Source organism: Mustela erminea, chromosome 3, assembly GCF_009829155.1.
Source record: "Mustela erminea isolate mMusErm1 chromosome 3, mMusErm1.Pri, whole genome shotgun sequence".
Classification (NCBI taxonomy): Eukaryota; Metazoa; Chordata; class Mammalia; order Carnivora; family Mustelidae; genus Mustela; species Mustela erminea.
The window spans coordinates 123,647,876-123,779,602 of NC_045616.1; the positions used below are offsets into that span (position 1 = coordinate 123,647,876).

The 131,727-nt window shown below is 46.2% G+C and overlaps 1 protein-coding gene and 1 non-coding gene across 3 annotated transcripts; one reads left to right on the plus strand and one right to left on the minus strand.

Moving 5' to 3' along the window:
- Positions 1-11,284: 11,284 nt before the first annotated feature.
- On the minus strand, positions 11,285-11,387 carry LOC116587417. The gene has a single exon (XR_004284431.1). It is a non-coding gene; the product is annotated as a U6 spliceosomal RNA (small nuclear RNA).
- Positions 11,388-13,615: 2,228 nt separating this feature from the next.
- SH3TC2 (SH3 domain and tetratricopeptide repeats 2) lies at positions 13,616-67,222 on the plus strand. 2 transcript variants are annotated; one of them, XM_032337381.1, is made up of 17 exons: positions 13,616-14,121; positions 24,081-24,179; positions 27,661-27,788; positions 30,888-30,993; positions 33,198-33,341; positions 34,441-34,642; positions 35,430-35,503; positions 37,910-38,105; positions 46,617-46,750; positions 49,212-49,253; positions 49,377-51,074; positions 51,181-51,361; positions 58,278-58,428; positions 61,365-61,487; positions 62,664-62,814; positions 64,502-64,698; positions 66,331-67,222. In XM_032337381.1, the coding sequence occupies exons 1-17, from the start codon at positions 13,767-13,769 to the stop codon at positions 66,520-66,522; spliced, it is 4,173 nt and encodes a 1,390-aa protein (XP_032193272.1). In that variant the 5' UTR covers positions 13,616-13,766; the 3' UTR covers positions 66,523-67,222. The 2 variants fall into 2 exon arrangements, with proteins under 2 accessions (XP_032193272.1, XP_032193273.1); XM_032337382.1 differs by having other exon boundaries at positions 27,661-27,770.
- The last annotated feature ends 64,505 nt before the right edge of the window (positions 67,223-131,727 follow it).

The window sequence follows — 131,727 nt, forward strand, 5'->3', positions numbered from 1 at the left end:
AAGAAAAAAAAAAGAGAGAAGGGTGCCTGGGGGGCTCAGATGGTTAAGCATCTGCTTCTGGCTTAGGTCATGATCCTGGCATCCTGGGATTGAGTCCCACATTGGACTCCTTGCTCAGTGGGGAGTCTGCTTCTCCCTCTGCCTCTCTGTCTCTGTCTCTCACGAATAAATAAATAAATAATCTTTAAAAAAGAGAAAATCATAAGGAAGAGAAAATGCATTTACAGTACTCTATTTATCAAAAATACACTTAAGTGTACCCATGCAGTTCAAACTTGTGTTATTCAAGGGTCAACCATACTCTGAGCTATTCTTTAACATTAAAAAAAAATTGGGTTTCTCATGAACCCTACACTGTGGAAGAGTAGTTTTTGTGATTGTGTCTGTTGTCTCTCTAGAGAATTAACATCCAGGGGCTAGTTTTTGCCCTTGACTGGCATACCTAGAGCCTTTAAGGTATATTCAGATCTCATACCTTCTCAAGGAGCAGGACTGGGTTTTGATTTTTTCACACAAGTCCTCAGGCAGATGACGAGCTCCTCTGGGGTGTCCTTGGAAGGTGGAAGGAAGTTTTCAAATCCCTTTTTGATGGAATAGCAACACTTCCAGACTTCAGGCTGTATGCAGGGAGCAACCTTCCAGCTCCACTGCTTGACCTAAGCCCAAAGTCATCTCTAGGAAGGAGGAAGGGGAATTAGAATTCCAGCCCTAGCTCCGACTCATCTGACTGAGAACCTGAGAACCCCCAGGGTTCCCATGGAATCTGCTCCCATTTATTCATAGGCCTTCAATTTCTATGCTTGTTTCTGGATCCTAAGGATTTCCCTTTCTTTCCTTAAAAGTAAGTATGTATTTAAAAAAAAAAAGTACTGACTTTCCTTAAAAGTATGTATTAAAATATTTATCTTTGTCACATTTTTATCCTTCCTTGACCTTTAGTAACTCAGATTATCTTCTGGTTTTCTTTCCTTCTTCTTTTATTTTCTTTTTCTCCAGTAGAACAATCTAGGTTATTTATTTAAGCCATCTCCTGCCATAAGCAATGGGATGGAAGCTCAGTGTATGGGTCATAACTTGATACAAGTGAGGAAGTGAGCTTAAGGTCCTGCATACTTTACTGGTCCGTGGGCAGAGTAATGGTCCAAACCAGTGCTGTGGTCCCCACTGGGTAGTAGTCTGGGTTCTCCTTATTCATCTCCTCATAGCCAGTCAGAAGTGGATTCTCATGAGGGTTAAGGATAGAGTCTGATTACCATCTCCCCAGGGAAAGAGCTTGGCTCTCCTATGGAGAAAGGGTAAGTGACGCACTGGGGTCTTTCCCGCTCTCCGTGATGTGACTTCAGAAAGACGTTCAGCACACTCACCCCCATGCTGGGGAGCGTCACAGTGTAGGTGAGGGCCTTCCCCTGTGAGCTGACTCCTCCTAGCCATGACTACCACGAGACACAGGAGCCCCAGCTGTGCCCTGGACCGACCTAGCAGCCCAGAAAGTTGGGACCCAGCTGCCGCTGCAGTTTTCTACTTCCATCTCCCAGTTTTCTTATCAGAGGTCTTCAAACAGTGTCATGTGAGCTGTGGGGCGAGCAGGATGAACTGCGGGGATTTCCTCACTCTGAACCCTGCCCTCTACCCTGCTTCCAACAGGGAAGCTCTTCTTGTGACCTACTCTATAGCAACCAAGCTGTGTGACCCTGGCAAGTATTTCATCCTTGTGTACCTCTGTTTCTTCATCTGTAAAAAAGGAACAATTACAGTGCTGACTTGCTGGACAGTTGTGGGAACAAATGAGATAGACACAAAGCACTCCATGCCTGGTTCAAAATAAGCATGCAGTAAGTGAACTTTGTTGTTACTTATTGAGCTCCAAGTTATATCTCTTCTAAAAAAAAATGATTCGGATCTAAAAGAAAAGTCTTTTCAGATAGATGGGGCTTTAAAAGCCAGATAGATATGTTCTAGACTGGGTCTTTCCTAAAAGAACTTCTAGTTCAAAAATTCTTTATTTCTATGCTAACTCTACCAGCAGGAAAGCTAATTTGAGCCCAGCTTGGCTAGCAAAGTTAGTTTTAGCCAAGCTTGGCTTGTGCCTAGCAGGGCGGGCATAAAGATCTCTATTGTTTATGATAATTTTCTTCCAGCCCCCTGACATTCCTTCAACCCCACTTCCCATCCCATAGTAATTCTTTCTTTCCTTAATGTTGCACAATGAACTTGTTGTAACAGCTGTACAAGCTTCCTTCTGACTTGAGTCAGCCTTGCTTCATGGTTTGTCAATGTTGTGTCACCCGTCCCTTGATTTTTTGCTGAAATTGCCGAAGGATAAAGAAATTGCATCTGATGGACCTTTTCTAACCTTTGCATATGTGGTAACCTTTTCTCTATTTCTTATGAAAGTGGGGGCCATGTAGTCTCAAAAAGATAGGGTTAGGGAAAGGGCTTTGTTCTGTTTTCTAAGAGAAAGTGCTAGTGGGAGGGACATTTTCACTCTGACTTCAACCTACTCGGCAAATGTTCCGATGAGCTAGTGACAGTGCTACTTACTTGTGAGCATAATTATATTATGAATCAATGAGATGATGAGTCAGGATTCAGCCATGAAGAGTGAGGGCTGATGGTCTTCTACCACCTCCCATTGTGAAGGGTAAGAAGTCACAGGTCTGAGGCCTTGCAGTGACTCCCCCTTTTCTCCCCACCCTCCTTGAGCCTTAATTCAGGTGCAAGAAATGCTAGCATTTTCAGTGATGATGTGAGATGTTCTCTTCAGGTTTTAGAAAATGACAGAAAATTGGAGAGTGGGCCTGCTTCTCTGTAGGTTGCCCATATTGATATAACATCTGCTACCAGCTGATTGTATGTTTCTAGATCTTCTGAAGGCCAAGCTCCTCAAGATCAACAGGATCTTTTTAACTGTAAGTAGGGTTGTTCTAGTCCTATCCATGAATTTGGAGAGATGGTCACAATTTAGTCGATAATGTGGATAATAGTTGTTTGGTATAATTGTTATAAAAAAAAACAGGGTTACATAGAGCATGTTGTTTTATACTTAGTGGAAGCCGGGTGAATAGGAAGCCAGGCCTGACCAACCTCTTAACTCTACTGAGGTTTGAGGATATAATGTGGTTGAGGGATCCCTCAGAAATGGAAGACTTGAATTACTTTAGCTCGGTTAGAGGGGTTGGTGACCACCTTAGTTTACCCTGGAGGGTCAGAAGGAAAATGTGGGCTCTTTTATCCCAGCCCTTTTGAGGGCCAAAATTTGACACTTACTTCAGAAGGCCAAAAACTGCCTCATTATCAAAATGAACCAATTTCATTAGTTAAAGGCAATGCTCTGTTTCCATTACTGTGAGTTAATTTATATATACAGTGTGAGGTAGGGATCCAGCTTCATTCTTTTGCAATTCTCCCAGCACCATTTGTTGAAAGACTATTTTTTTCCTCCATTGATTTGGTACCCTTGTGGAAAATCAGTTGATGTGGGCTCAATTCTATTAAAATGATCTATCCTTATATTAGTACTTTACTGTCTTGATTACCATTGCTCTACAGTAACTTTTGAGATCAAGAAGCATAAAATTGAGAACTTTGCCTTTTGTCTTCAAGACTGTTTTTGCCATTCTGAGTTCCTAAGTCTCTATATGAATTTTAGTGTCAGCTTGTCAATTTCCAGTGAAGAAGCTGCTGGGATTTTGATAGAGATTATGTTGAATCCATAGATTAATTTGGGGAGTCCTGCCATCTTAACAAAATTAAGTCTTCCAGATTCATGAACATAGATGTTTTTCCTTCACTGAGATCTTTAATTTCTTTCAATGATGTTTTGTAGCTTCCACAGTATAAGTTTTGTACTTGAGTTTTCTTCAAATGTAAAAGGTGGTAGCTGGACAAGTGGATGGAGAAATCAGGGGTTTCCCAAGCCTGTGATGTTATATCCTGGCATTTTCTGCACTTTACCTGTCCCCCTTCCACTTCTGTTGCTAATTAATTTGTTGCTTATTTGTTATCTTTCTCCTCCAATGAAATGTTAGCTCCATGAAAGAAGTTACCTTGTCTGTTGACTCTACCACTGGGCTACTCTCCCCACCCCAACCTAGATCCCAACCTAGTGCCTGCCCATAGCTTGTGCTTAATCAAACTCTTTTGAATGAAATCCTCAGGTCATCTTCAGGATTTCTTCCACTCTTCCTACTCCGGGTCTCTACAAATGTAGATTGTATTATTGTTTGCCAGATGAAAGATTAGGAATACTCAGTGGTGTCCCAGTCAAGAGCCCAGCTCTGGATTCAGTCCACTGAGTTCTGAATCCTGACTCTACCACTTGCCAACTATGCAACTTTTGGAAATCTACTTGGCTTCCTAGACCCTCAAGTTCTTCATCTTTAGATGGAGATAATGACAGGACCTGCCCCTCTGGATGGTTGTGTGTGTTAAATGAGTAAATCCTTTAAAATACTCATGTGGTAAAACTGTATGAAGTTGTCCATGTATGTTAACTTGCATTATCATTATTCACATACACCTACCCATGTGACAAGCCCATCATCTCTCTTTTCATGCAGGCCTGCTGGACCTTCCTACAGTTTGTTTCTGTCAGCCTTTCCCTGCCTGGGAATGTTCGGAGAGCTCTGTTGTCCTGTGGATTGCAGGGCGTGGTCCTTCTCGGCCAATTACAAGGATGCTAAATGAAGCTGGTCTTTGTCCCAGTTTTCCTCTCCTTGCGGAGAAGCACTCATGTAGGGACCTGGCTGAGGAGAGCAGGCCAGGCCTCCTTCTCAGTCTCCAACCCTTCTCTTGCAAATGCAATAAGCATTTCATCCTGCCTCTTCCTTTCACAGGCTTATGAGGATCTGAATGAAAGGGATTTCAAAGCAGCCTAACTTCATAGAGGAAGGCAACCTCTGGTCTTGAATTCTTTCCCTTTATTCCAGGATGAGATGAATTTCCCTCTCTTTGACCAAATGTTTCCCCCAGTTGTGTGGACTCAGTTTAAAGAAACACACGCCATGCTTCCCAGTGCTTCAAATTAACAAAATGGTTTCAGGGATCTTTCTAGTTTTCTCTTCACAGCCGCTATGGAAAACCCTTATGTCAGGAGTTCCTTTCCCATTTGACAGCTGATGAACCCCACCCTCAATCCACCACAAAGCCTCTCAGTCTCCCGCTGAGGCAGGCACAGCATCAGGCTTGGATGTGGGGCCCCTCACCTTGGTCTAGACTCTTTTTCACCTTGCTCAGCTGGATGCTGATAGATCAGGCTTTTAGGGGAGACCATTGAACTGTGGGCCATCTAAAAGCCCCGAATAATTGCTATTAAGAAAACAGTCTTTTCCTTGCATCATTATGAGGATGTGAAGAAAGGGGTTAATAGGAATAAAAATCTACCCCCATGAGGATGTTCACAACAATTGGACCAGGAAGGTGCAGGAGGAAGGCCTGGGGCTCTGCTGGAAAAATCATCAGAGGAGGAGTATCTTGGCTCTCTCTTCTCAGGGAATGGACTCGAGATCTGGGGAAGCAGAGGATCCCTTTGTTTAGAATTTTGTTTTGAACCTTGTTTAGATTCCAGGAAGCAAGGCTAACAACTCTCATCCAGAAATAGGAAAAATGTTAGCCATCCACATGGCTAATCCATTGGGGCTCACTTGTTCTGACTTTGTGCAGGGGAAAGAGGAGCCCTTTCTGGGACAGCTTTGTCCATGCCTATTGCTGGGGCTGCCCTCCTGAAGCCTCCCTTTCCCAGAGGAGTTCCCATCTTTCTAACTTGTGGCTCCAGCCACGAGTCAAGCGAAGCAGGCCAGGTCAGAATTGTCATTTTCAATGGGGGCTAAGTTCAGGCCAAGAGTCAAGCAGGAGCCCATTAAGATATATGATAATATATATGATGATCCTCTAGGGGAATAAACGTATTATATATATAAACCATGTGTATTGAATCCACGTATATATAATTTTACCTGCAGAGATGGGATCAGACATGTGTTGTCTAGAATGCAGAACCAGACTTCGGAAGGATACTGCAAATTGCCTGTGGTTGCCTTCGGGACCGGGCTTTGGTTAGGAGCCAAGTGGTTTGAAAGTGGACTCACCTTTTTATTCAATACGCAGTCTGAACTTTTGCACACATACATGACCGTGCCTGTGATGACACTGTTTTAAACAGAGTACCTGGCCTTCCCGCAGGACATCACTCCTTGCCACGCCCTGCATGGGCTCCTCTTCCTCCTCCACCGCTACAGACATGATCTCTGAATTTCCCCTTGGCAGCTCCCACCTTTTGGTTCACCCGCTCCCCCAAATCGTCCAAGCTGCTGGACGGTCTCCTTAGGACTTTGTGACTTGGTCTGTCTGATCTCCTATCTCTGTCTGTCCCCCTGGGCCTCCTCATTGAGCCTGACTCCAAGGTGGCCCGTTTCAGTCACCATCTCACCAGTGCCCCGGATTCCCTGACACCCTTGCTTTGCCAGCTCTGAACTATTGTGTGCTGTCCCTGCTCCATTTTGAGGCTCCTGGAAGAGAGACATAAAACCCCATGACTGGATGCCAGCGACCCACTCATTCTTTTCTGATAAGTTTCTTATTATGCTTACCCCGCTGTGGACCCCCTTGTTCTCCTTCTCCCTGGTTACATTGTGGCCTTCGCCCATGACCTGCTCCAAACACACACTTCACTCCTCCATACTCTTGACGCCTCACCACACGTCCCACTTCAGAGGAACCCTACCTCCAAGACAGGCTCTGCGCCCACCCTCAAGGCCGTCCCAATTTCCCTCCTTCTGGACTCTTCCACATCAGTGTTCTTCTCTCTGCATCTCTATTCCTCTCTAGTTCATACTGGTGTGACACAGAGCTCTATTCCGGGCTTTGCTTGATTTAATAGTCTCTTTCCCCCAGTGCCTGAGGAAACAGAAGGCATGCTTGGTGAAGTTTGTGGAGTCTGGAGCGCCACCTATCATGACTGGCCCACTCCTTCCCCTGTTGCTGGAAGCTTTCAAGGTCGACAGCTCTCAGCCGATCCCACTCTGGGGCTCACCTCGAACAGAAGAGCACCATCTCCAGTCCATGTTCCCCCGGGGGGCAGCTGCCCTCAATGACTGGCCATTACGAGGGTGTAGCTGGTTCAGTGACTGGTTGTTAATCAGGAGCCCTTGGCCCAGGATGACTCTGCAGGACCCACCGACCCCTGAGCTCCCTGTGGGAACCAGCTGGGGACTCTCTTGAGTCTTCTGTTATCCATACCGCCACCCCTAGGGATCCTATGAGCACAATTCCAGAAGCTTCCTACCTGCCAGTCTTCCCCTCAGGGTCTGCTTCTTGGGAATGGACCACAAGGCTTTTCAGGATTGGGGGAGTAATCTTGAACAGGGGTGGGAAAGATCACTATTCAGATTGATTTCATCTGCTTGGAACATAGAGGACAGGCTCAGAAAATTAAGAAAAAAGAACTAAGAGCTCTCTTAATTTTTTTTAGTTTGTTCATTCATTCGTTCTTCCTTCCTTCATATAAGAGCGCCTATTCTATGTCAGGCACTGTGTCGCAGCATGGTGGAAATAGGGCAGCAGAAATGTGAGGGGGAGATGATAAATGAACACCCGAACTTAGAACTATTAGTTCTTTTTTCAAGTAGATGCCTGGCCATATCTCTCACAACTTCTATTTGTACAACTGAGTTTTTTTTTTTTAAGCTACCAATCCAAAAGTTTACACTGATCCAAGGAGCTTAATTAATCTCATAGTTCCAAATGTCAGAAGTCTGAAGTGGGTCTCACTGGGCTAAAATCAATGTGTAGGCAGGGCTGTGTTTCTCTTGGAAGCTCTAGAGGAGAATCCATTCTGCACCTTTTCTGGCTTTTAGAGGCTTCCCACACTCCTTGCCTTGTGGCCCCACGTTCAGTCTAAAACCAACATTGTAGCAACATCTTCAGATTGCTTTCTCTGATTCTGACCTCCAGCTTCTAGTTTTCTTGTCCTGTCTTCTTCTGACTCTGACCTTCCCACTGTCCTTGCGGTCACATCTAGATGATCCAAACAATGTTCCTTTCTCAAGTTCCTTCACTTAATCCTATCATCAAAGTCCCTTGAGTCGGGTAAGGTAACATATTCACAGGGTCTGGGGGTACAGACATCTTTGGGGGGCATTATTCTGCCTGTCATGCCGGATAATTAATATCCATATTAAAGTTTGAGAAGCACTGGCCCATTGTATTTGAATGGTTTTCCTTTCCTACTTTCCCTGCATGTTCACATATTGTTGAAAACTTTTTAGATTAAGAGCATGTATGATAAACCTGCTTTTCTCATTTGCTTGACCTCTGTACATATGTGGTTCTGTGGAGGTTAAGACAATTCTGATCCTTATTGCTAGACAGATGTTGCTGGAGGGAGGGGTTGGGGGCTGGGATGCTGTGTATATGTGTCTGGTTATTTACTCCTGGCTGTCTTAAGTGGTGAAGCCTACTGTGTATACTTATGCTGGCTGAAATGTTTGAGAAAGCTATTTCTGTCAATTACTAGCAGTAAGATCTTGGAGAAGTCACATGACTGCTCTCACACAACTCTTTCATCACTTACAAAATGGCGGGTCATTAACATCAGTAACTCATGTTACTGATACAAGTGTGAGGATATAGTAAGATGGAAGATTGCATCAACAAGGAACTCTTGAATGATTATGTCTTTTTTTTTTTTTTTTTTTTTTGGTTATTTGTGGATGCTGAACCTTGACAATGAGAGGGACTCTCTCACCTCACATTCTTTCCTTTCTTTCTTTCTTTTTTTTTTTAATCTGTTTTTTAAAGATCTACTTATTTATCTGAGGGAGAGAGAGAACATAGTGGGGAGGGAAAGAGGGGGAGGGAGAGAGAGAATCTCAAGCAGACTCTATGTTGAGCATGGAGTCCAACTTGGGGCTCAGTCCCATGACCCTGAGATCATGACCTGAGCTGAAACCAAGAGTCCATGGCCCAAGTGACTGGGCCACCCAGTTGCCCCCTCACATTTTTTTCTTTGAGAGAGCCAGAGTCCCTGCATGTGGTCCCCCCTTATGGTTAAGGCTTTTAACTAACTTTGCCGTAGATCGGGGGTTCCTGGGTGGCTCAGTTGGCTAAGTGTCTGCCTTCAGCTCAGGTCATGATTCTAGGGTCCTGGCATCAAGTCCCACATCGGGTTCCTTGCTCAATGGGGAGCCTGCTTCTCCCTCTGCCTGCCACTCCCCCTCCTTGTGCATCCTTGCTCTCTCTCTCTCTGATAAATAAATAAATAAAAATTTTTAAAGGAAAAAAAAAAGTTTGGCTTAGATCAGAAGATTAAGAAAAGGAGAGCTAGATGGACATTAAGACCCCCTGAAGTCTACACCTGGGCCTGTCCTTCATCTGTGTAAAAGAAACCCCTGGGGCATTATTTGCTGAAATCTGGATGCACATTAGAATTACATGGAATGGGTCTAATCGGTGTTTCTGTTTCACTGGGCCGCGGTAAGATCTAGGAACCTGAATCTTGATAAATCTCTCCAAGTGGATAGAATGTGATCTCTATCTCCTGACTCCCGTAGGCTAATGTAAGCTTGGGATCCATTAGCAGAAGAACAATACATGAAACAAAGGAGGGGATAGTGCCTCAGAGCTGTGTACAGAACACACAGTTTTGCTGCACAGTAGGATGGAGATCTGGGGACCCCACTGCCAGAGGAACTTGAACAAAGTCATCACTGGAACAAGACCTGAATGGGTGGGGACACAAAATGACTTTACGTAAGGAAAGCCCAGGAGGGCAAATGGTTCACTTTCCCAAGGTCACCCAGTGAAATTTATCAATGAAAACACCTGCAAAAGAGACATATATTTCCTTTTGCTTGAAATTGATTTACTAAATCACAAAAACCCAATACCATAGTGATGAAAACAGTTGGGTATGCGGATTCATTTTTCTTTCCTAACTAAACGGCTTGCAGAACTTGTGTCTGTCAAAAACAATGGCCAGTCAAGAAGTAAGGAAAGAAATGCAGCTAGGGTGGCTAGGCTGGTTGCCTTTGCCTGAGGTAGTGAAAGGAATCTTCCTGATTATCTGAGGACAGGAAGACCTGGTTTTACTTGGATGCATTTCCTTGTAGGCTTTCTGATAGGAACTGAGATTTTGTCTCTGTTGTGGCTGATAGGTACATTCTACTCACCAATGATGTCCCTTCTTCCTCAGAGTCCAGACGCATGGACAACATTCCAAAGACTGATATAACAGTCATCTCACACACACACACACACACACACACACACACACACACACAAGATTTGCACAAGTGAAAAACCAACACCTATAAACACCTTTTAAATCCTTACAATTGTTTTGTGAGGCAGAACTTTTTTTGTGATCTCGCCCTGACTATCGTCATTGTTATTTGCAAAGGAGACTCCATACCAAACAGCATACAACTTGGAAATGGCAGAGCCAGGATTTGAACTTCAGTCTTCTGGCCACAAATTTAATGCCCAACTGACCTCTGAGTGGTAACAACACAGGAGTGTGGAGTTTCCTGGGGCTATCCTAAGAAACTGCTGGAAATTGGGGGGGCTTCAAACAACAGAAATATATTGTCTCATGTCTATTGGGGGCTGGATCCCAACTCAAGGTGTCTGCATGACTCTGCTCCCTTTGAAAGCATCAGGGAGAAGCCTCCCTTGCTTCTTCCTGACTTCTGGTGGTTTGCTGACAATCCCAGCACTCCTTGGCTTGTGGATGTGTAACTCTACTCCCCTCATTGTTTCTAGGGCTTCTGCTTCTGTGTCTGTGTCCTTAGAGAGCTTTCTTTTTATAAGGACACCAGTTATTTTGGATTAGGGGCCCTCCCCACTCCAGTATGACCCCAACTTAAATAATTATATCCTCAACAATCCTATTTTCAAATAAAGTCACATTCTGGGGGTTAAGTCCTCCACATATCATTTTTGGAGGGGACAGAATTCCACCCATGACATTGTCTTCCAGCTTTCCCCTTGAGTTATAGTTCTACAGTGCATATTTTATTATCACAACTAGATTGTGAACTTCCCAGGGAAGAAAATTCAATTTTATATCCAAAGAGTCCAGCTGGCTGCTCTTGGGCTGGATCTGGACTATAGGCATGTTTGTCTGCTCTGAAATATTGAGCTACACAGTGCTGTGGGAGATTTTCTGAATTAGTCTGTGAGCATTCATTTTTTAATTCTTATTGTTCTTACTGAAGTATAATTAACATACAGTAAAATATTAGTTTCCAGTGAAAAACATACTGATTCCACAGTTCTATACAATGCTCAAAATGGCGGATGCTTCATGAATGTGCATGTCTTCCTTGCATAGAAGCCATGTTGGTCTCTGTATTGTTCCAATTTTAGTGTATGTGCTGCTGAAGAGAGACTAGTCTATGACCATTAAAAAGTTTGGGAGCTTCACATGCAAATCTTGATGTTAGGTTTCTGTGACAAACCAGAATGTCTGGCTACTTATCAGAGGAACATGGCACCATAGTCTTCAGTGCCTGAAGCCTAGCAGGGGCTTCTTAGTTGGGGCAGTGACCTTCTTGTACCACAGATATATTTAAACCCGACTGATTCTGCTTCTCTGGAGAGTCTCAGTTTACACACTCTTCACTCAGAAATATGTCTAATATCTAAGCCCCTTTTATGACGTCCACTGCTGTCACTCTGGTGCAGGCCATCATTATCTCTCAACTGACCTAGCCTCCCAGGCACCTCCAACCTATTTTCCAAGAAGCAGCCAGGGTGACCCTTTAAAGCCATAAGTCTATTTATGATACAACTTCACTTAGTAACCTCCATTGTCTCCCATCCCACTCACAGGAGAAGCTGAAGTCCTTTGATGGCCTTCAAGGTCTTATGCAATCCGGCCGGCCTACGGTTGCTTTCTCCAACCACATCTCTATACCCTGCCCTGCTGCATAGCCTCCAACCACATATGCTTTTCCTTTCACTTGCCACCCATGGTCCAGCCTCAGGGTCTTGGAACTTGCTGCTCTCTCTGCAAGGAAAGCCCTTTGTGCAGGCTAATCCATCTGAGTTACCCATATGTAAGACAGCACTAGTTTCTTGCATCTCAAGAGAAGCAATGACTTTATCCAGAATGAACTTGCCACAAATGTGTGTCTCAGCCAACTGCCTCAGGGCGTCATCAGGGACAGATGGGCTTCTTTTCATTGGTCTTGGTCACATGCAATTTTGGCCTATGTTGCTGCACCTGTGTAAGAACGGTGTGTAGGCTACTCAAGGAGAAATGATGTGAGTATTGGTCATCATGTGCACATTAAACCATGCTTTCTCCTCATTGTCTGATTCTCATGTACCTCCCAAAATTTTGAGTGACTATTTTCTCAAGAAACACTTGCTCTTTTATCTTAAGTCTGAGAAAACATCCTAAAACACTGCTTTGTGAGGGAAAAGGCATGAGACATTATGGGAAGTAGATGTTTTAGGCAGATGTGCGCAGAGCAAACATCCTCCACATGATCCCCATGTGATCGGAGAGAACTTGTCCATCCTTCCCCCAACCCCCCTCCCCAGCCCACCTCTCCTGGGTCTTCCGTTGCGGTCGGAAAGCTCTGAGGGTTCACTTCAGATCATCTACTTGTTTTCATCATGGTCACAGAAAAAGCTTGTATGTCGGAAGAGTAAAGCTCCTGATCTATGGAATCAATGAAATGGGGCTCCAGCCCCAAATGTGACATCCTAGATAGTGGGGCTCTGGACAAGTTATATGCCTCTCTTTCTAAGTTTCCTCACTTAGGATAGAGCTGCTAGGGCCTTCATTATGGGGCTGTTACGGGATTTAAATGCAGTCGTGTATAGTGAGTGACTGGCCCGTGGCAAGCATTCAGTGCCCGGGAGTCAAGATGAGTCAGCACTGAAACTGAAGACGGACTCTGTCACCTGAGGCTGAGCTGCTGTGTGCGGTGGACACTCGTGACTGCTCCAGGGAGACTGACCCCTGGGCCATCCTTCACACCATCACCCCAGTGCTCCTCCCAGAATATAAACATGGCCAGGCCACCCCCCTCCTTAAAATGTGTGTGACACTGACCTCCAGTCCAGCCTGCACGGAGCCTGCACGCCAGCCCATAAGACCCTGCATCCTTTTGGCTGCCCCTCCTCCCTCCTTGGTTCACTCACCACCGATCTTTGCTCTAGGCATTAAGAAAATAAGTAATTAGTGACCCGTGAGCTCGGTCACTAAATCAGTCGTGTCTCTGCTCTCAGTCTTGTGGACATTCAGCCATATTTTCTCTACCTCCTTTGAAAGATGTCACGGGAGGTCTTCTGTACTGTGTCCGCTGTATTCTCTGGCTCAGCTCCTTGGCCACAATGGGAAAGAGGCTGGTCTGGGGTGGCCAGGTTTTTGTGCATACTCAGAGCCTTACCAGACGTGGTCCTCCATCTTCTCATCTGGAAAGGTGCTGGGCTCCATCGGGGCCATTTCCCAGATCCCTTCTGACCAAAACTTTGGGAGGAGGGGTGGGGCCCCACACACTCACCAGTGAGGAGTCGCTCCCGCTGCTGCTGGGGTTCACAGCCCCACCTTCACCCAGAGAGCCCAGGGAGGTGTGCCCAGAGAGACGCTGGGTGGGGTTGGCTTTCTCATTGGCAGGCGAGTCAGTGTGGGCCCAGTGAGTCCGGGGAGAATGAGAACAGCAGCCTGGATGTCTGGGATGGTCTCTGCCCTCCTCCCCGACCCTGGCCTCCCCCGCAGGAACCTAACTGTGTATCTCAGTCCTAGAATGTGAGGAATGTGCCAGAGCCTGATAGGCCTGAAGCGATCTGCAGAGAGGCAGGGAGGAGCACTGCTCCTCAGTCAGAGGCCCGAGAGTGTAAGGACTCTGGGTCCTGAGGGCTGGGCTGCCCCTCCCCTCCTCCTTGGGCCTCCTGCAGCAGCCGGATCTCAAAGGCTCCATTGTGCACTGAGCTGGATTTTGGTCCCTAGTGTGCCAGGAAGGAGGCGGGAGGAGGGACACTGTCGGGAGGCTGTCCCCTCCCAGTGCTCTTCTGGCTGGTGTTCCCAGGGGCTTTGGCCTGGGGAGAATGATACACACATGGGTGGCTGCTTCTGCATTCCCGGGGAGCCGAGTCTGTCCTGGGGCCCAGGTGAGTTTCCTGAGGGGGAGGGGTGGGTTGGGTTTGGCCTGTGGCTTCGCTTGTGGTGGTTGGTCCAGTGAAGACTCAGGGATCTGCTGGGTAAGGAAAGTGACTTTTCTAAAGACGGGGAGATGCCTCTGCTTTCTGACTCCGTCTCCTCCTTCCCTCATTCAGTATTTGTCATTCTGGCTTTGTAAAAACGGAGTAGACCCTGGGAAACTTCCACTTTTCCTGAAGAGAGACTTTGAGCTCACTCTGTGAGGAGCTGGTGCTGCTCTTGGCTGCCGCTCGCAGGGTGTGACTAACCCTTCCGTCTTTTCTTCCCAGGATTCCCTAGGTCAGGAAGGAACCTCGGGCAGGGAGGGCCTCTGGGGCCCATGGGTGGTCATAAATTTGGCCTCTGTCACTCAAACCTATTTTCATCAGGGTTGCTGCCACTAGAGAGAAACGGGCAATTTCCTACCTCCTACCTATTACAGTGTAATTTTTTTTTTTTTTTTTTTTTGTACGTCAACTTGAAGCCGTGGAGACCTGTCGCCTTAAGAAATTGTCAAGTCATCTGGGACTTGACATCAGGTGATCCGCCATTCCAGTTTACCTGGACCCAAAGACTTTCTCAGGGTGTAGTTACTGCTAAAACCAGAAGAGTTCCCAGCAACCGAGGTGGTTAGTCACCCTAATGGAAGCTCCTTGCTTCTTTTAGGAGCAGGACCAAGGTGGGGTCCTGCCATCTTGAGTAGGGAATTTATCAGGATGCGTGGCAGCTTTGCGGGAAGGTGGCAGTCAGGGAGGACTTCTTGGAAGATAGGAGAGCATCACGCCAAGGAATCATTGCTAACCCTTGTTAGGATTCCATGTCTTCCTAGAGTACCATGTGGTTCCTTGGTCAGGGAACCCAGGAGAACCCCTAGCCAAGGCAAACAGATTTGCAAATGATGCCCTTGGCACAAAAGGCACAACCTCTACCTATGAAAACATTTTGCTTCTCCAGATTTCTAAGATTTAGAAACTTTTAAGATCCTTTCGCTAAATCCTGTTGCCATTGTACCTCACAGGAGCAGATGCCTAATGGAGTGTGGGGGAACATGAGGGATCCCTGGTCTGCCAGCCAGGGACCTGAGTTCTAGATCTGACTCAGTCTACCCACATTTGGGCAGGCATCATCATGGTGAATCACCGGGTCTTTGAGGCCACAGTGTCTGGCTTGATCGTGGTTCTTAGACTTGACTTGAGCAATTTACTTACCCTCTCTGTTTTAGTTCCCCTATCTGTGGATTTGAGATATCATTATGCATTCTTCATAGAGTTGTGGTAGGGATTAAGTCTATGTGTGAAATACTTAAAATGACCTGACACACAGTGAATTAAGCACAAGAAATGTCAAGCGTATTTATACTTCTATGACCCTAGCACATCAAGCTCTCTCTTAAGCCTTTGTTTGCTCATCTATAAGAGGAGAGATTGTAGGCGTGGCCTGCAGAGATGCCCTCGGGAGCTCTGCTCCTGCTCCCTGAGCCCCAGGTGCGGATCTGCTTCTGTCTGACATCCTGTCCTCAGCCCAAGATTTCATGTACAAGAATTCCTGGGCTCAAAACCAACCAGCCAACCAACCAACACCAAAGAAAGCATCCTCAGAGTTCTTATGACATTATCATCCAGTGACTTCATGGTTTCACCTGGTTTGGGGCATCAATAGATGGTTGGCATCTCGAATCCACTATTTCTCTGAGTCAACTTGCCATTTCCTTTATCGAGGCTTCTCATGCCATGTCCCCAAACTGTTTTCTGCACTTGTCGGGGCCTTTCCCTAGGGAGGATGATAGGGGTGTTGTAGGTCTGAGGACCGTTGATATAAACACCTCCTGTTATGCTCCCCTATTTATCCTAGAGAAATGGAACAAAGTATGAGATATCCTGGAGTGACTCCATAGTTCTGTGACTTTGGGCAAATCTCTTACATTCTTCAAACCTCAGTTTTCCTGTCTGTAAACTGGATTGAATGGTACTATCTGTCACATGGAGTTTTGGGTGAGGATTACATCAGATAATTCATCTCATGGATTTGGTGAACAGTTTGGCTTCTGATTACCCCTCAGTACTTGTGGGCTGTTTTATTGTTCCCTAGTAAAGACTATTCCTACAACCCTTCTCCCTATTCTGGCTCCACTGTGCTCCTGTTTCCGGCTGCTTCTGCCACTACATTACATTACATTTAAGGGGGAGTCAACAGCAGTCCTGAACCAGCAGTCCTGAGAACCAGCAGTCCTCAGGGGAAGGGGGGCAGGAAAGGAGGAGGTCCTTGGTAACACTGAGCCCTGGACAGATGCCTAGCTGGTTTGCTGCGGTGTCACACGATGATGAATGTTGGCTCTGGCCACCCCAGGTGACCTGCATTCCCACACGTGGGCTCTGCCTGTGGCATCTGTTCCTGGTAATGCTTCTCATTGGCTCACATAAATCTCCCCAGTGCACATGGTGAGAGGTGCTGGTTCTGGTCAATTGCCATCATGTCTGTCTTTCTGGAACCTTGGAGAGTCTGGCTGCTGTTTAATAAAGTATAGTTGCTCATTGAGGATCGCAAAGTAAGTCATGTCAAAGTTCATTGACCCAAAAGCTTCTAGCACTGCCCCATAATCGTCAACACTTTCTTAAAGAAATTTGGCAGACTTACACTCCTAAACAGGGGATGTGAGAGAGAACATTTGCCTATATTGATCGCTGGTGTTTTTAACTTTCAACACTTTTGGTAAATGTGAATCATGAGTATAATAATAGGAAATTGAGGGAGAATGCTGGTAATTGTGAATGATGCCTCATATTTGAACTTTAGAAAGCTTGTGAGGCATTTTGAACTTACTGATAATAGAGAATTTCAGAACAATAAACCCACCATCTAACTCTAACACCTTTCTACATTACACCATATCCACTTCAGAATATTTTTATTTCATTCTCTTACTTAAAAAAAAAAAAAATCAGAGGTGCCTGGGTGGCTCAGTGGGTTAAGCCTCTGCCTTCTGCTCAGATCATGGTCTCAGGGTCCTGGGATCGAGCTCCGTATTGGGCTCTCTGCTCAGCAAGGAGCCTGCTTCTTCCCTTTCTCTCTGCCTTCCTCTCTGTCTACTTGTGCGCTCTCTCTCTCTCTCTCTCTCTCTGTCAAATAAATAAATAAATCTTAAAAAAAAAATCTTTGCAGGGGCAATGAGGGTCTTCTGGTAGTTCTCCCCAGTCTCAGTTCCCTCCCTTCCTTCCTAGCGTTAATCACTTTTATGAATTCAGTGATTTTGTTCTTCTAGTACATGTCCATGTGCCCATAATCACTGCAAATAATTTTTTTCTGAAGATTTTGATAGTGAAACAAAATGATACAGTCACGCATCTTGCTTTTTCCCCCCTCCCTCCACATGGTGATCGGAGAGACATCCATGTAGGGAGATGGAGCCATGGCTGTGACTAGCATCTGTCCTAACAAGGACAGTGTAGGTTTACATATTAAAACCTGCCGAGGGTGTGACCATCAGGACAAAGAAGGAAAAAAATATGCATGCAGGGAAACCCTTCTTCAAGTTTTCTTCTTAAAGTTGGGGTGGAAGGTGGGGGCTCACATCCAGCAAGTTGCTGAGAGTGAGATGTTTCCAGATTAGCGACTTCAGACTTCAGAGATCGGAGGTCGGGTTAACGTTGTGATGGCAGCACGGTCTGACCCCCGGGGATCTGGAGGGCCTCTGACTCTGACACAAACTTGCTATGTGACCTTGGTAGAATCACTACTCCTTTGTTTCTTTGCAGTAAAATGAGGAGTAGAATGAAATGATCTCTTAAATCCCTTTTATCTCTTCATTTTCTCTAAGTATTGCCTCTTCCTTATTTTTATCCCTCACCCTCGATATGTCAAGATGCTTTCTCTTTTCTATCTTTAAAATACCACGTCATTCATGATATCCCCTCCCCTCTCATTTGCCAAAATCGCAGCACACAGTCTCACACATACACTCCTGGATTGCCGTACAGATTTTAGCTGGCCTTCCTCCCTCTCGTCTTTCCTTCTCCAGTCCTTCTCGTGCCACCCCAGGTAGAATTTCCACTGTTATTATGGTATTCCCATGCTCAAGAATGCTTCATGCCTCCCTATTGCTGGCTGTATCTATTCTAAATTCCTCTGCTTGCTTTGAAATGCCGTCCCTCTCCTGACTCTGCCTTATTTATCAATTTTAGCCCTATGATCCCTGACCTCTCTGGTACGTACAGACTGGCTTCTGCTGTCTCTGTGTATGCAAAGTTCATTCCCCCTTATCTTGCTGATCTCTGTGCCAGTAATTTTGCTCCCTTCCCCATATAAATCTACCAAGAAAATGAAAGGGAAGCCACAGACTCAGGTATAATACATGAAAACCACACATCTGATACTTGTATCCAGAACACTAAAAACAAACAAACAAACAAAAACCACCCTGGGATACCTGGGTGTTTTAGTCAGTTAAGCAGCTGCCTTTGGCTCGGGTCATGATCCCAGGATCCTTGGATTGAGTCCCACATAGGGCTCCTCACTCAGTGGGGAGTCTCCTTCTCCCTCTGCCTGCTCGGCCTTCTGCTCTCTCTCTCTCTCTCTCCCTCTCTCTGGCAAATAAATAAGATCTAAAAAACCCACCCTTATAACTCAATAATGAGAAGGTAAATAACCTAATGCAATGGAGCAAAATGTTTGTAAAGACACTTTCATTCAGAAAAATGTATGTATGGTAAATAAGCACATGAAAGAAATGCTCAATATCATTAGTTATTAAGGAAATGTCAACTGAAACAGTGAGATAAAGCTACACACCCACAGAATGGCTGAAATTAAAAGTCCTGATACTTTCAGAGGTTGGTGGGGGATACGGAGTAACCAGAAACCAGAACTCTCTTACATTGCTGATGGGAATGCAAAACAGTATGTCTGTTTTGGAAAGGAGTTTGGCAGTTTTTAACTAAATGTCAATTTTTAAAACAATTTGTACCTTTTTCTCACCCATAATAATAATAAGAACAAAAATGAAACTAGCCTATACCAAAAGTAATTTGTTGATTCATAAATGAAAAGTCCAGGAGTTGTTGGCTTTAGGTATGGTCAGATCAAGATAGCCAAATTATATTATTAGAAAGTTAGCTTTCCTAAACTCCTAAAGTTTAACTGGGTTTGGCCTCAACCTCAGGCACACCTTCCCTGGGGGGTAGGCCCCACAGAGCTGGCATAGCCACAGCTCCAGGTGCAATGGAAAGAAATCTTTTCCTGCAGAGTGATACTGATGTGGGTCTGAGGACTAGTTCTCATCGGCTCCACTTTGGTTATGTGGCCATGGGATAACATAATGTGATCGGCTTATGCTTGAGTCCGGTGCCCACTTTTGGACATGAGAATGGAGTCAGCCCCGCTTGAACCCCATGGACTAGGTTTACGGGGCTCATCTGGCTAATGAGGAAGCTCAAGGTTGAGTCTGGGACTGTGTCATTGCCATCTTAGCTCTTAGTCACTTCTCCACCTGCCTCCAGTGTTAGAAAACAAATGTGCGTTTATTACAGAATATTTGGAAAGTAGACAGAAGTAGACAGATAATGAAAAATGACCCAGCACTAGCCTCTATGGACCTTTTGGTCTCTTTCCTTTCAGTCATTAAAAAAATCATACATCTTTTTAAACATACTGTATTCTATATGATAGCTTTTTGCCTTGATTTGTCTCTAGTCCCTTTTTAAGACCCAGCTAAGTCTTCATATTCTTTCATGTTGAAATACAGTCCATGTGCCAAAAAGCTCCGTAAACTATGAATCCCTGTGCAGCCATTAGCTGTTCTTCCTATTATGTGGCTCACCCAAATTTTCCAGATTCCTTCTTGTCTCTCAAGTTGCCGCCCTCTGGCTCATGGGTCCCCAGGCAGCTGGCACACAGGCTCTCTCTACTCTAGAGATTCTCACACTTTAAAGGACAAGAGAAATCCTCAAAATGCTCATTGAAAATGCGCATCTCCAGATCTACCCCTAGAAATTCGGAGGTGAAGTAGGTAGAGAAGAGCTCAAGGAATATTTCTAAAATTTTCTTCTATTAAAATTTACCGTTTATACAGAACTATCCTCAAAAATCACATGTGTACCACTCAGTGAATTTTCACAAGGTGAATATATCCATCTCTGCTGCTTCCTGGGGTTGCCGTTCATTTATTGTACTTAATGGTATAGACTGGCACTTACTTACCCATTCTCGTGTAGAGGGACATTTGGGCTGTTGCCAGATTCTGCGTATTATTCATATTGCTGCTGTGAATATTTTAGTAGATTTGTTTTGGTGAACGCATATACGTATTCTTTTGAGTATACGCCTAGGAATGGAATTTCTGGATCTTACCGCATGCATATATCCAACTTGAACTGATAAGTCAGTTTCTCCCAAGCAAAAAATCTTCAAGCCTTACTCTCACACTTGCTGTATATGGGATGGGAGTTTTATCTGTCTTTTTTATTTTAGCCGGTCTGTGTGGAGGTGTTCCATCGTAGTTTTAATTTTCATGTCCCTCATGAGTTTGAGAAAATTTTCATAAATTTATTGGCCGTTTGGATATTGCCTTTGGTAAGTTTATTTGTGTCTTTAGTCCATTTTTTTCAAAGGTCTTATTTATTTATTTGACAGAGAGAGAGATCACAAGTAGGCAGAGAGGCAGGTGGAGGTGGCGGAAGCAGGCTCCCCGCTGAGCAGAGAGCCTGATGCGTGGCTTCATGTGGGGCTCGATGCAGGGCTTGATGCAGGGCTTGATCCCAGGACCCTGAGATCATGACCTGAGCCAAGGCAGAGGCTTAACCCACTGAGCCACCCAGGTGCCCCACCTTTAGTCCATTTTTCTAGCGGGTTGCCCATCTCTTTCTGAAAGCTGCTTAGAATTCTTCATATAGTCTGGATTTGAGTTCTTTACATTCTATACATTCTGTTATATTTTCTTCGACTCCCCTCACTTACCTTTCACCCTATTATTTGCATCTTTTTATTAATAAAAGTTCTTCATTTTATTTATTATTTGTATGTTTTGTTTGTATTTGTATGTACATTTGCATGTATATTTTTTTATTATGTGTATTTGTATGTATTATTTATTTATTATTTGTATGTGTGTGTGGAGGGGGTGGGTAAAGCTTTCCCATCCAGTTTAGGAAAGAGCTGGTTACTTCAAGTCATGCAGATATTCTTCCTTCTTTTTCTTTTCCTTTTTTCTTTTTAAGATTGTATTTATTTATTTGTTAGCTAGAGAGCGTGCGCATGAGCAGGAGGAAGGGCAGAGGGAGAGGAAAAAGCAGGCTCCTTGCTGAGCAGGGAACCCGATGTGGGGCTCCATCCCAGGACCTTGAGATCATGATCACTTTAGCCCAAAGCAGATGCTTCACTGACTGAGCCATCCAGGCATCCCTCTTCTCTATTCTTCTACCAGTTGGCTTGGACAGACAACTCTTTAAAAACCAGCACCTAGGTAATTCTGATGCAGTCTATAAATTATGGCTTGTGAAACCTGCCATTTTCTGCTCTAAACCTCACACATCTTTTCAGAGCTTTCTGCCCTGCCCTCTCCCTCAAAGCAGGGTGCCATGAACGTCCTTCTTCAAGGTGGGCATACAGGGTGGGCATTCACCATCCTTAAGCCGTTGTTTCTCTCCATGCAGTCTTGCGATAGGGACGCTTTCTCAAAGCTCAAGGGGGCCAGATGGGAATGGGTAAATTTGACCGTGTGCAGACTGTGGTGGTCAGAGAAGAACGAATGACTGCAGAGGGACAGCAAATGCTTGGCTCCAGCCGACTGGGGCCACATGAGACCGAGGGTCCCAAACTACAGATCTTCCTGCTTTCAAAGCCAAGCCAAGCATCTGGGTTATGTAAAATATCCCAATTTTTGAGTGATGTTGAGCAATTCAAATTCAAGCTTTGAAAATTCACTGGGTGGGGAAAAGAAAGAAAGAATAACAAAAAAGAACAAAACAAAAGAAAAGAAAAATGTTTGTGATGGCCTCTGGCCCCTTGTCTATCTAACTTTTCAAATTGTCATAGAGTAAAGAAGCAGGCGGCCACTCCAAGTGTGATTCTGGGACCAGCAGTAGACAACCCCATCACCCCCCCAACTCCAGGAGCACATTAGACACACAGAACCTTAGGCTTTCAACCTATTGAGGCAGAATCTAAATTTTACCAATACTCTCAGGCCTTTCACACACACATGAAAGTTCGAGAAGCACCAGTCTAGATGTATCATTCCAAACACTGGCTCAAATTAGAATCATTTGGGGAACTTAGAAGAATTTCTATGGCTGGGCTGCACTATGGACCACGTCAATCAGCCTTCCTGGAGATGTGGCTCAGGCGCTGCTATTTTTAAAAAGCAATCTGAGTGATTCAAACAGGCAGTCAGAGTTGAGAACCACTAACTCAGATCCATCTGTCATTTGCGAGTGGGAAAAGTGAAACCTCAGAAAACGGATGGATGAAATGTCTTGCCCAAGGTCATTAACTAATGTATGGGAGAATCTGATTTGTGCTCAACCTCTTATCTCATGATTCCCAAGCCAGTGCCTTTTTGCTACAGTTACCTTTGGTTCCTGGGGGGCAGAAGTACAAAATGATCTAGTTCAATGATAGCTCATTATTCTCAGCTTTCCCGCTAAGCTGCTTTCAACACTGAACCCCTAACAAGACGAGAAGCTGTGAGCTGACAGGTCCTTCCTTCTGCCTATTCAAGCCCAAGTCCATTTCATTCTCCCTATACATCACCCCAAAAGTGCTAACTGCTCTCACTGTGAAGAAATGGAAGGTCCTCCACTTGGGTGTCAAAACGGGTGACACTTGGTGTCAAAAATCTCGCTGCATAGGCCTGGAGCAGGGAGCGGAGGCCCAGACTCCTGGCAGCCGTGTGAGGATCTGGGGTCAGCATTCATCAGCAGTGAGTGGATGGAGTGGGATGGCTGGTCCCTTATCCGTCTTGGGCTGCATCAGTAGAAGAACAGGTCCACAGTGCAACACGGGTAGGTCTGCTGGACTCCGATCCAGCACAATTTTACAATCAAAGAAACTGGGAGAAGTGAGGGGCTTGCAAACAGTGGTAGAGCCAAGATTCCTAATCCCTCTTTTGAGGCCCAGGCAGTTCTTATAGTATTCTGACCACCCCCACCCCCAACCCTGGTATAGTCCTTGAACAGTCTCATGGTCAAAGGAAAAGAGTAAATAAAAGTAATGTGTTACAGACTTGAGTTCTCTTGTATCTTGGGGATACCACGAGGGAGGCCCACATTTCATAGTGGTGCTTATGAAATTTCCCTTTATTCGTTTATATCCACTGCCTCATGCTTTACAGCTATACTCACTTCTCTTTTCAACTCTCTGCTGTCAAAAGTGCCTCCTCCCTAAGCCTCTTCCTTCTTCCCCTTTCTGCTCCAATTTGACAGCAGCAAAGACAGGAACATTTTGGAGATCTGAGGAGAGGCCCCATACAGGACTCCAGTGGGCAAACACTCTGGGGGCCATCAATACATTTCAAGTCCATTACAAGCATGTCCCGCCATCTCCTGCATGATGCCACCTTCCCTGGCTCTGCTCCAGCACTTCCATTATCCACCCATTACCTTAAACCTTGCTGCAGTCAAATCTTTAATGACCTTGTAGCTCCAGCATATATTGAGCATTTCAGTGTCCTCAGTCCTCAGCCGTGATACTCAGTCTGACCTGTGGGTAGGGATCTGTTTTATTTACCTTAAATAAAACAGGGATACTCAGGCTACTGAAGAATTGAGATGAGAGGCATGACTGTTGAGTACTGAGTAATTTTTAGGCAAGGGTGCTTGCAAGGAGAATTCTTCCAGGCCACCTGCCCTGGAGAAAAAATGGTCACTTGACAATGATTTGCAGTCCATGCTTATAACTTGCTTACACTCACACGAATGCTTTTTCATTTGCTCTCCTCCAGGTAAAGAAACTCCTTCCAAAGATCCAACCGTATCAAGTGAGTTTATAGCCTCATCTGAAGACAAGGAAAGATGTTGCCTGCCACAGAACATGAATCCAGGTATCTAAGCTTCTGATTTTTTTTTTTTTTTGTATTTTCTGTGTAGAATACCACAGTACCCTCCTTATCTCTCTCATTTGCAGGCTCCCTTCCTTTTATCCTTTCTAGGCACCAGCACCAAATGCATCTTTGTAGGCACGATCTTGACCATGGTATCCACTTGCTTTCAAACTTTCCAATGTTCTCCATTGCCTGCAAGATGAAAGCTTTTTGGGTGAACACTCAAAGACCTTCACAATCTGGGCCATATTAGGAGCTCCATACATATTTGCTCTACAAAAAAAGTATATCAGCAATTAAATTTTAAGGTGCCAGAGGGCAGTGTTTATTTTTTGGGATACTTCTATATTTATTCTACATGGTATCCTAAAGAGTTATTTATACATGGCTGGTTTTTCAGAAAATGTTTGGTAAATAAATACACAAAGGGTTGAGTAAATATTTGCAGGTCATGTTTGTAGTCTATATACAGTACCTTATACATAGCAGGTTCTCGATAATCCCTTGTTGAATAAATGCATAAATGAATAAAGGGTTGAATATGCGGGGTGAGAGGCGACCGGCAGAAGAGCCCCTGTATGAATCTTTCAGAAGCAGTACAAGATTTTGAAATTAATGTGAAGGAAATCTTATTCTCAAGACATGTCTTTCACAAGGTTCCGGGTTAGAGACCTCAGCAGAACTGGTGGGAAGTTGGCAGCAGAGGGCTCTATGACTGGGTTGAACTTTGTGCCAGAAGCATTTGGGATCAACCTGTGGAAAACCCAGCATCTGTCCTACAGTAACAGGGGCCATTTTGGGGGGCAAGTCGTGTGCCAAGTAGGTGCTAAATGACCGCCTCTCATTCTCACGTGCACATGTCTAAGAGGTGCCCCCAAATACCCCATGTCCAAGGTGCCAGAGTCTCAGAGAGAAAGGCAACCTTCCCATTGCCACAAACACGGCTAGTCTGTGATGAGACACGGGTTCAAGCCCCCGTCCTTGTTCATAGCCACCATGCTTCATTGTCCCTCCAAACACGTACTTCTCTCGGGCAGACAAACGATTGATTTGTGAAAAAGATTTACATTAAGAATGGTTCAAAGGACAGAGACCAGGTAAATAGATGGTGTGTACATGTCATACCAGGTTCCTTCCTTCCCCAGTTGCAAATTCAGTCAAACTGCTGGGCTGACCATGAGAAAAACCTTGCCCTTTCTTGTTCTTGTATCAATCTGCTTCTTTGCCTGTTAGCTTGGGCTGTCCTTGACAAAAGGTGACTTGCCACCTTTTGTTTCCAGAAAGCAGTACAGTCAGCATTTTGTCTTATCAGTGCATGAAGCCCAATGAACAAATGAGAGGCTGAACTTGTCTGTCTTCTAGCATTTTCCACTGTGATGCTGTTTCCCGGAAAGTCACTGAGTGAGACGGGGACATTCTACCCCAGCCTCCAACCTCTCCTTCATGCGGAAGAGTCATGGACAAAATCAATCAGATACATTAGCATGATTAAACCACCGGTATTCAGAAGGACTTAAAAAAAAAATGGCAAAGTGTATTTCATACTAACGCTGGAGTGAGCTTGATTTATTTCCCTGTCTGGTCATGCTGAGGGGACAACTGGATCCCACAGTGGGCCCAGACGGCAGGCTCTGAGTGGCAACTCTTACATGTCGAGATCTCAAAGGCAGTTTGCTTATTTAAATTCAGGTCTTTTGAGTGACATATCCGTGGATTCATATTCAGGGCAAGGAGATCCACTCTGAAGGCTGTCATTCACTGGGGACTATTGTGAGAGATTCTAGAAGGGAGTTTGGATCAGGCTTCGGAAGGACAGGAGAGATGGATTTGGTGAAAAGAAGTCACAGTCAGAGTCAGGGTTGATTACAGGTGTGACAAGATGAGGGCAGAGGGACAGTAATCCCTGCAGCGCTGGGGTGGGAGAGTTTGTGAGAGTCAACAGCTAACTCTTAATGTGTTAATTGAATATTTATTATGTAGGAGGCACTGAACAAAAAGCTTTATATGCATAATCTCCTTTGTAAGCCTCTTAAAAGCCCTGTGAAATAGATACTTGGCAAGTCATTTTGCTAATGGGAAAAGTCAAGTGTAGAGAGATAATTAACTGTTTAGCAGGGCACAGTGAGCGAGGGCAGAGCCAAGCCTTGAGCCCAGGTCTGTGTGACTCCACCTCCCTGGCTTCGCCTCCTCTGTAGAGGTCGGTGTGCTGATCCGTGAGGCTACCAGAGAGAGGGCTGGGTGGGACGGCTGAAGATGGAGGGCTTGGCTGAGGTTAGAACACAGGCCAGGGAGGAGCAGAGTGGAAGACTTCTGCCCGCAGTTTGCACCCATGCCAGGCCAGTTGCGGATGTCCTATTGGAGTTGGATGGCAGCCACAACATTTTTAGGACTTCTAGGTTAAAAATGGGCTTTTTAAACATAGGAGTCCAGGCTGCTTTGTGTTACCCAGGGCAGCATGAAAAGGACTGTCTTTAATCTCAGGGATCGGCAAAGTCCCTGGCAAGTTAAGGCTTGAAGAGAGACCTCCATTATCCAGTCCAATGACTTTTTGGTTCATTGTGTTTGATTATTAACAAGATTGCTACTTATTGTCTAAAGAAGACATGGCAAAGTGCAGTTATAAGATGAACCTCCTCAGGGTGGCCTTTTCCAACAGCACCGTCCGAGGCGCACCCCTGCCCCTTGCAACCACTGCATCACGCTGTTCACCTGATTACATTGCTTTCCTAGCACTTTTTTCTATCTGAATGTATTGTGTTCATAGAATCAGTTACTTGCAAAGAATACGAGCTCCATGAGAACAGGGACCATGTCAATTTTGTTTCCTGCTGTATCCCAGAACCTGAGACAGCTTTTGCTCATAGTATTGGTTGAATAAATGTGCATTTCAAAGAAATTAAACATAGACTTTAGTACATTAAGCAACTATCCTGGAAAACATTAATGGACTCATCATTAGAAACAGTTTAGAGAAAATGTATGGTGTATACATAATGCACAAAGTATAGACCATCTATTACATATCATAGATTTGACATATAAATGATTTCCACATATATAAATAAATTAGTATTTACAGTATTTATTAGTATTAGTATTTATAAATAAATTAGTATTTGTTCAAAACTTTCACAAATCATCCACAGGAAGGTGTATATGTCTAGCTCTTTTTGTTGGCACTGTCACCTTGGTGCCAGGCAGCCTAGAAATATACCTTGTTCAAAGCAGAAATAACAACAGCAACTCCTGGGATTCCAGAACATTCTCAGGCTTCAGCCTCTTCTTTCTTTCTTTTTTTGCCCTTGGAGGTCATTTTAAAGGAGGTGCTCAGGAGATCGTGAAGATTACTATAATCTCTAAATAATGAGGGCACCAATTTAAGATTTAGGTGTGGGAAACATTGGGGTTCATCTAATTCTTTTTTGCCTTTTGTTGCATTTCCAGCCTGCCCTGATTGGCATTCCTGTCTTTTCTCTTTAAGATCTGACGCTGTCCTTCAGTGTGAAGAGCCGCTCCCAGCGGTGTGTAAATGGCCTCCTGCAGGAAGCGGCCAGGAGGCGGCTCTGGGCGCTGGAGAATGAGGACCAGGAGGTGCGTGCCCTGTTTCAGGTGAGCTGGGGTGGCCCCATGAGGCGCTGACCCTGCCTTGTGTCCGTCTGCGGCAAGGCTCTCCAGCACCTAGGACAGCGCCGGGAACAGAGTAGGCTCTCAAGAAAACAGCTAAAGGAAGGAAAGAATGAATGAAATCTACACATTTGCTGCTCGGCAAGAATAGGCACTACTCAGAAGGGGGCAATCTCTGGGGCTGCAGAATCAGAGAAAAAACGGTTTAAAATCTGCCACTCATGGCTCTTTGACCTTCTATAAGTGACTCACCTGTCTAGGACGAAAATTGTTAGGATATTTACCTCATGAAGTATACCTCTTAAAAAATGTGATAAATTTGAATTTTGTTGTTTTTTTCATTGTGATAAAACAGACGTAATGTAAATTTTCAATGTTAATTATTTTATGTGTACATTTCAATGGCATCAATGCACTCACATTGTTAAGTACCCGTCACCACTATTCATTCCAGAACTTTTTCATCGTCCCAAACTGAAACTCTCTATCTACTAAATAGTAACCCCTTCCATCCCCTTTCCTCACCACGAGTAACCACTAAGTATACTTTTTTTCCCCTGAGGTACCAAAATTGCCAATCAAAAGTTAATAACTATATATTTTAGAATGAGAGGAGAAAAAGGCAATAAAGTAAATAAACCAGTCCTTCCTCTTTCATAGTGGGTAGCTAGTACCTTCAGTTGTTAAACCAAGGAAGAAGGATATGACCAAATTATTTACAGTTTAGGAGGAACTTTTTTTTTTTTTTAAATTTAAGAACTTATTCATTTATTTGACAGGGAGAGCACAAGCAGGAAGAGCAGCAGAAAGAGGGAGAGAGAGAATCAGACTTTCTGCTGAGTAAGGAGCCCAACACGGGGCTGGATCCCAGGACCCTGGGATCAAGACCTAAGCTGAAAGCAGACACTTAACTGACTGAGCCACCCAGGTGTCCCCTAGGAGGGACTTACAAAGAAAACCAAACTCAGAAATGGTTAAAAGTTGTTGCAACTAGAGATGGGAGAAAAAGAACATTACTTCATGTAATAAACTAATATGTTCTAGTTATTTTTATAGTCTCTGAACTAATTTGATACAAATTAAAAAGGGAAACATGTTCTATTAATCTGTCATGTAAAAAAAAAAAAAAAAAAAAGACTGGTTTGTTGGGAGGAGCCAGTGAGTCAGTATCTGGAGAGAGCTTGGCACTTTGCTTGGGTGGTGGCATGTTCTCCCTAAATAGCAGAGAAATTATAAATAGTAGGGTTTTTTTTTTTTTTTTTAAATTTCCAGAATTCAGAAAGTTGGAGGCATGAGCTGCTAACTGGCACCATAGTTCTTTTAAAAATTTGAGTCACTTTTGGTGTGGGCCAGGGCTGGGTTTGATTGAGTCAGGTGATCTGTTGGGCTGAAGGTTGATCTGGGCCAGCTTATGCAAAAGAGCAGAGACCTGGAGTCAGCTGGATCTAGGCTCCTGTCAGGGGCCACGACCTAAGCACAGGTGACCTGGGGCAACTGCTTAACCTGTCCGTGCCTGGGCTTCCTTGACTATAACACACGGATAATGCCATTTTCTATTAAATCTGAGATGCTGCTTGATTATAAAATGCAGCAATATTTTCTATACCTTGAAGAAGGGGAAATAAATACTGCCAATTAAGTATGATGTCACACTTTTTTATCTTTAATTTCAGAAATGATTAAGTGTGGTAAAAGTGCATCTTGAATGGATTAAGTAATGTAATTGTACTCTTTGCTGCAGTAGGGTTATTGTGAGTTAAATGAGGCATTGTTGGTAGAGGAGTGAAGTGCATAACAATGGATGAATCTCCGGGAAATGAGTATTTATCCAGAATCCCTTCCCTTATCAACAGGATCTGGGGGTTCCTGGGGCCTGGTACAGGTTCTCTTCCTTCCTCTCTTTCTATCCTCTTCTTCTTTCCAAAGGGTTCCCCCACAACAGTGTTCCAGGGGCTGATCTTTGATGGCAGGACCTGGCCTGAGGGAGGAAGGATGTTCTGACCATCACTCATGATAGTCAACTCTAGAAGCTTGGACAAGCAACAGAGAAAGATTTTAGGGGAAAACCAAGTCTGTACAGTAGGTCAGGTCTATTTTCTCAGGTACTTAAAAAAAAAAAAGGGAGGGGGAGCATGCAAATTGACACAGTACAGCCTTTCTAGAGGGCATTTTAGGATGGAAAACATGAATATCTACATTCCCAACTGCACATCTCAGAATTACTTGTGTCAAAACCTCAAAGATGTGTACAAACATTTAGCTATAGGATGTTTCTCACCGTACTGTTCAGGATGGTAAAAAAAAAGAAAAATCTCAATTGTCTCACCCTAAGGAAATGCTAATAACTTTGTTAATGTAATAATGGCATGAGTAACTGTTACAAATACTGTAAATTGATTAATGATGTGGGAGATGGTTCATTTCCAAAGATTACAAAACAATTTATGGAACGTGATTCTATTTATATAAATAGAATCATGCATAGGAAAAAGGATTCAAAGTTAATACACTGAAGTGTTAACCAAGATGAGCTCCCGGAGGAGGGACTGTGGATGATTTTTGTTTTTTTGTGTAATTCTCTTTTTCCGTTTGTCAACTCTATAAAAATTATCATTAGACATAGATTCACGGTCAAACTTGCTTCCAATGTGCCTTCTCTTATTTCTTCTTCACCTTCCCCCATCCTCCTATTTTTTTTTTTTTAAACATGAAAGGTAGAATTCTTTGCACATAGTTCTGAATCCTGGTTCCTTCTGTTGCTGCTATTGTTCTGTGTAGCTGGGTATTTTTGGAGGCTGCTTCAGAGCGCAAAGAATTTCCTCACTCTCTTTTACGGCTGCATAGTATCATAATATTCTATTGCATGGGTGAATCAGAATTCATTTTACCCAGTCTCCTATTGATGGACTTTTAGGTTATTTCCTTTTTTTCTTTTTCTATTTTGTGTGTGTGTGTGTGTGTGTGTGTGGTGTAAGAAAACTCCAGCGCTACAATCAAGAAATTTATACGAAGCATTTTGCACTTGTCTGAGTTTGTTAACAGGAGACGGTCATCCCAGGCTGATTCACTCTTCTCTTTACCCAGGACCTCTCAGCCAGGCTGGTGGGCATCCAGTCCCAGAGGGCTCAATTCCTCATCACCTTCAAGACCATGGAGGAAATCTGGAAGTTTTCCACCTACTTGAACTTAGGTATGACACGGAGCAGGCAGGTGGAAGAGAACCTACATCTTGGTTCCACCCATCAGGAGGGATTGACATTAGGGATTGACATTAGGTCTGGATCTGATAATTAAAAGAGGTAAAGCCCTGACACGGATGGTTAAATTCTGAAATATCACAAACTGCCTGGAACTAAATCTAAAGCAAATACTAACTATTACTCTCAAATGCTAGCAAATCTAGATTCTGTTAGATTTGCTAGCATTTGAGAGTAATGCTAGATACACTCAAATTACTCTCAAATTACTTTGTTTTCAGGGACAGACTACTTTCTTCAACAGTCAATCCATTGTTAAACTGTTCTTGGTGATCACTAAATTTGATGGATGAACTGAAAGGCAGATTGATGGTTAAAAAAAAAAAAAAAAAAAGGAACCAGTCTTGAGTCATATCAAAGTAGCTGCTCAAAATAGTAAAGTTGTGGATACTTTAGACTATGTTTTTGGACAAGAGTTAAAGAAAGGGATGGGCGAGTTATCTGCTAAAGGGGACTCAGATTGCAGGATTTTCTAGAAAATGACTACATGGAGTAGAGGGTCAAGATGGCTCTTGGCTAGAAGGTAGAACTTCTCTCATAGTCATATTGATTTCCTGCCCACCACACTGTGTGTCTCCTTCCGTGATCATTTAGAGACCTGTCTTTAATTCAAAGTGTGCTCCATGGACCAGCACTTTTGGCATTGCATGGAGTTTGTTAGAAAAGTAGAATCCCAGGCCCCACCCCAGACCTACTGAACCAGCATCTGTATTTTAATAAGATCCCCAGGAGATTTGTGTGCACAATGATAGAAAACACACAAGGCCCAATCACAACAGTCAGAAGGGAAAGAAACAGGTTTTTGCATCTTAAGAAAGAGGGTGTCTCAAAGGAAGCAAAATGTTAACACAAATAACTCGCATTCATAAGAATGCTTAAAATACTATCCGTAATTGCAATTTGCTTAGTATCTAGTTTGGTTTTAACAAGGGAGCACACGCTGGGCATGAATGATGGAAAGAATCACAGAAGGGATGATAAAGCCAATCCTGACTCCTTTGTGGGTCATGGACAACCCTCTAGCCACTGCATCGTTAGGGGTTCAGGAATTTTTTTTTTAATCAACATATAATGTATTATTTGTTTCAGGGATACAGATCTGTGACTCATCAGTCTTAAACAATTCACAGCACTTACCAAAGCACATACCCTCCCCAATGTCCATCATCTAAGCACCCCATCTCTCCCACCTTCCTCCTCTCCAGCAATCCTCGATTTGTTTCCTGAGATTAAGAATCTCTTATGGTTTGTCTCCCTTTCTGGTTTCATCTTGTTTCATTTTTCCCTCCCTTCCCCTATGATCCTCTGTCTTGTTTCTCAAATTCCTCATATCAGTGAGATCGTATGATAATTGTCTTTCTCTGACTCACTTATTTAACTTAGAATAATACACTCTAGTTCTATCCACATGGTTGCAAATGGCAAAATTTCATTTCATTTGATGGCTGCATAGTATTCCATTGTATATATATATACACACTACATCTTCTTTATCCTTTCATCTGCTGATGGACATTTGGGCTCTTTCCATAGTTGGCTATTGTGGACATTGCTGCTATAAACATTGGGGTGCATGTGTCCCTTTGGATCACTACATTTGTATCTTCAGGATAAATACCCAGTAGTGCAATTCCTGGGTCATAGGGTAGCTCTATTTTCAACTGTTTGAGGAACCTCCATACTGTTTTCCAGAGTGGCTGCACGAGCTTGCATTCCCACCAACAGTGTAGGAGGAAAGGTACAGAAATTTGAACCTCAGTCAGGAAAACGTTAAGGAGAGGGAACCAGGACCCCCCAGAGCTCAAACTAGAATCTCGAAATTCCTCTATGGATGTATTAGAAGAAGGTAATTAGGTTTGGTCATCTTATTATCCATTATGGAGACCCATAATGTGTTGAAAGGAGTAAATGTCATTTAAAAATGACTTGTGTTTCCCAACAGATGCTGAGAAGAATCAATTTACTCTAGAAATTTTCTAGCTACCTCTCTATGCTCTTCTAATTTCAGTTAAATGGGATCAGGTTGGGGATGAAGGTCTGGGAGGGACCTTCAGAAAGGAGCTTCCTCACCCTTTTCTGTGCTCAGCATGTGGCAGAAATCATGCTGTTCAGGAATCATGTTGACTTGACCTCTTAGGCTATGTGTCTGCATGTCTGGAACATCTCCTCTTTGACCATAAGTACTGGCTCAGCTGCAGATTGGTGGAAGATACAGAGATCCAAGTGTCAGTGGATGAGAAACATCTGGAAACAATATACCTGGGCCTCCTGATACAGGAAGGTGAGCATGGGGGACGGGTGGGGTGGGGTTTTATCTGGGTATTTATTATCAGAGCCCCTGAAATAATTAGGATACAAAAGGAGGCAAAAAAATGTTTCCAAGGTGAGAATATTCATAAATGGACCCACCTGTTACAATATTACCCCAAACATCTCTGTCTGTTGGACACTGATATTACATGAACAGGTGTGGGTGAGGCTCTCTGATTGTCTGATGTGAGACACCCTTGTGGAGTTTGGAGAAGATGCCCCATGCCAAGTTTCCACCTGGGCTGATTAGATCTCCAGAGATCGGGACCTAGGCTCTCGTATTTTCTAAAAGTTGCCCAGATAATTCTAACGTGCATCCAGGAGTAAGAATCTCTTTTTATAATAGAATATGATTGTGAAATAAAATTGTAAATCTTGCAAAACCTGCAAGATTTCCTGAGATGGAGGAAAACAGTGTTGGAGAACTTCTTGGAGCGTAGACCAATCTCTTTACAAGGAAGGATCCGACTGGGGCTAAAACCAACCAGCTAAGAACCCATGACATCGCAGGCACAATGAAAGAGTCAGATTTGCTTAGAATGTTTTGCATTCTAGATTCTAGATTTGCAGTGCAATCTAGATTTGCATCCTAGATTCTGTTTGTGATCATGTTGAACAGATCACAATCGAAGGAAAGAATGTCATACTGTGCTACTATAAAATCTGGTTAGAGAAACATCAACCAAATTTATTCTTTTTTTTTTTTTTTGGCCCTTAGACTAAGCTGAAGGTTATAGTTGTAACTAAGTTTCTGTTAATTTTTGTTTCTCCCTCCACCTTTTTTTTTTTGGTTCAAGGTAAAGTTCCAATTCAAACTTACTCTCACAAACCACTCTGAGCTTATGGTGTCTAATTTAAGAGAATTCCCTCCCAGTGGCTTTTTTGTCCCCCACACCCCTGGTCCAGTTTTTCTGGGATCACAAAGATTTCCTGTGGTGCTTCTCCCTTGGCTGTGTCCTTTACTTCTAGGAGGAAAGGTAGCTGGGTTTCTGGTTAGAAATGTTACATTGTGTGATAATCCCTTTTCACCTAGTGCTACTCCTTGGAGGGGCTTTTCTCATTATGTACAGGCCACTTCTTCTGCAGAGCCATGTGCTCCGTGGCTCCGCCCCCTGAGAAGGAAGGAGAGTATTTGACGCTGTGCAAGAAGGAGTTAATCTCCGTGAAGATCACTGACAGCGAATCCGAGTGGGAGGGCGTATCTTTGGTGACCGGTCAGCGTGGTCTGGTGCCCCTGTCAGCTCTGGAACCTCTGCCCCTGCCTTTCCACCAGTGAGTAACCAACTACATCTTGGGAGTGGGTCCCAGAGCAGACTGAGATCTACACAGTGCATGGGAGATAGGTTTGTAGACACAGGCATCTATGGTCCTACGGAGGGAACAAAATCTGGGTGGGTTTTTTTTTTTTCCTTTTGTCATTCCTTTATTTTTTTAATAGTCAAAATTTGTACAATTTGGTGAAATATGAGACAACTCAAAATTTCAGATGGACATTGTACCTACTGCCTGGTCTTCAAATGCATTGTTTCTCAGTATGGGGACTGGGGACCATTTGTATCAGAATCACTTGGGGATTGACTACAAGTTCAGCCTGCCTGGTCATCATCAGGCTCTTTTGGGATCAGATTCAGGAATTTGCCTTTTCTATAAGCTCCCCTTGAATCTAAGGGGATGTATTCCACACTTAAGTTTGAGAATCTGGACCTGAAGGCTTTGTAACCTCAAACTTCCAGAGGAGCCATACACATGATCCCAGGCTGTGGACCCTGTGCTTGGCCATGGCAGAGAATCTGACAGTGAGAATGGAAAGAGATCCTCTGTTAGTCATTTACCTGGCAAACTAATTTAGAGCCAGAAAACATCGTAGGCCTGCTGGACTCTCCTTTTCTCAACACCTGATACAAAGGAAGTTCTCAATAAATGTTTGTCATCGTTTTAATAGGAGTACTAACCATGATACTTATGATCATGGCCATTGTTGTTATGCTAATGAACTATTCTGCTCGCTGGTATCATTTTTTGAAATCCGTCTTTGCAAAACCCGTGTTTCCATTGGCAGATGGTTCCTAAAAAATTATCCGGGAAGCTGTGGCCTTTCCAGGAAGAGGGATTGGACAGGCTCCTATCAGATCGGTATGACTGAGTTGAAGACAGTATCGTCAGGAAGATAATACCGCCCGGCCTCCTAATTTTATCTGCAAGTTTGGAGTCATTTGGTGTGAATTCCTGCCTAGCTTGTGCTGCTGGCTGGACGTGGAGAAGCCAGTTGCTGCTTCTAACACAGGTTTCCTTGCCTGTGACATGAGAGGTCTCAATCCAGGGCTGCTGGTACAAAGGTTCACAGACAGACAGACATGCGTGGCAGACAGAACACACACATGCGTGAGAGCCTGGGTGGGAGATGTTAGCGAGTGGTGGGGACCGTGGGGATTTAATGATAGGTCAGATGAATAAGAAGCCCAGTGTGAGCCAAACGTGGCTGCAGGCTGCCTATTTTCGATCTCGGGTCAAAATGTTTTCAATTTCCTTAAAATATTGTGAAATTGGTCTTGAATTTTGGAAGAGTACGAATGCCTGGCCCGTGATGGATAGACTCAGTTAATATTTGTGGAATAAATAAATGGAAGAGATATATAAAGGTATGCATTATATAAACATGCATGTATTTTGGGTAATCTCCATGGCAATGTATATGTTTATGTGTACAGAGGCACATACATACATATGCATGTGCTTCTGTAAGGACATATGTATCTACGGAGATGAACTTCAATGTTCTCTAGTATCTGGTATCTAGTATCTAGTATCTAGTATCTAGTATCTAGTATCTAGTATCCTTTCATCTTCATCCTTAGAGCCCCTCCCACCACCAACCAGCCTAGCTCAAGTGCGATTTTGTAAGCTGTGAGCCCAAATAACACTTTTTAAAAAAAGAAATAGAGGGAGGGGCACTTGGGTGGCTCAGTCTGTTGGGTGTCTGACTCTTGGATTTCGGCTCAGGTCATGATCTCAGGGTCCCAAGATCGAGGCCTGTGTTGGGCTCCATGTTCAGCCAGGAGTTGCTTCAGATTCCTTCTCTCCCTCTCCCTCAGGCCCTTCCCCTGCTCATGCACTCTCTGTCTGTCTGTCTCTCTCTCTGTCTCTCTAAAATAAATAAATAAATCTTAAAAAAAAAAAAAGAAAAGAAATGGAGGGATTAATGGAACCCAGATAGGGCTAATCAGTTAACTCACCGTAAACAAGATTTTTGGCTATCTGCGGTAAGATAAGCATTCCTTGGAATTATGAATACAGGGCTGTGAAATTTGTTCTCGGTTCAAATTCTGGCTCCACACCTGAAAACCAGTGTGACCTCGGCCACGTGAGCTCTCACTATGCTACAAGTTTCTCATGAGTAAAACATTACCATAAAACTGGCTTTGAATGCTGTGAAAAATCGATTGAGTGACATCTGAAAATCACTCAGTACAGTTTTCTCACACTGCAAGTGTTCAATGCTATTTGCCCACAAAGTGTAGAAGTTTCTGCTCTTGAGGACACGATCCATAGAAGCTTGGTCAAAAATGTCAGGGGGGGAAACAAAGCCAGTAGCTATAGCAGAGAAGTTAAAGGAAACATGGAAAACAAGACCCATAAGAGCCATTATCTCCAGGAAAGCAACATTAGTGGAAAGAAGGGTTAACCGGCAGTTGGTTAACCCAGCTCCTTGGACAAATCACAGATCTTCTCTGTTCTTCCACCTTTTAACCTATAAGAAGGAGAGTGTGATGACAGCTCTACCTACTCTTTAGGACCTTGGAAAGATTTTAAAAAATGGGCTTACAAGTACTTTGTAGGCTGGACAGAACAGAGCTTGTAAATATGTCATTACTAGATCTTAGCTGGACAGCTCACCAAGTTGAGTCATGACCATAGTCAGAGGGCGAGTCTTCCAAATCCTTCTGGGGCCTGAGAAGTTTTCCGTTTACCAGTAATAGGAGGCTAACATTTACTGAAGGTTGGTTAGGTACCAGGCATGGTGCACTTAATCACTTTGACTTTTCCTAATATCTATGAGACGAGTATTCTTACTGTTCCCCTTTTACAGTTGGGGAGACTGAGGGTCATAGTTGCCAAAGGACTGGAAGGAAATGGAGAGATCTCACACTGTTTCTCCCTCTGGTCTGTGGATTTGCGCTAACCATGATAAAGTATTTACATGATAATGGCAAATCAGACACAGTAAGGCAATATAGTAAGCTTTCCAGGTCTCCAGGAGTGAACTTTATTCAGTTTTAGGTATTCTGAGGTGAGCTTTCCTCCATTGGTTAACACATCTTTTCTTTTGTAAAGTGTTGGTGAACGTGGATGGTGGTTCCTTTCTTTGAATGTCCCAGTTTGGCAAAATTAAAAGCCAGTTACCCTATGCCGATTTCTTCTTTTTTGTGGGAGGGGGTGATGAAACTGATTCTCAAAATTCTGAATTCTGGGATCCTTCATTTCCTATTACACCAGGAGCAGTTTCTGTCTTATTTGGTTGACGATGTTATTTCTCCACAGGCAGAGGAAAATGTAAGGCCTGGAAGGAATACGAGAGGGAAGAAAAGGATGAGCTGAATTTTCACCGGGGAGAAAGCATCGAGATCATCGGCTTTGTCATACCTGGGCTTCAGTGGTTCATTGGGAAGTCGACACGCTCAGGAGAAGTGGGCTTTGTTCCCACCAGGAACATAGATCCTGAGTCGTATTCCCCGATGTGAGTATGGCGGACGGGTCTTCTGGGATGCCCTGGGGTGGGGGCCGCCTTCCCCAGGGGCCCCGCCCCATGCTGAGCGGGGCTGCAGATGTGCTTCAGGGTTTCCCAGCAAGATGGGAGTCAGAGGAGCACGTCCTGACCGCCAAGGCTGCCGCAAGGGGTGCTGGGAAGGAGAGGATGAGTGATCCGGGAATGAGTCAGTTCAGTTCTAACCAGCAGATGGTCCCTGGGGCCGCCTTGTATGTGAGGAGAGAGGCACAACCCCAAGCCACAGGGCCTGCTGTTATCCCTGCAGGCGTGGTATCAGTACTTGTGTTCTGCCTCTCACCACAGCCAATCAAGGGGCTCCATTAAGGGAAGGGCACACACAGTGGCCTATAGATTACAGCTTAGTGAGAGGAGACACCCTCCCATGGAGGTCTGAGGAAAGCTTAATGTATGGCGACAGTGTGGGCAGGATGATAGAGGGCATCCTTTCCTCTTTTCTGCCTGGGGTCTGGAAGGGCTAGTTCTGAGGAGCAGACCCATCCATGGGACCAGTGAGGAGCAGATGGCCAGCTTGGGCCGCCCACCCCTCATGGAGGAGCAGAGCTCAGGAATATTGACGGTGTCTCTGGGGTGGGCTTCCTGCATGAGGATAGGAAATTAAGAAGAAACCTGTGCCGTGTAAGTACCAGACAGAACACAGACTTGGCTGCTAGCATGGAGACGCTGGGAAAATGTGGCCCCAGGATTGTCTAAGGCCTTGCACACCCAGATTAGAATGTCTTCCCTTGTACAAAAGAGCCACCGAAGAGAGTGGACCAAGGGCAGAAGCTCCCTCGAGGCCTTGTCCTTTGTAGAGGGAGGAGACAGGTCATTTTCCCTACACAGAAATGTGGGAACTCAAGTGACCTTAAGCAAGGAAGAGCGCTCACTGAGCCCCTAGAGGATTATGGAGTGAATGGGAGATTATAAGCAGGAAAAGGGTGTCAGGAGAACTTTCATGAAATAGACAATATTTGAGTTCAACTTTGTAGGATGCATTTCAACAGATGGAAATGGGGAAAAGTGGTTACAGGTGGGAAAGCGAGGGGCTGTGTGACGAATGACTGGTGTTGGTTGAGAGGCAGGTTACCAGGAGGCCATTGGTGTGACAAAGGTCGGTGGGGCCGAGACGAGATGTGGCAGACAGAGAATTCCTGTTCAGGGCCTGGCAGAGAATGAGGAGCCACTGAGTGGAACATTGGCTTTGAGTAAGGCGTGCAAGAGCAGGGGAGAACCTGGAGGTAGGAGACCAAGGAGAAGATGAAGGCTGGCACTTGGGAAGGGGCGGGGGAACGGGAAGGAAAGGGCATGGCTAAGGGCCAATCCATAGGAATCTAGAGATTCCAAGAGGTTCACAAATTTGGATGCTGGTGTTCTGTCCCCACAAGTTCTATCTCATTGCTGTGGGTGGGGCCTGGCAGCCAGGGTTATGGGAGCTCCCCAGGTGGGGCTAATGGGCAGCCAAGGTGGGAACCTCTGCTCAAAGTACCCCTTCATTTACCACAGGGGCAAGGAAGGATCGAAAGGGCTGAACCCAAGGCCTTGGGTCTGGAACTCCAGAATCCTGATGTGAAATCTAGGTTTCTTTTTTGGCCAGTTCTGCAGCTGAGGTCCTGGTAAGAGAGAGAAAGAATAAACACGAGATTTGGTGAGGAAGAACAATTTACAGAGCAGAGGAAGAAAGAATGTAGCCAAGGAGACAAAAGAACAAAGGAGCCTCATGAGTGGAAGGACGGGGGTTGGGAGGGCAGTTAACACTGTTGCAGACTGCAAGAGGTAGAACAGGGCTGCCTGCTGAAATGCCTTGGGGACTGGCCCCTGGAAGGTCACTGGTCATTGAGAGGTCAGTGGCCATTGGAGGGAACCTGGTCATCAGGGGGCAGAACAACTTAATAATCAGACTTCCAGAGCCAGACTGCCTGAAAGACATTCATGGCCATGTAAGCACATTGTGTGTCTCCATTGGCTTACCAGCTTGGTGACTTCGGACATGTTAATTGGTCTCTTTATACCTCAGGGTTCTCATCTGTAAAATGCTTATGATATTAGTATTTGCCCATAGGATTGTCAGGAGTTGACATGAGCTAACACATGTGAAGCACTTAGAATGGTGTCTGGCACAGTGTGTGTGTATGCAACCAATATGTTCTAACTCTTCCTATGGCCGTTCCTGCCTTGGGGGGGTCTTCTTTGAGAGGCAGTTTTTTTTTTTTTTTTTTTTAAAGATTTTATTTATTTGACAGACGGAGATCACAAGTAGGCAGAGAAGCAGGCAGAGAGAGAGGAGGAAGCAGGCTCCCTGCTGAGCAGAGAGCCTGATGTGGGCCTAGATCCCAGGACCCTGGGATCATGATCTGAGCCGAAGGTGGAGGCTTTAACCCACTGAGCCACCCAGGCGCCCGAGAGGCAGTTTTAATAAGCGTCAGATTTCATAAACTATATTCAGACTTCTGTACCTCCTACCTTGTCCCAACTTGCAATAATTTATACCACTAAATTAATTTGATTATCGTATTTTAAGAGGCTTAGTTGTAGGGGATCTACGCTCGCCATGAAGAACATTGTGCCCTGTACTGTAGCTGTGGTATGAAAACTTCTTATTTCGACAGTGTCTTCTGTTGGCTTCTCTACCTGGTCACCTGTGGCACCTGGTCACCAGAGACCACACATTTCCTAGGAAAGGGGAGGGTGAGCCGGGAGATGGGGAGAGGTGGAAGAAAGAAGCGAGAGGGAAGCTGGCTCATCGCCACCCCCCCACCCCATCCTCCCAGTACTCTTTAGATCACACACCTCCCCAAAACACAGCAGTTAAGAGAAAAAGCCTACGAACAACCTGGTTGCTGGCAGCGGCCAGGGTATGGAGTCCTGGGAATCATCCTGTGTGCTATGCAGGTGGTCTGGCCACTGGGTGTCGCTCTTAGTCTGTGTTCACTGGGTACAGGGTTTCTGAAGAAGGTCCAGCATTTGCTGGTCTCCATCCTCTTCCCACGGCTCCCTCCCTGTGCTAGTTAGTATATTATTCCTTAAAGTGTACCCATTCATTCACGCACTCACTCACTCACTCACTCACTCCCTCATCTGTTCATCCATCTATCCATCCACCCATCCATGCATCCGTCTGTATTTATTTAACCAAATAGAGTAAAATTTCTCAGAAGCTGTTCTGTGAGTCAGATTTAGTCTGTGCCTCTGACACATGGGAACGGGATCCTGTTTTTCCGTGGCAGCAAAGTTGTGGGTTTCCTTTTATTTACAGCCCGTATTTCAACACCAGCTACCTGGTTTCACAGGAGCAGCAGCTGGAAAACCAGTTGCTAAAAGGGGGCAGGCATTCTGTCTGACTAGACAGGATATTTGTTTTGGCCAGAGTGACTTTAGAGATTTAAGAGTTACTGATGGTGACAGTAGGCCACTCCTTTCCTTTCCTTTGGTTTTAGGCTTTTATTATTATTTTTTTAAGATTTTATTTATTTATCAGAGAGGGAGAGGGGGAGAGAGCAAGCACAGGCAGACAGAATGGCAGGCAGAGGCAGAGGGAGAAGCAGGCTCCCCGCTGAGCAAGGAGCCCGATGTGGGACTCGATCCCAGGACGCTGGGATCATGACCTGAGCCGAAGGCAGCTGCTTAACCAACTGAGCCACCCAGGCGTCCCTGGTTTTAGGCTTTTAAAAAGTATTTGGTGTGTGTGTGTGTGTGTGTGTGTATGTGTGTGTGTGTGTGTGTTGAGGGGAAAATGTCTTTAGATATAACTGAAGACCCCCTGTTACTCCTTCCTATTTTCATCCTGTGACCCTGCTTCTTACTCCAGGGAAGACTGGTTGAAGCTGATAAGTAACTTCCCAGTCATCATTCTGAGACATTTTAGAAATGGACATTTGTAAAAAAACCAAAACAAACAAACAAAAAACAAACCAAAACAACACACACACACACACACACACACACACACACACACACACACAAAGTATTGTGAATTTAAAAATATATATACATGTCTTTTTTTTTCCCTGTAACTGGCGCCTTTTTTTCGGTTACAGTAAATTTAAGACTTACTCACATTGTAGTAGATATGGTCCCTTTAAATAAAGTGTTATTTAAAGGAAATATATGTACTTAAATTTGTAAATTAAAAAATAAAGAAGATTTGAAAAATTAATGCACTCAATACCAGAAAAAAGAACACAGGAGATTAGCCTGTAATTTATAGTATTAAAAGTTTGAAAAATTCTATGTTTCTTATATCCCTTCTTTAATTCTTCCTGTTGTTTATCTCTGTCTTCTTAATGATTCCATTTCTTGTGGCATCTATTTTTGCTGATGAGAATTTTGCTGTTAGTCTCATAGCCATTTCTTAGCAGGTAGGCAGCTTTTCTCTCTCTCTCTGTCTCTCTCTTGTTTTGGAGGTGGGGGGTTTCTTACTGATGTTTTGTACTATGATACATCTAGATGTGATATATTCTGTTACATATTTATTGTAAGGTGTCTCCTGTGTATCGTTTAGTAGTTATTTCAGTGGAGATCTGTGAGTTGCCACTACTCTTGGTCTTTTGTGCTTGTTTGTCTTAAATATACTTAAAATATACTTGTGAATGATCATTCAGCTAAGTGTTGAATGACCTTTGAAGTGGAGGGGAAAATAACTATTAGTGTAAAATTTCAAATCTGTTTTGCCAGGGTTTTGTCTTTTTCATTAATCCTTAGAGAAAAACAATTTTTCTTGCGTTGACTGTCTATTGTTCCTTTGTTTTCTGTCTCACTAATTTCATATTTATCTTTATTATTTCCTTCTGCTTTGTTTTTATTTCATTGATTTATGCCTTTATCCTTTCTGTTTAACTCTTACACTGTGTAAATTGAACTGTCAAGTGGTAGATCACTGAATCCTGAAAGAAGGACCAGGAGAAATAGAAAACATGAAAAGAAAGGTTAAATCTAAAGGAATGGAGTCATGTTGAAATGATATTATTTTCATTTATTTTGCTTAGGATGTGGTGTACTTCTTCAGTCTGAAGACTCATGTCTTTCTTCAATTCTGGAAAATTCTCAGTCATTCTCCCTTTGAATATTTGCCTCTCTCTCATTCTTTTTAGTCTCTCTTCTGGAATTCCTAACAGAGGTATGTTGGACTTGCCATTCTAGCCTCAGTCTTGCTTTATCAGTTCTTTTGTATTGTTCATCTTTTTGTCCCTCTAGGTGCATTCTGGGTGATTTCCTCCAAACAGTCTTTAGTTTCACTAATTCTTTCCTCTGCTGGGATTAAACGCGCTGCTGACCTCACTCATGTAGTTCTAAGTGTCCATGCCTTTATCTTCATTTCTAGAATTTGTATTTTGCTATTTTCCATGTATACTTATTTCTGCTCACCAGGTTCTGTATTTTCCCTGTAGCTTCTAGCCAGTCTTTCATTTCATAATTTTAACCACGCATATTATAAATTAATCTTTAAATTGTTATTTCTAGTTTTCATAGTGTTGATTTAGTATTTGTGCACCCGCTGGCCTTCACTGTCAGTAGTTCCCTTTTTGTGTGTTTGTAGTTTTGGTTATGTGAACGAATTTTCAACATTTTACTTTTATTTTAATTTTTTAAAAAGATTTATTTATCTATTGAGAGAGAGAGAGAGAGAGCTCACGTTCAAGTGTGCATGCACATGGGGGGAGGGACGGGGAGAGAAACTCAAGCAGATTCCCCATGGGCGTGAGCCGGATGCAGGGCTCCATTCCATGATCCCTTTTTGTGTGTTTGTAGTTTTGGTTATGTGAACGAATTTTCAACATTTTACTTTTATTTTAATTTTTTAAAAAGATTTATTTATCTATTGAGAGAGAGAGAGAGAGAGCTCACGTTCAAGTGTGCATGCACATGGGGGGAAGGACGGGGGAGAGAAACTCAAGCAGATTCCCCATGGGCGTGAGCCGGATGCAGGGCTCCATTCCATGATCTGTGATGAGATCATGACCTGACCTGAAATCACAAGTAGGACACTTAACCGACTGAGCCACCCAAAAGTTGAAAAATTTTCAACTTTTTAAAAGATGGTCTTTGCAGGAAGACTGGACTGAAGAAAATACCCCAGTAGAGCAGTTTTGGCATTTGCTTTCCCTGGAAATTTAGGAACTCAGTGGTCCAGGGCTGGATTTTTAATGTCAAGTTCTTTGATTGTACTTACACTGTCCAGTATACAGTATAATCCAGAGCCCACACCTTCTCCTTCTCCCTCTTCTTCTTCTTCTTCTCCTCCTTTTTCTTCTTCTTCTTTTTTAAGATTTTATTTATTTATTTGACAAACAGAGATCACAAGTAGGCAGAGAGGCAGGCAGAGAGAGAGGAAGGAAAGCAGGCTCCCCGCTGAGCGGAGAGCCTGATGCGGGGCTTGATCCCAGGACCCATGGGGTCATGACCTGAGCTGAAGGCAGAGGCTTTAGCCCACTGAGCCACCCAGGCATCCCAGAGCCCATACTTTCTAATGGTGTAAGTCCAGGTGTTTGATTTTTTTCCTGGGGTCTCAGACAAACGGTAAGTGTGTCATTGGCCAGTGAGTTTTCCCATCTCCTCTTCATAGAAGCTGCAGTTCTTGCCGCGGTCAGGTAATAGTGAGCTCATAGCTATGTAAGGAGCTCAGTTCAGCTTCCCTGCTTTGCCTGGACCCAAAGTCCCATGTCCTGTCCCTGGGTAGCATTACAGGGTGAACCCCAGCTCTGAGGGTGTCCCAGCTGAGAACTCCTGGGAGCCTCTGGGCCATCTGCTGGTGTTTACAAACTTGACTTTGGTTTCATCTTTTGTTTCTGGCTTTCAGGCATTTCCCTTTCTTTTCTTTCAAGTTAAAGAACGTATGAAAATATTTATTCTTGTCACATTTTATCTACTATTTGTCTGTGTTTGTGGGTGAGAATAGCCCCCTGTGGAAAACCTGTATATTTCTAGAAGTCTTACTCTTCTAACCTCATTATATTCGGAACACCCTAATGTAATTTGTCAGGCTTCTTGGACTCTTTCTAAATACCTGGGACTCAGGACATGAGCAGATCAGCTGTGAGGCAATGGGCCACAGAGGCTGAAGATCACAGTTTCTGTCTCAGCTTGACTGCTTGCTTGTTGTGTCATTCTTAGCACGCTACTAAATGAAATAGCAAATTCAGGAATGCTTTGCAAATTTTAAGTGTTCTACAGAAATTCAAAATCATATAATGATTTTATATAATTATATAATGATGATTTGAAATCCTCTAATGATTTCTTTCGATCTCAGATGAGCTTAGCTGTAGATTTCAACCAGATGTTCTTCTGGGGATGGCTGCTCTCACGGTACTGGGAGAGTCTGGAGATCTGAGGACAAACGTAGGTGGCAGAACATGGCACTCCCATCCCTGCCACTCCCTTAATTCTGCTTGAACTAGAGAAGTTTGTTTGTTTGTTGTTTTGGGCTTTTTTTTTTTTTTTTTTTTTTTTTTTTTTTTTACCACTTCCTAGCTAAGCTACCAACTTTATTTTTCTGTGCCTCCGTTTTGACCTCTGTAAAAAGGAGTAAGAATAGTACCAGCCTCATCAGGCAATTGTGTAGATTAAATGAGACAAGGGTGTCTGATTCGTAATAGGCTCCCCTCACCCTTCTAAGGACTAGCTGTTGTTACCTCTTGGGCTTCCAAGTTATTTTTGTTTAAAAAAATGGTTTCTGAGGTTAATCCTCCACCCCTCCAACTTTATTTGGGCCTGAACGAGATCTTAGATCTTGTTCAGGTGGACATTCTGGATTGAACGTTTTCTGAGGCACTTCTAGTTTTCGTATTCTTTGATTCAATGACAAATGACAAGTAAGCAAATTAGTTTTAACAACGAGTTTATTCAATACAGTGAGTATAAAGATCTCTATTATTTGTAGTCATTTCTCCTATCCCTTGACCTTCCTTCTACCCACTTCCCATCTCCCCTCTGAATGTCACATAATGCTTTTGTTTTGTGCCATGGAATCAGAGGTCAACAGTTGTGAAAGGTTCTTCGGACTAGAGTCAAACTCTCTCCATTGCTTCTCTAGACTGTGTCACCTGTCCTAGTGTTTTCTTGAAATAACCCGACAAAGAAACATCTTTTAATGGCCTCTTTTCAATCCTTACCTTGGGGTAGCAAATTCGTATTTCTCTATTAGAAATGGACACCAGGGGGTCTCAAAGAAAGGGTATGGATCAAGAGAAGGGACTTTGTTTTTCTCAAGAGATAGAGTTTTAACAAGGAGCGGGTGTTTTCATCCCCTTTTTGATCTGTTCAGCAGCCAAATAGCTTGTTTCTTCTTGATGGGGTGCTCAGAGCTCTTCTTCCCGGGCAGCAGAGATAAATACATTATACAACAGAGAGATGAGGAGTTTGGCTGTCACTTTGGCAAGCGGGTCCATGGCTTCTCTGTCCTTCACTGTGTCCTGGGCTGGAGAGAGAATGGGTGTGTCTGGAGCCTTGCACTGATCTGTATCCATGTCTTTTGTCTCAACACAGGAACAAGAGCTCTGCCTTTTTCAGTGATGAGGAAAGATGTTCTCTGTGGGTCCTGGGAAGTGACAGAAAAGCTGAGTGTGCCAGCTTCCTCCACAAGCTTGCTCATACTGATATAACGTCCGTCTATCGGCTTAGTGAGTGTTTGCTCCTTGGACCCCTCTGAAAGCTCAGTCCAGTGCTAGCATGAGAGGCCAGCCCTACTGAGCCTTCTGTTCTAACCTTGGAGAAGAACACCTCCTGAGTTGTAGCTGAGGTCACCTCTTCTAGGGCTGAGGGAGGCCTCGGTCCCCAATGACAAAAGCAGGACCATAGAAGTTACAGCTTCTAAGAGGTGATTTCTCCTCCCATTTTACAGATTGGGAAACTGAGGCCCTGGTGAATTAGTGCCTTGCTCATTTTCTAGTCAAGACAATCCCTAGTCTACCACACTGCGCCCAACACAGACTGACGCTGGACTGGCGGGGTGTGTTGACTTTGTGGGGGCTGGGACCTCAGTGCCACCACTTCTCATCAGGGTCTGAATGATTGATTGAGCGAATGAATGCCACTCCCTTCCCTTACTTTGGGAGGGCCCACTGCACTGTGTTAGGAAGTGCATTCACCTTGTGACAGTGGCTGGAGGAAGGACTCGTGTTTCTATATCTCTTCAGCAATGGCGGTACTGTGTCCCCATGCCGTGGGGGCAGATTAGATGGGGCACAGTCCATGGGCACAGAAGAAAGAATCGGCAGAAGCAGCGTCAGGTCCGCTCCCTGTGGCAGAGGTGGGCGTCAGGGTCACCATGCACACGGGGCATTTGCGAGGAGCAGCTAGACACGAACTTTCTTGCCACAAATAGACCACACCAGCCACCAGGCTGAACCAAAAAGCTGAAGCTACAGGCACCTCCTGGGAGGGAGAGCTGGGTCTGAAAATCCAGGAGGAATTTGGGTGTGCCTCGGGCACGGGCAGGCCACAGGCTTGGATCTAAGGGGTCTACCAACTGCTGATCCAATGGTAGGGGCAGGTTCCAGGCAGCCCATTGCCTCCTATGTAAAGACCCGGAGCGCTGCTCTGATGGATGCAGGGCCGAGACTTAGGATGACGCAGGGGTCTCCCGGCACCATGGCAACCAGCAGAGGGGCGTCCTATTGGTAAACTCCAGCTTCGCTCTGCCCCGGGGAAGGCGTGCCCTTTATAATTCTTCCTCCCAGAGGGAGCATCTTTTGTAACTCATGCACATTGCGTCCTTGGTGGCCCTGGCTTGGAGTGAGATTGGCACGTGTTCTCCATGTCAACGAGGGCCAGGGCACAAAGCCAGCTCCCTAGCTCTGCCATGTTTGGCGGCGAGCCCTTCTACCTTTGCAGGCTACAGATCTCAAGTAGCTACAACGACTCTTAGAGCAGTAGGCCGAGGCTTGACCTGGTGCCGAGGCTTGACCTGGTGTCCGCAAAGCCCACCAGAGAGCCCAGAGTGAGGGCATAGGCGGCTGTTGCTTCTTGGTCGGGGAGAGGTAGAATCTCATTTCCAGTAGCCCCTGTCCTGGGAGCAGGCGCGGGGGCGGGGGCGGGGGAGGGAAGAATTGGGGGCGTGAATCTGGCCTTCCCCTCCACGGTTAGGCTTCACCTCCACAGTTACACTCAAGAGGGTTCTGTTCTTTGCTGCCAAACCCAAGGTGTCTTCTTGGTTCTCACCTAGCCTTCTGCTTCTGTGATGTTGGGTGGCTGTCGCAGAGCCACCTTGATCTCTGTGTCTTTTCTTTCCTCTCAGAGTGTGCCTTTGCTGCCTCCCACCTGCTGGGAAATGCTGGTGATTCTCCGACTCCTTCACAAACTCCCCTCCCCCAGCTGCTTTGCCTTCTTGCCCAAATGCTTCTTCTACGACTCGGACCCATTCCTCTGGACACGCTGGGGTTCCTAAATCTGTGTTTGCAAGTCTCAACCTTTTCCCTCTGGCTACAGATCGACTTCCTTCTCGGCCTAGAGCTCCTGTGAGTCCCTCAGACGCAGAATGTCTGAAACTCTGCTCCAGACTGTCCCTTTTTCCACCTCACCCCACGAAGTCACTTCAGGGGATGGAACTGGGACCCTTAGATGCCCCTTCACTCTCTTTTGTTCATTAGTCACTTTTGCTCACCTAGTCCTGTGTCGTATTGTGTCGTATTGGAGTCCCTGGCAGCTGAGAGGATGGATGAGGCGTGCATGGGGGCGGGAGGAAGGAGGCAGGTACACATGGCAATGGGAGGCGATGCCACAGGTTTTGTTCATGGCTCTGCTGTCCGCTAGCTGGGAGATTTGGGTCTTCGGAGTCCGTCATCCTCCTCATACCCCCACCTCCTGGAAAAGAGTTCGTGTTTCTAGCCTCTCTGTTTTTCTTTTCTGGCTCTGAGTCTTATTTCTCTCTCAGTTCCCAACTGTAAAATGAGCGGCTTAACCAAGAAGCTCCGCAGGTCCCTAGAGCTGTTAAACTGATGATGGAGAGAATTCTGCTCAGTTTCTCAGAGAAATTTAAACACAAAGTGTCCCCAGGAACCACGGGTCTGGGGTGCGTCGGCAGGCATGGGCATGGTGGCCCATTCTGACCTAACACCAGCTCTGTCTTGCATCTCTATCCAGGTGGGTTTGAATCCATCCAGAATCTTCCAAACGATCTAAGTGGTGAGTAGAGATCATGCTGAACCTGACCTCCCGTCCTTCAGAACAGCATCCTGTCCTCTTGCCAGGAGCTGGCCGCCACAGTTGCACGTGCTCATGTTGCTCAACTCTGCCTGTCCCTTACAGCGTCCCAGCCGGAAGGCTTCAAGGAGGCCAGGCCTGGAAGAGCCTGGGAGGAGCATCAGGCCGTGGGCTCCAGACAGTCCAGCAGCTCTGAGGACTCCAGCCTGGAGGAGGAGCTCCTCTCAGCTGCCTCGGACAGCTATCACTTGCCTGAGCCCGATGACCTCGATGACCCGGAACTGCTCGTAGACCTAAACACTGGTCAGGAAGAGGAGGAGGCAGAGAACTTCGCCCCCATGTTGGCTTTTCTGGATCACGAGGGTTATGCTGACCACTTCAAGAGCCTCTATGATTTCTCCTTCTCTTTCCTCACGTCTTCCTTCTACAGCTTCTCTGAGGAGGACGAACTTGTGGCCTACCTGGAGGCCTCAAGGAAGTGGGCCAAGCGGGGCCACAGGACCTGGGCCCACGCCCGGCTCTGCTTCCTCCTCGGCCGGCTGAGTGTCAGGAAGGTCAAGCTCTCTCAGGCCCGGGTGTACTTTGAGGAGGCTATGTACATCCTCGATGGGACGTTTGAAGACCTATCCCTGGTGGCTGCTCTGTACATCAATCTGGCTGCCATCTATCTGAGGCAGAGGCTGAGGCATAGAGGCTCGGCTCTGCTGGAAAAAGCAGGGGCCCTGTTGGCCTGCCTGCCTGACCGGGAGTCTAGTACCAAAAATGAGCTCGATGTGGTGGCCTACGTACTACGCCAGGGTATTGTGACAGGCAGCTGTCCCTTGGAGGCCAGGGCATGCTTCCTGGCCATCCGATTGCTCCTGAGCCTGGGCCGCCATGAGGAGGTCCTGCCCTTCGCTGAGCGCCTGCAGCTCCTTTCTGGACACCCTCCTGACTTGGAGGCTACAGCAACCGTCTTGAGTTTTCTGTACGATAAGAAGTATCTCCCGCACCTCACAGTGGCCTCTGTCCAGGAACGTGGCACCCAGAGCGGCCAAGGGATGTCCCTTCCAATTTGGCAGGTCTACCTGGTTCTCCAGAACACCACCAAGCTCCTTGGAGTTCCCTCTTCAAGCTGGGGTGAAATTTCTGCCCTGGCCTGCCCAGCACTCAGGCAGGCACTGGCTGCCTGTGAGGGGCAAGCCAGTTGGAGCACCCAGAGGGCCCTGTGTCTTATCCTGTCCAAAGTGTACCTCCAACATAGGTCTCCCGATGGGGCCATCCACTACCTGAGGCAGGCCTTGGTGCTAGGGCAGCTGCTGAGTGAGCAGGAAGCCTTCGAGTCTTCCCTCTGCCTGGCATGGGCGTATCTCTTAGCCAGCCAGGCAAAAAAGGCTTTGGACATCCTTGAGCCACTCCTATACTCCCAGAAGGAGACAGATAGTATCACCCAAAAGGGGGTGGTCCATAACCTCCTGGGACTTGCCCTTCAAGGTGAAGGCCGGGTGAACAGGGCAGCCAAGAGCTATCTCCGGGCCTTGAACAGAGCTCAGGAAATGGGGAATGTGCGTAACGAGGCGGTGACTTTGGCCAATCTTGGCCACCTGACCCTTAAGTCCTGGGCTGAGCAGCCAGCCAAGGACTATTTCCTGCAGGCCATCCGACTCTATTCTGAACTCCAGACCAGCATGGAGACAGACATGGAATTAGTACAGGTCCTTCTCTGGTTGGCCCAAGTTCTGGTGCATGGACGCCAGCTGGCCAGTGGCCGCCTTTGTTATGAAATGGCATTGCTGTTTGGCTTAAGGCATCGACACCTAAAGAGTGAGTATGTCCTGTGCTACTGGGAGCTTTAGAGAAAAGTGTGAGAGCACGCTTTGCCCTCATCCTATCTCAAGCGATCTCATTCATGTCCCCGCTTTATGTTCAGGTCAGCTTCAGGTCACCAAATCCCTCTGCCATTTCTACAGCTCTGTATGCCCAAACCCCAAGGCCTGCATCACCTACCACGAGCACTGGCTGACCCTGGCTCAGCAACTCAGGGACCGAGAGATGGAGGGAAGGCTGCTGGAGTCCCTCGGGCAGCTCTATCGGAACTTGAACACGGCCAGGTGAGTCGGGGCTTGGGGATGGGCCTAGACACAGCTCATCTTCCTTCAAGAGAAATAGCATTCTCTTCCTCTGGAAGTAAAGTTCGCAGGCTCATGGTGTGTTTATGGCATCAGGGAAAAGAGCGTGGGCCCTGCGGCCACTGCACGGTGTCCTCTCTCACTGATTAGCTGTGTGCCTCTGAGCAAGCTACTTCGTTTCGCCCTACCTCAGCTTCCTCATCAAAGACAATAATGGTGGCGTCTACACTTTAGTAGTCACGTGGGGAATAAATGAGTCAACTCCCATGGAACACTTGGGACAGGGCCCGATCCGTAGAGGCGGCTTGGTGACATTGGCTGGGTTACAGCTGCTTGGGTGTGTGCAGTATCATGTGACTCTGGCTGAGGGTCCCTAACTCAGAGAGGTGCCAGTTACACCCAGGCTGGCACCCTCAGGAGGCCTTGGTTACCTGAGGACAGGTGGGTATTAGAGGAACAGCCCAAAGTAAATCGATGCATGGGCAGGTGGGGACAGCTTCATTGTAACGAAGTTTGATTTGGAACCCTCCCTCTAAAGTGAAGCCAGAAATGACAGAACTGAGTTTATTTCCGCCATTTCGTGAAGAGACTTAGGTGAGCATGGCAGCCCTGTGGTTAAGTCACAGATTCAACTCCCAAAGGAGCACTATTTTAGCTTGGGTTGGGCAGAATTGCCTAACAGCTCCGTGAACGATCCTTTGTGACGGACTTTTCAGCCCTCTCTTCAAAAGGCTCCTTTGTGCAAAATATACCAAAACGTATCTGTTCCACTGGGCAGCTTCTTTCAACCTCTTGATCTTTAAATTATTCCCATGTGAAGTATCCCGCCATGTCCTGCTGCCTTTCTCTTCTCTCATCTCCTTGCTGGCTGGGATCTGCTTACCCCTCGTTCAGTTCTGCTTCCCAACAGGTCTTTAATTGATTCCATTACACTCTTCATGGTTTACAAGATGTCCGACTTCATTTGGCAACAGATTAGTATCGTGGCATTGTATTCATAATTATGAAGGACATCTAAAACAGAGCCGGGATCATTGCTACCAGAGAGGTGGTTGAGAAGAAGCTAATTGAATGACAAGTGTTGCTTTTCTAGGCAATGTGGCAACCTTGGGCCCCCGGACAACCAGACCGCTAATAATCAGATAACAAATTCTCTCTCTCTCTCTCTCTCTTTCTGTTCCCCTCACTCTGTCTCCCTCATCCTTTCCCTCTCTTGCAAGAATCAGGTGTCCTCCAGATCGCCAAGTGTCTCTGCCTTCTGCTCCGGGAAGGGAGTTGCAGATCCTTACAGCATGGGAGGGGACAGGATGTGTGGCCCCAGTGTGACACTGCTTTCATTCTAGGATACCTTTTGAATGTCCTTTTATGGGGAATGGGTTTTTGGCTATCCTCATTCCATTGTTCTGGAAGTTGATTCAAATGGGGATCTTTAACCCTAATCTTCTAGAAGTCTAATCTCTGAGGTTTTGCTTGTGTAATCGGGAGGACGTAAATCTCCCCTGCTCCTGCTTTACCCCCACGTGAGTGACCCGAAGCAGTAGATGGAGAAGTGCCTCGGGTGTCAGAGGAAACCCTGCAAACAAAAGGTCCTTATTCCTTTACGAGAAGCTCGGTCCATCAGGGATAACGTGCTATGAGTCTACACTTACTTAGCATGTATAAACCATCTCCTCCTACAGGGTGCCCGGCAGACACAGGTAAACAGTATTTGCACACACCTGGAGGGGTTACTGTAATTTCACTGTAAGCTTCCCGGTAGCTGAGGTAGAAAGGGGAAAGCCACAAGAGGTTCTCGCCATCTGATTAAAAAAAACAAAAACAAACAAACAAACAAACAAAACCCCAACAGAAACAAATGTATTTGTTGGAGCAAATGTTTTTCTGGCCCTGATTTCTAGGGGATATGCATAAAGTGGGTCTTGATATACAGACAGATTTCTTCAACTAAATTCTCCCAGTGAGGTTTCCATCCTCATGAATCTCAAAAGCAGCAAACACTCCTGGGCGAAGTGGCAGGCATCTGCGGGGGCGGAAGTGGAGAGAAAGAAGAGGACACTTTCAGCTGAGGGTTGGGGATCGGTCACAGAAGGCTTCATGAAGGCGGTGACATTTGAGGAGGGCCATGAGGGACGAGTAATATTTTGGAAAGTGGAGGAGGGTAAGAGAACAAGCATTTTGGGTGGAGGGACCAGCAATAGCTATGGAAAGGTGGGGACACATTTGGAAGGCATTCTGTAGGTTTGAGGAAGGAGGGTGTTCAAGTGGATGTGGGTAGTGGAGGAGAGAGAGGCCTCCAGCCCATGCCTGAGGAGGGAGTATGGGGGTGGGCTGGGGTGGGGAGCAGTGGGCCTCCGGACTGGGACAGTGAGCAGCCATAGTGAAAATGGCAGTCGTAATGGTGACTGATGCGTTCAGTGAGCACATGGCGTTTGCCAAGCAACGTGAACTCTCAGGATAACTGTGTGGGGCACAGGGAACTGTAGGAACAGAATGAAAGATGATGATGTGGCCCAGCCTTTGGGATTTTGCCTTGGAACATTTTGCTGTCCCTTTGTCCAGTACCTTTAGAGTCTTGCTCTCTTTGCCTCCAGGGTGACAACTGTAGGAGCTGGTGTTTTTGATCTCTCAAAACACAGACCTTGGGGATCTTGCTTTTTGTGTTCAGGTGACATAATGCAGACTGTACCTTGTTCTAGAGCTGAACCAGGTGGGATCCATGGGAATTCTGAAGCGCTATTGAATAAATGCAATAAGAATTTACTGAGCATTTACTATAGCCCGGACACCTGACAGAGAGATATGGTCCCTAAGCTCACAATGCTTACAGACTAGTTCAAGAAATTGACAATATTTATGTCCATATTAACCAAAGGTAACCTATAAATGGCGGTAGGTGCCATGGAGGGCGTGCATGTTATCTTTAGAAAGAAGAGATGCCTGGCATGCAGTAACACCTCACAAAGTAATAGTTCTTTGCACATGAATATAACCGTAGCCCAAAAGTCATTAATCCTGGCTTTTATTCTCATTCTTACGCTCCTTATTCCCTTGGAACAAAAAAGGGAAATGCCTCACCATTTGGTTTTCAGTGTAACGAACGCAACCAATCACGGACATTTCTGTAATCTCAGGCAAGGAAAGAACTGCTTTCACTGATGTGTCCTCCTTTGCTCACGAGGCTAGGACGCACTTCACCACCACTTCTGTAGGTGAGGAAACTTTGTTCAGGGTTTGAAGTAGCTTATGTTCTTCAAAACTTCCAGGTTGTTGGACTGGTAAAAGAAGAAGAAACCTGGGGCGCCTGGGTGGCTCATATCATGATCTCAGGGTCCTGGGATCAAGCCCTGAATTGGGCTCTCTGCTCAGTAGGGAGCCTGCTTCCCCCTCTCGCTCTGCCTGCCTCTCTGCTTACTTGTGATCTCTCTCTCTGTGTCAAATAAATTTTTTAAAAAATTAAAAAAAAAAAAAAGAAGCAGAAACCTTACCATAGGCTGGTTTCGGAGCCCACGATGGAGCCCTGCTTGAAGGAGTGTGTGGGGTTTTGGAGTGAGATTCTCAGGGTCACACTCTGGTTTAAACAGTATTTATTACCCACTCCTTGTCACTTACCCTTTCTGAGCCTTATTTTTCCCATGAGAAGAATGGATGTAATAATGTTACCGCTCGCCTAGTGTTGCTGTGATGATTACATGCAATAATGCATGCTGAATGCTCAGTAAGTATCAGGGAACAATTACTGTCACGTATTACGAGACAAAACCGCAGAGGGCTCAGCGTGAAGCTTTAGAAATGAACAGTGCAAACTTGGACAAGATAAAAAGTCCCCACTGGGTTTCCTTATTTGTATAATGGGCTAAAGTCCCTCATGGTTTAGTGTTTCTGAGGTTTACATGGGAGAATGTGTACAGGTTTTCAGAATGTATACTGAAAATTCGTTTGTCAACCCCTGGCACAGGGTCAGCCCTTGGCGAGGAGCTGTTCTTATTATGGCAATGGGGCAGGACCAGTGAGTGAGGGCTGGGCCCAGAGGTCAGACAGGCGCTCATTCGGGTGGGGCAGGGATCTGGAAAGCCCCGGTAGGGGAGGGAAAGAGGAAGTCTGGGAATGCAGGTACATCAGAGTCACTTGGCCACAAGTTCATGGCTGAGGGCCAGGTGGGAAGGAAGGAATAGGACCTAGCTGTAATACTAGACCAAAACTTAGAGAAAGGAGAAATGGCAAACAGAGGACTCAGGATTGGAGAAGAGGAGAGACACCCTGACAGGGCCTAGGCATAGGTGGCCCAGGAGTGCACATTTGGGATGAAGGCTGTCACCCCCTCCCCACCCCCTGCCCCCTTCCCGCCCCAGCAGGCTCCTTACTTCTGATTTGGGAACTAAACCACACCTAGAGCCTGCGGCAGGCAGGGCTGAAGGAACTGGGATGTTGAGCCATTCCAGGCCAAGCTGGTGGGTGACATGCCACGGGCTACTGGCATATGCAAATGAATGGGGTGACAAAGGCTGGCGATGGCTGGCATGACAAGACCAAGGAGACTGGAAACCACCTCCCATGTCCAGAATTTAATGTGTGTTTTTATTGGACATCATGGGTCAGGTGTACATGCTGGTCGAGGCACCTTGCATGCACAAGGAGTCTTGATGGTGCTGTGTGAGTAGCTAGGCTTCTGTAAGTCCTGCCTGCCTTTATTGGGGGTTTCTTGGAAATACTGATCTCTCATCCGCAGTCATAGTGAGCTCGGAGAGAAAAGGTCTAAGAAGCAAAGTTCCTCTCTTCCTCTCTAATTGGCTTCTTTGCTATAACCCAAATCTTGCTCCCTGGGGGTCTGGAGAAAACAACCATAGCCTAAGGGTCTCCCAGGACAGCAAATGGTAATAAAGGAAAGCAGAGCAGGAAATAGGAGGATGAGATATATGTGTTCTGTCTTCATCAACTGTTCCAGTGGGAGTGGGAAGAGCAGTGCTTGGAAACTGTGCTTGAGGTCTGGGAGGGGGCGGTACGAAGCAGGCAAGAGAAGAACAGGGCTTCAGTGACAAAAGAGGCCCATGTTTGTCCTAGCTCAACCAGGGAGGCTGGCAAACAGCCCAGCATTGCCTGAAGCTTTCAGCTCCTGGCGTGGTCTCAGCAGCAAGTCTGACATTCTAACACTTGAGAGAGGGTAGCCTGTGTCCATCTTGGATGTCGTACTGGGAGCTGGGCAGTGGGGAAAACCTGATTTCTTTCTTCTCAAGACTCCCAAGGGCCAAACAGCTGGCACTTTCTCTAGAAGGCCAATAGCTGCCTCTTCACCAAGATAAATCAGGACTGCATCTGTTGAAGGCGATGCTTGTTTCCATCAGTGTGCACAAAGGGGCTGGGGTTGAGCTGTCCATCATGAGGTTCGATGAGGACCTCCTAACTCTGAGTGTTCATATACTCAGTTGATGAGGACCAGTGTTTCTAGAAGGATCTGTATGGTTTGGAGTAGTGGTTCTCAGACTTTAACGATAACAGACAGTAACCTCAGTGCATTACAAATCAGATTCAGGGCTTGCATCTATAATTATTAGGACTTAGTGAGTTTGAGATAGCTCTAAGGGTCTGTGTGTTTGTTTGTTTGTTTGTTTTTTTAAGATTTTATTTATTTATTTGACAGACAGAGATCATAAGTAGGAAGAGAGAGAGAGAGGGAAGCAAGCTTCCTGCCAAGCAGAGAGCCATATGCGGGGCTCGATCCCAGGACCCTGGGATCATAACCTGAGCTGAAGGCAGAGGCTTTAACCCACTGAGCCACCCAGGCACCCCAGGGGTCTGTGTTTTTAATAAACTCCCAGATAATGCTGCTGCTGGAGCGCCATGAATCTCAGAGGAGGGTAGGCACTGTGGGATGAGGTCTGGGCTGGGACTGAAGAGAAGGGAATTCTACCCCTGGATATTCCCCTGAAGTGTTGTGCAACCTTGTGCAAATTACTTCCTACCCTTGGGCCTGTTGCCCTATAACATAAGGGGTTGGGTTGGATCTTGCAGTCAAGTTGTTACTGAGCTTTGACAAAATGCTCCCAGAGTCTCCTAGCTACCGTGGCGTGTCAATGCACTGGGGTCACTTTGCCTGTGTTTGTATGTTCAAAGATCTGGGTGATTCTAATTGCTGCAGGAACAGAGAACTATGAGATGATGTTCAATGTTCCTTCTTGTTCTAGAATTCCGAATATGTGCCACACTACATTACCTGTGCCTCATATTGTCATTAATGCCTGTCATGGGAGAAGAGTTTTCTGCCTAAGACAATTTTCCAGATGATTAGAGTCCTCCATTAAGCATCAACCTTTTGAAACTCTTGCCCTTCTTTGATTTTTTCTTCTTTAACAAAACATCAGCATCTTTTTGAGCATTTAAAGTTACCACCATAGTCATTTGTTCATGCGTTTGTTCAGTAAATATGCATTTGGCATCCCCTATATGTTATAGGTGCTTATGGGAAAATCATCGTTTTTCCCATAGTGCAGTTGAAAGATGGATGGACCATGGGCCTTACTAATGAAAGTGACAACTAACATGAGCATTCATTACTGTTACTTACTCTGTGGGAGGCACTGTTCTTGGCACTCCAGTTTCTCCATCCCATTTAATTCTTCCACCAATCCTCTGAGTCAGGTACAATGATACCCTCATCCTACATATGGGGAAACTAAGGCACAGAGAGGTTTTTCTGTTTTGTTTTGTTTTTAAATATGTTCTCAAGGTTGCACAGACGTTTGAGGCAGAGCCAGGATTCAAATCAGGGCCCAACCTTTCTGGATGACCAGGGTCAATGTCGCTCCCTCCCAGAGCCTCAGTTTCCTATGGTGCTGAATGACTCCAAGGCCCCTTGGAGAGGTTCCTTGACTCACAGCTAATGGGTCTGTGTCTGTCACCCCAGGTCTCTCAGGAAGTCTCTCACCTGCATCAAGGAGAGCCTGCGTATCTTCATTGACCTTGGGGAGAAAGACAAAGCTGCTGAGGCCTGGCTTGGAGCTGGGCGACTCCACTACCTCATGCAGGAGGACGAGCTGGTGGAGTTGTACCTGCAGGTAGGACTCCTGCAGAGCTTACCTGCCCACCTGGGCCAGGGTAGATAGATCTTCCCTCCAAAGTGACCAGATGTAGCTAGAGAGTGGTGATATCTATGCTAAGGCCTTGGAGGGTCGACCCTGGGATGTTCCATGGGCAGAAGATAGAGACCAGGGTGGTCTGGTGACTGGCAGTCCCTGAGTCCCAGAGACCTGTATGAACTCTCTAAGAATGTGGTAGGAGACTCAGTCATCTGTCATGTCAAGTAGATCTATTTTTGCTGAGCTCAATATACAACTTGACTTTGGGGTTTTGCTGCAATATGAGGCAAGGTTGATGTGTGCAAGGCATTAACATTATCGTCCTCTTCTAGTCTTTTTTTCTTGTGTTCCTTTAATACCTGAGATACAGTGGAGTGTAGTGATTAAAATTCTGGGCTTTGGGGAGGGACAGGCCTGGAATCCAATAACAGGGCCATTGATTCTGGACTGTGTGACTTTGGGTTTGCTACATCAGCTGTCATGGGACCTCAGTGTCTTCATGGGCAAAGCAAACCCAGTCTCTTAGGGCAAGGTTTAGGTGCGTCACTTGCATAAATGCCTATGCGAAGCAAGCATTTACTAAATGCTTGGGACTTAGTAAATTCTTTTTTTTTTTCATTTTCTCATTGTGCTTTATTTAATAATTCCCCAATTATTAAATGCCTTTTTGTGTCCTATTGACCATTTTTATACTTTCTTTTATCTGCTCAAGATTTTTTCCCATTCTTTTATTGATGCGTTTTTATTATTGATTTTTAAAAGTTCTTTATGTCATTCATGAAACCCCTTTATTAGATGTATGCATTGTGAATGTTTCACAATTACTTGATTTTTTCTTTTTTTTTAAATTTCTTTTCAGCATAACAGAATTTATTGTTTATGCACCACACCCAGTGCTCCATGCAATACGTGCCCTCCATAATACCCACCACTTGGCTCCCCCAATCTCCCACCCCCCACCCCTTCAAAACCCTCAGATTGTTTTTCAGAGTCCATAGTCTCTCATGGTTCATCTCCCCTTCCAATTTCCCCCAACTCCTTTCTCCTCTCCATCTCCCCTTGTCCTCCATGTTATTTGTTATGCTCCACAAATAAGTGAAACCATATGATAATTGACTCTCTCTGCTTGACTTATTTCACTCAGCATAATCTCTTCCAGTCCCATCCATGTTGTTACAAAAGTTGGGTATTCATCCTTTCTGATGGAGGCACAATACTCCATAGTGTATATGGACCACATCTTCCTTATCCATTCGTCTGTTGAAGGGCATCTTGGTTCTTTTCACAGTTTGGCGACCGTGGCCATTGCTGCTATAAACATTGGCCCTTCTTTTCACTACATCTGTATCTTTGGGGTAGATACCCAGCAGTGCAATTGCAGGGTCATAGGGAAGCTCTATTTTTAGTTTCTTAAGGAATCTCCACACTGTTCTCCAAAGTGGCTGCACCAACTTGCATTCCCACCAACAGTGTAAGAGGGTTCCCCTTTCTCCACATTCTCTCCAACACACGTTGTTTCCTGTCTTGCTAATAAATGGTATTTTAACATTATTATTAAAAATATATTGTTAAAAATCCCTTGGATTTTTTCTTTTTAATAATCATTTCTGTTATCTGCATAATGCTGACATTATGATGTTATATATTATTTGTTCCATTGAAAATACGCCAGTTTTCTTCCTTCCCATTTCTTATTTACTCCCTTATTATTGCCCTTATTACTAAGCTCACACAAACCCACGTCCATAGAGTAGTAACTATGGCTGTGTGACATTGAGTGCGAGCTCACTGTGCACAGGGCTTTGCAAGCATGTCACATACCTGCTGTAGTTAAACCCTCATTCCAAATGCAGCAGGAGTTTCTACTCAACCTCCCATTTTATGGATGTGGCTCAGTGAGCCTGAGTAATGTACTCAAGGTGATACGGCTGGTAAGTCGTGAGAACTGCACACGGACATTGTGACATAATGCCTTTGCTCTCAGTCTCTACATTCTTCTGCCATGGGATGTTAGAGCCGCAAGGGATTTCAGAGAGCAGATAATTAGGTCTCACCTTTCCCTCTCCAGGAGGAGAGGCCCAGAGGGAGCCATGGGGTCGTGTGTTGCTCAGCGGCAGCACCTCCAGATGGCAGGATCCCATCTCCTCGCCTGTTCCACTGTGTAGCCATGCAGTAACATTTACAGGGGGGTCTTGCCCCATTGACTCCCTGCCCAGGCCCTGTCCCAGGCCTCCACAACCCCAGATTGCTGCCCGCTGTTCTGTAGGGCCATCCTTGACCTCAGGCTCTCTGAGGTCCCGTAGCGGTGCTACAGATGTTCTGGGGTCCATCTCCCACTTGAACTTCGTCTCCAAATTCTGTTTAGATGCAATATGGAAGTGCCTGAGAGAGAAAGAGCTCCTGGGTGCCAAGAGAAGGGTATGGGGCTGGAGGGCACCAGGATGTCTTTACCACTAACTATTATGTAAACACAGTTTCCTTTGCCTTTCTGAGCCTCAGTTTCTCCATCTGCGAAGTGCAGGTGTCGGATGAGATCACTGTTTTCCAAACTGCAGTCATTTGTAGGCGAAGTTCATGGCTTGGCCACGTTCTGAAGTCACAGGTGTGGATGTATTATTCAGCTTTTCCTCTAAAACACATCAAAATAAATACTGAACTATTAAAACACAAGATGTTTGTCTATGTACTGCTCAAAACTGTCTCTAGGTCTCCTAATACCATCATACCATGTTGGGGAAATGCTGGACTAGGAGGTCGCAAAGGCTTCCTACTGGTCCTGTGAGCGTGGAGGACAATTCAGCATTTGGAGGATGTGAGCAGAGCATTAAACCAGGTGGTTAGGATGTCACTCTGGCCACTCCTGTGCATATTTGGAAGGCCTCTCTGCCTTTGACACCTGTCTCTGTCCTATCCAGGCAGCCATCCAGAAGGCCTTGAAGTCTGAGGAGCCCTCTCTGGCTCTCAAACTCTATGAAGAAGCAGGTGATGTGTTCTTCAATGGGACACGCCACAGACACTGTGCCGTGGAGTATTACCGAGTAAGTCCTGGGCTGCGCCATGCACCCACCTGGACCCTGGAACAAATGTGGGCAGGGTCATGTGGCCTGGGGTCCCTGTCCCTTCTCATGCTGGGATTCCTTTTCCTTTCCTTTCCTTCCTCATCCAGTGCCCATGCGCTCTTCCTTTTTCCAATCAATAGGCTCTCAAAGAAGGGGTCGATAAACTCTGTCATTCCTAGATTTGATAAATTGTCCTTTCTGGGAAAACACACCAAAATAATTACACCCCTTGGGTATGCTGTACTTCACCATTTTTGGCATAGTTCTGTGTTTACCAGAATGTTCCTGTGTACCACTGGTGGCATGGTGGGAGATGACGGTTCCCCAGAGGAATACTTTTGTTTTATTATGTTTTTATCAAGTGTGCATTCACATATGTTTTAAAAATTAAAAGTATGTAACACCAGCACATCAAACCCATGACTTCACAGATATTATTGTCAAGGATGAGGTAAAGTAGTAAAAGAGAGTCGACTTAAAAATAATAGTAATTAAATAATTGTGCATATGTTAAGCAGATATGTCAAAATTGTAATTGTTCATCACTGACTGAAGGTTGGAAACCTCATGATCTTATTTGACCCCAAAATTTCATTTATGCATTCATTTGCTTGTTCAGATCTTTATTCAGTCATCAAACATTTATCAAGCACCCAGTACATGCCAGGCACTGACCTAGGGGTGGGGAGAACAAGAAGTATGTCCCTGACTATTGAGCTAGTCATTTTCATATGCACTTTATAGATGAGAGAATTAAATCTAGAGAGATGAAGTGACCTGCCTATAATTCTATCATAATAAAAATAATAGAAATGACCATTTGTTGGGCACTCTCTGACACCATGGGCATACCCCACAGATGGCACTGTGGGTGCTAATGGATCACCTGGTTGGGAGGTGACTACATTCCCACGTGGCCTCAAGAAATGTCATCTTAGGAAATGTCTTAGGAGGTCTCATGACCTTCAATTCTCCTACTTCTAAAATCTGGGCAGAGCGACCAAGAGCAAGGACCAGGAGAGTGAGCTGTGAAGAGCCATGCATGGAAACACAGCCATCCCCCCAACCCTTACCAGCAGAATGTAAGTCTCCTAGAGTATGGTCTATACCGAGGATTCTTAGCTGGACTAAGCTTCCATGTGCTTCTGTTCTCAGGCTGGGGCCATTCCTTTAGCGAGGAGGATGAAGGCCATGAGAACAGAGCTCCGGGTTTTCAACAAGCTGACAGAGCTGCAGGTCAGCCTAGAAGGCTATGAGAAGGCTTTGGAGTTTGCCACCCTGGCAGCCAGACTCAGCACCGTCATAGGTAGGTTGGTCCTGATGGTCGGCCATATTGAATGAGAGGGCTAAAGGCTTATCCAACAGGGGAATGACGAAGCAGTAACAACAGAGGCTCTGGAGTCAGACCATGTGGGCTTGCATCCCTGGTCCGACTGCAATCTCTGTTGTAAGCAAGTGTGTCATTTGCAAATGGGAATGGTTCCTCTGTTGGGTTTATTCCCAGTTCAGGGTAAATGGTATGTTATCCTGTGCACAGGCAGTGCCCCTGTTACTAGAGGCCTCTGCCCTAAATTTTTAATGGGCTGACAGTTAGTCGAAAGCACATTTTTCCACGTGGAATTGAAAAGTAAATGAAGATCAAACTCCCGTGAACCTAACTCACTGTGTAGCTGAAAAAGCTTGTAATGACCACAGATGCTGGTAGGAAACAATGTGTGCCATTAGAATAGGAAAAAGGCAGAATTAAAAAAAAAAAAAAATTAAACCCCGTCCTCTTGAATGTTGGTCTTGAGGAAAAGCAGGTTTGATTAGAGAAGGTTTGATTCGATGTAGGGGCAAATGGAGTCTTCTGAGAGGATTCTAGAAGGGACTTCTGGGCATTCTCAAGGGCTTGAGATGTGGATGGCACTGGACTTTATTGTGTCTAATTGCACTTCAGAGCTCTCTGTCTGTTTTTCCTACCTTTTTCTTTACTGCAGAAAATCTTATCTGAGTGCCAGTCTGCTATCTCAGGAAAGGCGGTGGGAGCCCCAGGCAGCTCCCGCTCTGAACACTCTTTGTCCCTCCCTGGACACAAGCTGAAAGGAGGATATATCCACCCTTTTCTGTACTTCCCTGTGACTGGATTTTTCCATATCAGAAAATTTTCTCTCCCCTGGATTTTTTCTTTTATTTTTGGCTTTTGTCTCTTTGAAGCTTAAAAGTGATGTTTTTCAAATTGCATCAAACAGCCACCTTGCGAATATTCCAGAAACACAATGGGAAGCCTTTGTTCTCTCTGAAAGGCCACTGTGTATTAAAGGAGTTGGTTATTAAAACAACAGAGCCGCCAAAAACCAAAGTAACAAATCGTAGACCCATTAGAAACAAGGTTCTAAACACGAGTTAAAAGTGGCAGGGAGAGGGGGGTGGGTTCTCTGTAGTCATCTGAGACCTTGGGCTGGTGCAGGAGCCAGAGGGTGATTGCTTCTGGGGGTAGCCCCAGGAAGCTCTGTGAAGGGGGAAACTTCCATGTGGTGAAGGCGTTTGTACTACAGAGTCATTCATTACAAAGAATCCTTAGCTACCCCATCAAGCTAGTCTTTCTTGTCTCATTACAGGGGCTTGGGGATAATTATTTCCCAGAACCTTGAGTTACAGAGATTTCTGTAATAAAGAGAAAGGTTTTTTCAGGGCATTGTCCTCGAGTCTTGAAGAGCACACGTGCTCTGAGCAGTCACTCCCAGAGCCTGGCGTTTTCTTACACATCCCTTACCACAGGTGAAATTTCGCCTTTGTGTGTGAGGAAGTGTGAGATTATTTGAGGAACTTCTATGTCCCAGGAGACGATGAACCTCCCATGAGGGCAGGGATCTCTTCTGCTTTGTTCCGTGCATCCCAAGCAAAGTCCCCGATCCCTAGAAGACCTTCAAACAATAGCAGCGCCTGGGTGAGTAATTGGATGTCGGCAAGTGTCAGCTGCGAGATCTCTCCCTTGGTCTTCCCATTCCTAGGAGATCAGAAGCAGGAGCTGGTGGCCTTTCACCGTCTGGCTACAGTCTACTATTCCCTGCACATGTACGAGATGGCTGAGGACTGCTACCTGAAGACTCTGTCCCTTTGTTCCCCCTGGCTGCAGAGCCCCAAGGAGGCCCTGTACTATGTGAAGGTGTATTATCGCCTGGGGCGACTCACCTTTTACCAGCTGAAGGTAAGAGCCAGGCTTAAGACGAGGTCCTGAGAGAGAGGCATTCCCACCCTACTCTTCCCTGGACACCTTCAGGGTACAGTCGAGTGGCCCAAGATGGGAAGTCACAACTCATAGGGTGGGGAATGACTCCTCTGGAGACATGATGGCTATTTTCACTTAGCCCTATGGGAGATCTCAAAGATGCTCCCGTCCGATGAGGAGAGAGATCCTAGCTCCCCTTTCTCCCTGCCCTGCTATGACTTCTGGAGCCACTTTATCTGGCAGGGACCATGAGGACCTTGCCGCGTGCCTGGGACTTCCTGAGGGGCCTATGGAAATAAACAACACACGAAACAAAGGAACTAGAAGCTCCAACATTAAAATAAAAAATTAATACTTAACGGTGCGTCTTCAAAATATTATAGGGTAACTAGTCAGTCATCGTGTACTTCTTATAAAGTTAAATGAAACTCTAGGAGAAATCTGGGTACATGCTACCACGTTTGAGATCGCGAGGTGCGGTCTATAAAAGCAGGCGTGCCTCTGTCCTAACCAGGCCTCAGCCCTGCCCCTCCTGTTTGTTGAATTTAGAGCTTCTTATTTTTCCAGCCACTTCTAGAACTGTGTTGGTGGTCTGGAAGTTTCTGTTACCATTCTGGCCCTCAAACTTTGTCTCTGGCATTGGCTTCCCCTTACCAGAGGTCCCTGTCTGCACCAGTATGGCCCTTAATCTCTTAATATCCTTCTGAGTCTCGCCTGTGTTTGGCCCCCAGGGGAACTTCAGGGCAACTCTGCTGTCCTTTTCTTATTTGCCAGACGTTGTTTCTGGCCTGAATTAATTATTGACTTGTGAGGGTTAATGGGAACCAGACATCCCTTTTTGAATCTCACCCAAAGAAGCATCTGTTCCTCATTCCTACCATGTGGGGAGGGACCACGGGGTAGTGAAGGACTCGCAGCCATCTTGCTTCTGTCCCATAGCTCCAGAGAAATGGTTCAGGGACAAAGTGCATCTAATCAGGTTCGCCCAACCAGGGAATCTAGGGATTGCCAGGCGGAAGAACGCAACTCAAATTAGCTTAAACAAAAAAGGCAATTTATTGGCTCAAGTGACTGGCAAGTTTGAGTATAAATTCAGGAGTTTTAGGGAGTTCTGGATGCTGGTACTCAAACATATCCTGGATTTCCTCACCTTTTCCTGTTTCTCTTGCTCTGTATGTTTCTACTTATCTGTTTCCTGGGGGTCCTTTGGGTCCAGCTATTAGCCTGTGGCTAAAAGGGGGAGGGACCATTAGCTCTGTGAGGTTACACTGAGAGGTCACAGGAAGTGACTGGGCTAGGTGGCCTGGGTTATTTAGGGATCCCTGAGGTCCCCGGCCCAGGACCATGCCGCTTCATGATTGCCTGAAGTAAGGTGCCTGGGTAAGGTACCAACCCTGTGACCATGGCAGAGGGCCACTGCAGGGAGCACTGTCACCTGTCCAGTCCACAGTAGAGTGAGGTGGGAGCTCTCCCAGGAACCAGGGGAAGGGGGGTGGAAAGTGTGTGGGGCGGACCAAAGCTTGAGTTCGAGTCCCAGCACTGCCTCTTATCCTCTCCCGGAAACATTTGCTGACCACTGTCTCTTCTCTGCCCCCTTGCCATGGGGTTTAGGATGCCCACGATGCAACCGAGTACTTCCAGCTGGCCCTGGCAGCAGCAGTGCTGCTGGGTGACGAGGAGCTGCAGGACAGCATCAGGAGCAGGCTGGACCACATCTGCCGGAGCCCTCTGTGGCACAGCAGCCCCTCCGGGCGCTCCTCAGAGAGGGCACGGTGGCTGAGCAGCGGGGGGCTGGCCCTCTGAGGACTGCTGGCCCAGATCTGACCGGGGGGCCATGGCCAGAGCTGCCTCCCTTCCCGGGGTCCTCCACCCTGACCTGGAGTGTCCTTCCAGGGGATGAGCACAGCTCAGAAGGACAGGGGCTCCTTCCAGGAGGGTCACAAAAGGAGTGGATGATAAAGCGGGGATTGGAAGTCCTAGCTTTGTGTCTAGAGTGTTTCCAGTGGACTCTAGTTTGCAGATACATCCGCTGAAACGTACTTTGTCAACACACAGTTCTCCTAGAGAAATGGAGAAAGCTTGCCCCGTGGGGAGCCTCTCTCCTGACCACAGTGAGGACATCAGGCACTGCCCTGGAGAGTCTGGAAGCCAGACTTTGTTCCCCTCACTGACTTCTCTCAGGGAAAGCCCCTTCCCCTTGCCCCAGAGAAACTGGTAGTTTCTTGCTTCTCTTTCTTCAGCCACAGGAGGTGCTCCTCCTCCTGCTCCTGGGGCTGGTGGCTGGGAACTCACCATGCTCTCAGCTCAAAAGATGGCCTTAGAATGGCCAGGTTGGTGCAAAGGTCCTGGGGCATCTCATGCAGATTCACCTCTCCATCCTGCTTGAGGATCTGCTCCCCCATACCTTCTGGAAAGTCCGGGAGGCTCCCCAAGGGCCAAGGCTGAAATAGCGAACACTAAGAAAATTAGCACATTACATGTAAATAGTGTATATTATTAAATATTGCTCATCTACATTTATGCATATTTGTGTCCTTTCTAACGGGGAGAGGTGAGGAGGGGGAGGCCTGAAAGTTGGGTTAAGTACCAAGGTGCCATATGGATTTCAGGGCTGCTCCTCAAAAAATCATCTCTATTAGTTTTCTTTCACTGCATAACATGTGTGTTGGTTTGAAACACCCTTTATCTCACAGTTTCTGTTGGAAGGCCGGAACCCAAGCGTGGCTTTGCTGGTCTTCTGGCTCAGGGCGGCTCACAAGGCTACAGTCAAGCCTTGTCAGCTGCAGTATTCTCAAGCTTAGCTAGCGGAAATCTCTGCTTCTAAACTCACACCCACGGCTGTTGGCAGGAGTCAGTTCCTTGCTTGCTGTTGGCCGGAGGCTGCCCCCTGATCCCCACCATGTGGGCCTCTCCACAGGGCAGCTCACAACATGGCCGCCAGCTTGGTCAGAGAGCAAGTGAGTGAGACAGAGCCGAGTGAGAGAACAGAGTCTTGGCAGAACCTCATCTCAGAAGTGACATCTCATTAGTTTTGCCTATTCTGTTCATTATAAGGGAGTTGCTAGGTCCAGCCCACAGGAGGAGGGAAAGGTATTTACCAAGGGTGTAAACACCAGGAAGCAGGGAATCACTGGGGGCCTTTTCAGAAGCTGCCTACCTCTGTATCTGAGTGTTTAGAGAACGGAATCAGGAATTCCCTAAGGCAGCGAACTCCAACTACAGTCCGCTGACTAGACCAGCGGCAACAGCCTCACCCGCGTGATTGTTTGAAATGCAGATTCTGGGGCCCCCCTAGGACCTCTGAATCAGAATCTCTGGAGCCCTAGCTTTTGCCTTTCTTTCTAGATGATTCTAATGCACACAAAAGCACTAGAAACACTGCTTTGGAGCCACGGCTCTCAGATAATGTGCAAAAGAATTGTTCACAGAACTTGCTGGAAATGAACTTTTTGGTTCTGACTCCAGGAATTCTGACTTGGTAGGTCTGGGAGATGCTCCAGGTACATGCGTTTTAAAATGAGCAACTCAGGTGATCCTGATGCAGGGGGTTCACCCCTGTTCTGAGATGTGGGAACGTACTAGACGATCTAGCCATAGGGCTGGCCACAGATGCCCAGCAGCTTAGATTTTATTGTCAGAATCACTGCCCTTAATTTCTAGCTTCTTGGGCCCACCAGACGGTTGGTAGTGTGGTGGGTTGGGATTGGGGCGAGGAGTTGAGTCCACATGGCATCTTCTAGTCATTAAGGTCATCTACGCATCAGTACGTCTTATTTTCCTTTGGATCTCAGTTGGTTGTCAAACGCTCTCTGTTCTAGAATAGTCTTCTCCAAGAAGGAAATGAAGTGACCTAATCCACGACCATGTAAAATAGATGTGATTTTGTTCCCACCACAAACCGTAAAATCCCTGAGCAGGGAGGGATGTTGTGGATGGGTCTGACCTCCCACGCAGCGTCCTTCCCACAACATTCCTGGGAGACAGACAGGGGCACATGCGTTCCAGAACAGTTACACATCTTATTTTGAAGAGAGCTTGTTTGGCCCTGCAACCCATGCAATGAACCGTTCCCCATTTGCTGCAGGTTACAGTCCCTCTCCCTTTTCCCCCGACCTATTACTCTCCTCTGGCCTGATGCCAGTTTCAGCTCCTCTGCAAGTGTGCTTCCCACAACCCACCAGTCTTCAGAACGGGCTTGTGGGGAGAGTACAGAGGGAGGTTACTGTACTTAATGCAATTTAGTGTTGTAGTCTAAGGTTGCAATAAGATATTTCTTCTCTCCAGCAGTCACATCTTTCCTCTGGCTCACATTCAGCTGACGATCAGTCGAAACCTCCTTCCATGTGAGCTTCTGTTTCTCTAGATCTTTCTCAATTGCTGCAAATCTGTGTATGAGATTATATATATATATATATATATATATATATATATATATATATATATCCTCTATTTATTTATGGGAAGGGCATTAATCCACCCATTTTATATTTCATTGGGAATTTTGGCTACAATTTCCTGGTTCTACACACTTTGGTTCATCTGTAAACCTGGTACATTTGCCTCTACCCAGATCAGTTATAAAAATTTTCTACATAGGGGTGCCTGGGTGGCTCAGTGGGTTAATGCCTCTGCCTTCGGCTCAGGTCATGATCCCGGGATCCTGGGATCAAGTCCAGCTCTCAGCTCAGCGGGGAGCCTGCTTCCCCCTCTCTCTCTGTCCTCTGCCTGCCTCTCTGCCTACTGTGATCTCTCTCTGTCAAATAAATAAATAAAATCTTTAAAAAAAATGTTCAACATAATTCCAAAGATGAGGGTAGGATTAATCTTTAAATGAGAAAAACATTGCATGGTATCATTGCCATTACTACATCCTGTATGAAATCGCTCTGCTAACATAGTCTTTAAAAGTGTTTAAGAATCCCATTTAAAAAATATGAAATCATGTTGATGCTCTCCCTGCCCCCAATCCACAGAGCATGGAGTGGTGATTGGATCTGGTCCATATTTAAGCAGGTTCTCTTACAGTAGAGAAGGGGAATGAATTCATTATGCTCTTTATCCTAATCCTCCCCTAAAAGTTGTGAGAGCCACCCAGCTCCTGGCTGCCTGTACCTAACCTGAATAAAGATTAAGAAGGGAATTGCACCATTGTGGAAAAACCCGTAATGTATTTTCTCAGCTTTCAGGTGCATTTTTTCCCTACCCAACAGTGTTACTACTCTGAAATCCGATATGCTTTCACCCTTTTCTTATTTGCTTCTTGGTTATTTTAAGATGTCTTCAAATTGTTTCTCTGTGTACATGTGCATGTGTGTGTGTGTGTTTGTGTGTGTGTGTTTGCTTGTGCTTTGTAAGTATTATGTAACTCTTCTGACAGAAGTTTACCTGGGGAGGGAGTGTATAGGGGTGGAAAGTGTCAGAATCAGGGGGAGAAACAGGTCACCAGGTTAGTTGAGACCTGTATTTTGGTCTTAAATTTGACATTAAATTGCACTGTGACCTTGGGTAAGTCCCTGAGACTCTATACCTGTCAGATCTCCGATATGTGATATAAAAAGGATAATCAGGGGCACCTGGGTGGCTCAGTGGGTTAATCCTCTGCCTTCGGCTCAGGTCATTATCTCAGGGTCCTGGGATCAAGCCCTGCATCGGGCTCTCTGCTCAGCAGGGAGCTTGCTTCCCACCCTCCCGCCTGCCTCTCTGCCTACTTGTGATCTCTCTCTGTCAAATAAATAAATAAAATAAGATTTTAGAAAAAAAAAAGGATAATCACCTTTGGGTTCCTTCTCAGCAATGTTGTTTCCATATCATATGAAAGCAGGAAATGAGATTTGTATCTGGGAGATGAAATCATATGTATTTTTTATGACCCTATTTTATTCTCTTCTTTTGTAGGTGAGTAAACTGAGAAATAAAAAAGTAATTTTTTCCCCTGTTACAGAGGATGTTAGTGGCAAAGACAGCAGTACCCTGGATCTCATGACCCAAGGACTTTGTGGCACTAATAGTGCTTCTCTTGCTCAGGGCGACCTTCCTGCAGGGATGCGCATGCGTATGTGTGTGTGCGTGCACACGCGCGTGTGTGCGCATGCGTGCCTGTGTGTGTGTGTGCATGTGTGTGTGCGCATTTGTGTAAGCACTTCGGCAGTTCTCACTATTATGTGCCATCCAAGCAACCATTTCTCAAACATCTTCTAAATTGATTTGTTTTCTTTACTCACATAAATTAATTTTATAAAGGATAAATTAATTTTATAAACTGATCTGTATAGAAGGAAAACACAAGTTGTGCTTTCCAGAAATAGAATTTCATAAATGAAAACAAATACAGTGAAAACAAAACAGTGCACGACATTCAAGCTAGCTCCTGTTGCCCATGGCAAGAGCCTGGCCCCGGCTTGATCTGGCATTATTATTTGACAATAAAAAGATGAACAAGAGGCAGGGAACATTGCAAACGACTAACACGGTTGTCTTGGAGCAATCAAAGAAATGCAGGCAGCAGCGCAAAGGACTAAAATCCTCACAATGACAGTGTTATTCAGTGCCATGCCTGATACCTACTTCCCACTTCAGGGAAGTGGGGGTTCAGTGTTGAGAGATGGAAGGGGAAAATACAAATGTGATCCAGGATGGGAAGTTCTGTGATGGAAGCAAATTATAGGGTGTTATGGGAACTCAGGTGAGGCCACCTCACCCACCATGGGACCCAAGGCATCAGGGAGGACTTCCTGGAGGAAGTAACAACTGAACTGAGTCAGAGAGAGAGATAGACAGAGATCTACTTAATTCCAGTTGCAAGTTGTGGGGTATGGAGTTGACAGGCATGTGTCAAGCAAAATTCCAGAAGGTGGAGAGGACCTGCTGTTTTCTGAAAATAGCACTGAGTTTAGTAAAGCTGGAGCAGAGTTAGGGAGGTAGGGAAGCGGAAGTGGGAGAAGCTGCTAGAGGGGGAGCCGAGAGTGAGTGGGAACCATGGAAAAGTTATAAGCAGGAGAGCAAGACATGGTCAGATTTGTGCATTAGAAAGATGATTCTGGAAGCTGTAAGGAAAGGCTGACAAGGCCGCAGGAATGTAAGGACCTATTTAATCAGAGCGACTCCATCTTGGTTAAATAGCCTTTTTGTTGTTTGTACAGTAAACTTAAATGGACCCTCTCCCCCAGAGAAACTTACTTAGAAACAAGTCCGAGAAACCAGTAAAATGTAGTCAGCTAGTTCCTGATAACAGACCCCAGAATACAAGGACGAGTCAGGCCAGATAGAGACATCTAATCAGTATGAAGTACTAACTGTAACAGTGAGAAGGTCTTGCCCAAACCAAAATGACTCCATCTTGGGAAGGACGACGACCTTACTATTCACACTGAGTATGTTAGCTGACTAAAGCCTTCCCAGAAAATACTGTTTGTAACAGTTCCTAATATGGAGTAATCTTGAATAACACGTCACCAGACCGGATGAAACGAGCCAATCAGCAAGAGACACACAAACCCCGTGGGTTGAGATACCAAGATATGGGTTGCAGTTTTACCCAATAAAAGGTAGCCTGTAAGAATGGGAGGGGTCGCTCTCTTCGGAGGCGGCCCTGACTGGTCAGTCAGTCAGTCAATTCTTGAGCCTATAAACTGGGAGTGGTCGCTCTCTTCGGGGACAGGCCTGGCCAGTCAGTCTGACTTCTAATGCTTGACATAGAATAGAGCTTTGCATAACTTGCACCTTGTCTCAGTCTAATTCCCCTGGCCGATCAGTCTGACTTCTAATACTTGGCATCAAATAAAGCTTTACATAACTTTCACTCTGTCTTAGTCTCATTCCTTTGAAAACAGACCCTAACAGGGAAGCAGCTGGTAAGCCCACTAGGACCTGGCGATGACAACACCACACTCCAGTCTTTACATAGATTTCATCGGTTTCCCCACCAAAGTCCTTTTTTTTGTGATCCAGAATCCCAGGGTACCACGCTGCATTTCACTGTCACGTACCCCTAGTCACCTCTGGTCTGTGTTAGTTTCTCAGTCTTTCCCTGTTCTTCATGACTTGGTTGGCCCTTGTGACCTCCTTCCTGTTTGATAACTGCTCCCATTGAAATGTGTGGACCAGGGGAATAGAGGAAGGAGAAATCCCAGGGAGCGGGCTCGGCCCTCAATCAAGCAGACAGCAGGGCGTGAAGGCGGCGAGGCAGGCATTAAGTCAGAAGAATCTGGTTCTTGGGAGCAGTGAGACCTTCAGCAGGTTAATTAAGTTCCCTGAGCCCAGCATCGCCAGCATGAGATGAGATGACACAGAAAAGTCCTGAACACACAGTGGCTGGCACCTGGTATAACACAGAGTGACAGGACAGGTTTGTTGACCTGCTTCCGTCTCGTACACAAGGAAATGGCTGAAGCACATCTCTCTTTGGGGACAGGCCTTTACCCAAGGAAGAAACAAGTTTGATTCAAACGCAAAACAAATGAGACTGTTTTTAAAGGGGTTAATACAAATGGCTTATGTTATAAAAAATGCCCGACTTCATCCATCAGTTTTATTGTAAAGCCAAGATTTAAACTTTCTTATTTGCCGCTTTGTAATCCAATCACGTGTTTCTTGATGTACGCCTTGAAGTCTCCCCAGAGAAAGCAGAGGGCTGGGGAGGCTCCATGATGCCCAGGAGGGTCTGGGGTATGGAGGGGTGAGGCAGGGAGAACATGGGTGGGGGAGACTCAGTCATCCGGCTGCTTGGCTTCTGGAAGGTGGGTGGGAGGGAAGGACACAGTGTTTTCCAAATTATTTTAGAGGTGAGAACTCCATCTCCCACTTCTGCGGGGGCCTTTGACTCAGTGCTCAGGGCATCTGGAGAGCTCCCGGGAAGAATTCCCTCTGGGTGAGCCTTGGGAGAGGGTACAGGGAGGGTGACCAGGTCACAAAGGGCAAAGAGAAGCAAGGCTTCTTTTTGTGAGAAATCAAGCGTTCCAGTAGGGGGCAGCAATGTCTTCTTAAAGAGTACAACATTACCAAAGAATGCATGTAATAGTCCTGGATAGGCCTCCAGCAGAGGCTTTCAGACATTTCCTTCCCTGCACTGTGACACACAGTGAGAAATGCATTTTACTTTGTACCTCAGTATGCATATGCGCAAACATACGTATAATACAAGTTTTGACAGAACATCGTTTAGTTCTTATAACGTGAGGTGCACTGACCTACTCTAACCACTTTAAAACTCTTTTTTTTTTTAAAAAAAAAAGATTCTATTTATTTATTTGACAGAGATCACAAATAGGCAGAGTGGCAGGCAGAGAGAGAAGGGGAAGCAGGCTCCCAGGACCCTGAGAGCATGACCTCAGCTGAAGGCAGAGGCTTTAACCCACTCAGCCACCCAGGCACCCCCAAAACTCTTCTTTTCTAATTAAAAAATATTCAGCTTATGACCTGCTAAATTGGTTTCTCACAGACTCACTAATTTGCAGTTTGAGAAGTGCTGGCCTGGGGGGACGTCGCAAAGAGCACAGGAGAGCGCTGGCTTTTGTTCTTCCTTACGTATCATTTGATGGACAACTTTACTGAGACCAGGGAATGAGCACATATCAAAATAAAAAGAAGGGTTGATATTTTTGAATAAATATTATGCAGGAGGGCCTATTTTCTCATGTAATCCGACAACATTTGGAGGAGGATACAATTGCTTTTCATCTCCATTGAGATCGAAAGAATGGAAGTGGCTTAGTCTATAGCTAGTAAGTGGTGGAGCTGGGATTTGAACTCGTGTCTCCCTGATACTGAAACAAGAGCATTAACTGATTACACTGTATTATGGGTCCATATCAGGTGACACGTGTCTGGGACAGACACCATCACTAATGAGATCACCCATAGAAGCGAGATGAAGAGTTGTTTCATCGGCCTGGAATCTGGGGCTGAAATCAACACAGTGAGTCTGGTGGGTCAGAAAATGAATTGCTCCAGAACAGGACTGGAGAGAACTGATTTTCTAGGAGGTCTTAAGAAAAACATGGAGGTTGTCATTGACCAGTCAAGTAGCAGCTTAGAAGAGAGGATAAACTGCCTTTCCCAAAAGGAAAATGAAAGGAGGAATACAAAGCTTACAATGGCATAGTGGTGATCGGTCAAAACAAATTACAAATTAGGTTTTGGAGATTGCAGGTGAGGCGTGGGGTAAGTGAAAGGAATTTGCAGGATAGCCCAGAGCCAGCAGTGAATGCGTGTGGACACCCGAGCAACGGAGGCTGCCAGGTGGAGCCTTGAGGGCTTCACTCATCATGGTACCAGCAGCTTGAGTGGCAGAAATGAGATATAGACATGTGTTTTTTAAAAAAATTTTATTTAAATTCAATTTAGTTAACATATAGTGTATTGCTAGTTTCAGGGGTAGAATTTAGTGATTCGTCAGTTGCATACAACACCCAGTGCTCATGATATCACGTGCCCTCCTTAGTCCCCATCACCCAGTTACCTCATTTCCCCACCCACCTCCCCTCCAGCAACCCTCAAGTTGTTTCCTTTAGTTAAGAGACTCTTATGGTCTGTCTCCCTCTCTGTTTTTATCTTATTTTATTTTTCCTTCCTTTCCCCTGTGTTCATCTGTTTTGTTTTCTAAATTCCACAGACTGAGTGAAACCATATGGCATTTCTCTTTCTCTGACTTATTTCACTTAACGTAATACCCTCCAGTTCCATCGAGGATCGCCTACTTTTGATATCATGAAGGAGCTCTTGGGAATACCATCAACCTCCAGACCCATCTCGTGAAACAAACACGCTGGGGAAAGCCACGCTCGAGTGGAGATGCTTTAATTCTTATGAATAGAGAGTGCTAGAATCAGTTTTTCACGGACTGAAAGTATTGAGAAATGTTTATCTATGCTCTTAAACTTCTATTTTATTTGGGATTACGAAATTTCACCGATTACAAATTATTTATCTATGGAAAGAATTTTTTAAAATAGGCGATCTCTTCTGCCTTCGATTCTAACCTTTCAGATCTTGAGTATCAAATTAATAAACACGATGCGGGTGACTCTCAACTACTTTACCGTTCCTGCCTGGGCCAACTACTGTGTGCAAAGGTGAAATCTTTGTTTTTGAACTTTCTTGTAAATTAAGGACTTTTGCTGTTTGTTCGTCTGGAGATAGATCAGACATTTGCTTTGTAGAGATGCTCACAGGAATGCCCCTCACTTCTCTGCCCATCATACCAGACGGCAGTGACACCTGCTACCTCTGCTTTCCCCCCGGGGGACCTGCTGTGGGACAGGCTAAGTAACAGCTGCATGGTAATCCTGGGGACCAAACAGCCACTTATTCATGAAACAAACAAAATGGACTTTTGTCTGTCCTAGAACATGTAGCTTGGAGACTCTGGTGGTGGAGGGAAAGAGAGCCAAACAGACAGATGACCTGGAGGATTTGCACTTTGGATTGTTTTAAAGTTCTAAGGGATTATGTAGACCCAAAATCCTGACACTCTTTCAAGTCATGTGGCTTTCCTTACTCTTTTTTCCAGTTAGGGAAAGTCTGTGTCTCTTTCTTTCTTCTAGTATTCTTAGATTAAGTTCTCTCTTTTGCAAGCATTCAAGGATCCCTGTGCTTTTCCTTCAGAGAACTTACCACAGTTTATCATTATAGTGTCTGTGTGGCTTTAAAAAAATAACCACACCTAGTTGGAAGCTCCATGAGAGTCTGGGTCATTCAGCTCTGTGGTTTCAGAGTTGTGCCCAGTGTTGACACATTGTAGCATCTCAGTAAAGGTTTGGTGAATGGGTTCATAGAAAAATGAATGAATGAGAATTTGGATTCAGATTGGGACACTTCTTATCACTTACGAGAGGGAAAGATTATTAAAACAATAATCTACCTGTTTATTGCAGGTAGATTCAGGTGACTCAGGACTTGGGTGATAGGGCTGCTTACATTCAGAGCAGATGCTTAGTTGGTCTTTATTGAGAATAGTCAGCATAATTTTCATTTGTTTAGGATGAGTTGCAAAATACGAGCTGGTGTCTTCCCAGTTTTGAAGGAGGTCGCAGTCATGACCGGGGATAGTCTTAATCTGTTACTGAGCACCTGTTCTGTGGTGGGCCTTGTGCTAAGCAATTCACCTACAGTATAGGACCTCTTTCCCCAAATGGCTTCACAGAGAAGGTGTTGTTGTCTCCACTTTTCAGGTGAAGGAATCAAGGCTCAAAGTCATTAAGATACTCACAGACACTTTCTGACCTGAACATCAGTGCTTTTAATAACTATGTAATTTTGGCTTCACATTTTCTTGTTTAGAACTTAGGATCTCCCAGAGAAGTATTTCTCTTATGAGCATGTGCTGGTTTCTCTTTGTCTTAAGGAGGAGCAGTGATCAGGAAACCCGGGGGGCAGGACCGTTGGTTTATTTAAACATTGTGCCATCACCTGTGGCCACAGGTGTTTCAGTGCTGAAGGCTTATGGAGTAAAGAGTGCCAGGTGAGAGGTGACATCCTTAAGGTATTTTCTGGCCTAAGTGCATAGAATAATGTTTCAGAACCCCCAAGCTCCTTCCTTGGGAAATCAGAATTTGGGGTTATGGTGAGATGAATGACAAAAAACCCAGTCCCAGATTTGGAATATCCATTATTAGTCTGCTTGGAGGAGACTGGATACACATGTGAAAAACTTTAGGAGGGAGGGTCATAGGATAGCTCCTATGGGACAGAGGGGAGAACAAACCATGCTTTACTCTCTCTCCCTCCGTCCAATCAGCTAACCACTAACCAATCACCCAATCATCCAACCAACCAATGTTCAACACCTCTCATGTAGTAGGCTTTATACTCCAGTAAGCAAGGTAATCACAAGGTAATCACAGTCCATGACCCATTGGAACCTGGGGGCTCCTGGATGACCAGGGTCCTCTTATGAACTTCTCCAACATTCTTGTCTTCACAGCTGAGATTTGAACACGCCCTCCAGACACTGCGCTAAATGTGTGCTCCCACTGTATCATGAACTCCTCCTAATGGTCTCTCCCCACCCAAGAAGTAATTGCATGTGTAGCTGTTCATACAGTACATAAAAGAAAACAAGTTCAGAGAGGTTAAGTAAGAGATGAACTTTTACTCAAAGTCCTATAGGTAGAAAGTAGCAAAGTCAGGAAAGGAGTCTAAGCCTTGCCCATATTGTTATTGCCAAAACTGAAGTTAGACATTTGCTGAATTTCCTGGGACTTCAGCTAGATTGATCTTGGTCACCTACACATTCTTCCCAGGATGAATGGTGGTACCAATGCACAACTCTATAGCTTACCAAATGTGTGGCTTCAGACAAATTTTTAGGTCTTGGTGCCTCACTCTCTTCATTGGTAAAATGAGGGTACTAATAGTACTTATCCAATGGGGGTTCTTGTGAGGGTTAAATCAGTTAATGTATGTGAAGTGCTTAGACTATTGCTGGGCCTGTGTCATGTATGTGGTGGCTATGATGGCTGTTGTTCTACTGATAAACATTTCAGAAGAGTATGGGTTTGGGTGAAGATCACGAATTCAACTTGGAGACTGTGGAACTTATTGTTTGCATCCAGTGGGATGCAAACCAGTTTAATGCCCATATTGTCCCCTTGACCTCATATACCTGAGGTCAGAGATCTTCTGGGTCACTGATGCAGCCACAGTATGAGAACTGCACCTGATCCATCGAAGGTGCTCAGTATTGATTGATTAGACCAATGATTGAATGAATAAATAAATGGACCATGGACATTATTTGTGGTATAGATTATACCTAGATAACATGATGAAATAAAGAAATATGCCCTTGGTAGGACATCAGCAGACTTGAATTAGAGATGTACGTGAGTGAGTAAGTATGGGTTTCCTGCAGAGCCTCTGTACGACATGGGGCCTCCGGGAAGAAGCAAGGTCATTCTCTTTCCAGTTCTAATATGAGCTGTCATTCCAGGGCTCTGGGAGGTCCTGGGCCAGACCTTCACAGCATCCCGAAGTTCTCTCCCCGCCAAGCCATGTGGCCAATCCCCATCCCAAAGAAAAGAACCTTTCTTCCTGTCCTTTGACTTCAAGCTGGGGTCAAAGGCATTAGGCTGGTTGGAAAATAAATAAAGTCCCTGGGTAGACAAAGGCCATTCTGAAGCCAGACCTCACTGTAAACACTGGCCTTCCTGTTCTTTGGCCTGAAGCTTCCAGGTACTTCCTTGGGCCCACCGTGACCTCACTTGGCTTAAAGGCCTGGTGGCCACAGCAGATTCTGGTGGTCTTGTGGGAAGAGCTGGAGGGGCTCCTGAGGGAAATCAGAGGTAAGTGTCTAACAGCTGATTCTCTGAAAAAGAATATGTGTGTGTATTTATGCATACTCAAGTTTATCATAAAATTTCCTTTTCTAAAGGATGTACAACAACAATTTACAAATAACAATAAATATGAGTATTTTCATTGTAAATTTTCATATAGCCAATCGATTCTCAGACAATGAATGCATCATTGATTTACTTGGAACTCTTGTACGTAGAGTCAGCTATGGTTGCAATCAGATAACAAGCATAGTTGTGGTATGAATGTTGACTGGTATTTCCTATAGAAGTAAAATAAAGGAGGTCTGAAATCACTTGTCAATAGCGTGAGTGACTTTTTGGTATTTGAATTTATTACTTTTTATAATTTTTAAATTTTTAATAAACATATAATGTTGTATTTGAATTTGAAAGAATAATGCCTCAATTTTTTTGTGTGTGCTCATCAAATGGAATGGCTACAGAAGCGACCATTTTAAGTATAATCTGCATTATTAGCATCATTTTCTTAAATCTAGACAATCAATGAAGCCATCAGTTAAGTCCCAAATTTTAAGATTTGCAAATTTCTGTGGTGTAAATACTCCCACCTTGGCTGATTTCAAGCTACTAATGTGATGTCGCTGAGTCTAGCCTGGGGAAGATGTGCACATGGCCATATAGGATTTGTACCACAGAGATGATGGGTGTGAGCAAATTCCAGAGTACATCTAACAGCAGAGACTACTAAGCTAACTAGGAAGTGAGGAATACTGAGTATTTATGAGCTCTTTTTAATGTGGTACATGAAATTGTAAGTTTGTATTCTTTGTGTAATTTAGCTGTAAATAGTGACTATGTTTAACAACCAGCTCACAAAATTCCTGAAATCTAACAACTGGCTCTTGGGAGTAGGTTCAAGCCAGCTCTAGCCCACCACTGACACCAGCTCCACCAAAGAAGATGAGGTCATGAGAGTGAGTGGGCCAGCGGTCTGGTGGATGAGCCAGTGCCTAGTATTGGAGATGACACGAGACAAGTAAACTGATGGGGCCTTCCAAAATGCAAAGAAGGAAGAGACCCCTCTTGGTCAGAAAGTAAAGTAAATTCTCCAGGAACCCTCCAGAAGGCTTGGAACGTCCTTCACTCACTCACTCATAGCATATATTCTTTGGTGTTTCACTTTGTCCTTTACCTTGTAAGGTTAAAGCATGTGTGAGAAGAATGTAGTCCATGCCAGATGCTTGGCTCTTCAAGCGAGCTTTGCAAAGGCAGTGGTTAGCTCAGTTTGCCCCTCCTCAAAGCCTCGCCTACAGGTGACTGCCTCCTTACTTACCAAACACAGCTATGAGAAGCTTTGTCCTCCTTACCTTGGAGTTTCCATTTGAACCCTTAGTTTAATGTGGTAGACACTTTAATTTTAATTTTTTGTTTTTTTTTAGAGAGAGAGAGAGAGAGCAAGAAGTGGTTGGCAGAGGGAGAGGGAGAGAGAGAGAGAGAGAGAATCTTAAGCCCACTCCACACCCCGGACAGAGACTGACACAGGGTTCCATCTCACAACTCTGACTGACATTATGACTCATGCCAAAATCAAGATTTGGATGCTTAACTGACCGAACCACCCAGGTGCCCCTAACATGGCAGACATTGTGGCCTCTGTGATTTGGCACTGAGGTTGCTTTGATTCCATACTCGTAACTACCATCATTTAAAGGACCAATATATTTTTTTAAGATTTTATTTATTTATTTACAGACAGAAATCACCAGTAGGCAGAGAGGCAGGCAGAGAGAGAGAGAGAGAGAGAGGAGGAAGCAGGCTCCCTGCTGAGCAGAGAGCCCGATATGGGGCTCGATCCTAGGACCCTGAAATCATAACCTGAGTCGAAGGCAAAGGTTTTAACCCACTAAGCCACCCAGGCACCCCAGGGCTGAATTTTTGTCAAGAACGTTCTTAATTAGCTCTCATTAAGCCATTTTAATTTCAAATCGATGTTCAATATAGTGCAGTGAAACCATTTCTACTTCTTGCCATTTTCCCTTTTCTCTGATCAAAATCATTTTATAGAGATTAATTCTATTGCATGTGAATTTTTCTAAGAACATCTTAACTTACTGACTGTGATGTATCTGTATCAGATTTAATTGTACCACGTTTTAGCTTCTGCCCAAGTGAATTTTGCATTATGGTTTTACTCTGGTGAGTCCCATTTCCCTAGTTCACATTCAGTTGGTCTGAACTGTGTCAGGACGATTTGAGTCTTTCACCAGTGTTTAGTCTTCAATACATGTTACTTTGTGTGGTTTAACTGTTGGCTGTCTTATTTTGGATTGATTGCTTCAAGCAAAACACTGGAACACAAAAGCCCAGATGCCTTTAGCTTCTATGCAGGGATGCAACCAGGCACAGTCTGACTGATCATGTCTTAGGGACGTGCCATCACCTAAGTTTTCATCCAGAGCGGACAGGTGGATCAGCGAGTAAATATCAACAACAAGAACTTAGGAGCAACAGTAAGATGCAGAGGCCCAAGGCTAAACTCAAAGATATACATGAAGCACAGTGACTTTCCAAACGATCCCCAAAGCCTGTGAGCGGCACATGGGATCCCTACCAAGGCAGCTAGACTCTGGCAGGGTTTGGGTGTTCAGAGGGAATAGAGTGAGGTCAGTGTGATACTGAGCTCCAGGTTAGGTGCTCCGGGGTCTGAACCCAGCTCTGTTACTCTTTGCTCTGGTCCTCAGGCAAGTCCAGTTTCCTCTCGAGGTCTCAGTTTTACCAACTGCCAAAGGATGGATTGGTCCTAAAAGCTCATAGACCCTTTGGAAAAATCTAAGGAAATCTATGAGATCTGCCTCAGAACTGTACACACACATTCACATTTTGTACACATCTTCAGAGAGCCCCAGGACCCTTTAGCGCATGCTTCAGGAGGATGAGTTAGGAACACCCGGCCCAGGTGATCTGCTAGGACCTGTCCAGGGTTGACATGCCAGGACCAAGGTAAGGAATATATCCGCATCAGCCAGGTGATTCCTCAGAGGTGACACACACACTGTTTATAGATAAAAATGGAGAAATCCAGAAAAGAAGTATCTGGAATACTCTGTATGCATGGCTGGTTCATTAGTATTTTTATTAATTCTATAAATGGTCGAGAGCTTAGACCCTAGGATTATAAGGTTCACGTTAAAATCCCCATTCTGGGCATGATATCAGGCAAGACACTTAACCATTCTGGACCTTAATTTCTGCATCTGTAAAATACGACTATTAGAGTATCAACTTCAAGGGGCTTTTGTGTGAGCCAGCTAGATGTTTGATTAAATCACCTCTTATCACCTCTTATATGAACAAATCCTCAAAGAATTTTATGTCATACAAGTGGTGAACTGCCAAAGCCTGTGGGGCTTAGGAAACCATCAAATTCAACTCTTTCATTTTAGGAAGGATCAGAAAAGGGAGGAGCCTCACCGTACTCGCCAATGTCAGTTCAAGGTTGCTCTCTGACATTCCCCTTAGAGGCCGGAAAAATTTGGCAACTAACATGACGTCATCAGCATACCACTTCTCAGTGCAAGAGGAGGCCTATGCCTCAGACCAAGTCCCATGTGATTATCTGCTGTATGTATAGACTTTTCCAATTACCAGCTGTTTCTGAGCGTGAGCACAGGATGATTCAGGGCAGTTGAACACCAGTGGGTATGACTTCTGCAAAAGCAATTTGTAGGAGCCTCTCATTCCATGGAAATTAGTCACACTAATTCTAATTACAAGGCTTCGATGACCTTGGCTTCCATAACTGGCCACCCCTTCCAGAATAGGCATTTAAACCACCCAACTGCCATATCTGGGGGCTGCTTAACGTCGTCACTCCTGAAAGGACTAGAGCCTCCAGGGGAAACCCTTCTGACCCAATCACCTTATTCTCTGACTCAAGGCAAAAACCAAGGTAGAAAGCTGCTTGAGAAATTTCTGGATTCAACCAAGGCACTGGGACATACAAGATGATCCATAAAGACGGGGTTGACTTTGCTTTTGAGGGAACTGTGGATTATCGACCCTGTAGAATGACGTGTGTGTGTGTCTGTGTTGACAAAGGCCACCCCACTTGTGAGGGGGTGTATGAACATTTATAGACAAGGAAACTGAGGCTCTGAGAGTCACACACTTGCATTGCCAAAGAAGGACTGTTGAGTATCTTCATGTGAGTACATTTTAAATGGCCGATGTTCCAGAAGGAAAGATGAACTGCAGATGTGGCTAGACACAGGAATAAGTCAGAAAAAACAAAAAACAAAAAACAAAAAAACAAAGAGAGCAACCCATCCACTCCCTGTTCCTGTATCAACTCTCACTTCAAGGCTGTCAGGCTGTCTGATTCCCCCACCTGGTCTGTCTATGAGAGAAAGCAGAGCAAACTGGCTTGAAGGGAGACAGCTTGCAATGACTCAGGGAAGAAAGCAGCCCCCACCCCACCCAACACACACACAGACACAGGCACACACACAAAGACACACAGAAACAGACACAGACACACACACACATATACACATGCACACATGCACACATGTGTACCCACACACCCACTCCAAGAACGAATTCTTTTCTGTTTTTTATCCTATTCTTTCCCCAGTGGTCATGGGTCATTTCCTAGTGATAGTTCTAAGTATTCTGCTTGCTACTTAGCTCTTCTGCTGTAGCCCATTCCAGCTGCTTCTGAGTTCCAGAGGGTTGAATCTTGTGGGTCTCTGTGACTATCGTGCCCCTGTCCAAAGCCCCTGAATCGGTAATGTCCAGCATCTGTGTACTTGAAAGATGGCACAAACACTTATCGGTCAGAGAAACCACTAGGACACCCTGGGCAATAGAGAATGGTGCCAACGGTAGTTCTAATATAAGTAAGCAGTTGGAAAACGTTAACACTTTGCAATCTCCCAAACTCAGATTTAAGTGCTTCCCTTGGGGTGATTCCCAAGGTTGCACAGTTCTGTTGGCCAAGCTATGGCTCCTTCCCAGAGATTCCATAACTCAGGATTGATTTCTGGATGTGTGGGATTTCAGATATGTTTTCTTCTGCTTAAGAGGAGGACCTAGGTTCAGATCCCAGCTCAGGGTACCTAGTATCCGTGAAGTGTTAAATTATATCCCTGTCCCCAGCCATGATTCTTCCAACTGTAAAGTGGGGTAGTAAGTATATCTAAAGCACTTAGTGTGGTTCCTGGAATATAGGAGATATTACCTTATGGCTCTGTTTAAGCCTATATATTTATCTGGGGAAAAAAAGACTCATAAAGGGCATTCAATAATTCCAAAGGGAACCCAGAGAACCATGAAGAAAGTAAGGTACAAAATAACCTTGACCTCCAAGGTCTTCCATGACCCAGCGCATTGTTTTATGTGTTTATCGTAATGTGCAGTTGGGGGTTCTTTTTACTTCCCTCCTCCTTGGGCCCACTAGGGCCCAACTAGACCAGATAAATCAGCACCCCAAATCCAAAGAAGAAAGCAAAGTGTCAAACCTGGGAGATTAGAGGTATAGGGCTTATATTCTTTGAACTATAAAAGGAAATACTTGAGCTGACCTAGGATTTCTGTACGATTCTTTGGTGTGAGAGGCAGATTGGATGCAGAACTCTAACTTCCAGAAAATTCCTGTGAATTATGGACAAGATTATTTGAAATCATGATAATTTGGAAAAACACAATTATAAGAGCTATAGAGCCATAGTCATAGACATGCATTGTAGCCAAGTTTATAAAGTTGGTCTTACGTTATATTTTTTAAAATTTAACTTCATTGTTCCATATCTAGTGCAAACCTTTCCAAATTTAATAGGAAAGAAACCCTAACTTCAAAATTTAATTTGAGGCATTTACAACAAAATCAGCTGTTTGTGAACCTCTGCTAAGAAAGGGCAGAGTCTTAGATCGTGCGTGTGAGTGACTTGTGAGGGCAGCTCAGGGTCCCAGAAACTTGTGAAGGGATTTGAGGCAGTGTTCCAGTTATTTATAGCAAGCCACTCCAAAACACCACAATACCTTACTATCTCGCTTTGTCTGGTGGGTTAGCTGGACTTATCTGGGCAGTTCTCACTTGGGTCTCTCTCAGATGGTGGCTGGGGCTGGGTCATCCAAAGACCAAAAAGGGCCAGACCTCCAAGGTGGCTCCCTTGGGGGGCTGGCGGTTGATACTAGCTGTTTACTGGGAGCCCAGATGGGGCCATGGTCAACTGTAATGCTGAGACATGGCCTCTCCATTTAGCTTGAGCTTTTTGCAGCATGTGACTGGGATCCAAGAGTGAGCATTCCAAGAACTGACATTCCAAGAGACTAAAATGGGAGCTGCAAGACGTCTTATGATCTAGGTTCAGAAGTCCTACAGTGTCACTGCTGCTGCCTTCTGTTGGTTGTATAGGCCCGGCCCCGATTTGATGTGGGAGGGCATGAGACCTGGGACGGGTGGTTCCTTGGGGTCACCTTTGAAGACTAGATATCAAAAGGCTTTTTGAGATCAGATAGCACTGTTATCTAGGTAGCATTTTTGAAAATTATTTTTGTTTCCATGGAAAAGGAGTAAAGATGCTTCACTGCCTGTTTTTCTTAAAGTTCTGCTGGTTATTTTGAACCTTCCGTCATGCAGCTCCTAGCATGCATGCACAAGTGTTTATTACCTAGTGAGGCCAAAAGAAACCAGCCTTGTCCCAAAGAGCTGCAGAAAGTGTAGTAGTCCAGGTATCTTCTCTGTCCCCAAGTGGGCAGGCATGACTCTCTCCCCAAAGGCTGGTGCAACAGAATTCTCAGATTTTTCTTATGGGCCTCTGGAGGAGTAGCAGAAATGTAGATGGGCTCAGCTTTGGTTGCAGGGTATATCAACTTACTCTAGGCCACAGAGTGGAGATTTTTGGGCGAGAAAACCTAAGGTTTAAAGAACCCCCTCAATTTTTGAACGAAGTCTCCAGTCAGGACGTGACATGGCGAGCTTCGCACACTAGTTAAGTGATGCGGGAGTGACCAGAACTGTGTTCTTATGAGTCTTAATCTGATGATCCTCACTGAGTCACTCTAGCTCCCTCCCTGTAAGGTCTCCCTTTGTTTCTGTAGTGGTTCCCGGCACTTAGTTATTTCAAGGCTTGTATGTAGTGAGGCTCTCAGAAAAGGACCGTAAGTTAGCCTGAGCTGAAAGCCCAGCTGAACACTGGTGCACCCATGGAATATGCCTGAGATCATTGATGTAAAGGCCGCACAGGTCTCCTCTGGGAAAGGTCTGGGGGCTGGAGGCCCAGTCTGTTCTCTCCCTGAAGAAGCCATGGGAGGGTTTCAATGCGAGTAAATAACCCCAACTTTATTTATGCACTCAGCCAATAGTTATAGATTTCTCCCATGAGCCTAGCACTGTCCAGGCTCTGGAAATAGACCCATGAACAAGGTCTATCAAGCCCTTGACCTCCTGGAGCATAGACTCAGTGATGGCAAATGGTACTGACCTTTGTTCAGAACAAAGATGGTTGGCAATTTGGGGTTTCTTCTCCACACTGATGGGTTACAATGGCTAAAGTTTAAATTAAATTTAGAAGCATTTCCTTCACATATTATTTTTTTTTTTCCTAAAAATTGAGACTGGAGCACCTAGGTGGCTCCCGTTGGTTAAGTATCTGACTCTTGATCTCGGCCCAGATCTTGATCTCAGGGTTGTGAATTTGAGCCCTCCACGCCCAGCTTGGAGCCTACTCTAAAAAAAAAGGAGACTCTTAAAACAGTTATGGAATGGATCTAAAATAAAGAAGTTCAAGTTAGAGAATTAAGAACAATGAATTCCCATGAAGGAGATTAGTTGACTGAGTTAATTCTTCGTTTTCCAAAAATCATTTCCTAAACAATAGTTCCCTGGCATGGAATGGGGCTCTTTGGAAACTCTGCCTCTCCTCAGAGTTCTTGATATGACCTCATCTTATTGCATTGTTAAATAATCTCAATCCTTTTGGGTGTAACTGATTTAACAAGTTAACACTTGATGCTGTTTAGACAACGTGTCCCTCAAAGGAGCAAGATGGAGCAGGACTAGGTGATTACGGCATGGGAATGCGATTTGGGTCCCTCACACCTGGCTGGCTGAGCAGTTCCTATGCTTTGGTTTGGTCAGTAACACCCACAGGGCACCCAAACAAATGGCTTCAAAATGTTGTCAAAGAAGATATGCGTTATGGAGCCAAACTCATTTAATCAAATGAATAATTTGATTGAAGTCAATATTCCTAATCATCACTAAAGACATATTTATTGAGGACCTATTATGTACCAGGCAGTACAGCTACTAGAGGCGCCTAACCTGGCAGAGCTTAACTTCCAATCCAATAGGCGAAGACAGTAGAACAAATAAGTGAAGGTGGGAATGAGGGCCATGCAGGTGCACAGAGAGCTGTGATAGGGAGTGGCTGGGGGTTATTTTAAGTTGGGTGGTAATTTCATCACGGTGGAGACTGGCCTAAAAACTGCCTCTGAGTGAGTGCTGGTCAGGCCAGCCTTTAGAAGAAGGTTGTGCAGAATAATGAGAACCATGTCATAGGAACAGAAGTTTAGATTCTCTAGCTAGCCTTGCAATGGTGACTTGGTGTGACTTTGGCCTTGCACAGCCTCTGCTTCCTCTCTAAGACTGTCATTAACAGCTATGACTTAGTGGACAATGTCAAACGTTCTTTTAATTCTAATATTTAAAAATCATGTGGTCTGTACTTTAGGTTTTAAGGACATTTGGGCTTGGTAAGTTTTCCCATAGAGAGCTAGACTCACTAGCAAGGACTGGTTTTTCTAATATTGGATGCTTAATTACTTTCTGATTCCAGACCTCTTTCCTACATATTTTTCTCTTGATCCTCACAAGAATGCTGAAGAGCCTAAGGTTTAAAGCACAAAGCAATGTGCCTGGTTTCACATGGGCAGTGAACATAGAGTCTGTGGGACAGAGTCTTACTGAGTGACAGTTAATTATGATCAGATCAAAATAACCCTACTCAACTCACAGTATTTCCTTCTTTTTTAAGGTCGACTATATGTGTGTATCCAATTATATATATGTCACATTTTCTTTATCCACTCCTGTGTTGGCAGACATTCCTGCTGTTTCCATATCTTAGCTGATGTGAATAATGTTGCAGCAAACATAAAGACACCTGCCATTTACAACAACGTGGACAAACCTGGAGGACATCAGGTCAAGTAAAATAAGCCAAACACACAAAAAACCCAAGTACTGCATGATGCCACGTCCATATGGAATCTAGAAGAACTTGAACTCTTAGAAGCAAAGAGAATGGTGGTTAGCAGCGTAAAAGTGTGGCGAGTGGGCAAACATTGGCCAAACGGGTGGAAAGTTCCAGATTTTCAGGATCTGTAAGTTCAGGAGATCTAATGCACAGCTTCGTTACTGTACTGTCAGTACTACATTGTATACTTGAAATTTGCTAAGAGACTATATTTTAATTGCGGTTACTAAAAAAAAAAAAAAAAGTTAATTATGTTGGAGGCGATGGTATATTAATTAACTTAATTGTGGTAAACATTACACAATGCATACATATGTCAAACCATCACCTTGTACACGTTAAATATATAGAATTTTAATTGGTCAATTATACCTCAATAAAGCGGGAACCCCTCCCCCCCACTCAGCCCTACCCAAAAATGTTAAACCAGTGACATTTGATACCCTTCCAAACCCAAAGTTCTACTTTTGTGTCTTCTAAAAAAATAAAAAAACAACATTGTAGAACTAGGATGCCACAGAAACGATGGAATAATTGAGTGATATATAGGCTGCTTTGCTGCTAAGGCAGCCAGGAATTTCTGTAAGCCTTGAAGCCAATGTGACAATGTAGCAAAACATAAAATGAGATTCACCCACTGGAAAATGAAGGTGCGCACATTGCTGCCGGGAAGGTAAAATGGAACAGCTGCTTTGGAAAATGCTTTGCCAGTTTCTTTCTTTTTTTTTTTTTTAATTTAAATTCAATTAGCCAACATATAATACATCATTAGTTTTTGACGTAGTGTTCAACTACTCATTGTTGTGTATAACACCCAGCGCTCATCACAGCATGTGCCCTCCCTAATGCTCATCACCCAGCTTGGCTGGTTTCTTATAAATAAATATACAGTTACCAAATGACCCAACAGTTCCACTCCTAAGTATTTGTAGGAGAGAAATGAAAATTTTTGTACACAAAAACCTGTACACAAATGTTTATGGTGACTTTATTCATCGTTATCCCAAACAGGAGCCCCCGATGTCCTTCAACTAGAATGGATAAAGTGTGGTGTGTCATGGCAATGGGATACTGCTCAGTAATAAAAAGGGATGACTTGCCAACACAGGCAATAACTTGGATGAACCTCCAGCTAATTATGGTAATTGAAGGAAGTCAGGTGCATAAGGCTGTCTACTGTATGATTCCATTGATGTGACAGTTTGGAAAACAGATATATGATGCGTACCAGACTTTGGGAGTTGGGGGAGGAGTGGATGATCAGGGAACCCAGGGAATTGTTTGAAGTGATGGGACTGGGTTTTTTTTTTTTAAATTTTAATTTTTTTTTCCTTTTAGGGAGAGAGAGTGCGAGCAAAAATGTAATAACATACACTTGCGTGCGTTTTGATTTTAAAAAGTTTTGAATTACTAGTCAATCGTTAATGTCAGCAAGGCATGCCATTTTTACATCATGTCTATTTCCTGAGGATGTCAGATGGGCTCAGAATTAATAAAATTTCTGCCAGAAAGAATCTGAATTATAAGATCAGTTTGCCCAAGTTGGAGGAACCATGAATACTAGGTTAGGCATAATCAGCCAGGAATCTTTATTGCCTTGGTCCCTAGGACTCACATCTTATCCTCTGTTTTGTAAACTTATAGAATGTGACTTCTATAATCCATTATGTTTTGAGCACTGTCACTCATTCTAACCAGATATAGTTGGCAAATTTTTTGAGGTCAGGGACGTGAGTGGCGCACAAAGCATGCGGCTGAGGCAGATTTTCTCTTCACAATATAAATTCTGTGAGGACAGCTCCTAGAAACTGATTTACTTATGGGGCCAAGCACAGTTCTGTGAAGGCAAGAACGCCCGCTAAACCCCTAAGCAAATGTGGACGTACATCGCTCCGGGGTGCATACTGACGAGTGCTTTCCCGTATCCCCACCTGAAGGACCACGCCTTGGAAAAATATGAAACACTGCCCAGTCCAGAGTGAGGCAGAGGACTGAGTCAGGGGTTTCATCTTCATCTAAGGGATGCACCATGTTACACATCTTCTTTTATGTCTCCTGGCATTCCTTCCTCATGAGTTGGGAGCCTCAAGAAGTTCTTCTCAATATTGTCCTTCATGACATCACTCTCAGGCTGCTGGAGATGGCATTGGTCTGCAGGTTCTTCTGACTGCAAGAGACTGAAAGTGAAACCTATATAATTACAAAGGAAGGAAGGAAGGAAGGAAGGAAGGGGAGAAGGAATGACGGAACAGATTTACATGACTTAAAAACCAAGTCAGTTCCAGGAACAGGTTAACGGTATCCATGATGTCACCATCTCTCGTCTCTGCTTCCCTCCATTCCCTGACTTCATGCAGTGTGAGCGTGGTGATCCGTAGCTCCACTTTGCACTTCCCCTCCCCCAGGTTTGAATGCAACAGCAAAGAGAGCATCTTGTTCCCAGTGCTTTGCACAAGAGCTCCGGGTCTGACGATCACTGTGGCAGGGAAGGAGGATTCTGGAGTTGAGCCAGCCTGGGACACCCAGATCCAAGGATGGAATACGTGGCCTGGGGACAGTGGGGGTGGGCAGGAAACCTCCCCAATAGAAAACTAGGATGTTGTTACTGGAAGTGGAAAGGTTCACTTCAGAGAGATGAAACCCATGTGTCTGACCTCATCTCAGATCTGATGACTCAGAACAGGTCAGCCCCCAGGTATGCGGAAGTGGGAAGAATGGAGCTGAGTTTGGTTTCTTGGAACATCCACTGGGAAAACGGAGGCCAGGTGTTTAGCATGCACTTAAGTTGCTGCTCTCATCCTAGGGAATTTGTTTCTTGGTGCTCCTTGCTGTCTGTCTCTTTTTGGGTCATCATGCACTCGGGATCTGCGTGTTTTCTCCACCAAATCCTGGGCCATAGTCAACTTCATGGCCCAGATGACCTTCAGCAGAGACAAGGTGAGTGTTTTTCAAAAGAAGCCCTTACTAAATAGGTGAGTAGCAATTTAAAAAAAAAGGAAACAAATGAAGCAGAGTAAAATAAAATGCAGAGTTCACAATGCCTTAACAGGATCTATTTTATAGAACATGTGGTTTAATTCAAATTAAGTGTCATCATAGATTAGATGTCAGAACATCAGAACAGTCAGAGACCTTTAAAAAGTCCCCTAGCAGGGGCACCTGAGCGGCACCTAGGCTCAATCAGTTAAGCATCTGCCTTCAGCTCAGGTCATGATTTCAGGGTCCTGAGGACATGGGCTCCCTGTTCAGTGGGGAGACTGTTGCTCCCTCTCCCCTTGTCAATCCCTAGCCCCTCTGCAACTTGTGCTCTCTCTCACCCACTCTTTCTCTCTCAAATGGATAAATAAAACCTTTTTAAAAAAATATGAAAAGAAAAAATTCCCCTAGTCCACTCTCATTATCCTACAAATGGGGATACTGAGGTCCTGGGAAGGAGTGACTTCCCTAAAGCTCACATCAGCATCAATGTCGATGTCAATGTGTCAGGTTGACCTAGGACCAACATCTTTTCCTGGCACAGTTCTTTTTTCAGACACAACACTTCTGCTGCTCCTTCCTCCTGAAATGATCTTTCATAGGGTCCACACATGTGGAAAGAGCTCATTTTTATTTAAAAAATATCTTTTGGCAACTTATATGAACAGATAATGCATTGTCATGGTTCCCAAATCAAAAATTAATAGGGAATGGTAGGCATATAAACTTCTCTCCCTCCCTGCCTCCGTTTCCCTTACCCACAGGCAATGCATTTTATTGTTTCTTGTGTATTCTTCCAGGAATATTTTGTGCATATGTGAACCATCCCATGACATACTTACTCCCTATTTTAAAAAAAATGTTATAACACACTATATGCTCTCCTTTGTATTTTGCTTTTTCCACTCAGGTGCTTATCTTAGAAAACTTTCCATATGCGTATCTGAAGCACAACCTCATTCAATTTTACAGCTGCAAAGTTTTCCATCGTGAGATGGGGGTCATAGTTTATGAAACTGGTCCTGTAATGGCGGCAATTTTGATGACATTCAACATTTTGCTATTCTCAACAATGCTGCTACAAATAACTTTATAAACACATCATTTCACCTGTCTGTGATTGCACTTGTAAGATAATTTCTCCCAAAACAAAATAGCAAAATCCTAAGGGTACATCCATTTGCTGTTTTCGTGGATGTGATTGAACTTGCCCTCCATAATAGTTCTGCCTCTTTCTTCAGGTAACAATTTGTTACCAAATTTTGTATCTTTGTATATATATATATATTTTTAAAAGGTTTTATTTATTTATTTACAGAGAGAGACAGTGAGAGGGAACACAAGCAGTGGGAATAGGAGAGGGAGAAGCAGGCTTCCTGCTGAGCAGGGAGCCGGATACACAGCTAAACCCCAGGACCTTGGGATCATGACCTGAGCCAAAGGCAGATTAATGACTGAGCCATCCAGGAGCCCCTATCTTTGTATATTTGATCATGGTGAGATGTTACCTCACTGCTTCTCAATTCATACTACAGAAATATAAGCAATCACTGAATGCCCATTTCCCATTTCTTCCGAATCCCATTTCTGAGATAAATTTCTATTATCACCCTGGTGATAGGGCTCTCAGTTGTTTGCAGCTTTTTTTTTTTTTTTTCCCCACTCAAAAGACATCATTGTCATTACCCAAGACGTACAGATCTGCTTGTCAGTGATAGCTGTTTCCGGAGCAACTATCCGGTTTTAGATCCTGGAGATAAAACCCCAAATAAGACATGTTTCCTGTCTTGTGGAGCTTATACTCTAGTAGTAAAGACATAACAGAATGGATGAGCAACAAGACTGCCATCCAGGAGAAAGTTAAGTGCTCCGAAGAAGAACACCGGGACGTGGTAGAGGGAGCGGAGGTGGGGGCAGAACCAAGTGCCCCCCTCCTCGGATATCATTAGGAGCAAAATGGTCAGTATGTAAAGTGAGCAAAGTGCTCTCACAAGCCTACTGTTAATAATAGTAATTTTTTTATTTATTAGTTTTGGCCTGAACTGACCTGTTGCTTTGGTGTTACGTAAACAGAACTTTCAGATTGCCATTAAGGCTGCCCCGGGGGCACTGAGTGAGCGAAAGAAAAAGCCATTCTGGTCCCTCCAAGTGGGCTGTTGCTAATTCCAGAGATCACGAGTGAGAAACAAGAAAAAAAGAAAATTGTTTCCTCCCTTTCGCCAAGCATTCCAGAAACAACGCATTGTCTCTCCTTGTAGGTTTAGAAAATCCTGTCTGGATTTGGAATCTGGTTCACTTTGCCACATACGGATTAGGAGGTGCAAAGAGCATTGCACAGAGAATCTGGTAATGGGGCCTGTGTTTCTGAGGCCACCCTTGCTGCCCACGTGACCATGGACAAGCCTCTGCGGGAGACTCGAAGACTTCTGGACACGGAGCTTGAAAAGTCAGCTGCAGTTTGACTTCAGCTTTTGTGTGGGTCGTGGTTCCCTTTTCAGAAACCAGCCAGATCTCCACCTTGGACTTCAGTTCTGGTCTAAGTCTTGTCTCTCAGAAATGCCAGAAAATTTGCTGGCCACCGCCAGCTCCCAGGCAGACAGTTCTGTGTGTCTGGGACCCTGAGAGTGCCTATCTCTGCCTCATTTTGTTGGATCTCCATTAGGCTGTCCCCTCTCTCTGGCTAGTGCCCGGACTGTCCTTCCTCAGACATGGCTTCTCTTTCCCAGGGGGGCCTTCCACTGCCTATAGCTTGGCCAGCTTCTTCTGTCCCCAACTCAGAGGCATGTCTAGTTTCTGCCTTCTTCCATTCTGGCCCACACCGTGGCCAAGGGCAGTGTCTTCCCACCATCTTTATCCTTCACACATGAACTTTTAAATGGAACCCCAAACAGAAGACAATAAAAAAGGAAGGAAAAAAAAACTTAGGCTAATTAAATCTTCCTTAAGAGAAACACATCATGGTTTTACTGAGCTAAGAGTCACCACAGACCCTTAGAACCCTCGAAATTCAGTTTAAAACTCTGAACCAGGTGATCTAGTCTATTTCTTTCTACTTTGTAGGCTGCCCCGAAATTTAAGGCCCTCACCCAGATCACACAGTGAGACTGGCCGGATCCAGTCTCTAGGATACGTTACTTTCAAATAAAATCCCACCTCTGGGAGCATAGAGACCTTTGCTGCCACGTGTCACTCCTGCGGCCTTGATGTACCCTGCAACACTTGGCTTCCTGTAGGACCTTGATCAGTTGTGGTGAATGAAGAACGAGTCTTGTTGAGGAGCTTTCATGGGCCAGGCTCCCTGCCCGTGGCTCTGGGGCTAGAACCATGGATGAGGCTGACCAATAAAACTGTGGCTCCTTCTCGTACTGAGTTTAGGGATAAACCAGAACTTGGACCTGAAACAGATTACCACGGAGGTTTGTGCAATAATCACAACTCTCTAACTCTGACTCTCGGAGCCAGGCAGGCCTCTGGGTGCCCACGGGGTGCAGAAAGGAGGAGAGGGCAGTAGGGGGGTGAAGCCTGACCCTCAGACCCACCCGCCCTCTACTAAAACTTTGTCTTGCTTTGAGAGCTGCGCCGAGTCATCTTGGCCAAGGGTGTGGCTAGACCGGCTTGGGAGAAGGCGGTGACCTCAGCTATTCAGCTGTGGGAGCCCTGCCAGACTCTTGTCACACCTACAGTGAGGGCTGCCTCTGCCTGAAGCCCTGGGCTGGGCAGGGACAGGGCAGGGACTGAGTCTCCACCCGCAGCTCTGTGTTGTGTTCCCTAAGGCCTCCCACTCGGTCAGCCTCTGCCCAGTTGTTCTTTCTGCCTGGGGAGGCCGCTCCACTTCTCATCACCTGAAAAAGTTCTTCCCATGCTTCGAGGTGAAGTTAAATACCACCTCCTACAGGAAGGCTGCCCTGATTACTCCATGTACCTCTTCATCCAGGAGGATGTGATTGTTCTTCTGGCCTCACACAGGGCTTAATCTCTCCTTTTCCTGTTGCAGCCACAGGGGCAAATTATGTGGTCCTTGGGGTGTGTTAGATCATTCATCTATTCATTCCAGAGCCATGTATCAAGTACCTATTATTGGCTGGGGGTTGTCAACAATGTCCCAGCTTTCATAAAATTTCCTTTTTGATAGGAGATTCAGGGGGAAAAAAGCAAATTAAAAAAAGAAAATATTTTCTGTTGATAAGGGCTAAGAAAAAAAATGTATGATAGATAGTTTTGGGGTGGAGTGTGTATACCAGGTTAGACAGGTCAGTCAGGGATGGCCTTGCTGAGGAGGTGAAATTTGAGGTGAGGTATGAATGAGGAGAAGCAGCGAGCCAGGGAAAGAGCTGGAGGAAGGGCATTCCAGGTAAAGGGGAGAGCAGGTGCCAAGACCCTGAGGCAGGAAAAGGCTTGGTGTGTGTGAGAAACAAGAAAAGGCTAGTGTTGTGGAAATGAGTTGGGGAGAAGGAAGAAGGGTTTGGGGAGGTGGACAGGACCTGGCAACGTGTGGCTTTCTGCTTGGCTGATTCAGATGTTTGATTTGTCAGGTTCAGTGTTATTGGGAGTGTGGTCCCTGAGCCCTGCTGTCTCACCTGAGAGCATGCGAGAAACGCAGACTCTGGGGCCCACCCCAGATGGTTGGACTCAGAATCCACATCCCCATTTGATTTGTGTTTAGCTCTCAAGATGGAGAAGGACTGACCTAGAAGTTATCTCAGCATGGAGGAATAGCCTCTCACTAACCACGCTGAGAGGAGCTACTAGGAGCTCAACACTTCAGAACGGTGGCTAGTGACCTTATACATTAGTGCTTCCCGAAACTCTAAAGTGTGGATATATCGCCTGGAATCTTAAGACGCAGATTCTGAGTCCATAGGTCTGGAAGGGGACCCCAACTTCTGCATTCCTAACCAGCTTGAAGGGGTTGTGTTTGCTTTAAACCCAAGGGGCCTGGAACCTTGCAGGACCCTTGTGTGAGCCCACTTGATTTTCAAGACCCTGTCCTATTGTGAGATGTTTGTTCGCATGATGTGGATAGGGAAACACCCTCGCAGAGCTTAAAATGAAGCTGCGTGACCTCGAACAGGGAGCCAGGCTTGCTTTTCTCATCTGTAAAATGAGGCTGATTAAAATGATCTGTAAAACTATTGCTTTAAGAGGGTCTCTGGCAAGAGTATATGAAAGAGCCATGTGTTTAGCTCAGGGCTTGACACACAGCAAGACTTCAATATTTGGCAGCGCTTTTGTTTCCTGGGATTTGAGTCTGGGTTTTCTGAGTCTAAAACTGGGGGTCCTCCCCCCCCAGGTTACTAGAAGACTGGGTTTGGCTCAGCTAGAAGATGAAGTTAAGGCTGAAAAACTTTAGCAAGAATTGAAGATGGTCGGAGCTGGTCGGGTACCTTTCCCAGGGAAGTAGGTCAAGTTCCCTTTTCCACTTGAGATATTTGTGTCCTTGGAGCTGGTTGCCTATCAGGACCTCCCCTTCCCCTGCCTAGATGGGAGATACACGGACCACATATTCTTTATTCTCTTTTTTCCCTTTTGACCCACATGCTCACAGCTTGTCTGTTCTAACAACCAAGCCCTTAGTTGAATCACAGAGATCTGTCTTGTTCCGGACATGGCATCTTGAAGAGACGCCCTGATTCCTGGCTGGCTTCAAGCATGTCTCCGTGGCCATCTCTGTTTCAACAAGGAGGCCACCTCTGAGACAAGGTCACGGCTCCATTCACAAGCGGCTGGGCTCCTGCTTTCGATCTTGCCATTTCTGGAAGTGTTCCAAATCCTGGGGACGTGCTCTGTCAGTAGAGCCTTAATAAAAATGGTCAATAGGGCCCTCAGTGACTTACAAAGCTCTTCGTCTTATTTCAGTGCTTTGAAAAGGACAGAGAACTGATAAAATCCATTCCGTAAGAAGAAAATGAGAGAGAAATAATTCACCCACTCGCACCCGTGCGGTATCTGCCTCCCGATGCCGAATTCATTAGTTCAGCTGATACTTGCTGAGCAGTCAGGGCGTGCAGATCGTGCTAGAACATGAGACTTCGATATGGAGAAAAATAGACAGGTCCTTGCCCTTGTGGAGCTCACATTCTAGCGAGCTGTGATGAGCTGTGAAGGAGAGACACATGTCCCTGTGAGCACCTAACAGAGGGAGACCTGACATAAAACAGAAGGCTGATGTGGCTGCTGAGCTGACACTTGAAGATGAGCAGACAGTGGATACTGACAAGGACCTGGGACTTTACCCCCACAGTCCTGTGATGCTGCTGGTGGGGCTGAGCAGCCGTGATAGGTCAGGCATGTGTTTTTCATAGAAACTCCTTAGCACCAACCTTACAGCACCTTTTTCAAACTTGGCTTATTCTCCTGCTTCCTTGAGACATGTTTGAAGGTAGAGATCAGGTCCTCAGCAGCATGAGACCCAGTGGGGTTACACTGGAGTGGGGTGGCTCACTCAAGGCCTGGCATGGCATCCTCAGGGAAGACCTCAGAATGCGGGTGGCAAAAGCCAACATTCTCCACAGAGAGCAGAGTGGATGATATGCTTGAAAATGGGAAGACCAAAGCCTCTGGAACACCCTGTCTTACCCATCCTTTCATGGAAGGTCAGGCATGGGCTTGGCAGATTCCTGGGTTCAAATCTCAGCTCTGTGGGAACTGTTCACCTGCATAACTGTTTGCCTGGCGACCTCCCAAAGTCACATCCTCCCAAAGCTTTTCCAGATTTCTCTGCGTGGAACACTCACTCATTCAGTGACCCAACATTTACTGTTGGCATATCTAACCCTTGCCAAGTCTGTTCTAGACATTGAGGCTATAGTTCGTGCTCTGGTGGAGAATGCATTTTATTTGGGGGGAAACAGACAATATGCAGTGTACAGTTCAATAAACAAGGTCATGTCAGATGGTGAAAAACGCACCCGGGGGTAAAATGTAATGTGATAGGGCTTTGAGGAGGGTGTATAATCGAGGCTGATTGATGGTAAGGAGCTGGCCAAGTGAAGAGATGGGGAAAGATCATTCCAGGCAAGGCAAGAGAAGGACAGAGGCACAGAAGGAGGGACAGGGATGCCAATGCAGAGTGAGGACAAGAGCACTGTGACCTGAACTGGAGAAGCAGGGGTTGCCAGATCCTGCGGCCTCTCTCTGTCACCCCTGGCTTGCTTTGATAAGAACTCTGTGAAGTCTTTTCCATGCTGGAGTGCAACTGTGGCACCGAGGACTGCGCCGTCCCAAGCCTGGAGCCCCAGCACAGCATCTGGTTCGCAGCCAGGACTCATTAAATGTTGCCTGAATGAGGTGTCATTAGAGACGGGGATGGAGAGTCTGGTATGGATTCTAGGTGGTGCAGCATGCCTGAGGTCATCTTTGCTGAATCGGCACCCTCAATCCACTTTTCTCCAATTAATTCCGGTAGTCACTGGGCATAGGCCCCAAATTTGAAAAAACGGTTCCAGAAGAAGTCCCGCTTCTGGTTGAGACAAACATAAATCACTGTCTCTCCCAGAGGCAGGCAGAGCCAGACGGGAGGGGTTCTGGAAATGAACACTAGTGGCTGATCAAGACCTAATCAATTTTGAAAGAGAGACCGGAACTGAGTGCGGAGTGTAAATGACGTAAGAGTAAGGACAGAGGCGTGGCCTCCCCAGGAAATCAAATGCCCTGGCAGGACGTTGAGCATTGGCAAAGAGGGAATCCAACGGCTGAGCCCGATAACTGGAAAAATGTCAGACCCAAGCAGGATGAGTGCGTGCCCAGGAGCGAGAGTCTGAGTCACCGCTAATGAAACATGGAACCACACTCAGCTTTTCCTGCCCGCCTAGTGAAAACCGTTTGCTCAAATCCTGTTCTATTTCAGGAAACGCCAGCTGCATCGTAGGAAGTCCAGCTCTTTCCACATTAGGAATGAGGGTCACTTCTCTTTGCTTTTGGGTGCTGTCACGGTACCAGCCCTGAGGCCCCAGGGTTACCTATTCTGACACTATAGATGGCTCCAGCCTGTCCTGCGCGGGGGTGGGGGGGTGGGGGGGTTGGGGGGTGGGGGTGGTGGTGGTGGTGGTGGTGGTGGGTGAAGCAAGAATCCTGCCCTCAGGGAAGGCAGGAAAAAAGCTGAGCTTAAGAGCTGTCACCATAAAACATGAATTTCAGTTCACCCAAGGAGGCGTAACATGTTTCTACACCTGCTTCAAAGGAAAGAGGAAAAAGTGGCCAGATTTCATGAACCGTCATTTCTCCCTTTCCATCCCTTCTGCCCCGCAAGAGGAACTTTGAAGCCCTGTTCACCTTCCCAGAGAAGCCACATGAGCAAGGATGCTGGAATGCACCCTCCTTGAGAGGCTGATGGCTTCTGGGTACTGCGATGTCCAATTATTTCCCGGGGACTGTTGCCGAAAGCTGTTCTTGGAGGTGGACCGAGGGCGGGCAAATTGTAGGTGGCCTTCTCGGTGGGACAGAGAGGATTTTTTTCTCCCTTTATCTCCTATGTCTGATTTAAAATGTTATAGTCGACATGTGGTGAGGGCCTGAGGACAGGATGGGCTGTGGAGGGTTGTACAAGACAAAGAGTCCATAGGAGGTGGGGCTGACTATTTTCTCCCCATTTAATTCTTTTTCTAAGCAGGTTAACTAGGGACACTGTGTGAACACTGGGATGTTCAGAAGTCTCGACACACTTTCTAGGTTTTACTTGGGATCTTAGTGGATATTTCTACTACAAGGACCTCCAGAACACATGGAAAATGAGGGCAGGCACAAAACAGAAACAAAGAAAAAAAAGAAAACGTTCCAGTTTTGCTAATGAGAGGGATCGCCACGGTGGCCAGTTTTAGATGAATGAACTCTGGTTTCTTCTAGTCGCAAAGTAAGGTGGATCAAGCCTGGTCTCTGGTCACGAACTGCAAACAGAGGGATTTGTTTAATGTTGGTTTGGTGGTCTGCAGCCCCTTGTGGTGGAGCATGCTGGTCTGGACAGAAGACCGGGACTTGGGGTTGGGTATCCACTCTACCACTCAGTTGCTGTTTGCCCTTGGTCAAGTTGCCACCTGTCTCTGGCCCCACCTTCCTTTGGAAAATGAGAAACCTGAATTAGATCACGATTCCCTAAACACTGTGACTAATTATCACAACATTATAAACCATTAAGTCACATAGTAGAAACCTGTGCCTAATCTAATCCTTTCATCTTTCTGATTAGGGAAAGGAGAATGTCTCAGGAGTGTTCATATGTTTTTAACACCTTTCAACAGCTCCTGATTTTGTTTTTTTCTTATAAACTGAGAGCAGACTTCGGGCTTAGAGTCTTGCTTGGACTGCACAGAACTATCTGGATGAGAGTTTAATCATACTGTGTTGTTTTCCTCTTCATTGTTTTTATGGTTACCTTTTATTTATTTTCATATTTTTTGTTAACGACAAGGAATCTGGGTTTTCCATTTATGGCAGTGATGTGGAGTTTTCCCCTTAGAATAAAAGGGTTGACGTAGACGAGAGCATTTAGAGAAATAGATCAAAGCAGTATTGGCATCATGGCAAAACCCGTGAGGTTGGTAGGTAGAAGGCTGCCCGGTGGAAAACTCTCGTTGAGATGACCTCTCAGTGCCTTTCCAGCTCTGAGGGTCTGTGGATGTGAACGCCCCAGTTTCTGCATGGAGCACACACTGCTGGGCTCCAACTGTCTTAAATGTAAGCCTTGTGTGTGCAGAGACTATAGGTGGCCTTTTGGCCACTGTGTCTGAAACACTGGGTTCAGCAGGTGGCACGTAGTTGGATTTCAGCAAGTGATTTTGAAAGAATGAATGCATGATTCAGGTGGCAAAAATGGGGTTGTGACATCTTAATATGGTCGGGAACAAAAGAGAAAGAGAAATGCATGCATTTCACACTCTGCTGAGCAGTGATAGGCACAGGTGGGCAATTGTGCCCACACGTGCAAAAACACGTTACATTTTGGACATCAACCTAAGTTGAATTTTTGTGATATCATTAGAATTTGTAGAACACATGTAATCCCGTTTTAAAAAATACATATAATTTGTCTCTTGAGATCTTAAGGATCCTCTCCAGAAAAAGGCAAAGTTTAAATAATGAATGAATGAACAAATAAATACATACATTTACCTTTTCTTTTCAGTTTTCTTTGTTTTCAAGTTTTCATTGGTTCTCTGCTTGGAGCACTTTTAAACTGACTGGCTGTTTGGTTCAAATTAGATTTGAAAGTTTTGGCGCCGGCTACAGACCTGGTGTGTTTGCTGAGTTGGAGTTTGGGCGTGTCACCAAGTTGCTTTGGCTGGGTGACAGCGTAAATACAGCCAAACAGCTGGTGTAGCCGGGACAGTCATCGATGGGAGGAGTCCCCAGAAACAGTGTCCTGGCCTGGGCATCCCTGCCCCTGCAGGGGACATCTAAGGGGCCAGGTGGTCTCTTCAGATCCGATGGAGAACACTGGATTCAGGGGAGCCTTGCGGACCCCTCCCCACCTCTGTTTTCCCTTTCCTTCTTCCCCTGGAGCCGTCATTGACGCTGACTTCCGGTAGTCATTGGGAATGGCTGCCTCTGGAGCCAGAGTTGGTGGAACCGAGAGCTGGAGACTGGACTGTCTCAGATAGGAGCATCCTGTCCCCTCTGCCCAGCTCTAGCCATTCGGTTTCCTTTAATAGCCTTTTCTGAGGGCAAAGAACATCAAGGGCATGGAGGATGGAAGCAGAATTATTGCAACGCACTGAAAAGCGGTCCAGCTGCTCAAGCAGCACAGATCGTTATTACAAAAAGAAGAGAGTGCTGTGCTCCCCAGGGCCGTCACGGTGATGAACTGAGACAATGTGGATAAAGCTTTGTGCCCATCAGAGGCACTCCATAAATAATAACTGGGATTTTTTCCCCTCTTCACGTAGTAAATGGCTCCCACTGGCTCTCAGTATACGATTGTGGAGTGAGAAAATGATGAGCTGGTTGCCTTCGAGGGAGGAAGCCAGAGGTGTCCAAACCCAAGATGTGTATCACTGAGTTACGGTCTTGGACCTTTCATCAAACAGCAGAGCGGGAATGAAGTGAGCTCCCAGACAAGCCTGAGATCTGCTGCCCGTCAGCTGTGCTGATGTCCTTCAGGGCAGGGTGGCTTCTACGGGCCAGATAACTGGAGAAGGACTTTCCATGTACCCTCTCTTTTCTGCAAAATTGATTTTGAAGGCAGAATATGTCTTCAGGTGAGGCCACTGTGTCTTCGGAAGCCAGAGTCTTGAAAGACGGAGAGAATGAAGTCTGAGTCAAGTGCTCTTTCTGAGCCACGGTCTGTCCCATCCCAGATACTGCTGGGCACTCAGCAGACTGGGCTATATGAATCATGGTCTGTAAAATCTCTGTAAGATCCCCAACCAAATGGCCTGTACACTCAAGGAACCTCAAATCATAATTCCCAAGGGGAGGGGGTCTCAGCGGTCAGGCATGCCATAGAGGGGTTCTAGTGCCACACAGAAGCACAAGTGACAATGGAAGGTATTAAGGGTTAATAAAAGGCTTGCTCTGAGCCAGGCAAGATGTAGATGTCTCTGCCAGCCCTCTGAGCTGCCTGTGGCAGGTGCGCAGTCGTAGATGGCGTTGTTTATGGTCCCAGGCAGCTTTCCCACATGCCTAGAGCCCCCGGTTTCCGTTTCGGAGTTCTGTCACGTTCAGTGTTTGTGGTCTTGCTGGGGGTAAATCAGATGTCTTCCCCATCCCTCTTGCGCCTGGGGTTTTCTTCAAGTCACACTGAGGAGGCAAGGGTAAGTCCAATGGGTATTTCTTCCAGGGCTTGGAATCCGGGGTTTATCATCTGGGAGCAGAAGAAATCCTCAGGACGTGTTGATTGTAGCTCATTTACTTACCAGATTGTCAGATATTTCTGCGGCTCACTCTGAGTTTGTCCTGAACCTTCTCTTGTCTTCCCTCTATGAGCTGCCCCATGCCCTCCAGCAGATTTCTTTTAAGCCAAAGTCTTGGCTTAAAAAGTCAAGTCAAAAAGGCTTAAAAAGTCAAAGTCTGCCCCTAGAACCCACGAACCTAACTAAGCATTACACAATATTGTTGCCTCTCTTGTTTGCTCCTAGGCGTGAGGTTCGAAGCTCCTGAGAATCTGAGGATATAGGATTCTAATAGATGATTAATTCCTTTTTCTGTTCTTTCAGAGCTGGTCAGTGTGCACACCTGCAAACCCCCTCCCAAATTAGCCATCGACAACTCAGTTGAGCTGACAACTGAGTCAGCAGCCAGGCGGGGAGGCTGGTGGACTTGGGCTCGGCAGACAGAACACATCCCTTTACTCATACCAGCCTCACCCCGGGGCTCCACATCACACGGCCCCACCAGTGGAGGCCCCTGGCTTGTCCCAGTTCCCTGGGAGAAATCTGCAGACTACACAGAAGAAATCTGAACTTGAGAACCAAGGTGACGATCCCAGGAGCCGGGACACACCAAAAGTTTTTGCCCCATGCTGTCCCCGGCATGGCCCCAGGATGGTCAGCCACTCTGCAGGGACGAGCTGGCCCTCGTGGAGGCTTCAAGAAACACTCGACAGTCTACTTGCAGCTGCACCATGAGAAATGGTCCTCCGCATGGCCACTAGGCGAATATAAGCAGATCCTCACAGCTAAGTGGCCACAAAGTAATACTCATTTCCTCACTGTTATTCTTCATTATCAACGAAGTAGATGGTTTGAATTGTGTGAACCTTTTTCCCACACGAGACACAACAAAGCTATTTTTACTCTGAACAAAAATTTGGCCCAGGTTTTCCTGAATTTCCCTCTGCCAGAAGAGGTTGCTTACCACAAGCTAGCCTCTTGGCTTCTTCGGCATAAGGACTTGTCTTCTTCCTTCTGTTTTAGGCACGGTGGCTGGCATAGAAGTTTCCAAACTTTTTTTTTTTTTTTTTAGCAACAGGATCAGTTTTTGGATCATAGTTGAGTGAGGGACTATAATATACAAAAGACCTCAGACGGAGTCGCTTTGTTGAAGTCACCCCTGACCTGCGGCATCTCCTAGAATTAATTCTCCTCTCTGGGTCCCGGGGGCGTCTCCGAAGAGTCACAGCTGTGGGGAAAGCATAGGACAGGGAAGCCCTGGACACCTGCTGGCTCAGCACGTGCCCGATTTGAACTGAATTGGGTTCAGTGGTCATCGGTCTGAATGATGCTTGAGCGAAGATGTTTGCATCTTATTTTCTTGCGTTTCTGTCTCACTCCTCTCTGCCCCTAGATATGGTTTGCCAGCAAAGGCAGGTCAGCGTATCTTTTAAATCTGAGGCTTCGGGAGGCCAAGGGCAGAGGCCAGATGATGGGAGAGGTGAGCTGGGCAGGAGAGGAACTCAAGGCGCCTCAGATTTACAGGAACTGGTGGGAAGAACAAAGAAGTCAGTGACTAGGTGAGGACAGAAGCTCAGAAATGGCCAAGGACAGGGTGTCACACGCTGAATTGTCTGCGGCCTGGGGCGTTTGGGTGGTGCCTGGGCTTCCTCAGAGGCGGGTCAGACAAAGATTAAAAGGGCCTTCGTCCCAGCAAGGAATCTTGTTGAGTCCTTCTGTTTTGCGTCTGTCCTGGGCCAGGGCTACCTTGACATCTCTCTAAAAAAATACACTCCTTATGAGAACTTTTGAGTTAGCATTTGGGGCTATGGAGCCCAGAAACCGGTCAAGGTGACATATATGTAGTTTTATGTTTTGCACAGTACCTTTCTACACACGACCTCATTGCTTCTCTCAGGAACTTAACAGAGGTCTGGATAAAGAATGTTCCAGAACACTTGATGACACAGAGCACTGGTGATGCCCTCTCTGTGCATGGGAAGGAAAATATTAGCGAGGTAGGAAGGAAAATATTAGCGAGGTAGGAAGGGAAATACAGCACAGGCCCACGGATTGCTGTCTTTTCTCTGTGAGGCCTCTGACATACGCCCGGCCACCCAGGCAGGATGGTAGCTGTGGTGCATTCCATTTGTTATAGGTCACACTGGCTTTGTGCTAAGTTTCCTGGATTGTGTCACTCACAGGTGTCATGTGTACTTGGTTGTCAGAGCACGTTGCTCTTCTAGGCCAGAGGTCACAAACTCCTTGCCCCCAAGCTGTGCTGGTCTCCAGATGGGTTGGGTTTGGTCTGTGTCAGATTTAAAATTTGAATTGATAGCTGACACTTAAAAATGAGAAGATAAAAATAGCTGCATTTCTGCTTCACTTGAAAAGTGGGAGGATCTGACTATACTGGTTTTCGCAACTGCCCCCTTCGAATGAGTCAGCTGTTGTCCACACTGGCCCAGACCCCACCCAGCCTGCTTCACTTCTCTACTTGTGTAGATTCGTCTGCACTGGAGCTGAAGACCTTTAGCCAAAGTTGTTGTCTTACGTAACTTGCCATGTAGCGCAGGTGTTGGCAAACTGTGACCTGTGGGCCAAATCTGGCCCTCCACCTATTTGTATAAATAAAGTTTTATTGGAACACAGTCGCACATATTTGTTGACATATTGCCCACAGCTGCCTTCACACTACTCAGAGTATAACATTGCAAAAATGTTATTATATTGCCTACAAAGCCTAACTATTTACTTTCAGGAGATTTATAGAAAAAGTTAGCTGGATCCCTGATCCAGACCATGGCTGGAGGGCTGACTTTTCATTACAAAATGGCCCATCAAAGTGTTTTCTAAACAAAAGTTTTCTCCTCTCAGAGGGATTCTACCACTGTTTCTTGAACTAACTTTATTTTTTTTTTCTCCCCTCCAGGCTTTATTTATAACCTACAAACTGAGAGGGGAAGTTGGTGACCGATTGTTCCCTGGGTCTGGGTTATGGTGAGGTCATATAATGTCAGTGTTAGTGGTCAGGTCATGAGGCAGTTGGCTTCCTTTCATTTTTCCCTTGCCTGCCACGTCCATAGGGAAGGAACAGGACTACCTAGAATTATTGGCATCCTGCTTTTCTGGAGACTCTGCCTCCAAGCCACAGGTGTTAGCACTGCTCTTATTATTATTTATGAGAACAGTATCTTCAGTGTGCGTAGGTATGTTTCGTATCATTTGTGTACCTTTTCTCTAGTTTCCTTCCCAAGATATTCTGCAAGGCAGGTTGGTTGCTCATCCAACAGCTCTCTTCCTCCCATCCTCTCTGCCATGGAGCCCAGTTGTAGGTAGTGACTGAAAATAGTAGAACCATGCTTTTCCAGCCTTCCACAGTGACAAGGACAATCACATAATCTTATTCTGGCTAGTGTCAGCTAAGGGAAGTCTTCTGGGAGGTTTCTAAGAAATATTTCCTTTCGTCATAAGAAAGCAATAGGTTCAAGAGAGATCCCCATATTCCTTCCTTTCTATTTCTGGGTGTGAGCTTGTGAGGATGTGATGCTTGGAGCTGCTGCAGCCATCTTGGGACATGAGGGGAAGCATCATTGATATGCAGAGGATATTGGGAGGAAGGATGAGAGATTTTGAGTTCCTGGAGACATCTTGCCCTTCAAAAGGTTCTCACTATAGAAGTCAGTAATAAAGCCTTGTTAAAGCCATTTGTCAGGCATTCTATTATTTTATAGCAAGTATCTTCGTTTAAACAATCAGGTACTATTAACTCAAGTTTGAATAATTTTTTAAAAAGTCTAGCAAAATGTATATAGTTCTTACCCTGTGTCAGGTATTTGGGTGCTTTCCAAGTAGTGACCCATTTCGTCCTCATAATGACACTATAAAATAGGTATTATTATCACGATTTTACAGAATAGGCAAGTGACACCCAGTAAATGCTAATCCCACAAGGGATCATGCATGGAGTCAGAGCAGAGCTAGGATTTAACTCCGGGAAGTCTGGCTCCAGAGTCTAATTGCTCTCTGGTGTCCCCCTTGTAAAGGATAGGAAATGGTTTGCTCCATGTCACACGACACAAGTTACCTCATAGCGTCTGGCGCCGCACTGAGTCTGGGACAGGCGCCGGAACAGTCTGTTTGGCTGTCCATCCAGCTCCTCACCAGACAGTGAGCCCTCCCTCACTCCATCTTTATCACCCTGAGCTTGCCACCGTCCTGGATCTTAGCGGGTGCTCAGTCCTCGGGCCGGATTTCCAGCCTCCCTACTGCTCACCCACTCCTCTTCCTTCCTCCCTCTCAGAAGCAGATACCTCACCATCAACAGCCTGGATGAGCTCAGAAGGGGATCGGACAGGACTTGTCCCCTGCACCCTGTATCCTACCGAGGGACATGGCATGGCGGTCCTGGGGCCTGGGTTTGGAGTCAGGCAGAGTTAAACTCAGTTATGGTTTTGTGACTTCTGTCTGGGTGACCAAGGCATCACATCCTCACAAGCTCACACCCAGAAACTGTCTGAGCCTCAGTGTACTCCTCCATAAAATGGCATAATAAGGACCATCCCAATGAGGTGGTTTTGAGTAGTAAAGGACAGGCACCTCAAATTCTTCACAAACTGTCCGGCACTGAATGGTCCCCCAGGAAATGGTACATACTGTTGTTAGTGAGATTGCTTTTTCCTTCTTACTGTCAATGTTTGGGGTGCTTTCTGGGCTAAATTGTCTCAAGAACTCTCACCGTTCTGTGCGAGGAGGAACTGACAGCATGCGGCTTCTTTGGGAATGAGGGAGCCGCACTAAGGGGGAGGAGGTGCTCTAGGCGTCCAGAGACCAGGGGTCTATTGCAGCTTTGCGATCTCAGTGGCTTCATTCCCCCTTCCTTCTGCCTCCCCACCTGTGAGTGCCTGTGTTGTCTGAGATGGCCCCCCAGGTCCTGTTCCAGCTCAGACAAGCCAACCTGGCCCACGCGGGCTTTCTCTCCAGACTCTGCACAGCCCAGGAACAGCTACCCTTCCCAAGGGCTCTGATTCGGTCTTCTCTCCAATCAGCCAAGACTCCCACGGGTTCCTGTCCCCTCAGCCACCAGCGTGCCGAGCGCCCGGTGACAGGCTGCAAGTGCATGGTCAACAGCTCTGAGCTGGATGAATGAATGAACCGCATTGAGCTGGTGAGTGGCACCTGTGGCCCCTGAGCGTTGGGCAGGTTTGGTTTCTTGCAGGATCAATATTTAGAATATGACCATGATTACAGTTTCTGGCAAGAGTGAATTACTTAGTCACGCTCATGGCCTTGAACCTAACAGAACTGTGAGCTAGCACCAGAATATACTTCACTGAGCCTCTTGGCTTCAGGGCCAAGGAAAGGAAGACGAACTTTCCATTGACCCATGAGTCAGGTCTGGTTTTAGAAAAAAAAATTTTTTTTACAAACCAACTGCTAGCCAACCTGGTCAAACCAGATGCTGTCTTGCATTTTCTTCTAAAACACTGAACCGGAATGTAATTAGACCCTGAATAATCCTTATTTATCATATTGCGCAACATAGGCAGATAATACGATGAGCTAGCATTGCAGGGCGACCCCTTTGTGCTCAGGGCATCAGCTCATTTACTCCTCAAACAAACCTATGAAGTAGGTACTATTTTTATTCCTGTTTTACGAGCAAGGAAAGTTGGACAGTAAAGCAGCTCTTGCCAAGGTCACATGGCCATGAGAAGGCAGAAGCGGACATTTGAACCCTGGTCCGTTGGATTCTTGGCATCAGGCACAGCGACTGTTTGCTGAGCAGGCATGAGGAGGCCGTCAGTGGGTTGACAATTCCGTGTGCGTGAGCCGTTCATTCCGAGGGCAGTGCTGTCTGGACAGCACCGCTGCAAGCTCCACTTAAGAGATGAGGAAACAGCTTTTTTTTTTTTTTTTTTAAGATTTTATTTTATTTATTTATTTGACAGAGAGAGATCACAAGCAGGCAGAGAGGCAGGCAGAGAGAGAGGAGGAAGCAGGCTCCCCGCTGAACAGAGAGCCCGATGCGGGGCTCGATCTTAGGACCCTGGGATCATGACCTGAGTTGAAGGCAGAGGCTTTAACCCACTGAGCCACCCAGGAGCCCCAAGGAAACAGCTTTTGAGAGCTTATGTAACCTGCCTGCCTCATGTGGGTGGTGGAGACAAGCCATCACCACGGAATGGCAGAGCTCGGGAAGCCCTCGGGAGCTAGGAGGGTGGAAGGACTTGACCAAGGTCACAGGGTGACTCTGCGATTGAACTGAGGCAGGGCTTCACGGAAGACTTTTTTGATTCACTGCTGGGAGGGTGTCATTGCCACAGCAGTGGAGGGCGGGGAGACCTGCGTAAGGGCCTCCACTGTTGCTTTTGCCTTTGTGACAGGAAAGAGAGTCCAGTGAATTGGAGAGCACACTTTGAAGTCAGACAGACCTGTGTTCAGATCACAGCTTCAGAACTAACTTGCTGGGTGACCTTGGGAAAAACCCTTCATCTTCCTGAGCCTCTGTTTCCTCTTCTGCAAAATGGGACAGCAGCCGCGCCTGCCTCCTGGCGTAGCTGGAGCAGATGAGAGAACACACAGGAAGTGTCTGGTAAAAAGGCCGCCACACCGTTAACGCGGGCCAGCTGTTGTTACTGTTACTGGCGTGATCTACCAGCCAAATCTGCTCCAAGACCCACAGTTCCCATGCAGAGAGGCCCTGAAATCTGCTTCATCAAGACAACCTAGTATGATGGGAACGACCACCAAGGGCACACAGCATATGTGGTGTGTGTGTTCACGTCCATGTGCCCACACGCACACCACACACACTACACCGATGACTATTGCTCGCACGTGTTTGTGTGCACCCATGTGGTTGTGCACGTGCACACATCACACATGCACACACTCCCCTTTTTTTGTCTAATGAACAGCTACTCATCCTTTAGCTCTCAGCCAGGAGGTCCCAGTCTTGGGGAGGCTGCCTGACCTCCAAGGGGAGCCGGGACCACTCAGGTTGTGTTCTTCTGGCACTTTGCCCATTTCCTCCCTGGTCCGCCTCTCCTCTGTCCTCGAATGATGTAATAAGCTGCTTAATTCTGCCCTTCCTGCTTAAGTGGTAGCTCTGCAGAGAGCAGGGACGAAGCCTGACTATTTTCCACTGAAGCATGTGCCACAGCCTGCCACGTAGGAGGCCTTCGATGGACAGGTGCCCTTGACTGAACAGAGCCACCAGGATCCCTTTTGCATGCAAGCTGGGGGAGAAGCTGCTGCATTGCGGGGCCACCTTGGACAGGTTGTTTGGCCCTGCGGTCTGCTCTGGTTCGCAGGTTCACCCAGAGAGAGGCAAACCTCAGAATGCTTGGAAGTGGTAAGAAAGAAAATCCAACTTGCAAGTGCTTCCCCGGAATAACAAGTGTTGGTGGCAGATGGAAAGCCTGAGAAGTCTGGCACGCACACAGCTCCTTACTGCTTCTGGCTCTGCTTTCCCCGGGGAGACCAGGGGACACCAGCGGCTGCCACTGGTAATAATGTTGATGAGTTGTTACCTGGGTTGGGACGGAGCGGTTTTCTCTCCCTAACACCAGATGGTAGCAGAAAGCAGGCGCCTTTAGACATCAGAGCACAGAGGCTGATGGACTGATGGGGATGAGAAAGGCAACACTGGGTGGTGACCCACAGGTGACTCGGGTTAGAGTAATCTACCTGCATTTATTTATTTATTTATTTATTTATGGAATGGTTCTGGGCACCTTTTAAGTGCCAGGCACTGAGCTAGCTGCTGGGGACATGGAAGAAAAGGTGATGTACCTGACCTCTGGGTGCTCAGATCTGCCAGGGAGCGCTGTGTGATCAGGGCTCTGATGGGGGAGTCTGACTGAGGGCCTCCTAGAGAAGATGGCGTCCAGGCTAAGACCCAGAGAATGCATAACCGTCAGCCAGGTGGTGAGAGGGAAGGAGAGTGGTCTGAGGGAGAGGGGTCTGCGGGCAGCCCCCAAAGGAACAGAGGGTACAGCCTGCCAAGGGACATGGCAGACGTTGAGTGTGGCCTCGGCTGGTGGGTCTGGGCCAGGGCAGTTGGAGGGCAGGGGCAGGCGATGGTAGCTTGTCCATGTGGACTCTGAAGCCCCCAGCCCCTAAGGTGGTAGCAGATAGGTCCTAGGACTGAGGTACTCAGAGGCTGAGAGGGGTTTGCTGAGGAGACGCGGAGTCCTTCCAAAGAACCGGAGCTTCGTTCGAGGCTGGGCCTCCAGGCTGGAGCATCTCCGCAACAGTGAGTTCTCCAGGGCTCGGTATACAGGATGTGGGAGCCAGTGCTTTGCTGTTCCCTCTATACGAGCTGCCAGTCTCTGGGGGTTTTCTCACCTGTCCGATGGACAGGAGGCCTAGATGACCTTAAAAGTACCTTCCAGCAGCTGTCGCCCGACTGTCTGTCGGGCTGGAGAAGCTGTGGGCTCCCCTCTCTCATTCTCAGGTCACCACAGACCTCACAGCTCCTAGTACCCTGTGGCATCTACCCTGGCCACCCTCATTGTCTCCGTCACTACTCAGAAACTGTGTCATCACAAGCAACTCGTGTCACATCTCTGGGCCTCAGTTCCCACATGAATGTCCCAGTCGTGGGAGTAATAATGCCAGCCTACTTCTTCAGCCTCATCCTGCAGCCCTCTCTACCCTAGACCATCTGACCCCCACTTCAAGCTCACAGAACTCCTTGCCTAGGATTCTTTGCCTTTTCCTCCTCTCCCACCCGCTCTTCACTTTTGCCTTGCTAATTCTTTCTCCCCTTTCCCATCTAAGCTTCAGAGAAGCCTTCCCGAAGAGGGCCCAAAGATTACTGAATTCCCCCATCCCACTAAGACAGAAGCGTTCAGGGGATACATCCCACGTGCTCCCTTTTACCTGACTCTGCCTCAGACACGTATTAGGCAAGGTGATTAGTTGTTGAATGGAACCATGACGATCTCATGGATTTAATATATTGTGTGTGTGTATGTGTATATATATATATATATATATATATATATATATATATATATGTAATTAACTATGCTCAGGCCAGGCCTACCTATAAATTTATTTAAGCTGTTTTTCGAGGACCATCACACACTATGGGGACATATCCTGGCCACTAGAGGGTGATGTGAAACCATAAAGCTGGGTGGCCTCCGGGACCCCGACCCCTTTGGAGAAGGGGAAGGGTGATATTCACTCATTTTCTCTTCTGACCATACCCTAGACTCATCAAATAAAATTTAAAAATATATAGGCTGTTATGACTTGGAAGGCCCACCAGAGCCTGTTTGGTCCATTCCTGGATACTGAAGCCTGAGGGAGAGAGCGTCTCCTCTGCCTTCATTGGCCCCATGGCATAGACTTGTTCCTAGCTGTGGGTAAACCCCTCTCCTTTTCAATATTGCTATTTTCCACGATGTAGGAGAGACAATTGTAAATTTTGTCTATCTATCCAATTAATATTTACTGATTTTGTAGTCTGTGCTAAGCACTATGCAAGGCGCTAGAAAGTCCAGTGTGTAAAATAGGTCCCTGTCTCATGGAGTCCAGTGCCTAGTTGTGGAGAACGTGGAGAAATGATGCATAGATACCAACTGTGGTTCATTCAGAGAAGAAAGGCGGAGCCTAAAGTCAGGAGGTAACAAGTGCCCCTGATTGTTTCTTGTGCTCCCCCTCAAAGGAGGGCCATTTAGTGGAGACCCAGAGACTGAGTGGTCCCTGGTGGAGGGATCAGAAGACAGGGCCTCTGCCCACCTGCCCTTCTGGGCTGCCCGTGCTGTTGAGCAAGTCCTGTCCCCTTTTTCTCTCCTTCTCCCCCATTTGTATAATTGCAGAGCATTTCAATCCTGAGCTTTTGCCTGTAGGAACTTGTACCTTAGATACCTGTGGTACTCGTGTATGAGGTTCTCAGTCATAGGAGCTTGGGGTCCAACTCTTGGGTGATAAAGGGCATCAGAATTGATGGCCTCCGACTGAGCGTGTGTGAGGGGCTGAACCTCCAAACTTATAAGCTCTGGGGAAACTTGGTTCAGGCGTAGGAGGACGGCCCCCTTATGACCTAGCCCAGGTCTCTGACTGTGTGGCTCGGATTGCCTGCTTCCCATCACTGGGGATGTGGCTAAGTATGCACACTCTTGGGCCTCATCCCTCCAAATAAAGATCAGGTAGATCTAGAGGAAATCCCCCAAACCTGCACACTAATGAAATCTCCGGGAGATTCGGATGCACGTAAAGGTCTGGGGATTGCTACCGTGCCTGCCATCTTTCTGTAGAGAGGGTTTATGACACTCAGCCTTCCAGCTGCCCTTGGTTTATGTTCTATTATATGTATTCCAGAAAAGCTGCAGCTAAACTGAATTTTTGTCATTCAAATTATATTTGCAACAGGAATAGGGATCTCCCTTTAAAGAGTCAACCACTTGTGATGTGAATTTTCGCCCTAGTACTGTTCTTTCATGTGTGTTAATTTTCCTAAACGAGGGTCACATTTATTTGTGCTTCATGAACTAATTAATGAATTAATTTTAAATACCTAGAATTTAGCTTTGCGGAAGATTGGCAGTCATAGTTTTCAGCAAGGGGAGATGGGGATCATTCGTGGCGGAAGGCACAAGAAATTAAATCTCAAAGCCTACAGTTAAGCTCCTCCAGGTTAAGGTATTTATTTATTCATAACCACTAACCACCTGGGACAGGTGAGCCCTGGCCCAGCGTCCCCTGGATGAAGCTGAAAACCTGATGCCCTTGAGGTTGCCCATGGTTCCTGCCCAGGACAACCATCTGTGGAGTTAGGGAATGATCTGGTTCCCTTCATTCTGGGCTAAAGAAAAGGAGGGGGGAGTCTCCATCATGCCAATGTCTTGGCTTTTGACAAGGGATATTTCCCATGAGAAAAGTTATCCCCTTGACCTGTCCCTCTGGTCGCTGGCCCATCTATCCTTTCTCTTTCATGAGATCATGGCAGGGGGACAGCTAGGCTGGCCGAGGGCGGGACAGCGATCCTCAGAGCTGTGGTCACCCTCACGTGGCTGCCTCTGGCGGGTTGTGAGAGGAGAGGTCTAGCAATGGAGATGTTGACCCATTCCTCTTTTGCCTGTTGTGGAGGACCAGAGATCTCTGGGGAAGAGATGGGGAGATGAGGAGGACCCGGACCGCATAGACAAGCCAAGAAGTGGCAGGTGCATCTATGCAGGGGGTTACTCCGGGTCATGCCGAATCAGCGGCCAGGCTGTTGGATCCGAGAGGACAATTTAGAACCCAACCATCTGTAATTGGCATTGATGGAGAGGGAGGAGATGGCATCCAGAGGGGCGAGGAAGACAAAACAGACATGAACAGAGGATCAGCATTGATGGAACCCAGGATGTGTGGAAGGAGAGAAGGGAGAAGAGATTGTTTCAATGCTAGGGAGATGTGATGCTTTTAATTTTAATTCTTCATGGGTTTGTTGACATGTACACTTTATGTGTCCTTTGCCGGTGTACACCAGTCTTGTCCGCTGTCTCTGCTCAGATCCCCCACCAGTGCCATAAGACAGGCTGCTCATTTCCTCAGTCCCAATGGGGAGACTGAGGCCGGAGATGCTACTTAGTGGCGTGACCAGGAGCAAGCCAGGGTCTCGGAATCTGTGTCCAAAGCTGTTCCGTCAGGAAGTGTCCCAAGTTTGACAGTTTATGCAAGGAATACTTGTATTGTAAAGACAAAGTGGGCCTGCCCTCTTGGCAGTAGAGAGCCTGTTGTCTGTGCCTGTGGTTGTGTTCTCTCATGACCGTACCCCTGCACACTTCTCTGTCCTGCAGCCCAGCACCTCCACTCCCACTGCTGGCCTGAGTCCAGCAAGAGCCCCCTCAACCTCCTAATGCAGGGTCTGGAGACCTCCTGCTCTGCCCCCTCCTGTGACGGGGAGGAAGGGTCCCCATGCAGAAGCCAGATGCTGCCTTCATGCATGTACACATGCGTGTACTGAAAGTGTTGCTTGTCTGTGGCCTTCCCCTTCTTCATTATTAGGTGCACTGTTCACTAGCTCCTGGATTATCTTCATTTGGGTTGGAACATATTCTAATATCTCCCTTCTCAAACTAACCAGCAAAAACCTGCCATCTTGGTGTTATGTCCCCATTGAGTCCAATGCTCTCTTCATTCCAAATGCCCTGAGACGATCGCCCCTTCCTGATTCTTCTCTGCTGAGTTGCCTCAGAGAAGCTGTGTGCCTCCCCTCTCTTCTTGAGGCCCCACAGTGGAACTCCTTTTGAAGTCACCACATTCACTGGCGCTTTGCACCATCGGTCACCCCGAGCCACTGGCACTCCTTGGCAGCGGGCAGAGTGCTGGCTTCCATGATGAAGGCCGAGCATAGGCACTTTAACCTGGTGAAACATGCAGGAAAAATCGGAAAGGAAAAGACAGGAAGGGGTTGGCTCAAAAGGAAGTTGACCGTTGCAAGAGATAAGGCACGGGTTGCAATGTCTTATCCGGAATCATATTCGATTGTTGTAGGACGAGCAAGAGAGCCTGTAGAAGGGAGTGGGTGGTCAGCTCCGAGCCTGGAGGAGTCGTGCCCACAATGCCCAGTTCAGAAACCCCCTGCCATTGGGGTTGAGAGCAGGGGCCCTGGAGTCAGACAGACTTGAGCTCAGTCCCTGCTCTGTCACGTTCTCATTGGTTCTTTGGACCAGACACTTCAGCTCACTGAACCTTAATTTCTTCATCTGTGGAGTGGGAATAATAGTGCTGGTGAAGATTAATTGAAATCATGCTTCAAAAGCTCTTAACACAGTAGTAACCGCTCAATAAGGATCAGCTACGGCCATCATAATTATACTGAATAACGTGACTTACACTGAGTAATGCGAATTATTGCATAATGTAATCATGCTCCTATCTCCTCTGATTAACAAATTCTTTCCCCTGATTTCCACCCTTCCGGACTACCAGTGGAGTCGTCTCTCCCTTTCTCACCCAAATTACTTTTATCATTTTTTTTTTTCAGATTCCATTCACTGAAGAAAAGATTACTCTCATTTTGTAGCTAAAGAAACTGATCTTGGCGAAGGGCGCTAACACTAAGTAAGGTTTGCGGGCACGGCCCCTGGGTCCCAGGCTGTCTGGCACTGCAGAACTCGGCCACTGTGTGTTAGCAGGGAAAGCACAATAAACGCCTCGCTGGGGTTGTGCAGAGCAAACTATCCTAAGGTAGGGGATCAGGGAGGCTTCCCTGGGCGTTAGCAATGCTGCAAGGGATCAAGGTCTTTCACTGGCAGGATGCCAGAGCTGGAAGCTGGTGATTCCTGAAGCTGGGCTGGGCGTGCTTTCAGGGGTCTGGCATGGGAGAATGATAAAAATTATAATAATTCCGCGTTTCTTATGCATTTTAACACAAGAGGCTCTGTTTTGACATTTATGGAGTGATAGAGAATTTCCTTTTTAAATGTATAAAGAGCGACATTGAGTCAAAACTAGTCATGGTGGTGCTTATGTCTGGCAAAAACCATGATCATGGAAGTCCCTGGAGTTCGGCAGACTGATTTTGCTCTGCATTGTTTCTCTCTGGAAGGGAAAACTGAGGCTCAGGTGCTAAATGGCTTGCTCAGTGGCACACAGTGAGGGGGTGACGAGTTTGGTTGTAAGAAAATGAACTTCACTTCTCCCCCATCCTAAGATACTGGGGAAAATGATGCACTAATATCTGCTAACCATTTACTATGGGCCAGCCAACATTACGTCATTAATTCCCAATAAAGATGACAGCATAGTACCTGATATCTAGAAATAAATGGTAGTTTCAGATTAAAATGCTGTTCAGAGTAGAAGCAAAGAAGGAGGGTTTGGCATTGGGCAGACCTGAGTTCAAGTTCGAATGTTTCCAGTATCTAACTTGGGCCAATTACATAATCTTTCCAAGTCTCTTTTTTCTCATCTGTCAAACAGAATTCAGAATAGTACTTAACTCATCAACATAGCGGAAGCTTGATAAATATTTCTCGGCTAAATGACCATGACAGGAACCTCCGGGGGTTTGAGAAAGAACGGGAACCGTGGTGCCGAAGCCCAGCCCCTCCCACAGCACCTGGCACGTGCCGCCAAGGCGTGAACTTAGCCATGCCTTCTACTGAGCTTACCTTTCCTCTGGACATCTGCCAACGGAGTCACGGCTGGCTGCTACTGGGATTGCCCTCACGGGGCTCGACAAGGGGTGGCTTTCAGGAAGGACAGAATGGACAGCTTCCTCCCTAACTCAGAGGCCGCTTTCTCTTACTTCCTTGGCATCGTCCTTGGGACGGCCAGGTCTCCCCTGCTCCCAAACTCCCTTCCCAGAGCTCTGGATCTGACTGGCAGGGAGGGCTTGGCTGGGATCCTTCTCCCAAGTACCAACTAATGGGGTCTGGAGCCGGGGGGCACGGTGGGTGTTTCCCACTTCCCGGCCAGCCCACCGTGCCCTATGTATGCAGTTCTGCCTCCTTCCCTGTCCCACGAAGCTTGATTTACCGCCTTGCGGCAGAGATCAGTGAGCTGAAAGCCCTCACTGGGTCAGGCGCTCTTGGGGACAAACTCTGTGTAGGCTGTCATGCAGTCTTTACGCCACTTCCCCCTAGGAGGAGTCATCCCTGTGGCCCAGATCCGCTGGTCACAATGATGCACACGTCTTCTTCAGCTTCTCGCTGACTGCAGCATCTATCACAAACCTTTAGATTGGCATTTCAGATGCTTTGAGATGGAGTGCCAACAGAACTTCCCTGTTGTATTTCCTTTTTAAATTTCGCTGCATCTTAAAATTAACTTTTACTTACATAAGTCATACCCAATTTTGTTTTCATTGTAAAAACTTAATAAAGGTAAATTTAAAGTTTTTTTTTTAATTGCTGCCCCCTCTTTCCCCTCTCTCCACGGTGCCTCCCCAGAGGTAATACTACTGATGTTTCCAGATAGTTCTAGATATTTCTAAAATCGATATATTTATGGATACCTCGAAAGAGTATACAAAACTGTACAAAAGAAGTCAAATGGTTTTATGTTTCTTTAATAAGCACACACCACTACCTCCAAAATCCTTGGCTAAGACCATCACGAGCCTCCTCCGTTCGAATGAAGGAGCTGTGCATGGAGGGGACAGGAGACATCAGCATTATCCTCTTCCCAGGTGTCTGGAAAGGGAGGGAGACCAGGGTGGACACTAGCAGTTTCTACCATAGATGGTAATTTTTAAAAATGTCCTTTAAAAATAAATTTCTTTCTTTCTTTTTTTTTTTTTAAGATTTTATTTATATATTTGACAGAGAGAGATCACAAGTAGGCAGAGAGACAGACAGAGAGAGAGGAGGAAGCAGGCTCCCTGCTGAGCAGAGAGCCCGACTCTGGGCTAGATCCCAGGACCCTGAGATCACGACCTGAGCTGAAGGCAGAGGCTTAACCCACTGAGCCACCCAGATGCCCCTAAAAATACATTTCTTGAAGGAAAAGCGGAGCCATTTAAAGAAACCATGACTGTAAGGAGTGGCATGGAGGGCCTATGCTTCTGACAAAAATAGAGAAGGTGGTCTAAGGCAGACTCTCCAGCCTGCAAATCTGTCATTCTATGCTCCTATGAATTGTCAGATTTGGTGACAAAGGCCATAGGTCTCTTCGTGCAGAGATATCCAAGACCCTGCAGGTGCCCCCAGGCAGGCTCTCTGTAGGAGACCCAGACTGGAGGGACACGGGCCTCAAGCCACCTCCCTTCTCCGCTCAGAGCCTTCGGTTACCCAGCCCCTCCCAGTCCTCCTCCAGCTGTCCATCTTAAGACACCCCCTTCCCCAAAATGCCTGGAGACCTTGGCCCTAGGTAATGGCCTCTCGCCTGTCACCAGCAGCCCCAGCACCTGGCTGACTCCTTCCCACTTAAGTCTTTAATGGCTCCTGAAAATGTGATAGGGGACCACCAAGAGGCTCACGTGTTGTTTGGCAGGGTGCTGTTTCAAGAAGCCTTGGAATGCGTCCAGAACGTGGAGCAGCTGCAGGGGGCAGAAAGGGAGGCGGGAGAAAATCCTGGCTGCTCACGCTCTGCTCTTCATGTTTCTTCCCACTCCTTATATTTTATTTTTTAAAGAGTTTATTTATTGCGAGAGAGAGAGAGAGAGAGAGTGAGAGAGAATGAGCACATGAGTGCTTGTGGAGGGGCAGAAGGAGAGGGAGAAGCAGTCTCCTCACTGAGCAGGGAATCCAATGCTGGGCTTATTCCCAGGACCCTGGGATCATGACCTGAGCCAAAGGCAGACACTTAAGGACTGAGCTACCCAGGTGTCCCCCACCCATTATATTCTAAAATAAATAGCCACTTTGGGCCCATGTCCATTAGGCAGCACGAAGGAGGCAGCTTTGCAGGAACTAAAGGATCTGCAGATGGAAGGGTTGCTGTTCTATTCCACTGTTGGCTCCAGACCCACTGAGCCACCTGTCAGCCTGAGGAGCATGGAGGAGGGCCTCTGCTGGTGGGGGGAGAGGGAAGGGAGGGGGGCAGAGGACAATGGGGAGGGTGGGCATGAGCTGAGAATTTGGCCCCGGGCTGGTTGCCTGTTAAGTTCCAGAGGCAAATCACTTCTTGTCACCTATTCCCATGTGTCTCTCCATGTTTTAGAAAGAACTGGACAGAACCAGACTCAGAGGATGTCAGAGGTAGAAAAGCCTGAGCCAGCAGCTTCAAGTCTAACCCTCCCATTTACAAGCAGGTGCAGGGTGCATTGGTTTCTGCTGCTGTGGTAACACATTGCTACAGACTTACTGGCTTAAAACAACACAGATTTATTATCTTACAGCTCTGTAGGTTAGAAGTCCAACACGGGCCTCACTGGACTACACTCAAGATGCCAGCAGGGCTACATTCCTTTCCAAGGGCTGCCTGCATTCCTTGGCTCGTGGCCCCTTTCCAGCTTCAAAGTCAGCAGCATGGGATGAACTCTTCTCCCATCACAGCACCTGACCTCCTGCACCTGTGCCTTCCGCTCTCAGGGACCCTTGCGATTACCTTTGGCCCTGCTAGATAATCCAGGATACTCTCCCCATGTTAAACTCAGCTGATCAGCAGCCTGAATTCCATCTGCCACCTGAATTTCTCTTTGTCATGTATCAGAATGTATTCACAAGTTTCAGGAATTAGGATGTGGACGTCTTTGGGGACCATTATTCTATCTTCCCAGAGAGGATTAATGATTCACCTGAGGCAGGGCTAGGGACAGATCTGATACTCAATATTTTTCTATTCCCTCACGCTGTTTTCAGCACAGAAGGCAGACAGCAGGGTGGTAAAAGCATGGGCTTTGGCCTCAGATCTGGGTTCTGTGATCTGGGTGCAAGGTCTAGCTCTGTTTTTATGAGCTGTGAGTACCTGGGAAAATTACTTCAGCTCTCTGGACCTCAGTTTCCTCATCTGTTAAATGGGAACAACAGCAACAACTTCATGTGAAAATCCATGAAAGATGCTTAGCGTTGTTTTTGCACACAGCATCCAATAAATTATATCTCTTAGTATGATTTATAATTAAACACCATACTCAATCATAAGCCCCTCATGAGGCCAGCATGTCAGCTATCACAGCCATTTTATAGATATGGAAATGAGCCAAGAGAATTAAAATATCTGGAGTCAGATCATTCAGCAAGTCCCTGATTGTAGTGAGTTAGGAACAAGATTTATGGATTTCTAACCTCATGCTCATTAAGTGGACACCGTACCATTTTATTTAACCTCTAGCATGTGATCCAAGAAAGATATTAACCTGATTTTTTTTTCTTACAATAGAGGAAAAGAGGTTTTCATCTTTTATTGGAATGTCCTGTAGTTTTCAGGCTCAAAATATTCCGTTGAATTCCTAGTGCAAAATCCTCCAAGGTTAAGTTCACCGGCTTCTCCCTTGGGTAAACATGCTGTGGCTCACCACTAAGGCAACATTATTGAATGTTGAAGCCGTAATTAAATTGAGGCTTCTGTCCATCATCCCCGCTGAGCTCAGGTAGAACCCCCACTGAATTACACAGCCATAATTCCTATGGTGAGATTGTATCTTTCTGATAGAGCAACACACATTTCTCTGACCTTTATTTCTCCCACAGCAATCACTGGTATTCTTTGAGTTCTGAGAAATTGATACATTAAGATTACAACTGGTAAGCCGTGCTGCTTGCATGGGGAGTAATGGGTTTGTGGCTGTTCTCTCATGCCTGCAGGACGGGGCCACCAAAGTCTTCCTAGCAGGTCCAGAATTGGCCACACCGAGCTTCCTGTATGACCTCCAGCTCAGACTAGACAGTGGTCCTCTGTCTGGTGGAGCCCGTCCCAAGAAAAGAGAGGGAGCCCAGAACCCTAAGTCTGCTGCACTGACCAGTCAGATAAACTCCTTCTTTTGGAGCAAGCTGAGGTCACCGGAAGCAGACATGGGGACGGAGTTTGGGGTGTGAGATGTTTACACGGGATCAACACCTAGGTAAGGAAAAGGGCAGACTCAGGGCTGGGCAGAGGCAGAAGTCAAAATCCCAGAGAGTGTGAGATAGGGAGCTAGAAGTGAGCATCGCCCTGCAGTGTCTCCCCCACAGTGGGGCCCAATGCCCAGGCCTTGGGGATCCCCCCACACCACTGCTGGGTGGGGTCGGGGGCTCAGGCAGCTGGGCAGCTGAAGCAGACCCTAGGCGGCTGGCAGTAGGGTCTGGGCCGTTGCTCCGCGTGTCTGCCACAAAGGCCCTTCCTTTCCTGGCCCTCTGCCCACTGTCTCATCCTCTGCCACTTCCTGCCTTTTCCTTCACATTCTAGTCATGCCTTGGGGCTGAAGTGCCCCCAGATCTCATGCCTTTCATGCCTCTGGTCCTTGTCTTGAATATCCTTTCTGCTAACTTAGTCTCGCTTCTAAAGATTCAGCATGGGCTTCATCTCTTTTCAGAAGGCCTCCAGACCGCCAGACTGGGCTAAGCACCACCCCTCTGTGGGCCCCTAGAATTCTCTGCGCATTGCCCGAATGATTCCACAATTCCTGCGGACAGACCTGTCTCCACCAAGACTGGGTTGGTCTGAGGAATTGTGTCATGTTCACTTTTGCACCTGGACGGTCAGTACGTTCCGGTTACATGATCGGTGTCCCACAGACGTTTGTCCTCTCATGTCCCCATCAAGGCCATGTCATCATTCAACAAATATTCCCCGAGCATTTTTGTGCCAATGTTCCACGGCACTCAGGGAGGGGGTCGCCGTCCTCGTTCCTGTAACCGCCATGGCCCCAGCAGAGAATCTTGAACATTGGAGTGTTGGGGGAAATACCATTTTAAAAATCAGACCCTATTGCTCTTGCCAAAATGGCTTCAATGCAGGATCTAGAAGCAGTGGGGGGCTTGAGCAGGGTTTACCAGACCACCCCCACCACCCGCATGAGCAAGATCTCTGGACAGTATTTGACATAATCCCGAAGGAGAGGAAACTGCTAGGCAGATGCCCTTCTTGATTTGTTTTCATCTGTCCCTGGGAGGAATTACTCGGGGTTCCGTAAAGATAAACGAATCCCGGACTCATAGATCTGTAAATGGTTTTGGGGCGGTGAGAGGGGGACAGGAGTGGAATCTGCACCCAGTGTCCAAGATCACACATGCCCCGAGAAAACCAAATAGGGAGCTGGAGGGAGTCTGATGCTCTTACTCCTTCAAATCCAGTTCTGGGAGGGAATGCAAACCTCATCCCATGAAGTGCTCTGGAAGAGCTGGGGAGACAGCGAGATGCCCTCCCGCACCACCACCCCCCCCCCCCCATTGGCAGGGAAAGCTGAAAACAAGCGCGCCTTGTTCCGCCCCGGCCAGCACGGAGGTGCGAGCTGACACGCAAAAGCAAATTAGGGGCTTCAAACCAGCCAAACGGGAAAAGGAAAGGCCCCTTCAATTGTTTAAGGGAGAAGAGGAAGACCAAAGGCAATATTATCTTTCATCGGCCCCTCCCCCTGAGGGAACGAGCTTTCCAGAGAGCACAGACTTTGCTGAGTCGGGCAGGGAGGAGCGTCCTCCTCCCTCACCAAAAGAACCTCAGTCTGAGCAGATAGCAAGTCGGTGAGCGCTGGCCCTCCCTGGGATCAAAACCACAGTCATTGACTTGGCCCTGAGAGTCTCCTCTGTCCTGTCTGGTGTGCAGGGGCGGGAGCTGCTCCCATTTATGCCACAGGAGAGCACCAGGTTGGTGAGGAGTCCTGGCTTCTGGGCTGTGAGCTGGGGACCTAGACAAGATCCCAAGCCAGTTTTGTCCCCAAGGGGACAGAGGCCGGTTGGGCAGACAGCTGTGTAATGACGATGGCCTCAGCAGTTCTCACTGCCTTGCTGAAGGCTTACTAGGGCCTGGTGGTTATCTCCTTTATCCCTGTGACAAGGCTGCTGGATGGGATTCCTTCCAGGAACCCCCCCCCCCCCATCTCACATAGGAGGGAAGAAGCTCCCAGGGTGTGATGACCGATTTGGAGTCACCAGGACAAGTCAGTGGCTGCAGGGGACTCAAACACAAATCTGTGTGACCCACATGCAACGGAAGGTGTCTTGAGCCCCGCTGGCCTCTCCGGAGCACACCTGCCATGTCTTGGAGGGGTTCGTGCTTGCCACAGTGCAGGAGAGGGTGGCTGCTAGCATCCACTTGGTAGAGGAGGGGAGCGCTATTAAACATTACGCAGTGCGCACGATGACCCCGCAACCCAGGTATTGAACCTCAAAGGTCAAGGCGCTGAGGTTGAGAAATGCTGCTCCAGGCCGCTGTGTCCATTGTACCCTAGACATGGTCTCTGCTCCCCGCCTCCATCAATCTTTTTTTTTTTTTTAAAGATTTTATTTATTTATTTGACAGACAGAGATCACAAGTAGGCAGAGAAGCAGGCAGAGAGAGAGGAGGAACCAAGCTCCCTGCTGAGCAGAGAGCTCAATTCGGGGCTCGATTCCAGGACCCTGGGATCAGGACCTGAGCCGAAGGCAGAGTCTTTAACCCACTGAGCCACCCAGGCACCCCTCCAACATTGTTTAACTCCGTTCCTCAGTGTCTCGTTTATGGTCCTCATTGCAGTGTATTATTTTGTTACTGTTCCTTTGTGATTTCACTTGTTCTCTTCCTACCCCCCTCACAGCCACCGGAGGGCAAAGGCTGCCTGCCTCTTTCCCTGCTCTACATCCAACACCTGGCAACCATGCCTGGGACACAGGGGCTCAATGAGTATTTGTTGGATGAGCACCAGGGCAAATGAGCGTCGAGAAATTGACCAATCTGTGCAAGGTCGCAAGAACGAAGTGGCAAAGATGGTATTGAGTTGCAGGTCTGTCTGAATCCAAATGGCATGGCCCTAACCCCCAGGGCAAAGGGCCAAGACAATTGGGTGTGATGGGACAGAGGACTATCCTCCAGGACCTGGCAGTCCAGCAGAGGAGAGAGAAAAGGACAGTGGGTGTCAGGTCAGGGTTGGAGTCAAATTCAAACTGGGAAAGAAACAGGGGGTGAGAGGAGACAGGAAGAACTTGAGGGTTCAGCCCATGGCCCTCACACTCGAGATGAGTGAGGAATCGGTGGAGAGTTTCCTAGATATTAAAAAAAGTCTTAACATGACCAGAATCAATCTTTCTCCCTTTTAAGCAAAGATGGGTAATATGACATTTATCCTCTCCTCGTCCTCAGAGACTGGGTCTCTTATGGTCCCCCAAAATAATGACCACTGGCTCCATAAATGCATGTTCAAGTCCTAGAAGTAGCCCGAAATCGAGAACCAGGCCGGCTCCATCTGGCACGTCCTGGCCCTGGCAGCGGCGCCTTCTGCTCTGGGCTCGGTCTGCCTCTCCCTGCCTGCCAGCCTGCTGGCCAGAGGCTCTCGGCAGCCAGTGCGGGAGCGAACTCCCATGACTCATGGCTGGGACAGCGTCGGGTGAGGGGAGCCGGGGGCACATGAGGGCAAGGGCAGGGAATGAGGGGAAGACAGTAGGAAGGGGCCGTGGAAGGAGCAAGGGGATCAGGGTTAGTGACAGAGCAGAGAAGAGGGAAGCAAGAGAGGGAAGGAGGGATGAGGGGCGAGAGAAAACGGAGGAGGAGGGAGGAAAGGAAATATGAGTAATAACTACCATAATGGACCCTTTCTGAGAGTCAAGAATTGCCTTGAATGGTGTGAAGCCTCTAGGGAGCATAATCACCCGAAAAGAGTCCTATGGGGCAGATGGTTTCGTCGTGTCCTTTTTAATGGATTAAAAAACCCATGCGTTACAGAGATCTTAACCGATCTGAGGACACCCTGGTGGTAAGTGTTGGATTCAGATGGATTCGGATGGATTCCGGTGGGATGGAGGAAGGGACCATGACAGGGAGGACAGAGGCTTTTCTAGGCTTTAAAGTTCCAAGACGTTTGGGGCAGACAGTAGGGTCCTGGAAAGTAGATTCTGGCTCAGCGTGGCTGTGCTTTTTTTTTTTTTTTTTAAAGATTTTATTTATTTGACAGAAAAAGACAGCAAGAGAGGGAACACCAGCCTGGGAGTGGGAGAGGAGGAAGCAGGCTTCCCACCAAGCAGGGAGCCCGAAGTGGGGCTCAATCCCAGGACCCCAGGATTGACCTGAACCAAAAGGCAGACACTTAACGACTGAACCACCCAAGCACCCTCCCCCTCCCCCGCCCTTTTTTTTTTTTTTTTTTTCAAAAGAAATGTGTCTGTCTTTATGCAAGTGGGGACTGGGGTAAGGCCTTCTCACCTTGGATCTTAGGCTGTTAAGATCAGCCCAAGGAGGCTCTTTTTGCTTGAACGGGCTTCTGTGACAGATTGGATTGGAGATTCTTTGGTGACATGTGAGCCCCAGAGAACTGCAATGCCATTGTTAGATATCGATCCTTCCTTCTTAAACAAAACAAACAGGGGCCATAAAAACGATCCACTTTCATTACGCTCTGGAGCAAGGAAAACAAAGAAAGAAAGAAAGGAAGTTATTAAAATAAATACAAATGGCTTCTATATGCTTTAAGGTCTCCAGGTCCGTTTCCCATCTGTTGTCTCACCTGACAGTCCCATTTTGTGGTGAGTATCAGGCTCCGTATTTTACCAAAGAGGAAATGGGAGGAGAGGGAGGAAGTTCTATCAGTAAGAATCTAGGGTCCAAACCCGGGTCTTCCCCATATCTTCAGCTCTTTCCTGGGCACTGCGTTGAAAGTCATGCTCAGTGGCCCTTATAGGAAATTAAGATTTTTTTCAGGCTGACTTCCCAGAATGAAAAGTTCTGTGAAACAAGACTCTGGCCTCTTACTCAGGAAGAAAAGATTAATGCTAGGATCATTTAAAATCATGTTGCTTATGTCAAATGTCCCTTCAGCAACTGTTTATAAAAGGGCTTATTTAGAACATAAGAAGTTGGTTCCCAAAAAAAGCAGTGTGTGTCCTCCTAGAAGCGAATTAATAGAAGCAAACAGTAGTGTTCTTGGAAAGCCCTTGGATAAATAATTCTGTACATGTTGTTCCCTTTAGCTCCACCTCACCTGAGATTACACCCTTGTTCCGCTCAGGAATCGAACCCTGCCGAAGTCAGTCTTCTCTTACCCTCTGCACGCTGGTGGCCCTTCCTCCCCCTCTCCACCTCCTGCACCCTCCCCTCGGGGGGATCCCCCTGTCCACGAAATCCCTATTGATTCCCTTAGAGTGCAGTTCCACAAGACCGGGTCCCAGCTTTTCCTCATTGTCGCCATGTCCTCAGCACGCTGCCTGGCTCATAGTAATCGCACAATAAATATTTGTTGGACCAATGCCGGCATGGGCCACTAGGCATTCAACACAGACTGGCTACATTGTTAATTTGAGTTCTCTTTTTCTTTACTTCTATTTTTATTCCTAGCACCAACCCCGGCATACAGAATGGGCGCTCTGTGCATCTGAAAAATCAAGGAGTGAAAAAATATTGAAGTACTGTTTTATAGAACATGCTTTCCATGAAACAGAATTTACATATCTTGTGAAATAATATCGCATCTCCTCCTGTGTCCATCAAGACAGTGGAGGGGGCATAATGGAGAGGCATAATGGAGGGGTGATTTTTAATTTGTATACGTGGGCACATTTTTATGATGTTGTCTGTGCAATCACAAATTCCTAATGTTTCTGCATAGGAGGCCCCTTAGCCATCAAGTGGTGGTAGTGATAATAGTGATGTGTAGCGGTTACTGAGTACTTTAGTCCAGGCATTATGCTGAGGGCTTTATCTGTGTTAACTCATTTCGTTGTTACAACCACCACTGTGTGTTTGTTGGGGGGTGGGTGTGTAATATCCCCATTCAACCACTGAGGAGACAGAGGAACAGAGTTATGGGAACCAGACTCTATGAAGATTTCTGGGTGCCCCGTGGGGGAGAAGAGTGCAGGGGCAAGACTGTGGGAAGGCAAGAAGGGCTATCTGGCCCCCTCCTATATCCAGAGCTGTTATTCTGTTACATATTATATATATTGACTTTCTGCAGAAGGTTTCTTACAGAAACAGAGTTTTATCTAACTGGAAGAAAAAGGTTTATCAACAAACAAAAAACAGGTGGTTTAGTTTTATTGGTAGAAAGACGAAGATGTCAGGAGTGTTAAATCCTTTGGCAATTCTCACCCATGGCCAAGCCAAGTCTAGAAATCTCAACTCCAAGCAGTCTGAGACTCTATTTCCTGCGCCATCTTGCCCCCATGCCCAGCGAGCTCCATAATGGCGCTTGAAGTTGGTACTCTTGTTGACCAAGAGACTTGTTTGTCCAGAACTTTTGTTTCCAGGGGTATTTACTGAGCAATACTGAGTAAAATTAGGTAAAATATAAGGTAAATTTAGAAATCTTTGTCTAGCAGTGTTGTTAGGGGAAAAACAGGAAGGACAAGGCAAGGGTAGACAGGGCAGGAAGTGGAAAAAGCACTCAGGGAATTCAGAGAAGACCAGTGTGCATGTGTGTGTGTGTGTTTGTGCGTGCCCTGGAATATAAATGACAACAACAACAATAACAATAATATATTTTTTTAAATGTCTACCCTGTGACACGTTCACAAAACTAAATATGTTACATGCCTCATGACCTTCAATATGCTGGTCAGCCAACTCCTTGAAGAGTGAACTAAAACGTGGGTAACCAGAAGCAGGAGAGAGAAACTCAACCAAGGCCTGTCTGGAAAGGCACTCGCTCGAACCCCTCAGCTACATCACGGTATCCAAGCCCCTGGGGCCACAGGGCCCGGAGTGTTCTTGCATCTAGCAAGACCTCCTGGGACCAGATCCGGCGTCAAGCTCAGGCCCCTGACCCCAACTTGGGGACACTGTGTAAGGCTTGAATTAGGTTTACCTTTAGGGCAAGCTGTGCCAGTCCAGGGAGACTGAACCACCTGCTACTAGGATACCTGAGCTTCTTTGACCTGAGGACCAGGACTTCCATTCCCCAGTGAGAGAGAAAATGCTGGGCTTCTCGGTAGCCACGTTTTAGTCAGAGAGGCAGCCAGAAACAGTGGCCAAAAGTAAGCCTGCCTTTGTGTGGCCCCTGAAGATTTCAAACATATTCCTCCTCCATGTTTTTCTAAGGTCCTTAGAGCAGATGTCATCTCCCCTCTTTGACAGATAAGAATGAAAAGAAAAAGTTACAGAGGGTTACACACATCTCAGGAGGGACTGACCTAGAACCCAGTCCCTGGTCTTCCTGGGGTCATTGTCCCTTTGCAAGGCACTAGGACACTGCAGGTAGTGGCAGGGATTAAAAGTCTGAAGGGCAGGAGAGAAGCCCCAACGGAGGGGCCCGGTGTGGAGAGACAAAGCCAGCCACAGACTCTTCAGCGGGCACAGCCCATCTGGCCCTGCTTCTCTTCAGCTGGGTGGGGGCCCGGAGGACCGGTGCCCAGAAGTATTTTTGTCTTGTTGCTTCAACCCAGGCAGCTCCACTTGGAATGATTTATGATGATTTCTTGGGTTTGTTTTGTAAACACAGCCCACACCACAGGAGGCAGTTACATTCCCAGAGTCTTCCTCCCTGGTGCTCTAGAAGGATCGTGCTTTGGGCTGAGGCTACAAGTAAATGCTGTCAAATGGAACCCGGATAGCGTGCTGAAAGGCCCGGGGGTACCTCAGCCATCTGTCTGCCTTTCAGCTGGTGAAACTGAGGGCTTGTGCTCGGAGGGAGTTGCCCGAGGTGGACGCCAACGAGAGCCTGAGGCTGGGCGAGAAGGCCTGCGTACAACCAGATGTTGCCTCCATGATTGTTAGAGCTCTGGTGAGCACAGTAGACTGGTCTGTGGCTTCATGGAGTTTGGACACTATCAGGGGAATAGACTTTAAACAAACAGTTAAAGGTGTCCAGTGAGAGAACAGAGGTGCTTTTGAGGCCTTCTGTGAGGGACATAAGCTGGCATTGAGTGATGCCTACCTTGAGGGCATGAGATTCAGAAGAAGCAGGAGAGAGCTTGTCTGGGCAGACAGAGCAGCATGTACCCTGAGGTTCTGAAAATTTCGCCCATGTAGGAGTGGGGATGCAGGGGAAGCTGGGGTGGGGTACAGGTAGGAGATCTTTTGGGCTTCATGGGATTTGTGTCCATATTCTAAGCATAGTGGAGAGCCATGGAAGCTTCCTGCAGAAGAATAAAGAAAGGGATGAGGTTTGGCCTGCTGCATATATAAGATCTGTCTGGACGGATGGAAGGGGACAGGCCGGGGAACACAGGTCTCTCGGCTCCTTGCTCTGAGCAAAGTGGCCTTTGTCTGTGCATGGTCCAGAGTCATTCATCAGTGTATGCACAGCTGGGAGAGGGGGTTTCAGCCATGGCTTCTTTTAGGGCAGGTGTCAAACACCAAGCTGGGCACAGGACACACACCTTGTAAAACCCTTGTGGCCTGAATTGGGGCAAAAGCCAGACAATGTTTGTGTTTGAGGGATGCAGTGGAAGCTGGCAGGGGCCTGGAAGAATGTCTGGGGTAGAGAGGGAAATACCAGGGGGCCAGGGTCCATCCTGGTGCTCTTTGGGGGCTGGCCTGGCCTCACGGTTTGTGACTCGGTCTCTCAACGTGGTTGGGGGCAAACTGTGCTTGCCAACTGTAGTTAGAGAAAAAGATGCACGACTTCACGTGCCTGGGAATGCAGGGAGCTCTGAAAACTCCACCCCAAAACTGTCTGTGTGCCAAGCAGGGACAGCAGAATCTGGAATGTTCCAGCTTTGATGTCTAGGTTAGAAAACCTGGATGTGACTGGTCTGGAAGGGCCCTTCTCTCACGTTGGTCCTGACGCTTTTTCTACAAAGAGGTGAACAGAGCAGTTCCCCATGCTTTCTTTTTTCCTGGCTGTGGTCTTTCAACCTGCCTCCTTGCTCTCTTTCCTTTTCGCCTTTAGGAGGCGGTAGGGTGCAGTTACAGGCAGGCTTTGGAGGTAGGCACATCTGGGTTTGAACTGTGGCTCTTCCATTTACTGGTTGAGTTACTCTGGGCATGCTTGCCGACCTCTCAGATTTGTGGTTCCCTTGTCTGTAAAATGGGTATGTTCATAACATCATCACCGCTCTGGAGGGTGTGAACGAGATGATGTGTGTCATGCACAAAAGAACTTGGCAGGCGGAAGGAGCAGAATAAGCTACTGTTGCTCGTTGGTTTATTTGGTGTTTTTCTAGTCGCTACTGCCCTGGGCTGAGGCACTGGGGTCCTAACGCTGATCCCCAAAATGCCCCTTTCAAGTCTTGGGCAGAGATCAGTGTCTTTCTACCCGAACCACAGTTGGAGGGGAAGATGGCTCCTCCCAGGGAGGCTCTAGAAAATGGCCCCAGATCTAGAGATGGACCTGGGTGCTATCTATGTGATGCTGTTGAGGCCCCAGACTCACATATTTTTTTTTTTACCCTATTTTCCTTTTGCGGCTTCCTTCTTCATTTCAACTCAAATAACCTGTCACATTGTGCCTACTCCTATGTGGCAGGTCCTGGGCTGGGTTCATAGAGGGCACCATAGAGGTGAGGAAGCTGTAGTCAGTCCAACAAGGCCCACAGGATGGTGGTGAGGGAGTGATGGGCAAGGCTGGCCCTGTGAGGAATGTCTGCAGGAACCCGGCTCTTTAGCTTGGTGGTCAAAGACTCCACGAGTCTCCTAATTTCTGAGTTGTATCATAGAAAATGAGAGGTCCCATGTCACTTTTGGGTGTCCCAGAAACAGCTCCAGGGCCTAGGGTAGAAATCACCATGAGACATCTCTGTCTCATTAAAAGGAGCAGAGCTTTCTAATATCTTCGTGTGTCCAGCAATAGAAAAGGCTTTCCGGTGAGCAGAGCGGGCTTCTCTGGGAAGGCTAGGGCAAGGCTGGGTAAACACTCACCAGAGGGTTGGAACCGGAATGCCTGTTTGGGGTGGGAGGTTTGATGGGATGACCTCTCAGCCTCCAAGTAGCTGCAAGAGACAAGCATTCGAAGTTTCCACTGTCAGGCTCCCACCACCTTCCCATGGACCCTTGCCAGCTTCCTCCCTCTGGGGCTCGCCCTGCACGCCTCGCTCCCTCCTGAACCCAGCTCCGGAATCTTGCCGCGGCAATTTAGCAATCCTGGGTCCACATGTCAGGTCTCTGGGCGTGCATGAGAGAGATTCTAGTCTGTGCTCCGGCCAGAGTGTTCATTTTGTTACCACCCCAGCCACTTGAAGAATTCTTTCCCCTTTAGGAGTCTGTGTGTCCTTTCCTACCTTTACATTTCACACACATTTCATTTGATAAAAAGATACACACACCTGCTTCTGTTACCATACTTCT

Excerpts from the sequence above, each read along its gene's own strand:
- SH3TC2 (XM_032337381.1), top strand. The coding sequence starts at position 13,767 with ATGTGCCAGAGCCTGATAGGCCTGAAGCGATCTGCAGAGAGGCAGGGA. Across the intron at positions 30,994-33,197 it reads TTCCACCTACTTGAACTTAG|GCTATGTGTCTGCATGTCTG; the intron begins GTATGACACGGA and ends TTGACCTCTTAG. Across the intron at positions 38,106-46,616 it reads CCTGAGTCGTATTCCCCGAT|GAACAAGAGCTCTGCCTTTT; the intron begins GTGAGTATGGCG and ends GTCTCAACACAG.